The sequence below is a fragment of the Pteronotus mesoamericanus genome, unplaced genomic scaffold (genome assembly GCF_021234165.1).
Source record: "Pteronotus mesoamericanus isolate MK-2021 breed Mesoamerican mustached bat unplaced genomic scaffold, CSHL_Meso_final contig_82, whole genome shotgun sequence".
Taxonomy (NCBI): domain Eukaryota; kingdom Metazoa; phylum Chordata; class Mammalia; order Chiroptera; family Mormoopidae; genus Pteronotus; species Pteronotus mesoamericanus.
Window position 1 is genome coordinate 16,297,915 of NW_026555265.1, and position 138,658 is coordinate 16,436,572.

The 138,658-nt window shown below is 42.2% G+C and overlaps 2 protein-coding genes across 2 annotated transcripts; both read right to left on the reverse strand.

Moving 5' to 3' along the window:
* Positions 1–35,541: 35,541 nt before the first annotated feature.
* LOC129079820 (nuclear autoantigenic sperm protein-like) lies at positions 35,542–48,631 on the reverse strand. Its single transcript, XM_054585059.1, is given in 4 exon segments — positions 35,542–36,574; positions 36,576–37,421; positions 37,424–37,699; positions 48,488–48,631. Coding segments are annotated over 4 exon segments (2,298 nt in total). The 3' UTR covers position 35,542.
* A 17,449-nt stretch (positions 48,632–66,080) lies between these two features.
* MINDY4B (MINDY family member 4B) lies at positions 66,081–98,590 on the reverse strand. Its single transcript, XM_054585060.1, has 12 exons — positions 98,478–98,590; positions 98,218–98,245; positions 96,162–96,329; positions 89,001–89,120; positions 88,190–88,281; positions 85,878–86,043; positions 85,266–85,331; positions 80,126–80,196; positions 78,847–78,919; positions 78,092–78,253; positions 67,977–68,157; positions 66,081–66,223 (listed from the first exon to the last, which is right to left on the reverse strand). The coding sequence occupies exons 1-12, from the start codon at positions 98,588–98,590 to the stop codon at positions 66,081–66,083; spliced, it is 1,383 nt and encodes a 460-aa protein (XP_054441035.1).
* Positions 98,591–138,658: the final 40,068 nt, after the last annotated feature.

The following is a 138,658-nucleotide window of genomic DNA, read 5'->3' on the forward strand; positions in this document are numbered from 1 at the left end:
AAAAATCAAGATTTTTATGGGACAGTTTTTCTTTTAAATTTTTTACTTATTGATTTGAGAGAGAGAGAAACATTGATTTGTTGTCCCATATATTCATGCATTCATTGGTAGATTCTTATATGTGCCTTGATGGGGATGGAACTCACAGCCTTGGTGTATCGGGACAACACTCTAACCAACTGAACTACCCGGCCAGGGCCATGTGACAGTTCATGATTGTTGAATGTTTGTAATTAATTCAATCGTTTTAAAGCTTCAAAGGCTTTATGGAATGAGCAAAACATCCGCTTGCACAATATGGACATTTAGGCCACTGATTTATCAACAAAGAAACAAGGGCTTTTAGACACATCTGGGAACAAAGCCCAGCAAAACAACTTATTGGTTGTGTAACAATGGGTAGGTATTTAAGATAACTGAACTTGATTTCTCTTATAAGTGGAAATCTGGATATTTTTAGATATTTAGTAGGATTATTGTGAACGTTGAATAAAAGAAGGTTCTTGACAAGGTGTTTAATTTGTTCTTTTCAGACACCCTTTGAATTAAGGGTTATAAATGATGATCACAGGTCAAATCCAGTCCATAATCCTTAAAAAAAAATTTTGTGTTATTTTTTTTTTCCTCCCGAGCTTCAGCATGCCTTCCACCATTCTGCTTACTCTAAAGACTCTGAGAATGTGCAGGTAGCTTGCCCAAAGGAATTTTAGTTTTCCCTTCTTTGCTCAGCATGATCTGGCTGTGTTAGGATTTCAATTCATTATGACTATAGCCAGCAATGTAACATTTGAAAGAAATGATGATGATGATTATGATGATGATAGTAATAATAGACTACTTATGAGACTGCAGGCATCTATTATGATAGGCCTAAAATACAGACAGTGATATTGGGCTATTATTTTAATCCTAATATCAGTACACTGAAGACTTTATCCTCTGTCACCCTGCCTGCGCATGGATATGCTAACACTTTCGACTTTCTTAAATTTTTGTTACCCATCAAAGTCATGAGTATTTTCTGTTTAAAGAGCAGAATTCGCTGGCAACTTTCCTCTCTGCATCCCTAAATAATTACATTGAAGGCATGTAGACTTTGGTAGTAAATGTTTTACAAAGCATTTTTTTTTTTAATTCTTACCCAAGGACAATTTTTCATTGTTTTTAGGGAAAGAGAGGAAGGGAGAGAGAAGCATTGATTGATTGCCTCCCAACAGCACCTGGACCCGGGATCTTACCGGGCGCATATGCACCCAGACTGGGGATAGAGGATTGAACCTGCAACCTCCCTATATGCCTTGACTGGGAATCAAACCTGCAACCTTTTGGTTCCAGGGTGACACTCCAACCAACTGAGCCACATCAGCCAGGGCTACTACAAAAAGACTGTTTTCATACTCCTATCTCATTTCATTTTGAAAATGACTCTGTGTTTCTTCCTACTTCATGATGTGGAAAGTGAAAGGTGGTGAAGAAATGAGACTTCCCTATGGATACAAAGTTCACAAATCACTTTTTAGGGCAGCCTTCAATGGTCTGGAGTGGAATGTCAGCTTCCTCCCCTGAACGGAGGCATGAGCCAGTCTGCTATCTTCAGCTTGCTATACCCCCGATCCCTTAGCCACCTGAGTTTGTGTCCCCATGCCATGTCTTTCCTTGCTTCATCAAGCTCTGTGCAGTGATGAGAAGCTTGCTAATGCTGTGGAGAATCAATAGAGACATCATCACCTCTACAGAGACTGTCCAGTGTAATCGGGACAAGAGTAAATTCAACAGGAGTGCCATGCCTTAGACTTCTCTGGCCCCTGCTTCCACTTTCTGTGAGATAGCTAGATTGATTGATTGATCTATTTATTTTTATTGCATTTCTTGGAGGTGACATTAGTTAACAAAACCAGATATGTTTCAAGCGTACAACTCAACGAAATATTATCCGCACAGTGCACTGTGCACCCATTGCTCACAGCAAAGTCTCTTTCCATCCCCATTTATCCCCTATTTGCCTCCTCCCACCTCCTCCCACCTCCCTTTCCCTCCGGCTCTCACCATATTGTTGTCTGTGTCCATGTGTTTATACACACACACACACACACACACACACACACACACACGCATACATATATCCATACTTCACTTTTATTTTACCCAGCCACCTAACCCCTTCCCCTCTGACAGCTGTCAATTCATTTATGTATTTATACATGTGTCTATTTTGTTTGTTAGATTATTTTGTTCATTAGATTCCACATATAAGTGAAGTCATATGGTATTTATCTTTATGTGACTGGCTTATTTAACTGAGCCAAATACTCTCCAAGTCCATCCATGCTGTTGCAAAAGGTAAGACTTCTTTCTCTTTTTATGGCCAACTAGTATTCCATTGTGTAAATATACTACATCTTTTTTATCCACTCATCAACTGATAAGCACTTGGGCTTTTTTCAGATCTTGGCTATTATAAATAACACTGCAATGAAAATATGGGTATATGTATTTTTTCAAATTACTGTTTTGGATTTCTTTCAATATATTCCCAGAAGTAGAATCTCGGGGTAATAAGGCCATTCATTTTTACTTTTTTGAGGGAACTGCATACTGTTTTCCATAGTGGCTGCACCAATCTACATTTCCACCAACAGTGCATGAGGGTTTCCTTTTCTCCACATCATGGCCAGCACTTGTTTGTTGATTTATTGATGATAGCTATTCTGACAGGCATGAGGCATTATCTCATTGTGGTTTATTTCAATTTCTCTGATGATTAGTAACATTGAGCATCTTTTCATTTGTTTATTGGCCATCTGTATGTCCTCTTTGGGGAAGTGTCTATTCAGATCCTTTGCCCCATGTTTTAATGAATTGTTTGTTTTCTTGGTGCAGAGTTGTATATGAGGTCTGTCCAGAAGGTATCCAGCCCCATAATATGAAAAACAGAGACATTTATCGAAGAAGATACAAGATACAAGAAACATTGTACATAGTACAGTGATGTCTCGGTCTCCTTCAAAGTAGGCACCTTGGGACCTCACATGGTTCTCCTAATTGCCAACAGTTTCCCTGTTGTATTTTTCTGAATCTTATTGATGCTCTGAAATCTCTTCCCTTTCAAAAGTGATTTTAGTTTTGGGAAAAGCCAGAAGTCACAGGGTGCCATATCTGGGCTGTAGGGGGACTGAGTGGCCTGGATGATTTGATGCATGAGAAGGTGCATTGTCATGATGAAGCTGCCAGTCACCAGTTGCCCATATCTGTGGCCTTCAAAATCATCTGCATAGTTTCTGTGGAGGAATATTCAAGCTTAAAGCAAAAGTTGATGCAGATTCGTTGTTCTACTCATTTACTCATTTTGAATGCAATAACCACACAGTACACATGCTCACTCAACAATGCTTACCACCCCCACTGACTAGTACAGTAAAGTTGTTATTGTTCACACATGTGCATTCCAGTCCACTAATCTTGGCTGCCAGGTTACATCGATGTCATGTAAACCATTATTGTTATATTAACACTGGCTGGATTTTTTTTGGACAGACCTAGTAAGGTTTTAATACATTTTGGATATTAACTCCTTATTAAATGTATCATTGGTGAATATGTTCTCCCATTCAGTGGGTTGCCTTTTCATTTTGTTTATGGTTTCTTTTGCTGTGCAAATACTTTTTCATTTGATGTGTTCCCATTTTTAATTTTTTCACTGTTTCCATTGCCCAAGGAGATATATCAGCAAAAATATTGTTATGAGAAATGTTTGAGATTTTACTGCCTATGTTTTTTTCTAGGATTTTTATGGTTTTGAAAGACTTATATTTAAGTCTTTCATCCACTTTGAGTTTATTCTTGTATATGGTGTAAGTTGGTGGTCTAGTTTTATTTTTTTGTATGTATCTGTCCAGTTTTCCCAATGCCATTTATTTAAGAGACCATCTTTGCCCCATTGAATGTTCTTGCCTCCTTTGTCAAATGTAATTGACCATAAAGATGTGGATTTATTTCTGGACTCTATTCTGTTCTGATCTATATGCCTTTTCTGATGGTAGCACCATGCTGTTTTGATTGCTATGGCCTTGTAGTATCATTTGATTCAGGTAGTGTGATACGTCAAACTTTGTTCTTTTTCAGGATTGCTGAGGGTATTTGGGGTCCTTTGTGGTTTCATATAAACTTTTGGAATATTTGTTCTAGAGTTATGGCATATGCCATTAGTATTTTGATAGGAATTGCATTGAATCTATAGATTGCTTTGAGTAGTATAGACATTTTAATGATGTTAATTCTTCCTATCCATGAATACGGTGTGTTTCCTCTTATTTGTATCTTCCTCAATTTTTTTCTTCAGTATCCTATAATTTTCTGAGTACAGATCTTTTACCTCCTTGGTTAAACTTATTGTTAGGTACCTTATTTTTTTGTTGTTGCAGTAATAAATGGGATTGTTTTCTTAATTTCTCTTTCTGATAGTCCACTTATTGGTACATAAAAATGCCACTGACTTAACAATATTAATTTTCTAATCCTGCTACTTTATTGAATTTGTTTATCAGTAGTTTTGTTACTAGTAGTTTTTTGGTGGAGTATTTAGGGTTTTCTATATACAGTATCATGTAATCTGCAAATAATGTCAGTTTTACTTCATTTGTTTAAATTTTGTGCCGTTTCTTCTTCTTCTAGTCTGATCGCTGTGGCTATGACTTCTAGTACTATGTTGAATAAGAGGGATAAAAGCAACATCCTTGTCATAGTCCCAGTCTTAAGGGAAACACTTTTATTTTTTGACCATTGACTATGATGTTGGCTGTGAGTTTGTCCTATATGGCCTTTATTATGTTGAGGTATGTTCCCTCATTCTACTTTGATGAGAGCTTTTATCATAAATGGGTGCTATATTTTATCAAATGCTTTTTTCCTATCTATTGATATGATCATGTGATTTTTATCCTTCATTTTGTTTATGTGATGTATTACATTTATTGATTTGAAAATATTGTACCAAACTTGCATCCCCAGAATAAGTCCCACTTGATCATGGTGTAGGATCTTAATGTACCACTGGGTCTGGTTTGCTAATAATTTGTTGAGGATTTTACCATCCTTGTTCATCAGTGATATTGGTTTATCATTTTCTTTCTTTGTAGTGTCTTTATCTGGTTGGAATTAGGATAATGCTGGCCTTGTAAAATGAGCTTGATAGTCTTCCCTCCCCTTGAATTTTTTTGAAATAGTTTGAGAAAGATTGGCTTAGTTCTTCTTTGAATGGTAAAATTCACCTGTGAAGCCATCTGGTCCAAGACTTTTGTTTGCAGGAGTTTTTAAAATTACTGCCTTGATTTTATTAGTTGTAATTGGTCTATCCAGATCTTCTGATTCTTCCTGGTTCAGTTTTGAAAGATTGTATGTTTCTAGAAATGTATCCATTTCACCCAGGTTGTCCAATTTGTTGGCATGTAGTTGTTCATAATATTTTCTTATAATCCTTTGTATTTCTATGGTGTCATTTGTTACTTCTTCACTTTCATTTCTAATTTTATTTATTTGGAGTCTATCTCTTTTTTTCTTGATAAGTCTGGTTAAAAGTTGCCAATCTTGTTTATCTTTTCAAAGAACTGGCTTTTGGTTTCATTGATGTTTTTGTATTTTTTTTAGTCTTTATGTCATTTATTTCCATCCTAATCATTATTATTTTCTTCCTTCTGTTTACTTTGGGCTTTGTTCTTGCTCTTTTTCTAGTTCTTTTATCTGTAGGATTAAATTGTTTATTGGAAATTTTTCTTGCTTCTTGAGTTAGGCTGGTAATGCTATGAATTTCCCTCCTTGGACTGCTTTCACTGTGTCTCATAGATTTTGGGTTGTTGTGTATTTCTTTTGTTTGTCTCTAAGTAACTTTTGATTTCTTTTTTGATCTCATTGTTAAGCCATTTGTTGTTTAATCACATATTTAGCTTCCATGTGTTTGGGTTTTAAAAAAATTTTTAATTGATTTGTAATTTTATACTATTATGGTGAGAAAACATGCTTGATATGATTTCAATTTTCTTGAATTTATTGAGGCCTAACTTGTGTCCTAGCATGTAGTCTATTTTAGAGAATGTTCCATGTGCACTTGAAAAGAATATATATTCTGATGCTTTGGGATGCAATGTTCTGTAAATATTAATTAAATCCATCTGGTCCAGAGTGTCATTTAGGGTTACTGTTGCCTGGTTGATTTTCTGGAAGACTATCCATTCATGTCAATAGGGTATTAAAATCCACTATGATGACTGTGTTGCTGTCAATCTCTCTCTTAATGTCTATCAAGATTTTACTTATATATTTAGGTGCTCCTATGTTGGGTGCATATATGTTTACAAGGGTTATAGCCTCTTGTTGGATCAATCTCTTTGGCATCATGTAATGTCCTTTTTTTTTATGTCTGATATAGTTATTGTTATCCCAGCGTTTTTTGTTTGTTTCCACTTGCATGGAATACTTTTTTCTGTCCCTTTACTTTTAGTTTGTTTGTGTCTTTTGTTCTGAGTTAGGTCTCTTTTAGGCAGCACGTATATGGGTCATGATTTCTTATCCATTCAGCTATCCTATGTCATTTGATTGCAGCATTTAACCTATTCACATTTAAAGTTATTATTGATAGGTACTTATTTATTGCCATTTTATTCTTTATACATATGTTCCTCTCTGTCTCTCTATTTTCTATTTTTTTGAAGAAAGCCCTTTAACATTTCTTGTAATACTGTTTTGGTGGTAATGAACCCCTTTAGTTATTTTTGTCTGGGAAGCTCTTTATTTCACCTTCAATTTTAAATGATAGCCTTACTGTATAGAGTAGTCTGGGCTGTAGGTCATAGCTTTTCATCACTTTGGATGTTTCATGCCAGTCCCTTCTGGTCTGAGGTGTTTCTGTTGAGAAATCATCTAATAGTCTTATGAGACCTCCCTTGTAGGTAACTAACTGTCTTTCTCTTGCTGCTTTTGAGATTCTCTCTTTGTCTTTAATCTTTTGCATCTTAAATGTGATGTGTCTTGGTGTGAGCCTCTTTGGGTTTATCCTAATAGGAGCGCTGTGTGCTTCCTGAAGTTGTGTAACTTTTTCCTTCACCAGGTTAGGGAAGTTTTCAGCCACTATTTTTTCAAGCAGGTCCTTGATCCTTGCTCCTTCTCTTCTCCTTCTGGTACCCCCACGATGTGGATATTGTTATGTTTGCTGTTGTCCCAGAGGTCCTTTAGATTTTCCTCATTTAAAAAAATTCTCTTTCTTTTTTGTTGCTTTGTTTGGGTGCTTAATGTTATCTTGTCTTCTAAATTGTTGATTTGATCCTCTACTTCATCGAACCTGTTGTTGATTCCTTATAATGTGTTCTTCATTTCTGATATTGTAGTCTTCATTTCTGACTGGTTCTTTTTCATGGTTTCTTTGTCCTTTTTAATGCTTACTATCTCTTTTTTTAAGTTCTCACTTAGATTCATTCTTCCCCTAAGATCTTTGAGCATCCTTATAGCCATTGTTATAAACTCTGCATCTGCTGTCTTGGTTCCTTCCATTTCTTTTAATTCCTTTTCTGAGGATTTCTCTTGTTCTCTCATTTGGGGAATTTTCTTAGTCTTCTAATTTTGTCTGCATTTTTGTGTTTGACTCTTCATGTTAGGTAGACCTGCTATGACTGCCAAGGTTGTTAAGAGGAATTTCTGATGTAGGTGCCTTGTGGGTCTCAGTGTCACAGTCTTTTAGATCACCTGAGCTAAGTGCCCCAGAAATGTTTCTTGTGTGAGTTATCTGCCCCCTCGTGTTGTGGTTGACTCTTGAATTCTGTTGGCCTGTTCGTGGGTGGAGTTAACCCACAGGCTGGCTGACTATAAGGATAGACCTCATTTACCATGTATGAGTAACTATGCAGGGGCTGCCCCCCAAGAAGGAGTTGTTGGTGCAGATTCTCGTGCCTGCCAGAGTCCCCTTTGACTGTGCTGTTTTTGTGGCTAGTTGGGTTGAGCTCTGGTGAGGTTTGAAGCCTTTCTTTGATTGTGTTGGTTCCGGGTCCGCTTGCTCAGGGTGCTTGTGCAGGTCAGTTTCAGACATTGTGTGTAACTGGCCTTGGGCTACCTGTCTAGAGCTACCACACTCCTCACTAATTATGGCTGTATCTGCTGGGCCTGGTTTGCATGGGAGAGGCCAAGCTGTGTGTCAGTTCGGCTCCCTACAGCCCTGAGGTGGGGACAGATCAATAAGAGGTTCAAGGCTCTTTGAAGTCAGTGCCTACCTGTTGAGGTCAGTGTATACATCACCACCCCCTGAAGTTGCCTGGACTTCCTCCAGAGCCTTTTGAAGAAAGGCTATCGAGTGGGCCCAAGCTGACCTTGCTCCACTGCCCCTTCCACATGGCACAAGCTTGGTAGGACAGGGTGACGTTATTAGGAGGATGAGGTTAGTGGGTCCCCTACTCAGATGCAGCACAGTCTGGCACTCAATGGGGAGAATATAGCCATTCCTCCAGAGCCATACCACTCAGTCTCTGCTAGAGTCTGCAACTCTAGTTTCCCCAGGAGGAGCATATCACCGGTTCAGGTTAGACGCAGCCAGCTGTCCCCGCTGAAGGAGCACGCTCAGCAGGGCAGGGCCACCGGCATTTGAGAAAACAGATCAAGACAGTCTTTCTTTAGGGCCAGCACCAGCCAAGCCTGCAGGAGAGGATTGAGTTCTATGTCAGCACTTAGCTGTGTATCTGTACCTGCTCAAGCCTTTGAGGGAGACACACTCCGAAGGTCCCAGCTCTGAGCGGTGTTCCCTCCTCTCCACCGCCATTCCCAGCAAATCTGAACTCAGCAAGGTGGAGCTTCCAGAATTTGGGAAGACAGAACAAAAGTTTCCCACTTGGGGGTGGTGCTGGCTGAGCCTTCAAGTATGAGGAAGACTGCCTCCCCCATCACCCTGCCCCCGGCCCCCGTCCAAAGCCTCACAGTTCAACATCTATCTGTCTGCCTATAGCTTCTCCATAGAAAGAGTGCATCAAAGGTCCTTATTGGGGGCAGCCAACAGTCCTAATTTCTGGACTCAAGCTTGGCATGTTGTTGCCAGTATTTGGAGGACCAGGTTAGTGTAATTCCCCAGCTGGTGCTGTAAGAATAAGAGTGACTGACCATGGGAAGATGGCACCTGAGGGTGATATGGTATATTAACTCAGGATGGGGATCTTAGTAGCTGACTCTCCAGATCTCTTTGGGGCCATGCTGCCCAGGCCTTCTCTTTATGACCCCCATATACCCTGAATTGCCTTCCCTCTATGGGAGCCCCCGCTGAGAGTCCAAGAGTAAGCTCCTGTGCATGGGCCCTTTAGGAGAGCAACTGGGATTCTAGCAGACTCCCTCTTCATCCTGGCAGACAGAGTCCCACTGATTTTCATAGCGAGATGCTATGCAGGCTCCACTTCCTGGCGCTAGTGCTATGGGTTGGGGGTCGTGGCATGGGGTTGAGACCCTGAGCTCCTCAGAAAGGACTTTTGCCACTGTGATATCCCTCTGGCTTTTCAGCTACCACTTGTGGGTACAGGGCCGAGCCTTCTCTGTGCCTTCATCCTTCTTACCAGTCTCTATGTAGCTTCTTCTGTAAATCCTTGGATATAATACACCTGTTCAATTGTCTTTCAGTCGATCATTCAAGTTGATTGCTCTGTAATTTTTCTGTAAATTCAGTTTGGCACTGAGAGGTGAGTGTAGCTTCTACCTATTCCATAGCCACCTTGAAAAACCTCCCATGATATTTAAACAACCTAAGGGATTTATGTGGCTTCTGTTGACCATGGCACCAAAGCATAAATGCTCATTTCCCCAGCATATCCTGTGCTAAAAGCATGATTCAAAAATCCAGAAAACAATGTTTCCTCTATCAAATAGTAATTAAAAGGCTATGTCTTTGTGGTTTCCCTAGGAAATAACTGCGGAAAGACTTCCCACTGAGGCTTGACAGTAGGCATTATAGAAATGAATGCAGCAGCAGTGAAAATATATGTATGCACAAGTTCTAGATCCTAGGCCTCAGTGAAATATAATGAGCACCTGGTGGATCCTAACTTCTTCGAGTCTGGAATATTGCCATTTGGGGAGTTGTAAGCAGTTTATGCTTCCTATGGTAGAACTTGCAATTTGTCTTTGGGGGCTATATCAATTAGAATCATTTGGTGCAAGCAACAGAAACAGACTGTGGCTGATTTTAGCAAAAGGGGCTGTATTGGTAGGATGTGGGGTTGCTCAGAGAACAGAATAAAAATGGATGAAATGTGGGCTTTGATAGAACTGAGAATCATGTGGCAAGAGCTACCAGTCTCTTTGGGTAAATGATCATTTATTTCTAGCCTCAAAGTCGCTCGGTTCAACGTTTGGATTCTAGGGAAGAATGTTTGAATTTCTAACAGGTCTCTCACTCAGGCCTGGGAGGAAGTGCACTTTGATTGGCAGTTCCACCATAACTGCTGCCCATCGGGCTAGATAGTCAAAGTCAAATACTGATGCTTATTCCAGAAGACGAGGGCACAATGCCAAGTAGTACTTCCTTTTGTTCTGGGAAGCACTACTTCCCTAGACCTATTGGTTAAGCACCTCTAAGACAAATATCTACTATTTAGGGGATAGGATTTAACCAGACCTTTGTCAGATTCCCAGAGAAGAGCATTTGATTGTCTAAAGTTGGGTCAGATATCTCCTTTTGGTCCAGGGTCATTGCTGTAAGCAGCTTGTTACCTGAAGAGGTAAACTGAGTGACTAAAAATCTCTGAGCAACGTTTTGTAAGTAGTAATAAATGAAGAAGATTTTCAGTACTGGTAGGAACCCTAACCCACTCCCCTGGAGGAGTGGAAAAATTAATTCTGTTTCTTAAGATTGAGAAGGAGCTGGGTGTGCAGAATTCAGCTTCCCTGTGTTCTCTGGAAGCCATTTGGCAGGCAGGAAGTTGAAGTGAACCTGGCAGTGCATTCCAGTGCAGATACTCTTAAAGTATAGTTCTCAAAACACTGGGGGACCCCAAGATCCTCTCAAGGTCAGCGGAGTCAAAAATATTTTCATAACAATGCTAAGATGCTATTTACCTTTTTCACTGTGTTGACATTTGCATTGATGGGTACAAAGAAAGATGGGTGAAACTGCTTTTGCCTTAGCATGAATCAGGGCAGAAGCATGAAAATGTACTCATAAGTATTGTGTTCTTTTCTGCCACATGATCTGGAAAAAAGTAAAAAAGTAAACTCAAAGAGTTTCATTTAAGAATATCTTTGATAAACATTTTTAATTTTATTATACCCATCATTGAGTATACTTCTGTTATATCCTGGAGCACAATGGCTGTCCAGAGAAAAAGCTTTTGGGCTATTTGAGTTGTGAGCTGAACCAGATGTTCCCACCAGAACACCATGTTACTTGACAGTCAGTATTGAGAAACAAACTATATTCAGACCAGGGCATTTGGCAAGCATGTTTTCTAACAAAGTTATTGTCGCTTCCAAGAAATTGATAGTACTAATGATAAAATTTGTGTTTACGAGTATAAATTAGAATTTTAAAAAACTTGTATCTACCACCATAGGCTGCATAGCTTTCCAATACTTAAAGGCCCTGGTTGGGTAGCTCAGTTGGTTAGAGCATCATCCTGATACACCAAGACTGTGGGTTCGGTCCCCAGTCAGGGCACATACAAGAATCAACCAATGAATACATAAATAATTGGAACAACAAATAGATATCTCTCTCTCTCAAATCAATAAAAATAAAATATAAATATCTTAAAAGCTTTTCTGATGATATTAATGGTGATATTAATGCATAGGGCCTTGGATATAATGAAATGAGGCACCGTTTGGAAGATCTACTTGATCCAGTGAACCAAAACTTCCTAAATGTTCAAGGCACGATGTTACAAAGATCCATTCAAACTTCAAGGTAGGTCAGAAAATTTTAATTTAACAGTGTGAAAAGGTCATCAACATTGTTTTATGTTCCACATTGCAATTAACCTTTAAAAAATACCACTTACTGAGTTTTGGTGTAGTATCAATGCAGAATATTCACAATTATATGAAAATACTAAAATACTCCTCCCTTTTCCAAACATATATCTTTGTGGATGGATTTTCATAATATTCTTCAATAAAAACAACAGATTGCAAAGTAAATTGAATGCAGAAGCAGCTATGAGAATCCAGCTGTCTTCTATTAAGCCATATGTAAGAATTAGATTACATAAATTAGAATTAGATAAATATAACAGTCTTTAAAAAAAATTTGAAAATATATTTTTGATAAAAATAAGTTGTTAATATTTAATAGATAACATAGATATCTATTATATAACATAATATAACATATACTAATAATATATAATGTATTATAAATTATTATATAATATATATTATTATATATAATAATATAATAATATAACATAGATAAAAAGAATTTAGTGGGGTGCTGAGAACAAAATGTTTGAAAACTACTATTCTAAGAGAATTCCTTTAACATGGAAGGAAACATCAAGAGTAGGATAAAGAAGAGATTTCCCTCTTTAACAAACCAGAAGCCTATCTCAGGAGTTGTTTTGGAAGACATTGTTGATTGGCTACTGAAAATTGTTTACATCTCACTAAAAATGCTGAAAAACCAAATGTTTACTTTCCAAACATTCATTATACTTAGAGGCAACCATGCCACCTAGTATTGGACTATAAGATTGTAGAAGATGCTGTTGGTGGCCTGTCCAGCTCTCCTTTACTGAGATGACAGACCCTGTGCCCCAGCTGCAGTGAGTAGCTTTCAGCCAAAGGAGCCTCTTGGTTTGAAATGACAGAAGATTATGCCACACATCCTAAGTGGTCTGCCACCCAGCCCCGCCACCCCCTGCCCTAATGACACTGGCATGGGGATTTGAAAGCTAGACCTCTTGCCTCAATATTGAATGGCTTTGTGACGGGATCAGGCTGAGCCCACATCTTTGCCTGGTTTCTTCCCTCTGCCATACACTGCTTTCTTTACTTACTTAAAAGTATTACTGAAAACACCCCCTCAGTAAGTCACTGGCACAAGAATCCCCTTTTGAGGCTATAGAGAACTGAACCTCGGAGAGCTATAAGGAGAAGTCTGTGGGAGTGCCTTTCTGGGAAAGCACTTGCTTATTTGCCTCCCCCCTCCCCGCAAACCCCGCCAAAAGCTTTCTTGCAGTTTCATGCAAGGCTGTTGGGAGCTTTCTACTCTTGTGGTGAGACAGCAAGACCAAGAGATCTGAGCTAGCATCCTTCTCCTGTGAGTCATGCTGAGTAGCTCTTTACTTTTTATTTTTCATTTTTATTTAATTCATTGGGGCAACACTGGTTAACACAATTATACAAGTTTTAGGTGCACAGTTCCACAACACGTCATCTGTACACTGTATTGTGTGTTCACCGCCCCAAGTTAAGTCTCTGTCCATTACGGCATTTGTTTTCTTGATTAAAAAAAGGAAAAGGGGAACATGCTGTGGGCATGATCCCTTCCCCTTCTTCTGGCCTTGGACATCAATCACTGTGATATCTGGAGCTAGATCTCCAATCTCATGGCTCAGAGGCAACAGACATAAAGGAATGATCAGGAGTGCCAGCAGCTCCTACCTCCATGGTTTCGTATGTGAGAAAAAGAAGTCCTATTTGCTTAAGTCACATTAGGTCAGTGTTTCTGTTATTTGTAACTGAATGCATTACCATCTGGTATAGTTGTGAGAACGTACTGATAAAATAAAGGGCCTAGCAAATAGAAAATGCTCAAAAAATAGTAATTTTCTTTCCCCTTATCTCTTCCTAAATTAATATTCGTGGTTGGAGTTTATGGAAGGCCAAACAAAATTACACAATACGTTTGTATATTATACATCAAGGTTAGCCCTTTCTGGGCTGTTTATATTTTTGAACCAATGTCCTGATTAAGAGTAAGGTAGCAATGATAAGAAGGAGCAGTGAGTTTTGTCTTTCCTTTTTTATGTTTCAGCAGTGGATGGTCTTGTGTGTTGGGCATGTTGACCCATCTCACTGCTTTAATATCTCCTGAAAATTAAAGGAAAAATACCTCTGCATTTTATTAAAATGTGTTATTATTTTGGGTTCATATTGGCTAACCCATCTCGTTTACAATAATGGCACCAATATTTGCACCAAAGTAGAAGAATATGGTTGAGTGGCTTGGGTGTCAGGAACAGTAGAGCCTTTGATTCCATGTATGTAATCTCTTTGTTTTTTGGGCCTCCATTCTTGCTCTGTGCATATTCCTCTTATTACTTATGGAAACAAAGCTTGTCCTTAGAATAACAAATCTGCTGGTGACAGGGATATATTGTTTGAAATGCACTGAATGCCTCAGGTTTACATGCCGCTGAGTGATGCAGTTCAACCCAGTTTAGCAAATGTTTCTTGAATGCCCACTGTGTGCTAGGCACAGTGAGGCATGTGGTGATGAACCAGCCTTTCAGAGCGCAGGGTCTGTGGAGCATCAGACATAAACACAGGTCACTTGGATACAGGATTGGTGCTACAGTAAAGGGTGCTAACAAGGTTCTATGAGAATTTTGAGGGAGAGAAGGAAGGATAGATTTCACTTTGGGAGTTAAATAAAGGACTCTAGATGTCAGTGAGAAAAGCAAATGACCTCTGTTCTTGTTATTTTCTGTCACCTAACTATGTCTTATGATTATTAAAGTATAAAATCCTTTCACATAGCCCTGGCCAGGTGGTTCGGTTGGTTGGAATGTTGCCCTGTACACCAAAAGATTGCAGGTTTGATCTCCTCTTGGGCCTTGTACAGGAGGCAGCCAATTGATATTTCTCTCTAACACTGATGTTTCTCTCTCTCTTCCCCCCCGCTCTAAATTCAATAATAAAATAAAATATTCTTGGATGAGGACTAAAATCCTTTCACATAGTCTAACTTAAGTGAATCCTTACAACATATTATGGGATGAATTTGTCATGTAAAGTTATAAATAAAGGAGTAAAATGAGGCTCAGCACTCATGTGACTTACTTCAAATGATGAAGAACCCAGAGATTATAGCTCCAGATTTAGCTCTTTGTCTGTAGACCAGTGGTTCTCACAGTCCACAGAAGTGGTTCTCAAACTCGGTTGCACATTAGAATCTCTTGGGAGGTTTTGAAAATCCCCATGTCCAGGTTGAACTCTAGGCCAATTAAATCAGACTCTCTAGAGGTGGGACCCAGGTATCAGTGTTTTGAAAAATCTATCTTTTATTTATTTATAAATTGTAGTAAAATATGCATAACATAAAATTCATCATCCTAACCATTTTTTAAGTGTAAAGCTCAGTGATATGAAGCACATTCACAGTGTTGTGCTCCTATCGCCACCATCCATCCATAGAACTCTTTTCATCTTGTGGAACTAAACTGTGCATTAAATAATAATGCCCAATCACCCCCTTTCCTCAGCCCCTGCCAACCATCATTCTACTTTCCGCCTCTATGAATTTGACTACTTGAGATACCTCATGTAAGTGGAATCATATAGTGTTTCCCTTTTTGTGACTGACTGGTTTACTTCATTTAGTATAACATCCTGAAGGTTCATCTATGTTGTCAGAACTTCCTTCCTTTTAAGACCAAATAATATTCCCTTGTATTTTCATACCACATTTTGTTTATCCATTCATTGTCGATGGACAACTGTGTTACATCTACCTTTTGGCTATTATGAATAACGCTGCTATGAACACGGGTGACCCTGCTTTCAATACTTGTGGTATATATTCAGAAATAGCATTGCTGGATCATGTGGTAATTCTATTTTTAATTTTTTGAGGAACCACCATATGGTTTTCCATAGTGCTTGCAGCATTTTTACATTCTCACCAACAGTGTGTCAGTGTTTTTTTCTTTAAACTCCCTAGTGATTTCAGTGAACACCCAAGGTTGAGAAGTCCTATAATAGACTGAACTCAAGGACAAGAATGTATTTTATTCACCTTCAAATACACAGTCTCTGCTCCACAACTGGCAAGCTGCATCGTAGCTCTAATGTTGAGTGGAATTTCTCTGTGTTGTGTTCATTTATTTCTACACAACTTTTGTTCTGAATCTGTGGCTAACCTAGCTTTCCTTATAAGGCAGGTGCGCTGATGGGCCTCTGAAGTTTTCTTTAACTTTGAACACATATTTCTTCCCTAGTCACATTTATTCTTTGGTTTTGCAGGCAGTAAGCATACAGTAGAAAGAGTTGCTCCTTCTAAGCCAAATGGAAGAGGAGAAATAAAATAAGGGAAAGGTGGGCTGCTACGTTTTCTTCAGATCTGTAATCCATGGACCCACTAATTTCCATGACTGACTAAAGATCTTCTAGATGTTACTTCTTATTTAAACTTCTGCACCTTCGTCTTCCCTATTCTAGTTCTTGAAAACCAGGAAGGAGCTTTCATTACTTAAAAAAAAAATTGTATTTTCCTTCTTGGAAATAGACAAAAATCTCCCCCAACTAAGGGAAAATTTGGGGGCTTGATTCATAATCATCTTAATGTAAGGGACCCCGTCCCCTAAGCCCACATTACTAAGGATGAGAGTCTCTGAGTTTGCATAGTAGGGAGGGCAACAGAGGAGGAGAAACACAGGATACAGAGGGGAGGCCAAAAGTCATTGCATTTGGTGTGTCTGTTTTCTCTTTGGGTTGTTGTCAGGAATGATTTATTTAATCATGTTGATTTAGAAGACTTTTAGTGTTAGCGAGCACTCATTTTTATTACTTCTGTCTTCTGCTGGCCTTTCCTGGGCCTCTTATATTTCCATCAAGCTATTGACATTCTGTCTGAATCAATAGCAAACAAAGGTCTCTTTCTTGGATATGCAGCACAGTGTATTTTACCTGGGATCAGAGTTGAAGAATTATAGTTGTTTAGAATCAAGAGAGACATTGAGAGATGAGCTCCCAGCCCAACCTTATTTTCATTTTGACCTACAGACACGACACTGTAGCTGGTTAGTGGAAGAGTTGAGAAAAGGACCTGGGTCGTCTCCAAATAAATCCATTACTTTTGTCATATTCTGTGCTTGCATTTACTCATTTTTTAATTCACTATTTATCGAGTATCTATTTTAGATACAGTGCTTGGCATTGGGGAAAAAGCAACGCAGACATGTTTTCTGTGTTAGGTGTCTCCTCCACAAGAGATGGTAGGAATATGATCTTCTTATGATCTCTAGTGGAGAAGACACCTAATTAATCATGCAGTGTAGTTCAAAGGAAGCACCCAACTCCTTTGGTGGGAGGGGGGGCGGTTAAGGAGATCTGGGAGCCCTTATAAGAAGAGGAAATACAAAGAGAATTCAGAGATGTGCACACCCAGAAGAAAGACCATGGGAGGAAGCAGTGGAAAAGTGCCTTTCTGTAAGCCAAAGGGAGGCTTCAGGAGATGCCAAACATGCTGCCATCTTGATCTTGAACTTCCTGCCATTAGAACTGTGAGACAATAAATTTGCTTTTTTTAAGGCAGCTTTAGCAAACTAACACAATGTCTCAGGCAAGTTAATAATTTATCTCCTCTTTCAACTCATTCCCTTTGAGTAGAGATATCCATAGGCAGTTGCAATAGGGGTCTGCAGAGGGGGCCTAAAGTTAGAGCTTTGAAGTTCTCAACATGCAGATATAATTGAAGCCATGAGAGGATGGGGTCACCCACAGTGCATGGGTAGAGAAGAGAGGAAGGCCTAGGCCTGAATGCTGAGAAAGGCTGTCATTTCGGGATCAGTTAGAGGGGTAGGGGAAATCCCGACGCCCATGCTACAAGTGCCCAGGGAGGGGAGGATCAGGGTGTCAGGCCAAGAGACCAGGGAGAGTGAACGGTGAATTTGGAGAGCACTTGCAGGGGAGTGGTGGGAAGGAAGCCAGGCAGCCAGGTAAAGGAGGAGTGGGAAGTGAGGAGCTGGAAAAAGGGGGGTGGCCCGGGCTTGCAAGAAGTTTATGGGGAGGGAGATTGATATTCAGAGCAGAACCTGGAGTGCGGCTGTGGAAGAATCTTTAAACAAAAAATTAGATATTTGAGCAAGCTTAAAAGTCAACTAAGAAGGGCAAACTCACTGTTCAAGTGAGACGAGATAAAGTCAGTCAAGGTCAGCCCTGGCTGGTGCAGCTCAGCTGGTTGAGTATCATCCCATAAACTGAAAGGTTGAGGGTTTGCTTCGTGGTCAGAGCACATGTCTGGGTTGTTGGTTTGGTCCTCCGCCTGGGCACGTGCAAAAGGCAACTGATTGGTGTTTTTCACATTGATGGTTCCCCCCCCCCTCTTCCCCTCCCTCTAAAATGTCAATGAGTATGTGAGGAAAAAAAAAAAATCAGTCCAGTCCAGTCTTTAAGTGGGCCTCATCTAGGAGATGAAGAGGCGGGCCTCATCTAGGAGGTGGGAAAGTGAAGACCAGGTGCAGACGCAGGGGGCTGGGGCACTGCCTTCTAGCTACTTCCTTTCTCTCTGATAGTAAGCTGAGGTCCTCTGTAGAGAGTAGGGGATTCTGGTGGGTGGACATCCTATAACAGATCTGGGGAGTGTGGAGACAGCTTCCCTGACAAGCTGTGGAAGAAACGCAGGCCCCACCATGAGCCACACCATTGCAGGTATTTTTAAAACACTCTTAAAAGTAACCTGATGGATAAAATTATCCTTATTTTACAGATGAGAGATGAGGGCCTCCAGTGGTCAAGATTGTGACCGAAGTTATATAATTTGTAAGTGCGCAGACAGAATTTACACCCAGAATCCTTAAAACCTTGGCTCTATTGCCTTACCCCAGTATCCTCCCCATCCTGGGCTGGATCAAGCTAGTATATACTTGGGCAGGCTAATTATTTGCCTACCCTGAAAACCTATACATGCTTGAAATTTACTCTGTGTTTACTTGAGGAGAGTTGAGTTCTGTGTGTAGGAACGACAGAAAAGGAGGACCCAGGAGTCCCAAACATGCACTTATCTCAGTACAACTCAAGGCCTCAGGTTAACGGGACCCGCCTTTCCTGAGAAGGCAGTTCACAGGGCACCTCTGGAATTTGATGCCTGACTGGGGGATGGAGGTTCAGGGGTGGATTTTGAAGATGGGAGGGAAATGGGGTACCCTACACATGCTCCCAACCCTGTGGCTTATCAAATGGCAGGTACTTTTTTATTTACAAATGATTTAAGTTTGAAATGTAGTCCTTAAATCCATTTGTGTGTGAGTCCACCAGCCAGTTATTTATTAGATAAGCCATTACCACACCACCAGTGGGTGATTATCCTCCGATGTGCAGCTTTGTCTCTGTCTCTCTAGGAAAATTTAGAAGTGAGTAGCATTTGTATTCCTTTCTGCCATGAATAGTGACAGCCCTGAAAGGAGCTCTGGAAACTTCCATTTCTTTTCTCTACTATGCTACATTTCCAGTGACATTTTACTGCCTTTGTGATATTTTAGCGCAATAGATCAGTGACCTGGGCAGTTGTCTGACTAAACCGCCAACTCTGGCTATAGTGTGCTAGAGCGTCAAACAATAGACCTGACTTGTTTCGTATGGATAGGTGATTCATTGCTGAAAACATGTAGGTCGCATGCTGTAAGAACTCAACAGAGCTGCCACAATGATGTTTCTATCAATTACTCATGGTTAGTCAAGCCACAGGACGTGTAGCATGGGAAATGTTGAGGTGCTACCCTGATTATGTCTGAGAAAGTTTTCTTTCCTCACTGTGCTATTTCCACGAAATACAATCCTCACTGTTTGTGCCTTGCTGTTTTTAGGTTAGTTATGGGAAAGTGTTGCTGGCCTAAAAGAAATTAGGCAACAAATAACCAAAACCTCAGAAAGGGAAAGCTAGAGTGGCTTCTGAATGCATGCTGGAGCCTCACAGGAGTCTATGCCGTGGGTGGATTGAAGTGTCATAGGGCGGCCAGCCCTCCTGTTCTGCCCTGACTGAGCAGTTTCCAGGTATGCCCAGCTTTTAGTACTGAGTCTGGGAAAGTTCTGGGTAAACCAGGATGAGTTGCTCACCCAACTTTTTATTTTTTTAATAAACTTTTTATTATAGAGTAGTTTTGGATTAAAAAAAATTGCAAAGATAGAACAAAGAGTTCCCATGTACCCCAACCCTTGTTTTTCCTACAATACCTTACATTAGTATGAAACATTTGTCACATTATTAACTAAAGACCACATTTTATTCAGATTTCCTTAGTTTTTATCTAATGGCTTTTTTCTGTCCCAGAATTCCATCTAGGATCCCGCATTGCAAGTAGTGGTCATACCTCCTTAGGCTCTTCTTGGCCTCGAGCAGCATGGGTTAGGATGGTGTGTGGACTCGTGGACACTTCCTTATCTTGGATGCAATTCTTTATTCCTTTTCAAAAGACAGGCCTCAGGGTTTTGCAACCTGAGTTTCCAGTCATGGGAGAAAATTGATTCAGGAGAAATGGTGTAGCACAGTCACACGACAAAAGATTGGCCAGGGCAGTCCCTCAAACTGTTCTGGTTTTTGATGACTTGGGCAAATTTGGGTAGTACTGGTCAGGTGTTTTGTAGAATGTCTCTTGACTGGGCTTTGTTTGATGTTTTTCTTATGATTAGACTGGGCTTATGGGTTTCGGGGAGGAAGAACACAGAGGTAAAATGCCATTCTTACCACATCATATCAAGGCTACATGCTATCAAGATAACTTGTTCCTGTTGATGTGATCTTAGTCACCTGCCTTAGGCAGTGCTTGTCAGGTTTCTCCACTGTGTTATACACGCCCTTTCTCCTCCCCTTCCGTGGGGTGCAGCCCACAAAAGTTGTGCTCTACCTCCTTAATCAGGGAGCATTCACATAAATTACTTGGAATTCTTTGTTGTGGGAGATTTGTCTATTCTCCTCAATTAATTTATTTAGTAATTTATTTGTAGGGCTCCTGGATATTTATTTTATACTTGGGTTTATAGTTCAATACTATTTTATATTATTGTATTGCAATTCCTTAATGACCAATGATATTGAACATGTTTTCATAATACTTATTTGCTATCTGTATATTTTGTTTCATTAGGTGTCTGTTCAAATCTTTTGCACTTTTTAAAATGGGGAGCAATCTGGACTTGAGACCAGTTGTGAGTGCGTGCATGTGTGTGTGTGTGTGTGTGTGTGTGTGTGTATAGACTGGGAAACCCTGCAAACCCAGATTTCTTCAGCTGTGGTTCCTGAGACCCTTCTGGAGGCTCAGCCCACCCCATCCTGAGTCAGATCTGACCCGAGCAGGCTGGGATTAGGAGGGAGACTCTGGAGTGAATCCACATGTGGTTCAGGCAAAACTATTTGCCTCAGTTTTCAACTTCTTTTCAGCCCTTGCAGAAATGCTTCATGAAATACATTAGGAACTAAAATACTTCACAATCCTACAAACTCCCATTGCCTTTTGCCACCATTTAGAACTAATTTAGGCAGCACCAGCCACCAGACACATGAGCTCTACAGGACTGTGAAAATATTCTGGTCTCTAGGCTTTCCTATTTCACAAAGCCTCGAGCAGCATGGGTTTGGATGGTGTGTGGACTCGTGGACACTTCCTTATCTTGGATGCAATTCTTTATTCCTTTTCAAAAGACAGGCCTTAGGGTTTTGCAACCTGAGTTTCCAGTCATGGGAGAAAATTGATTCAGGAGAAATGGTGTAGCACTGTCACACGACAAAAGATTGCTCATGTTCTTTGATGTTTAGGCCTCTGGTAATTTCTCTGAAGTTTGCTTGTTTTGAAGACTTTCTTAAAGTCAGGGACCCATTACTGTAGTAATTTACAAACATCGGTTTTTCAAGAGAAACGCTGCTTACCTGTCTGCAAGTTAGAATTTGGCAAGCTGTCAAATGAAGGAAGTGCATCTGGTGCCGCTGAAGGCAGTGTGACCACTAGGGGTCAGGCGACGTCTTGAGAAAGGAGGCCCCAGAGGCAGAGAGAAGGGAGAGGAGGATGAGGCCACCCGCTCTCATTTCAGAGACAGAGAGATCAACCCGTTCCTGCAGGGAGCTGAAATGTAGGCATTCTGAACTTTAGCAATAGAGGGGTTTTTTTTTGTTTTGTTTTTGTTTTTTTTTCTTCTTGCTTGAGAGATAATTCTCTGAAGAAAACCATAGATTTTATGTTTGTCATTCTCCCTGCAATTTCTCTTCTTGGCAGATTTTCAAACATCATTTAATTTCTCTCTTACTAGCCCTGTGTGGCCCTTTCTAGTGGATTTAGGGTGTGGAAAACTGCAATGTTCTCTCCGTTTCCCACAACATTTTTATTCAGGTGAATTCTGGATAAAATGAAAAAGGATCCAAGAAAAGGAAGGCTGGGACGGACAGAGGGGCAGGGTTATTCAGGCCCCGGTTCCTGCCGTCTCTGTGAGGAGGAGGGACGAGGGCCGTGGGTGATGAGTGTGACGTCCTCTCTACCCAGATCAAGAGCTCCTGCACTCTCATGCCCCAGACGCCAATCCCACTCCCTTTCCACTTGGGGGAAATATCAGGGTTCCACGTCTGCGATACTGTTCCTTTAGGTCCCTGCGCCCATGGCACACATTGCTACCCAATCTCTCTTTTATAGTAAGTAGTGATTGGCCTGAGAATGTTTCACAATCCAGTGCTTTAGGCAGTTGTTATCTATTTGGCCTTTATTCAGGCTTGGCAGTGCCTAGGTGTCAAACACAAGTTATGCTGAACTTGACATTCATCTCCTTTACCTCTATAGTGATGGTCAGTGTGTGCAATTTAGATGGCTCTGGAAGTTTCTTGAGAGTCTTCTTTAAGATGTGGTAGAGGTGTTATTGAACAATAGCCAAATATAACACGATGGCCAAAAACAATGGACTAGTTTGAGGCACTGATTGGCTTCTGGCTAAAATGGTGTTCCAGATAACAGCTGTAGGTTATTTTGCTAGAGATTTAGTGCAACTCTTCCATTTTTTCCCTTGAGCGTGGTACTGTCTATGCAGATTAGAAGTCTGACAGACTAACTAGATTTGCTGAACAGTGAGATAAATCACCTTACTAGCATTCAGAAATGCAAATTAAACATCATTGAAATACCATTTTCTCACCAAGTGACAAAAATTAAAAATGCTATAACATACAGTGCTGGTGGGGAGTGGAAAAACAGGTGGCCTCATATGCTGCATTAGAATATAAATTATTACTGTCTTTGGGAAGATAATACAGCAATATTTATTAAAATAAAAAATAGTTTTGCCTCAAATCTCATTTGGTAGAGTATATTCTTCAGATATGAAAAGTATTTGAAGAGCTCTGACTGGTGTGGCTCAGTTAGTTGGTCATTGTGCTGCAGAACAAAAGGTCACAGGTTTGATTCTTGGTCAGGGCACATGCCAGGGTTGCAGGTTTGGTTGCTGTTTGGGGCACGTACAGGAGGCAACCAATCGATGTTTCTCTCCCTCTTTTCTCCTTCTCTTACTCTCTCTCTAAAAATTAAAAAAAAACTTATAAAAAAGTATTAGAACATAAAAATAAATAATCAGGGATGCTTGGTGCATACATTTTTAGTGGCAAAACAAAACATAATTGAGACATATCTGAATGTCCATCAATATTTTGCTCTGTATATATTTTGAGATAGTCATAATTTCAATTTAAGTGACTATAGATGAATGAATTAGATCTATATGAAGCGCTCTAAAGGATAGGTAAATTGAGTGAACAAAAGGAAATTGTGGAGTCTTGGACATAGTATATTCAGTTTTTGTAAGAAGGAAAATTTAAAACTCTTTATATAGGAATATATGGTTGCATAAATTCCTACAAGTGAGAGGAAAGGTTGGGAGGGTACCCACTAGGCTTTTGGCCCTCGAGGGGATAACTTAAGAGGAGGGTGTGTGTGTGTGTGTGTGTGTGTGTGTGTGTGTGTGTGTGTGTTTGCATGGAGTAGAAGTATTGATTTTTTTTTCTTGAATGCACCTAAAAGATAAGATGCCCATAAATACTTTCAGAATAAAAAAAAATTGGATGAGGGATGGTCCCTAAAAAGTTACAGCCATTGAGTAAAGTCTTAACAACTGGTTAATTGTCAAGCAGGGGCTATGAGCTGATTCCCTGTGAGCTGGTTCAATCCGCTACACAGGGTGCTATTTAAAAAATCATAGCTGGAAAAATTCCTTATTGCTTCGTCTGTTTGATGTTTTCCTCTTTCCACACCCTCACCCCGCACTGCCTTCCTTCTCTATTGAGTAACCAAGCTAAGAGAACAAAAGCTTTTAATTATAGCCAGATCCTCTGCTCTTCATCCCCAGGCAGACATTCCTTTTGACTGGATAAGTTAATTTTCATGACCAGGTTAGCTTTCGTATGGCAATCCCCAGAGTTAAAAGGATCAAGGAGGTGACTGAGGAGTTATATATTTTCTCACTGTCCAGTCAAGATGTTCTCCTTGATCTGACAATTTTCAGAAGCCAACATTTTATTTCATTTCCAACTTGACATATAAGTTAGTGTGTCCTTGGGGTTGAGAAATATTATCTTACCCGTGACTTCCTTTTCCTACTGCAAGCTCTCTAAAGGCTTCATGGAACCTACTTACTTTAATCTGGGCTTCGCTCAGCATTCTTTCAGTTAAAGTTAACCCCTTTGGAGAGTTTGTCATTTACCCATCAAATGGAATGCATTGCTGTAACCACTTAATTTCTTCTGTTTATTCCTGGGAAATACATTCCTCCCCCTGACATTCTTGACCTCTCTCTACAGTTTGGAAATGTACAACAACAAAATGTGAATCTGGGCCTGAAGAAGTTGTGAATCAGTGTGGTAGGGTGAATAACGCCCTCCCAAAGCCGTCCACATGAGGTTTCTGAAATCTGTGGCTTCATCATCTTACATGGCAAAGGGCCAAAGCTGTACACATCGAGTCCCTGAAACCTGCAACTTTATTATCTTACGTGGCAAAGGGACTTTGCAGATGTGATTCAGTTAAGATGTGGAGATTATCCATTATTGGGGTGGGTCCAATCTGATCACATGGGCCTTTGAAGGCAGACATGCTTTCCTGGCTATGGTCAGAAGGACATGTGACTATGGGAAGAATGGTCAGAGATGCAACGTCGTTGGCTTTGAGGATGGAGGGAGGGGCCATGGGCCAAGGAATTCAGGACCCTCTTCTAGAGCTTTCAGAAGAAACACAGCCCAGCTGAGATCTCGATTTTAGCCCAGTGGGACTCATGTCTGATTTCGAGAGGCATGACAGTGTGTTGCAGTGACAGTTCTGGCTCTTTATCCCACTCTTCTCTTGACTTACTCCTCCTCAGGGTGGACGTGTCTTCAAGCTGACTTTCCCTCATGGTAGCAAGATGATGATCAGCAACGACTGAATAATGGACTTCCTCATTGACGTCCTGTGGAGGAGAAGAAAACCTCCCTCAAGCATGAAATAAGGTATTCCCTGCAGTCTGATCAGGCCAGTTGGATCATATGCCCACCCCTGGGCTGGCCCTGGACGTGCCAGCTACCGAACAGGTAAGCCTGGGATCCTAGGCAGTCACTGGCAGGGGAGATACAATGACTGTGATGGGTGTCCACAGAGAGGAGGGAAAAGCCGAGGGAAGCGGGGCACAGCAATCCCCTCACCGCAGCCTACTCTTTTCTTTCATGGTACCCGCTTGGCTCCTGCAGGTTGTTGAGTTTATGACTTTCTGAAGCTGACAGTCTGCTAAGACAGAGCTTTCTTCCCTGAGAAATGGCTCCCATGCCTGGGGCCTCTCCCCATTCCCCTACCTGCGACTGGGATTGCTAATTCACCCTAGGACTCCCTGTTGTGGAATCCACATGCAGCCTCACGATGTTAGCACCATGCTCCAGGCAGCCATGACTGGTTGATGGGAGCTGGCCCAGGAAATGGACCTGATTTGACCTGATAGGGTTAACTAGAAGTTGTGAGGGGTGTTTTTTTGTTTTTTGTTTTTTCCTTTTTTAAGTAGTTGCCTTGCCTTGTCAGTTCATGTTGGGATAACAACAAATTATAATTCTCAGGCTTCTCTCACTATCTCCATATTTCCCCTAGGCTTGAGCTTGTCACAGCCTGGAGGTAGCCAGCTAGAAGGTACCAGGGCCTAGACTGTTAGTGTTTAACCTTGAACCTGCGCTGCTCTGCCATTTTAGTTTAAGGTAATTTTTAGTGTTAATTTTCTACTCCTATTCTCTTAAATACCTCATATTTTTGTGGCACCATTTACATTTTATAAAAGGAATGTAGTTTATTAGGCTTCCAGACTGGGAGAGAGTTGATCCCTTTGAGAAAAAAATGACTCAAACAGGAGACATGTGGCAGGTCCCAGGGGACAGTGGTCGCTTGTCACTCTGCATGACTTTTGGAAGAAGGCAGTACATGAGCAATGTACCTCAAGGAAGGGGGAAACAGGAGAGCAGCTCGGGGTGCTGGGACCCACGCGGAGGACAGTGATGAAATTCCGAACAGCTGCTCAGAGGTGGGCTCTTTGACAATAAGATGCCTCCAAGGAGGGCCTCTAGAAACAGCCCTGCTGTCACCTGCAGTTTCCCTTACTTTGCTTTCTCATGAGACTTGTGGCAATGACTTTGATTTTTCCCTGTCCCCCCTAGACAAACTTGGGCTTCTCCTGGATGCAGTGCTGTGCTATTCCACCCCAGCACTGGACCATGGAAGCCCAGTTTTATTCAGGTTACAGTTTATTGGATGATGTTGTCTTTTACCTCTTGGAGCCCTCTTATTCTATCTGTTCGTGTCTTAATAGTCATGGCTTGCTTTTGAAGGATACAAGAATATGCTACCCCAAAATATGCCTCTTGGGCATAAGGATTATTTTGAGCTCAAAGCAATTGAGAAGAAGCAGGTACAAGAAAAGTTCCCTGTCTTCCCCTTATTTGCCTAAAAGCAGGACATAAATTTGAAAAAGTGTTCTTCTCCTGTCTCTCCCAGGAAAGATAGAAGTTAATCACCGAAGACAACTCTAGACTGGCAACAGCCCAGAGACTACATCAAAGGATACTAAATAGCAAACTGTACCAACTAGCCCTTACTTTCCATTAATTCCCCTGTATGTTTTCCTTCCCACAGTTTGCTACCCTAGACACTCAAAGTCCTCATCCTTTTTTGTGTCACTTCTCTAAACATTTTTGTTCTTTTGCTGAGATGCTGTATAAGCCCAAGGTCCAACCACTGTTTTTAGTTACTTATCATTGAGTACTTCCATATGTATATGAAATGCACATGTTCATGAACTTCTCTTTGTTTGCTCCCATGTATAGTGCACATCCACATTTTTGTGGGCATTATGCATGGGATTATTATACCCATTATTATATCCATGGTATGTAAACATTCTACTCATGTGTAATGTGCATTCTCATTTTTCCCTCAAAAATTTGGGCAAAAAGTACACATTATAGACATCAAAATATGGTAATCTGTCTTTTGTCAGACTTATTTGCAGGGTGTAGTCAAAGAACTTATGAAGACGGGGAAAAAAGTTGTTTTCCTTCCCTACATTTTTCTTATTCAGTGCAATCTTCTCTTAGCTCACTTTGACATTTTTCTTAGCCTCTATATTTATTTCATCTCATTGTCTCTCATTTTTATTTCCATTCTCCCACACACAACTCATTTTATTGTGGTTTATGTTTAAATGTCTCTTATTTACTTCTTTTTTGTTGTGAAGTTTCAACTCTCTTGGCTCACTCAGTAGCAAGCAGGAAGGTGTGCCACTGAGGTGTTTTAACCCTGAAGAGCCTTTCCATATCCATGGGCAGTCTCAGCATGCTGTCTGTCAGCCTCATTCAAACTCTGATCTGAGGATTCAGGAAACTCACTCACTCCTCCCCAACCTCCGTAATGAAGATTGGTATAAGTGCATGTCAAGTTCTGGAATGGGGAGTTTCTTTATCAGATCAAGGACCCTGCTTCCCTTGTCAACTTAGGTATTTGGAAGAAAGTTGCAGTCACAGGTGGGAACTGAAGTTATAAGAAAGGAAACAAAAGGAAGAAGCTGGGGCTATGGAACTGGCCAGCTCACTGGGGCAAGAAAACATCTGGGAGAAAACGTTTACAGCTGGGCCCAGGCCAGCCATGTCGGACATTAGCTTTATGGTCCTATGACCAACCGCAGGCCCCGCTGACCAGCATCCCTGGATTTACTCAGGCACCTGGGCTGGGTTTAGCCTGTGGGTGAAGGAGCCAACAGAGGGAGAGGCACTTAGCCCCTCCCCGCTCAGGAAGGAGCCCATTTCCAGGGGTGACTCTGCTCTGTCCTTTGCCTTATCATGGGCAATGGCTACCTGATGCATGCAAATTAGACTAGGAATAAGAGACATGCCTGTAGGTAAGAAGCTGACCTCCTTTAGGGACTTAACGGAACTAAAACTAGGTGGGGGGGAATTCCTTTCTTGGAAATGTGTTACTTTGTTGTAAACTTCTAAAAGTTTTTTCTGCTCTCTGTAATACGACTGACATTAAGTGGCATCTTCACACTTGGTCAGTCAACAACTGTTCCCCTTTTTCTCCCCATTGATAACAGATATTTTTATTCTCTTCTACTTTTTAATCTTGGCAAGAAGGAATTTTGGTCAAAGGATTAATTGATTGTTCAGCTTTTTTGCCAAATATTTATTAAAAATATCATCAAAATTAAGTGCAAAACCTTACTGTGCTGCTTCGTCTCCATAAAGATGACCCTATTTCAATTGCTCTATGCTTAGAGATACGAACATGAAACTTCCAGGGATGCCTTTTGTCCTTGTCTTTTCAAGGTTTGAAACATGTAAATACTGTGGGCCACCATGAACTAAAGAAAATGAAACTCTGGAACCACGACTGGGTTGCTGGCTGCTTCCCACCGCAGACAGACTTCTCTCTCAGGGAGTCACGTGGGCCCCAAGCAAAGCCAGTCAGCTTGCATTCCTTTTCTTGCCACTGCTGTCAGGTTTATGGTGCTAGAAAGATGTGTTTAATGCAGTGGCTCTTGCTCCTTTTGGGGGTAATGCACTTTTTAAGGCTTCTCCCTGAAGCACATCCTGTGACCTCAGGTTATGAATCACTAGTAATGGATGAGCCTATGGATACCATGCTAATTTTCTTAGGTTTTGTATCAGTCACAGTTAACTAGAGACACAGAAGAGTAGGAGATGTGTATAAAGGCCTTAATGGCACGGACTTGGCTTATGTAATTGTGGGGCCTAGATAGGCAAATGCTGCAGCTGAACGTTGTGTCCCTCCAACATTCATATGTTGAACCCCCAAGGTGATGGGATGTGAAGGGGGAGATTTTGGGAGGTGATCAGATCATGATAGTAAAGTCCTCATGAATGGGATGAGAGGCCTTATAAAAAAGACTTCAGAGAGCTCCCTTTTCTCTTCTGTGAGAGGACACAGCAAGAAGACAGCGTCTATGAACCAGGAAGTAGGCTCTCACCAGACTGCAAACCTACTGGAGCCTCGATCTTAGACTTCTCAGTCTCCAGGATTGTGAGGAATAAATGTTGTTTAAGTCACAAAATTTCAGGTGTTTTTGTCGTAGCAGCCTAAACAGATGGAGACAGAAGTCTAAAATCTGCAGGACAGGCCGTCAGGAAGGGCAGGGTGGTACTCTCAGGCCGGGGTTGTGCTGGTGTCCGCAGGTGGGATTTCTCCTTTCAGGAGATCTTAGCTTTGTTCTTAAGGCCTCTGACTGATTGAATCGAGCCCACCAGATTATCGAGGATGATCTCCTCTACTTAAAATCAATGGACTGGGTTTTAACATCTACAAGTTATCATCGCAGTAGCACCTAGCGTTTGACCGACTAACTGGGGACTTTAGTATAGCCAAGTTGACGCATAAAACAGATCATCACAAGTGTGACGGTATTAAAGTTGTGTAGAAAAACATATTTGTTCTTAGAGGAGACATGTTGAAATAGTTAAGGGGAAGTATGTTGTCTGCAGCTTAGTTTACAAAATATACATATGGAGAGAGCAAATATGGCAGAAAGTTGATAGCTGTGCAATGTAAATGGAGGGTATATGTGGGTTCAGTGTGTTGTTCTTTCAGTTTTCTCTATGCTTGACATTTTTCATAAGAAGGTTTGTTAACCAAAGTAGCTCTGGTATCCTGCCTCGCACAGTGTCTGCTGGCTGATAGAACACACTTAACAAGTGTTGCATGAATGAAATTGGATAAAGAACAACATTCTGCTCACAACCAAAGAGGTCACCAAGATTATTTTTCCAAGGTATAATAATATAGGATCTTCTCCTGTGCATCCTTTATCTTTGTTCAGATAATTCCTTTGATAAATAACTTACAGTTAAGGTATTTCTGGAGGTGAGTGGAGGCTGCACAAGAAAGCAGATGAACTATATGCTAAAATAAATGCCAGGAGTTCCATATTTGAACTATACTGCAAGCTGTGTAACTCTTAGCAAATTGCTTACCTATTCTGAACTTATTTCCCCTTCTGAAAATGAGGACTAATACCCCTGGTTTTTTCAGGACTGTTCCAAGGAAGAGATTGGATAATGACAGTAAAAATGCCCAGTGAGCAGCGGAGTTGTGGAGTGGCTTTTCCACTCACTATTGTATGTGGAATCTAGACCCGTGTCTTTTCTCATTGTATACCTCTGACTTGGGAAATGTCTCATAACCAGTGGCATGTCTAGTTTAATTGGTAGCATTTTTTTTCTTTCTTAATGATATTTACAATAATGGTGGCATCTCAGATTTGTTCTATTACTGTGGCTCAGTGGTCTTGAACTTAAACCCTTTACATCTCATCTTTTCCCTCTTTGCTTTGGGGATAAAAGTACTTTAAATGTTTGTTATGGAGATTAAATAAGATAAAGTTTGCAAAGCACTTAGTAAGTGTTCAGTAAATAGCAGCATAACATAATATTACTGTACAAATAGAAGTCATTACTATGGAGTAGAGAACTCATGCATTCTCTAAAGACCCTGCCCATAGCATCCACCATTACCACCCCATTATAGAAGGAAAAAAATTACAGCCTTATCAGGTTTACTTTGGAAAAATGAATCCACATTAAATCAAGATGATTCCTTTGAGTGTGAGGGCTAAAGAAATAGATCTGAATACAAGGTGTGGGTAAAGCAAACCCTTTTTCTTTCTTTTTTTTAACTTTTGATTCCTCCTGTCTGGAGACTGGCACTATTTTTACAGTCACGTTTCATTATGTGGATGTCTTGTCCCATGTGGGCTGCTATAACAAAATATCAGAGTGAATGTCTTACAGACAGCAAATTTATTTCTCTCAGTTCTGGAGCCTGAAGATCTGAGATCGGGGTTCCGCATGGTCAGGCAAGGGCCCGCTTCCGAGCCACAGGCCTCTTGTATCCCCACGTGGTGGAGGGGGAGGGAGCTCTTTCAGCCTCTTTTATAAGGGCACTAACCCCATTTGTGAAGGCTTCACCCTCATGACCTAACACCCCTCAAAGGTGCCACTCTCTGTTATCATTACACTGGACATTAAGATTTCAACATACGAATTTTGGGAGACACATTTAGACCACAGCAGTGGATGTACTTCAGTTTATTTAATGAATTCCCTATTGTTGGACATGCCCATTTGGCCGTTTTTTGTTAACTAGTGGTTGAGTACATCCTAAGTGACATACTAATCAGTAAAAGAGAGAAGGTGAGGCAAACCCTGAGAAACCACTTTAATGGTAGGATGAGTTTCACGAATCACATGCATTGCATTGCTTTGGGTGATTTTAGTACTAATTGCTGGATTTAATTGCTGTAGGCTGGATGGGAGGTGAAACAAGGTACCAGAAGAACAAAAAAACAAATTTAAAAAATCCACAAACACCCCAGGCATTATTGTTGATCCTTTAGAATCTAATTACAAAGGAATGAGTTAATATGTTGCACTGTAACAGGCACTTTAATATGTTCCTCATAATGAAGGAGCCCTTAATTTCTGTAAAGGGCACCCAGATGTGGAATGAAGGGAATGGGATCTATCCCTGTAGAACAACAGATTTCTCAGAGAAAAGTGCTGTGGTCCCCTGCTGCTTCAGGATCAGACTCCCCAAAGTAACAGGATACTGAGTGGGACTTTTCCTTGGCCTAGGAATTGGAGGCCAGAGCCTTATATTCTCCATCTTCTACAGAGAAAGATGCCAGGGAGCCTGTAAAATTGGGGCCAATCACCAGGCAACTGCAGCCACCAGTCCAGTGTTCTTCCCCATCTATTTAGGCCAGTGACAGCTGGCAGTGCGGAGGCGTGAGGGTGGGAGGTGGGGAGCCAATGGAGAAAATGAAGTGTTGGAATTGCGAGCCACCAGTTTATGGGGTGGGGGAGGGTCTTCCTCTGCAGCTCAAAGTCAAGTGAATAGAACCCAAGGGAGTTGCTTATAAAGCTGGGGTTCTCCAGGAAGGGTGGGTGGTTATTGTTTTAACTTTCTATTACTGTTATAACAAATTACTATAAGTGTAGTAGCTTAAAACAACACAAGATTATTATTTTACAGCTTTGGAAGTCCGAAATCAATCCCAGAGAGCTAAAGTTAAGGTGTTGGCCTCCTCCTGACTTTGACTTCCTCCCTCTCGTTAGAACCCAAGTGATTTCACTGGGCCCACCTGGATAATTCAAGATGCTCTCCCATTCTCAAAAGCCTTGATTTAATGATGTTTACAAAGCCTTCCTTTTTTCTTTTTAATCATGTAAGGTAGCATAGTGACAGGTTCCATGGGTTAGGACATCGATGTCTTGGGAGGCCATTATTCAGCTAATCACAGTTACAGTTTCTTGACTGGACATTGACTTCAGCACTGGACTTGAACTGCCTTCCTTCCGCCTGGTAGAATTGAGGGGGGTTGGCCACGGTGGCAGACATCATTGACTGGATGGGCAAGGATGTGAAGTGCCCAGGGGGTCCAGAGAGCAGCCTGCTAGGTGAGGGGATTCCAAAAGCAGGAATCTCTGGGCTGGGCAGCCAGGTCCAGGAGCTGAGGGATTGGATGACATGGGCTGGGAGCCAGATCTCCACCAGGGAATTGTGTGGAAGCGGGAGAAAGCAGATTACCACCTCTCCCCACACAAGCCCCGACACTCACGGACTGGTTGGCTGTTTGGAAGGGAAAAGCTTTGCATCAAACATAAGATGGGGAAGTATGAACCACGTGGATTTTTTTTTAATAACTTTTGATAACTAGGAAGCTAGATCTGCCCGAGCTGTCACACTAGCCAGTGGGGAAACAAGAGTCAACACCTGACAGTTGAGCTTGAGTAACAAAAAACCCCACAACTATGTTAATGTTTGTATGACTAGCAAGGGCTGGCTACTCAATAAACTGGTTACATTTCTTTATGTCAGGCCGAGACTCAAATGAGAGAATGAAGACGCTTAGGAAGAGGAAGTCATAGCAGCTATCTTTGCTTGGTTGCCACTTGCAACACCTCAGGAATTAGTGCCCTCTAGAGCCATATGTGTTATTATCTGTGTCGTTGAATAGTGTGGAGGCCCATTTCTGGCTGAATCAGAGGGAAAAATTTCAATTTAGCAGCTCCTGGTTAACACTTCTCAAGAGTTTGTTTTTCTGGAGAGAACCTTAACTGAGCTTCATCCTTGCCTGGAAGAAGGCATTTGAAGATTCTCCATGACCCAGCTTGCTCTCTGACCCCTTATTCCCTTCCTACAGTGCCCGACTTCCTGCCTTCTATGAATTCCATGGAAGACCATGGAGCAGGACAGCTACAAGGGTGGGCTTTAGAGGGAGACAGGTTTCTTAACTTTTTGTGTCAACACACCTATCCCAGGCAGGCAAAACACAAACTGTTCTTGGTGGACGTTGGGCACTCTGATATTTGGGGTCGTGGGGTAGTAGGAACATGAACTGCTGTACTCTCAATACTGACTGCCAAGGAAAGGAGGTCTCAAGCTGAATTCTGCCACACACGGGCATTTACTAGAAGGCAGGCACAAAATATGCACACTCCCTGTTCTTTAAGCTTGAAGGAATCCCAGCTCCTGAGTCCTCACAGTGTGCCCCTAGCGTAGAAGTTCCATCTGAGACAAATGAACTACATTCTAGTGACAGGATTCTGTGAACCATTTTGTTGGAGTCAGAAAACGAAGAATCCTCTGGAGTCAGCAGGTGGTCACCGGACCTTTTGCAAGCCTGGATTAGCTGTGGTGGTCATTGATAAGGGATAAGTTTCTTATATGCCATTCAGGCAAGTGGGTTCTTTATAAATTATTTTACTCATCTGTATATGTTTAGTAAACTGTTAATTTCACCAATGGAAACTCATTTTTAATATTCATTATGCTAATGAAAAAACTTCAAGTGTTGGTTAGAGATAAAAATAGCTGAGGCACTTGTAGTAGCCTCCTCTGGAGGGGAGCCTTTGATTAAATGCCAGCAAACCACCCCATGGAGCATACATTCCTGATTAGGCTATGACTGTCACAAGGGTGTAGCTTAAACTAACAAATACACACATTTATAGCACATTGTTTATGTTAAAATATTTTAAAGCAAACTACAGATGACATGATATCACTCATTACTTAGTTTCCTTTTCTATAAAATAAAGATAATAATACATAACACATGCAGTTGTTATGTTAATCAACACAAACTATTAAATCAAGAGAAAACTAAGAACAGTGTCTGGTAAGTAGTAATGGCTCAGAAAGTGTTGGCTGATAATGTGGTTGTTGTTTTTGCTTGGATCCAGCCAAGCAAACATTATTGAAAAGCAGTGTATCCATTGAACACTTTGTGGTTGACATCTAAAATTTTTTATTACAAACTTATATGCAGTGCAACTATGGTTCTCGAACTTAATTCATTCTGGAAAACTGTTCAAAAAGCGATTTGTTTGAAAACCAAATCTCCTTTGTTTGCCACCTGAGAGATGTGTAACTGATCATACAGGTACCATCATGAAAGGGTTGTCAGATGGAGAATCCAGACCTAAAGTTTTGTTAGACAATGAGACATTTTTTTTTTTCTGTGAACAACTTGGATGAGAAACAAAATTGTCCAAGAACCAAGAGTTTGAGAACCGAGGTTTGACTGCAATAGCAAAGGATGTAATTTTTGGCATGTAGTAATTATTTTTTCATTAAAACCAATGTACTGACCTTTTAAATATACAAAATAGAATCTAAATACTGCAATAATATAATGTCTGCTATTGTTATTTTAAAAATACACGAGCAAGCTATTCTTTCCTATAAAAGCTCTTCTGTACATTTAAAATAGGAAATTTTATTTACTTTTTCCCTTTGAACTTGCACTTCCATTTCATTTGCCTAGCACAATTTTATGCTAGCATATTTTTATGCTTTAAAGTCTCTTACTGATTACTCTGTTGTATTTTCTGTAACAAATATATGCAGGTAAGTTTTGTAATTCATTTTATTTCCTGTTACCTTATGGCTCTGTATGTTAAATCATTATTTAGATTATGTTATCATTATAGCTATTTTTTAAAAGATTTTATTTATTTATTTTTAGATAGGGGAAAAGAGGGAGAGAAACAACAGTGTGTGGTCGCATTTCACTTTCCCTTGGGAGGAAGGCTGTCTGTTCCCTCTTAGCATGCAGTGCTTTCAACTGTAGCTCCAGCCTCCACTGCCCCCTCCACTGCTGCTCGGCTTTCAGCCTGATTCTCAGCCTCCTCCTCCATGTTTTCCGAAACATCATTTCTACTGGAGACCGCATTCCCACCACCTCCGTTCACTTCCGGCTCCTGTTTGGCTTTCTTTGCATCATCTTTCTGGGGGCTCTCTTCCTCTGGTTTCCTCTTCTTTCTGACAAGATGGGAAATATCAGTCACACAATTTGATGAGGAAGCACCATCTGTTGGCTTTCTACTGACAATCATGGAAGCTGAAGAGCCTCCTCCACTAGGAGTGAAGGCAGAAGTAGAGCTCTCTACCGGAGTTGCTTTCAGAGCCAATTCAGCTACATTCCCACTACGCTGGGGCTCCTTTGCATCTTCTATCTTCTCTCTAATTTCAGGTAGCAATTCCTTCAGCTCCTCGATTTCTTTCTCATATTCAGTAGGTGATCCTTCAGCCTCCTTCATCTGCTCATTTAGTACAGCCATTCTCTTCTCAATGACTTCAATAGATTGGCTGAACTGTGCCACTGCCTCATCATACTGAGAATTGTACCCATAGGCCAAGCCCAACTGGTAGTGGGTCTCTGTAAGAAGACAGTCATGGGCTTCCAGGTACTGCTCTTGCAGGTTTAGACAAGCTTGGAACTCCTCCACAGCTTGGACATAATTCTCAGATTCAACACTAACTTCCCCAAGTTTAAGATGTGCCTGTGTAGCATAAAGCTGAGCTTCTTTTGTTTCTTGCCTTTTAAAAATGATCTTTGCTAAATTCAGCATATCCCAGGCAAGTTCTAGGTTCCCAATCTCCTCCTCTTCATTTTCTTGAAGTGTCTTGTTTTCAAGAACTGAATCATTTGGTGCTTCCTCAGCCTTGTCATTTTCTTTATCTTCTTCTTCTGAGCCCTCGGTTTCTTCACCCTCTTTCATCTGTTCTTCTCTCTCTTGAGTTTCTTCATTAGCAGCTACATTAACTTTGTCTTCAGGGGATTTCTCAGTAGCACCCCTGGGCTACCTTGGTCTCAAACCCATCTCCAGCTGCCCCAGACTCTTCTACAGACAGCTTAGTCTCCGCCTGGTTAGGAACCAACTCTGCCCTGACCTTCTCTTCTAGTCCTGAGCCAGTTTTTCTTTCTGCCAATCCTTCTCCACTAGTCTCTGGTTCAACAGGAGTCTGATCTCCTGCAGCTGACGGTCCATTGACTGCCCCATCCTTAGGGAGAACTGTGGCCTCCTGACCAGGGTTCTCAGAGACTTGTGATCCATCTTCTGCAACCTCTGTTGTCACGTCTGGTGGCTCTTCAGCAGGAGGCACTTCTTACCCTACCAGCTGCTCAGGAACAGCTTTTCCTGGGTCATTTTCAGAATCAGCTACCTGCTTCTTTGGCTCATCCCCACCCACATCCTCTGGCTTGACTGTTGAATCTATAGGCTCTGTTTCTACCTCCACTTCAGTGCCCTGCTTTTCTGGAGTCACAATAGGCTGCTCTTCTGAAGCTTCTTTTGGCTTGTCCTCTATCCTCACAATTACCTCTCCCTGCTTCTGCTTCTCCTGACCTCCATTTTCTTTGTACTCTTCTTGGATGAGAGTTGCAGAAACTGATTTCCCTTCCTCAGCATCCAGTGCTTCCTTTTCTGGCTTCCCAGAAGTGACCTCAGCTTCACTTGGTCCTTCTGGTCCTGCTGCTCCTTTTGCCTCTTCAGTGGTTTCAATTAAGTGATCTGGAGTGGATTCAACTTTTTCTTTTAGTTCCCCTGCAGGCTCACTTATATCCATATCTTCTCTCCCACCCTTTTCCACTTCAGTCTCCTGTTCTTTATCATTTTCAAGCTTCACCAGAGACTGGTCTTCTAGTTTTTTTTTGCTTCTTCTTTTTATCCCATGGCATCATAAACCTGTTCTCTCAACTCTTCCCTTGCTTCCTCATCTATGTTATCATTATTTTCTACCAGAGATTCTTCTGTTTTTTCTCCTTCCTCCTCTTCCACATGCACACCTTCCAGGGCATTTCCCAATACACCATTCTCCATTCTTGCCAACTCCAGAAGTGATTTTCCATAGAAAAAGAAAGCTTCTCCACACTCATTTATTGTCTCTCCATATTTCTTACCTAAAAGACTAGCTGCTTCCTGGAAGTTGCAGGAAGTTCCCTACTGGGGACCTGGTCTGCAACACAGGCTTTGCCCTGCACTGGGAATCAAACCAGCGACCCTTTGATTTGCAGGCCGGCGCTCAATTCACTGAGCCACACCAGCTAGGGCTATAGCTATTTTTTTTTGTATACAGTTAATCAAAATAATATAAATGTATTCTAAATTTTGATAAACATGTACTCAAGAAATATTAAACTTGTGTTAGCAATATTTAATATGATTTTATAAAATAATTCATGTATCTAGATGAATATTGTTTCTAGACTGAGTCAAGTTAGCAGTAATTACTTTCCCCATTTTATTTATTTTTTTATTGTAAAATTTAGTACTATTGCAACAATAGTTTATAATTCCAATTTTCCAATTTTTATTTTCTATATAATTTTTTATTTTTTATTTTTAAATCATATTTATTCTATTACAGTTGTCTCAGTATTTCTCCCTTTGCCTTCCTCCACCCATCCCACCTCGCCCCCCTCTCCCATAGTCAATTCCCACACTGTTGTCCATGTCCATGGATCATTCATACATGTTCTTTGTTTAGTCCTTTCTTCTTTCCACCATTGTCCTCCTTCCCCATCCCCTCTGGCACTTTCAGTCTGCTCCATGTTTCCATGCCTGTGGTTTATTTTGTTCCTTAGTTTATTTTGTTGAATAGATTCCACTTAAAGGGAAGATCATATAGTATTTGTCTTTCGTCAACTGGCTTATTTTACTTAGCAAAATATTCTCCAGTTCCATCCATGATATCACAAAAGGTAGGAGTTCCTTCTTTCTTTTTTTTAAAATGAAGATTGATTTTGTTTATTTTTTAAATGTCAAAATTCATTATAAAATATTAAAAAGTTTAAATCCATTACAAAGTCTCAACAATTAAACAATATGACACCAGCCCAGAAATAATCAAGTAGATCAATGAAATAAAATGACTGCTTTAGAAACAAACATATATATCCGTCTAACAATGTATTATATGATTAAACTGACATTTCAAATCAATGGGGGTAAATAAGGCTTATTCAACAAATAAGATGCATGGACTACTATTACTTGAAATAAAACAAATATAGAGCCCTATTTCACACATTATACAAAAAATATTCAGGTGAGTTAAAAATCAATGTGTAAAATCTAAGGAGTTTTAGGAGAAAATACAAAATAATATTTTTCTTCCCCTGAAGTAAAATCTTCAAACCCAGAAGCTATAAAGTAAAATACTGACAATATGACTATATTAAGCATTTAAGACTGTACATTTATATACATATAAAAAAGTTAAAAGACAAGTAATAGTATAGGAAAGTATTTGCAACACATCTAAAAAAGGGTTAATAGTTGGGGTTTTTTTGGGGGGGGGGAAATTCTACAAACATTTAATCAAAAATCAATATAGAATGCCAAAAATTCATTTAAAGCTTTTTAAAACTAATAGAGACAGGCAAGAAATATACAAAAACAGGTTTAGTTTCAACAAATAATAAAGTTCATTGTCATAATCAGGTTAATAAGTATTAAAAATATTCATAATATCAAGTATTGGTGACTATAAAAGGAACCGGGTATTCATAGACTCTTTTTCTTCATCTCTTAAAGCAGTCCCTTTAGCATATTTTGCAATGCTGGTTTGGTGGAAATGTGTTCTTTTATCCTTCTTTTGTCTGGGAAACTCCTTATTTCGCCTTCCATTTTAATTGAGAGGCTCTTACTTAGTTGTTGAGCAGTCTTGATTGCAGGCCTTTGCCTTTCATTACTTGGACAATTTCTTGACATTCCCTTCTGGTTTGTAGTGTTTCTGTTGAGAAGTCAGCTGCTAGCCATACTGGGGCTCCCTTATATGTTACTACCTCTTTCTTCTTTGCTGCTTTTAGGATTCTCTATTTGTCTTTAATATTTGCCATTTTAATGATGGTGTATCTTGGAGTGGGCCTGATTGGGCTCCTCTTGAGTGGGACCCTCTGTTCTTCCTGGACTTGTGTGACTTTATTCTCTCCTCAAATTAGGGAAGTTTTCCATCACTACTTTTTCAAACAGTTTCTCTATCCTTTCCTCCTCTTCTTCTCCTTCTGGCATCCCTATTATATGGATATTATTATGTTTTAGGTTGTCGTGCATTTTCCTCAATGCGTTTTCATTCTTTTTGAGTCTTTTTTGTTTTTCTTGCTCTTTCTGGGAACTTTTTTCTACCATATCCTCCAGCTCGCTGATTTGTTCCTCTGCTTCATCTAACCTGCTTTTGATTCCTTCTACTGTGTTCTTCAAATCAGAAATTGTATTCTTCCTTTCCTCTTGTCTCTTACTGATAGTTTCTATGTCTTTTTTCATGCTGATATAGTTTGCAGAAAGTGCCTTATAGTTTTCCTGTAGTTTTTTGAAATTCTCTCTGAGCTCATTGAGCTCATTGAGCTTCCTTAGAACCATTGCTTTGACCCCAGTGTCTGATAGTTGACTTGCCTCTGTTTCATTTAGTTCTTTCTGGAGATTCGCCCTTTCCTTTTGACTCAGGGGTTTTTCTTTGTCTTCCCATTATTTGTGAGACTCTTCTTTTTTGCTTCTGCTTCTTAAATTGATCTGTCTTGATTGCCTGACTTTGTGATGTGAACTTCTATGGTAGGAGACTGCTGCTTTTTCCTTCTGGATCTGCCTCTGATGATGTCAGATGTTGACCCTGTCTGACCTTAGGCGGTCTGTTCGAGACTTCCAGAAATCGACTGCCTTTGGCTGTCTCCTTCAGTTCTTAATCTAGTCACTCTGCACTCAGCAGGCCATCTTAGACACCACAGGGCGGGGCAGAGTCTCTCCTGGGAGTGGGGTTATTGGGTCCTCTCACACTGCTGCTGCTCAGGGGTGTGGTCTGCCTGAGCGAGATGGCTGCAGCTGTATGGGGATGAGTCAGCACTGGGATCCTGCTGGCCACTCTCAGTTCTGTCCCCAAAGCCTCCTTCCCCTAGTCTCTTCTCAAGCTCCTCCAGCCCACTCTGCCCCTGCCTCTGCTAGAGACCAGAGTAAGTGGCTACAAATAAAAATTTATTCATTGGCCCTTTAAATGGCTCTTTGCATCTCCAGCACCTGTCTCTGGCAGAGAGCAACCCTGCCACGTTTCACAGCTGGCTGTTATCTGTGTGCTTTTTGGTCTCTGGTGCTGTAGGCTAGAGATCCCCATTTATGGTTTAAGACCCCACGCCTCTCAGGGGGATCCACCTGGCTGTTTCAGTATCCTTTTTGTGCTGCTGCCTGTGGGCACCCCACCCACCTTCTCAAGTCTCTACTGCACTCCTCATGAATGAGGTTGTGCTAAAGCTGATTTTTCTGTCTGAGGTTATAAGCTCCTCTCTCGCTATTGTTCAGTTGTTTGTTGCAGATGATTTCCCCACAATTTAGTTGTAATTCCAGATTGGTCCTGGGAGGGGGTCAGTGTGACTTCCACTCACTCCTCCACCATCTTGATTCTCCCCATTTTATTTTTAATGATATAAAATGTGAGGACATTTATTTATGTACAGGCATACCTCAGAGATGTTGCAGGTTTGGTTCCAGACTACAACAATTAAGCGATTATCACAATAAAGTGAGTCATAATCTTTTTTGCTGGTAGAGGGTTTTGCTTTCAATTTATTAAAAAATGCGACATCTGTGAAGTACAATAAAATGAGTTATTCCTGTATAGAAGTTGATGGCAGTGAAAGAAGTCTTGTTATAGCAATGGCATTCAAGTTTTTGAACTCTGCTCATTTCAAGGAATATTATGATAACTGCTGAGAAATAACTTGTAAGCTAGATATGAAAGCTGTGAGGTTATTGTTGAAATCACATAGACCTGGTAGAATTGATTTGTTTATTCTACCTGGCAAAGAATCATGATTAGCTGAGGTGTCTGATGAAGGTAACAGGAATATGAAAAGCAAGAACTATAAGAACATCCGCAATTGCAAAATGTAATACTCATGGGTATTTCTCTCTTATTTTGATATATATCAACCAAATATTTTTGGTTTTCCTCTCTCTTTATCCTTTTCTCATCCAACATAAAATATGTAATGCTATTTAACTTTATATTTCAGTTTGTAAGTTATAGTATAGCAAAAGGGGAGTATGAATCAGCTAAAAGAAAGAACACCACCCAAGGACAAAAAAAGGACTTTGCATCCCGTCTTTGGGAAAGGCTTAGTGTGGTTTTGTTTGTGTGCAGGATAGTTGTTTCACATTAGGCAAAAGTATGACTTTGCTTTTGTGTCTATTTGGATGTTAAGTATGGTCTAAGGACATGTGCCTGAGTGCCAACTTGACAAGGGATAGAGTGTTGTGGCTTTGAAATGTGGCTAGGCTGAAATACATTCCCTAGAATTTCCTTTCCTGTTTCCTTTGAGGGTCCACTCCAAAGGAGATTCTTGGTGGGTTTGGAGGGTGGGAGTGAAGCAGCCACTGTTTTGTAGCTTATACATGGTTATTTACCTGCTGGCTCACCTTCTTTGCAAGAGGCAGCAACTGAGCCTACTTTAGGTGTTCTGATTCCTGGGCAAGGATGCATGTTTATCTACATGACAAAAGACCCTGACTTCTGCAGGACACCATGAAAGTCACAGGCAACAAGAATCAATGTAGGTTTCAGCCTGGGCTCCTGCTGCTGCTTGTGGGTTTCTGCTTGTTCTTGCTCTCCTTCACTTTACATCCATTTTCCCTTCATAATTGCCTGTTCAGTGTCAGTCAGGAAGACAAGAGCCTCCGTGTGGATGGTTAATTTTATGTATCAACTTCACTGGGCAAACGGATGTCCAGAGAGCTGGGAAAACATTGTTTCTAGGTGTGTCTCTGAAGAGATTAGCATTTGAATTAGTGAACCAAGTAAAGCAGATGGCACTCTTCTACATGGACAGGCACAGACTATGGCCTGATCTAACCTACTGAGGGCCCGATTACATAACCAACTCCCACGATCGGATGAGGTCCAGTCCCTGTAACCAACTCCAGCTTAGCGGTCCTGCTTCTTTGATAGAACCCTGGCCGAATAATAAGTTATAAAAATAAATGAAAATCAACATGCTATTTTAAACATTTATAATAATTCAGCGCAATTGGTGGTTTACATGGTAAGTTATTTTTATTGTTGAAGCCAGTTCTTTGATAAAGGCATGGTATTTCTCCCATAACTGAATGTGGGAACACATAGAAACCCTGGTGTTCTGCCGTGGAGAATAATCATAGAAGAATTTAGCATAATAATCAGAAAGAACTTTAATAATGTTTTGAACACTGTAATCAAACTTTTCCAATTTCTTTTATAAAAGAGAAAGGTAAATGCTGCTAAAAAACCAATTAGCCCAACAGCTAGCATATAACTTTTATTTTTTTATTAATAGGAAATTAAAAATATTAAACATTTTATAAATGAGATTTTACTCTAATTAAAATAAGTGTTTCATGATAAATAAAATGTTTTAACTGAACTAGTAACAATATACACTAAGTCTAAGAAAATGCTATCTGTCAGTTATTTCCAGTATGTCTTGAAAATCTGACCAATCTGGAAAATATTCTTGTTACATTTAAAAGAATCAGCATCGCTACCCTCTACTGCTTTGTCTGTTCAAAGTTACTTTTCTTTCCAACTGAAGACAACGTTCTAGATACGAGTATTAAAAATAGCAGAAAATATTTGCTTGTGTTTAAATACATGAAAGAAGTTATTTTCAGTATTCAGAATTCTAATTGATGATCTCTTTGCTTTGCTCTCATGAAATTCTCTCTTGGATGATTTATCCTTTGAAAATAGGCTGATTAAAAAAAAAAAAAAAGAAAGAAAGAAAAAAGAAAAGAAAGAACAAGATATGTGAACAAACAGGCCACAGGGAGAGAATCACAAATTGCTTAAACTCATAAGGAAAAAGGTTTAGCTTCACTCAAAATAAAGGAAATGCAGGGTAAAAGTACGCTGCAAGAAGTGAAGCTCACGAAGAGGGAGAGAGCTGGGGTGCGCTATGGGTTAGCAGGCGAAGGGCGTGGCTAGGTGAGATGCAGAGCTGGGGTTTCGGGGACGAGGGAGGAGCGCTGGCTTCCGAGTGGCAATGATGAATTAAGAGGACCCTGGTCCAGGTGTTAGGGATGAGGGGGAGAAAACAGCCGCCCCTTGAGGTTATCAAAATTATGTGTATTCATTGTAAAAACAAAACAAAAAACACACAAAAAAGCACCTGGGAAATTTTGCGAATAAAGACAAATTCTACCACTTAGAATAAGTATCATTCACACTGTTGTGTTTTCTGACTTCTTTTTATGCATCAGGTCTCCATTTGGCTGTATTTGACAATATTGGGAATAACCTGTAGTGACAGTTTTACATCTTGCTTTTGTCATTAAGTATTTGAACACATTCTTGTTTTGATTTTTAACAGTTAAAAAATGTAATAGGAAAGGCACTCTGCTGGGCTGTGGGGTACACAATGTGTGTGTGTTTGAATTTGTGTATGCATGATTATATTTTCCAGTTTGTTCCCCAAAGTAAAGAGGCAATAGATGTTATCTCTGCCCTCTCAGACTTTCTAATCTAGTAGAAGAAATGAAACATGTACATAATTAACTTCAGTACAGTGGCAGTGCATAAGTCATGAATTCTTCAGGTACCTTGGGGATGAGATGACTCTATATATGCATATTCTGGGCATTTTGCTGTTTAGTAGCTGACATTGAAGAACTATAACAATGATCTTGAGACTTGCCCCAATCTGTTAATGAATAATTTCTGCTTTTCAAATGGAGAAATGGAAAGGCTTGGTAAGCTCATGACTAAGGGATATTAGAATCTGTCTTATTTTCATTGCCCCCGCCCCTTCTGAAAGGTCATGCTGCCAGTGCTCTGTTTTGTCAGAGGCAATTAGAGGCCTGGGTAGCTCTGTCACCTGCCTCTGGAATGTTTTGAGGGTGAGGAATCCATGAGACATTTAAAGAATGAGAAAAGGTTTTGCTCGCCCCTCCTTGCCGTGCCATGGGAAAACACCAACTTAGAATGATTAGAGCTAAATAATGAAGAAGCTGTAATGGGATGTTAGCCATGCATGTGACACAACAGGAGATTGCCCCTGCTAATGAGGAGACAGGACACAGTCTCCAGGAGTGAGGGACTTAACTGTGAATTCTCATGAGAAATTAGACTTGCAGAAATGGAGGGGCCTGGGAGATCAGAAGTGAACTGATGATAGATGGGTACCCTTTTTAGAGGCAGAGATTTTGCGGTTATGTGTGTGTCCTGGTGTGTTTCATGCTATTTTCTTCTTCAGTGCCTGATCACCGCTATTACAAAATGTATAATCCAAAGACCAAGGGGCACCTGTACCTTTAAAGCTTTTTATTGTCTTTCCTAGGAAGCTTTCAGGATTTTGGTGAATTTGCATACATTTACTGCCCATGGAGAAATCCCATTAAATCTTCATTCATGGTGATTTTATCTGAGAAATAAAATCACCTCACCTTTCTGCAAGGATTTGCATATATTATTTATTTTCCTTAGTGCAGTTGTGAAGATATTTTACAGGAAAGTGTGCAGACCTTATTTGGCATTTTGTATTTAAGGAAAAGAGTCACAGTAGTTTTGATACTCACCATTTCTGAAAGAAGGGAATTCATTACATGACAGGGGTGGGCGGTCGAACACCAGGTGGCGATGTTTCAGAGAATTTCCCTCTGTCAACACACTTGGGTCCTCTGAAGGATTAAATGGGAAACGGCCGGGCCATTTTTCTAGTATGCTTGCATGGAAAAATCAGACTGAAAAAGTTAGTCAGGTTTCAGCTTGAGAAGAGTTTCAATGAATTTAGCCCTGCCTATGAGGGAGCCCTCTGGGGGCTTAACCTCATTCAGGTGGAAAAATGGTACTCTTGGTCATCTGACCACAGAAACTTTTTTAGCAAGACAGGAAGTGGGGATTTAGGCTGTTACAGAATAATAATGACAAAAGAAATAATAAGCTTTCCTCTTAGACAAAGACAAGGCAGTGAGCCCTGTCAGAAGTTGTGAATTGTCATTACCAGATAGGTAACTCAGTCCGCCCATTTTTACCATTACAATTTGCAAATAATATTTGTCTAGGGTGTGCATTGTATGAAATAATGCGTTTCTTTGTGAAAAGCCAAGATTCACTTAGAAAGAAGGAGGCCAAATACCTTCTGATCATGTCACTCTGCTGTCAAATTGAGCTCTCAGAGGTAGAAATTTATCTGACCTAGTCAGTTTCCTGCTTAGAATCCCTTAGGCTTCAGGATGAAATCAGTCTCTCTGGTGATATGGTCACAGGATATCCCTCCAGCCTCATCCCTGATAGCTCTTTACTTTGCCCTCTGGGTTTCAAACATACCTAACTATTCTTTTTAAAAGCTAATATTCACTGAGTTTGTTCTGTACCATGAGTCAAATGCTGAGCTAAGAGTTTTTACATGGGTTATCTAATTTAGTTCTAATGACAACTCTAGGACATTGACACAAAGAGCTTAAGGAGCTCACCTAAGTAACTCACCTATAGAGCCAGTAAGTGCTAGACTAAGATTGGGTCTCGTGTAGTCTGACCACAGAGCCCATGCCACTAGCTGCTTGGCTCCACCTTCTCACCTGAAAACACCATGCTTTCTTTTGCCTTATCATCTTTGTTTATGCTGTTCATTTCCCTCTTCATACCTTGTTAACTCCTAAACCTTGTTTAGAAGTCAGTATGGACATCACCTCCTTCAGAAAACTTGTGTAGCACCTGTAGTTAATCCTGTCAGCACTTGTCATACGTGTGTGTGTGTGTGTGTGTGTGTGTGTGTGTGTAACTTTTTATAGGCTCCCTCCTCACCAGACTAACAGCCTCTTTTAGGTAAGGACTACATCTTTTATCTCCAAATTCCTATTCTGAGTTCCTAGGACTTAGGAAGTCTTAAGTATATTAGATGGTCCATACAGTGTTTTCATTTAAGCAATCAGATATGGTATGAACCTTTCCCTCACCTAACAGTCCCGATACAGCGTTCAGGGCTGTGAGAGAAGCACCAGGGCGAAGAGACCCGCGCTTCTTCTACCTTTTTGATCCTCCATCCTGAAGGTGCTGCTCTTGTCCACTCACATTCAAACCCGTGGGAAGGGAGAAAAGAATAAAGGGTGCCCTCACTCTCTCCCTTCAAGGACCAACTTGGTATTTGTACTACTCACCTCCATTCACATACTGTTGGTCAGGTTGAGTGATATGGCTACACCTTGTTATACGAGAACCTGAGAAGTGCATTCTGGGAAGCCACTGTGCCTAGATGAGAACTATTAGTACTACTATAGAAGAAGGGAAATGAATATTTGGGGATAACTCAACTTCTGCCACAATGAATAAGAATTTAAAAATCACTATAGGGCCTATCTTGGGTATATGTTTTTGCTGTGTTAAAATGTGAAGTCTTGATTTTTTAGTATACTAAATAGTAATTTATTTTATAGACTCTAAGAATTTTCTGGGTAGAATAACTTGTTTGTGTATGTGTCATTAAGTGAATCAACTTAGTGGAAGGATGGAGGAGTGGCTTGTTCAAGACGTTTTCCTGAAAGAGGAGGTCTTGTCTGATTTTTCAAGCATGTGTAGGAGTTAGCCAGGTGAAGACGAGCTCATGTCTCCAGGTCCAGAGGCTGCAGTGTGACCAGAAACACATGGGCCACCACTAACGTCATGTGGGTGCCATCTGCTAGCACCCCGCTTCATGCCTATGCCTCAGACCTCTTGCATTCAGTCCTGGCTTCCCTGCTGATGGTGAGTGTGGGAAGTTGTGGAGCCTCTCTTGGTGCACACCGATATTCCACAGCAAGGGCAGGGCACATGGCACCCTATGGAGTGGACCTTCTACCTGAGATGAGAGCTGATGGATGTGTTTTTATGCCTTTCTTTCCAGGCCGAAAGATCCTGAGGCATATTTTCAGTGGCTGCTCAGAGGAGCTGTGTGAGGTCCAGCAGAGGTGCACTCCACGTGCTGCTCCCTCGCATGGCACGCCCTTCTTTCTGGCTTCACTCCCCTTGTCCGTCACTTCCGTGGAGTTGCCCTCCCTAATAAAGGAGAAATACGGAGGCCTTCACCCCTCAGACTCTGCTTTCTGGAGAACATCTTGTTTCCTCAAATCCCACTCCCCATTCCATCAGGAACATAAGTCCATTCTCTCCTCTGTTATCTCTGTGAAAAGTGTGAGGTGCACAACAGCCATCCACGGGGCTCTCCTCCCTCCACCCCTACCCTGTCCCTGAAGCGGACTGTAATTTCTGCAAGGACTTAGAGGCACAGGACTTTTTCAGGAAGCCATTCAGCCACATATTTCAATTTAGATCTCGGTGATTCCATGTTAGCATGTAGAGAGAGTTATTAGAGTCTGCAGTTGAGTAGTTCTTGCCCTTGCCTCTGTCTGTCACAGAGGAGCTTGTCATTGACATTGGGGTGGGGCAGGCAGGGAGGTGGAGCTGCAGGCATCTGGCATTCTTCACGGTTTCCAGGAATTGGAGACATGTCTCTCCAGAGTCAAGTTAATGTCAGAAGAAAAGTACCCTCCCCACCCCCCGCCCCTTCCTCATACCCACAAAAGAATTCTCCCTGAGACACTCAACAAAGAAAAATAGCATAAGACTCTCATCTTGACTGGAGTTCCTACTTTAAAAATACTCAAAGGAGATTTTATCTATTATCTGTTAGCCAATTTTGTTTTTGCCTTTTTTTTTAATTAAAAGAATGTGCCATTAAAAAATTTTAAGAAAAAGATAAAAGATCAGTCACAGACCCACTCATCTAATATAGTGCCAGGGCCTTGCTGGAAGCAGCTGGGGTAGGTGACCTTCACGGTGTTGCCTGCGTCTAGGAGTCTGTGATCTTGGCTGTGACTGTATTTCTCCTCCCAGTCCTGCTGAAGCCCATGACAGCCCATCACCTTCTCAGGCCCCACACTTTTTCCACGGCTGACCCCCTGGTGCCTCGAATGAGGCAGATCCTGGAATGGTCAGAGCTGGGGAGGGGCGTAGTCCAGGTCGTTCCCCCATTAGCTCAAAAGTGTCAATCTCCTGGGTCTGGAAGCAACTTCCTGCCATTACAAGGGACTTGAATGTTGGTGATACAATAGTAAAACAAAAGGGCTTAGACATTACTTTTCTTAAATAACTGTAGAAAATAGAATGTAAAGAAAGTCATTCATAATACCAGCATCTTAGGATAATCATTCGTACTACTTGAATATATTTTCTTCTATATCTTCATATAAAATAGTCTCTAGCTTATCATGTGACTGCTTGAGCACCCATATTACCGTGTTAGCATGAAGCCCAGGGTCTCCCTCTTGAATTCTGAAGGGCTGCCCCCGACCTTTCCCTTATTTGTTGAAAACCTGCAACTTACTTGGGTAGTGGTTTAGTTCTGCTTTCAGATGTCAGACATGAGTAGCACCAAAAGCTATCATCATTCCTTTACCACTTATTGCATCAAAATGTTGTTCTTGACTCTTCTGTGCTATTGGAATGATGACTTCAGTACTCTGAAAGATTGCAGAAGTACTTCATGTGTTATTTTCAAGCTCATAGTCATGGACTCCAAAAGTGTGAAGCATCTGAGGGATGAGACAGCTGAGGAATCTACAGCCCCCTCCCAAACCCTTAGTACCTTTGGGTTGATTCTGGACCTGACCTAAACTACCCCTTTTCCTCAGGGTAATTTATATCATGACCTTGTTGCCCTTTACTAGTGCTGGGTTTTGGGGGATCACGCCGTGATTTTCCCAACAAATCTCCCTAACTCAAATTTCAGTAAGCTGAGGTGGAGCATTCTATACCTTCTTACCCCAAAGAAGCTTGGGCACTTTATGCTAATAGATCTCATCCCCACAATCCTCCAGTCCTATTTACCAGGGGGAGGGGGAGCTGTTACTAAGGTCCACCAAAGAGAGAGACCAGCTAGACCCTTTTCTCCAGGGCCATGTGTGGCCACCACCCTACATTTCTCTTGTTCAAAGGACCCCCTCAGTCAGTAGCACATGGGTAAATATTTAATCACCAGACCTCTGAAAAAAATAAAAAGCACTGATTGTTTGTTTACCAATTTCTATGATGTAAATACTCTTACCAATTTCAACCCACCCAGGTGATGCCACTGGACTGGGAGCTGGAACTGATGCATGCATGGGCACATTCTGCTCATGAGAGTCCAGCAAACTCTAGGACACTACTGCCTCACGTGACCAGGCATGACAGAGATCTGCTCTGAGGGCACCTTTTGTTGTGGCATGCTAGAGAACTGTTAGAAGCATTTTCCTTTTTTTTTTTCAAAGAATATTTGATTGATTATGCTCTTACAGATGCCCCATTTTTTCTCCTGTTTATCCCCCCCGCCCTGCACCCCCTCTCCCACCAGCATCCCCCGCCTTTAGTTCATGTCCATGCATCATACATATAAGTTCTTTGGTTTCTCCATTTCCTATACTATTCTTAACCTTCCCCTGTATTTTTTTTACCTACAATATATGCTTCTTATTCCCTGTACCTTTTCCCCCCATTCTCTCCTCTCCCCATCCCTGCTGATTTCTTTCCATGTGATCTCCATTTCTGTGATTCTGTTCCTGTTCTAGTTGTTTGCTTAGTTTGTTTTTGTTTTTGTTTTTGTTTTTAGGTTCAGTTGTTGATAGTTGTGAGTTTTTCATTTTACTGTTCATAGTTTTGGTCTTTTTCTTGGTAAGTCCCTTTAACATTTCATAAAATAAGGGCTTGGTGATGATGAACTCCTTTAACTTGATCTTACCTGGGAAGCACTTTATCTGCCCTTCCATTCTAAATGACAGCTTTGCTGGATAGAGTCAGCTTGGATGTAGGTCCTCGCCCTTCATGACTTTGAATATTCCTTTCCAGCCCGTTCTTGCCTGCAAGGTTTCTTTTGAGAAATCAGTTGACAGTCTTATGGGAATTCCTTTGTAGGTAGCTGTCTGCTTTTCTCTTGTTTTTAAGGTTTTCTCCCTATCTTTAATCCTGGGTCATTTAATTATGATGTGTCTTGATGTGTTCCCCCTTGGGTCCAGGTTTTTTGGGACTCTCTGAGCTTCCTGGACTTCATGGAAGTCTGTTTCCTTTGCCAGATTGGGGTAGTTTCCTTCATTATTTTTTCAGATAAGTTTTCAATTTCTTGCTCTTCCTCTTCTCCATCTGGCACCCCTATGATTCAGATGTTGGAATGTTTAAAGTTGTCCCGGATGTTCCTAAGCCTCTCCTCATTTTTTAAAAATTCTTATTTCTTCATTTTGTTCCAGTTGAATGTTTATTTATTCCTTTTGTTCCAAATCATTGATTTGTGTCCTGGTTTCCTTCCCTTTACTGTTGGTTCCCTGTGTGTTTTTCTTTATTTCACTTCACATAGCCTTCACTTTTCCTCTATTTTGCAGCTATATGCAATCATTTCTGTGAGCATCCTGATTGCCAGTGTTTTGAACTCTGCATCTGATTGATAGGTTGGCTATTTCCTCGTCACTTAGTTCCTTTTCTAGAGCTTTTATCTGTTCTTTCATTTGGACCATATTTGTCTTGGCGCACCTGTTACCTTTGAGCCTTAGATATTCACCAGGGCGGGGCAACTCACATTGCTACATTGTGGCACTGTATATGGGGGAGGGGTCAGAGAGGGAACAGTGCTGCTTGCTAGGCTCTCCACCGGCTTTTGGTCACTGCCCCCACTTCTCACCAGAAAATTGGGTCCTTCTGGTGCTGATTCCAGGGTGTTTGGGTTTGTGTACATTGTAGGACCCTGTGGGTCTCTCCAGTAAACTCTCCTGTGAGGCTGGGAGTTTATTCCGCTGCCACAACCCCCACAGGTTTTTACAGGCAGAGGTTTTGAGGCTTTCTTTTCCCGCACTGGAACCCTAGGTTGCACGGTCTGTCTCACTCCCTACTTGTTCCTCCTGGCTTATCCATACACAAATGTGGGATATCCTGGTGTGCCAGCCACTGCCTCTCCTACCCAGTCCACCAGCTGCCATCTTGTTGCACATCCTCTCCATCCTGGCTGCTCATCTCTGCCCCTCCTATCTGTCTGGATGAATTTTTCTTCTTTAATTTCTTGGTTGTCAGACTTCCATATAGCTCAATTTTCTGGCAGTTCTGTTGTTTTTTGTTTTTAAATTGGTTGTTATCCTTCTTTTGGTTGTGCAAGGAAGCAAAGCATACCTACCTACGCCTCCATCTTGGCCAGAAGTCCTAGAAGCATTTTCTGTATATGTAAATAAATAAAGCATCCTGCATTGTATACTTAAAACCTGGGATCATACCAAACAATATATTCTTTAAACATTATTGAAATAAGGCTTCTGGTATCCAGTTTTGTTTTTGAAATTATAAAACACCTTAGAGAACTAGATTTATTTTTATATGTGTGTGTTTAATTATTAGGTTAAATAAAACTGTGCCCATCACTTAAAGCACCTCCATCCTAACCAACATCATAATCATATCTGCCTTTTCTTGCTCCCTTCCTGCCACACCCCCCTCCTTTCTTCCACCTCCATCCGTCCTGCCTGCCTTTATAACTGCTAGGGAAATCAAGACATTGAAAAACTAAGTTCACTGTTCAGGCAGCTCCAGACTCAACTCCTAAGCCCCCAAGACTTGGACATTGTTGTTTAAAGCTGTGTGATATTTCAGTGAAGAATCTTTTGTTACTTATTAAGCATTTAGTTCAGAGATGTAATCAATATCTGTTAACATCCATTTCCTTTAGGGATCTTAGTTATAAATTATGATGCACATTTGCTTTAATATCAAAATTGACAGTTTTGTCTCAAAAGACTATCTAGGATTTAAAAAAATACTAAGTAATACTATAATAAACCCTTCCCTCTTTTCAGTGTTTTGAAAGTTGATTACTGGTACTGAGCTACTATCTGTTACCCCACCCCCATATTAGCATGGCCTCTGGTACAGAGAGAAGCCCCTTCTGGGCAGCTCCCTCCCACAACAATTTCCTTCTGAGGATTTTGCCTATGGCCTTAAGCACACGTGGTGGTGAGATATCAGTTAGTCAAAATAGGGGAAGCTTATAGGAACTGTGTATTTATTCAACATACTTTTACTCAGAGTTTACAATGTATAAGGCCCTGTATTAAGGGTGAGATTTATCAGTGAATAACACAGACAAAATCCCTGTCCTCATGGATCTTATATCCTAGTGAGGAGAGGCAGATAATGAATGAACGAATGAACGAACAAATAAATGCTGTGCAAACTAGGACCAATAGCCTCCTGGGGCAGAATTCGCTTTTTGCTAAAGGACACAAGAGTTCTGGGGTCTTTCAGAAAGACGTCAAAACTTGGTTACCCTGTTGCAGACTCCTGCAAGGTAGCGTTTGAGGTCAGGGATTTGGCAGAAGAGTTCTTAGCTCTGAAGTCACCTTTCCATTACCCCTTAAGACTCTCTGGTGGTGGGCTGGCCTCTCCTCCTCCCGTGCCTACCCAGGGAGCCTTGCACTGATGTAGCAAACAGGTAGCAGTAGAGGGAAGCATGGAAGAAGCTCCCGGATGCAACCACAAGTCCCAGGTTTAAGTCCTGGCCTTGCAGTTTACCAGATGTAAGACTTCAGCTTGCTTACCTTCTCTAAATCTATTTTATCACCCAAAGATGGGCTACTAAATAGACCTTGAGGCTCATTGTGAAGTTTACAATAGCTGATACATGGGAAAGCATGTTGCACACATAACACACTATTTAAATACAATCGTTTAATGCTATGTTGATTATAAGCTAAAAAATCTGCTGGCAGAGGTGAGTCAGTTTGGAAATCTGTCATGTGCTTTCTTTGTGATCCTTTCTCTCTCTTGCCATGTAAATTGCATTTCCAATACAATATTAGATGTTAAAGCTATTTTCAAGTGGGCATTTTAGTCAAAGATTAAAGAAGTATATAAGGCAATTGGTGATAATGTGAGACTTCTGTTTAGGTCTGGACCTCCTCTTTTGTAGCAGAGGGTTCTTGGGATTTGACCTAACAGCAAGGTGGCTGTAGGGGCTTTCCTGGTCCTGGGTGCTGAAAGGAAGGGGTGGAGGTGTTGCAGGGTGTCACGGGGCTCAGATGGAGGTGGGGTGGCAGATGACTGAATAGTCAGGTGCAGAAGCGCTAGGGGAAATGCAGCCTTAGTCAGCGTGAGCAGTGGTTTTTTCATAAGCCTGAACTTGTCTGCCATCTTGCATTCAATTCCATTCTGGCCCTGACCGGTGTGGCTCTCTCTCTTTTCCTCTCTCCCTCCCTAAAAATACCTTTAAGATGGATTAAATTTATTTCTCAGACCAAAGATGACTTACAAGACAGGAGCAAAGAAAAAATGAAAGAGACTGAATTATTTATTTAGTAGAAGACTTCATGTAAATAAAACAGTAAACAATCTCTCTGAGGATTTCCAGGGAGAAGCTAGAAAAGCCCAGCCCAGATGTGGCCCGCATGTCGGCATGGCAGCTGTGCACAGAAATTTCTTTAGCTGTTCCTGGAACGGGCTACCATGTTGAGGGCAGAACACAGCCAGCCATCATGCCTTACATCCTTGGACCTAATAAAACCTTGGTTCACTTTTTCCCTTATGCTAGCAACCTCAACCTGAGTATGCAGGGCAAAGTGACTCAGATCACTGCAAGGAGTAAAGTATTTTCCATAGCGTACCATTCCTGTTTTGAAATGGGAAATCTCATTTATATGGAAGAGATTCCAAACTGGCTTTTTATTTTACATTCCAATTGCTGGGACAGCTACAAATGACTTCAAGCAGTGATTCCAGCCATGTGCCCATAACAGCTTTCTGCCTTTTTATTACCTAGAAATTCAGACACTGGAGTCTTCCTGATGGTATTCTGAACTGGATTCACAATTTGGAAATGACGCATAATGTGCACATTCATACACACCTTATCTGTAATCTGGCACTTCTTACTCTCTGAGACTGTACTGAAAGCCAGCCAATAGCAAGTGGTGATTTTATTTTCTACAGCAACAGTTAAGTTCACTTAGTCAGCTCTTGTGCACAGGTCCCCCACCCCACACTCCACCCCGCCCCGTGGTTTTAAATTGCTCACTCAGGGCATCTGTCTTGCTGTTAAGTAGCAGTCAAGCAGGTTGCTCACCTGCCACTTTCGTTTTGGCGGTCAGGCTTCTCATCTGCCTGCCCGGTCAAGTTTGATTAGTTCTTGCACAGCAAAGCTCCTTGGGCTGCTGCTGAGGGGTACCCTGTGTGCTTCCTGCTGCACATCTGTGGATGGTGGTCAGCCGTACAAGCACGACAGGGAGGAGGGAAAAGAGTGCAGTGAACTTGGGTGTCCTCCAGGAGAAGAAGCGGCCAGTTGCATCCCTCCTGGGGGATTAAAATCTCATGCAAAACAAAAGCTGACTAGAGGTGAGAGGGCCTTGATCAAGTAGGAAAGGGTCTGGTTTTAGGGTGTGAAACAGGTCATGTATCACTTTGTTTTTATGGAACTGTGTTGTTTATGCTGGGGAGAGGGAGGTGGTGATGAGTTTTTACCACCTCCTTCTCCCAGATACACTTAGGCTTTTCAGAACATTCTGGTTAGAGAGAGAGACCTTTGTCTCTGCAAATCTATCAGATTCTTATCATTTTACTATGACTCCTTTCAAATGAATGGTATCAGTACTCCTTAGGAGTAGCTATTTCTATAAACCGCTTTATCCAGATATAATTTACATTCCCTAAAGTTTACCTATTTAAATGTTCTTTAGTACACTTAAGAGAATGTAACCATCACCATAATCTAATTTCAGAATATTTTCATCATCCCAAAAAGAAGGCTTGTACTCATTAGCAGCTAGTCTCCATCTTCCCTTCACACCTACCTTCTCCTTCCCCCGGCCCTAGCCAACCACTAATCTTTCTTCCTCTACAGGAAGATTCCTTTCTTGCCTATTCTGATCACTTTATAGAAATGGGATCATACAGTATGTGCTCTTCTATGACTAACTTCTTCACTGAACATAATTTTTTGGAGTTCATCTGTTATAGTCAATGAAGATGTAGTCACCTATGTATGCCATTCCTTTTATGGCTGAATAATACCATATATCACTGTATAATATATATTTTTCATATCCATTTATCAGTTGCTAGAACTTTGTATTGTGTCTATTGTAATTGTGTTGTTTTTGACTATTATAAATAATACTGATATAAACATTTATGGACAAGTTTTTTTGTGAATATATGTATTCATTTCCCTGGGGTACATACCTAGGCAGGGGATTGCTGGCTGATGTGGAAACTTTATATTGAACACTTTGAGGAATGGCCAAACTGTTTTCCAAAGTGGCTGCACCATTTTAATTTTCCACCAGCCATGTATGAGGATTCCAATTTCCCTGCATCCTCACCTGACACTTGTCTTTTTGTTTTATAGCTATCCTAGTCGGTGTGAAGTAGTATCTCATGTGTTGTTAACTTGCATTTCCTTGATGGCTAATATAGTGAAGATCGTTTTGTGTGCTTTTTAGCCATTAGTACATCTTCTTTGGAAAAATGTCTAGTCAAGTCACTTGTACATTTAAAATTGGGTTGTCTTATTATTGAGATATGAGTTCTTTATGTATTTTGGGTACAAGTCTTGATACATGATTCGCAAACGTTTTCTCCCAGTCTGGACTTTTGGGTTGTCTTTTCTTGATGGTGTCTTTTTGTTACCAAGCAATGGACAATTGTTAGTGGGGGGAGCCCCAGACACCGTTACCTGAACAATGCTGCCCTGCTTTCTCTGGGGTCCCTCTGTTCTACGTTCGTTTCCCTGCTGCCCTTGAAATCATGGCTCTCAATGGCAGAGCCTGGTGAAAAGGAAAGGAAGTATTTATTCAAAAGTTATTCAGGTTTTGATTAATGGCTAAATGTCACCCTTAAATCTCAAAATTCCTTTAAAACACCCACCATTTAAGAGACCCACCAACACACACAGTCCTGCCTTCCCCACTTTGCCTGGCCAGGCCAGTCAGGCCAGCCAAGGGTACCGTCCTTCAGAAGAAAAAGAATAGAAGTCTGGGGCTCAGCTAGGTAGGCCTTTTGTTGCTCCCAACACCATCCGCTGCGTTGCCGCGATCTCCAGTTCTCAATTCAGAACCACATGGCACCTTCTCATGGCCCACTAGCAAGAGTCCTTTCTCCCCTTTCCTTCCCGCATGGTCTTCTCATTGTTCCCTCGCGGCATGGAGCAAGCCATCTCGGAGCTCGCTTGCACACACGCTGCAAGGGTGCGGGGAGGATGCGCACAACCAGACTGCCTGCATGGCTGCTACATCGCGCCTTCCTGCTTCCTAAGCCCCATGGTCAAGAGCCTCTAGCATAGGTACTGCTCCTGGGTCCCAACCCGGGCGGGAATCCTCCCCAGCAACCCCATCTCTGACTCCTCCAGAAGGCCCTGCAACCAGGGGAGCTGCTTGCCCAGTTACAGTCTGGGTTAAACTTCTGCAAACTTTTTCTGGTTAGCCTTGTTGATATCCAAAATAACCGTCTGCATATGAGGAATGAAGCTATCCAGCTGTTATTGACATGCAATATCATTCTCAATGTCCCTGCTCCTTGTCTGACAAGAAGCTGACCTGTTATTGATAACAAAGTAACTCAATGGCCCTGCTCCTGTCTCCATTCCTCCTGGTTGCCCTGGGGGTGGGGTGGGGTGGGGATGAGAATATCCTATATTTTTCTTGGACACCCCAATTTCTGGATCCCATTACAAATCCTTGGGGGGTTCTAGCTGTACCCTATTACACTTCGAAGCACAAAAGTTTTAAATTTTGATGAAGTTCAGTTTAGCAATCGTCTCTTTCATTGTTTGTGCCTTTGGTATTGTATCTCAGATATCGTGGCCTAATGCAAAAATCATGAAGATTTATTCCTATAACGTCTTCTGACTGTTTTAGTTCTAGCTTTTACATTTAAAACTATGACCTATTTTGAGTTAAGTTTTGTGTATGGTCCGAGGTGAGGATCCAACTTTATTTGTTGCATTTGTCCATACAGTCATCCCACCATTTGTTGGAAAGACCATGCTTTCCCCCATTAAATTTTCTCTTTATCAAAAATTAACTGACCATGAAATTTAGGATTCATTTCTGAACTAACATTTTCATTCCATTGATTTATATGTCTACACTCAAATGTCCTATTTCAGAAAAATCTTTTTCTTAACTATTATATGTAGAAAATCACATATATTGAAATGAATACTTCCAATTAATTTTTGCAAGTGAGCACAACTGTAGCTACAACCGAGACTTATAAATATGGCATAACTAGTACCCTGCAACTCCCATTGTACCGCTCCTAGTCACTGCCCCCAAAGGTAACCACTCTCCCCACCTTTATCACCACCGATTAGTTTTGTCTTATTTTGAACTATTTATAAATGGAACTATATAACCTATACTATTTTCCGTCTGGCTTCTTTCCTTCAACATTATGTTTGTGAGATCTATCCATGTTGTGTCATGTAGCAATAGTTAATTAATAACGAATGTCACCTTTTGAAATTGTATTATAAAATATGACATTTAGTGATCTTCATAATTCAACAAATCAATAATTTTCAAATGGTTAATGCATGGGAAAGATTCATTTAAAATGCAGGATATACCATTTAAAGCACAATTTGATGTAACAGAGTTTTAAAAGTTTATTGGTATGGTTTCAGATTCCACATTGTAACTTATACAGGTTTTGGGCCACTTATAAGGTTTTGGGGCAGTATCAAAGAAGAATAACCCCAAAGCTATTAAATTTCTTCTTCCTTACCAGCTAAATCTCTATGTGAGGCTTGATTTTCTTAATGTATTTCAAACTAAAAACATATTACAACAGATTGAATGCAGAGGTAAATATGAGAATATATACAGTAGCTGTCTCATATTAAGTTGGCCATTAAACAAATTTACAGGAATGTAAAATAATGATACTCATCACTATTTTTTTAAAATACTGTTTTTTTTAAATAAAATACTATCATAGTTTATTATGTACTAGGTTTTATTATTGTTATTTTAAATGAACTAATAAACATTTAAATACTTCTTTAGTTTTAATTTCTAATAGAATAAATATTAACAGATATAACCCAGATAAAGAAAAGCTCTTCAGAGTTACTGATAATTTTTAAGGGCATAAATGGGTGCTGAGACCAAAGAGTTTGGGAACCATTGTCTAGTGGGTAGTAGGCATTTATCACGTAAGCATATATGCAGTTGAAACCAGGGTGAGTAATATAAAGGAGAACAGGTGCTAAGAAAGAACCAGAAAGAACTATTAGATGGGGGATGCTGTCAGAGAAGGCCCTTCTGAAAAAGTGGTCCTTAAGCAGAGATCTAAAGAACAAGACAGGGGATATTATTTTGGGCAGAGGGAACAGCATGTGCAAAACCCCTGAATTGGGGATGACCTGGTAGGGGTGGAATACCAACAGAAGGAGAATGGCATGAGATGAGTCAGGAGCTATGTCTTATAAGCTCTTGTAAATCATATCAAGATTTTGGCATTTTGTCCAAAGTACATAAAGATGACTATAATGTGAATTACTATTCTATGGTCAGATTCAAATTTTAGAAGAGAGCCAATTGCTTTGTTCAAAAAGGATTGGAAAGGGATAAGAGAAAAGATGAAGAGAGCACTTGGATGGCTATTTTAAAAGTCCAGGTGAGAGACAGTGGTGCCTGTATCAGGAAGGGGGTGTTGCACATGGAGGTATTTTGGTTAATATTTATAGTTCTTGCTGTCCCCATTGGAGTGGAAGAGAAAGGAAGAATCCTAGGTTAAATCAATCCTACTCATCATGCTTAGTGACACCAATTCTAAATATCACAAAGATTAAGTATCCATTATATCAATTTTATAATTATTTACTTTGTGCATGTATGTGTGTTGTGACTAAATTACCCATAAGGTTTCCAGTAAAGGTGGTGGATGTAGGTAAACAGGCTCACCTCCTTGCACAACCACATCAAAATTACAACTAAACTACAGAACAACTATCATTCAGAACCATTAGAAATCTAGCTGAATGGAGATCCTACAACTATGGAATTAAAGAAGAAACAACATCAAGACTGGTAGGAGGGGTGGAAAAGTGGAATGGGCTGGTCCCCACGCAGTGTGTAGTGGATAAAAATTGGGAGGGACATCTCAGAAGCAGAGGGTCCCAGCCCCACACCCAAACCCACAGCCCAGGGTTCCAGGGCCAAGAAGGGAAATTTCCATAACTTTGGCATGTAAAATCCAGTGGGAATCAAGGCTGTGGAAGATAGAAACTGCTGGACTCCCTGGCAATTCCTCTTGAAGAGCCTGCACACAGACTAGTTGGACTCCCTCCCTCTGAGCTTTAGCACTGTGGCAACAGATTGAAAAGCATCAGGGGTGTTTGAGGAGGAACTGAATGTCCAGCATAGGGTGAGAGCCAGGAGGCAGCTTTTTCCCAGACAGAAGTGCTGGCAGAGGCCATTTTTTTATTTTCTGAGCCCTCTTTGTACAGAGCCAAGCAGGCTGACTCCATATCTGGGACCACCAACCTGCCTCACACTGTTTGCCCCACCCTGGTGATTCCCTGAGGCCCTGTCCCACCCACCTTTCAGTCCCACTCAAGCTGTTTCCAGTGGCTTTTCCATATGAATGGCTTCTCTTGGCCCATGCTTTAGATTTTCCTAAATTCTTTCAAACAAGCAGCATCCAGCTTTAATGAGCCCTGTATCTCTTACTAAGTTGCCCCAGGCCTGGCACTAGTTGTAGCCAGCCTTGATTCACAGCTTGGCCTCTCCTGAGCACTTCCAAGGCCAGCAGAAGTAGCAGCCATATGCAGATTGCTTTATGGCTAATGTTGTGTGATCCCAGACAGAACACATGCAGTGGCTGACCTTGGATGCACCAACAGCAATCAAGGCTCAACTACAAGAGGAGGGAGTACATAGCCCACACAGTGGGTGTGACTTGAGTACCCAGATTGGATAATAGGGGAAGTTGAGCCACTGGACTCTATAGGACACCTACTACATTAGGCCACTCTGCTGAGTCTGGGAAACATAGTAGTTTTACCTAATACATAAAAATAAACACAAGGAGGCTGCCAAAATGAGGAGACAAAGAAACATGGCCCAAATGAAAAAACAAAACAAAACACAGAACAAAACTCCAGAAAAAGAATGAAACAAAATGGAGACAAACAAGCTACTGATGCAGAGTTCAAAATTCTGGTTATAAGGATGCTCAAGAAACTTAGTGAGGACCTTAACAGCATAAAAAAGATCAGTCAGAAATGGAGGATACGCTAATTGAAATAAAGAACAATTTACAGAGAATCAACAGTAGAATGGATGAGACAGAGAATCAAATCAGTGATTTGGAACATAAGGAAGAAAAAAAATGATCAATCAGAAGATCAAGAAGAAAAATGAATTAAAAAAAAATAAGGATAATGTAAGAAGCCTCTGAAACAACTTCAAACATACCAATGTTCAAATCATAGGGGTGCCAGGAGAGGAGAAAGAAATTGAAAACCTATTTGAAAAAAATAGAGAAAAATCCCCTAACTTGGTGAAGGAAATAGACATACAAGTCCATGAAGCACAGAGAGTCACAAATAAGATGGATCCAAGACACAAAATTAAAATGCGAAAGATTAAATATAGAGACAGAATATTAAAAGCAGCAAGAGAAAGGCAGTCAGTTACCAACAGGGGAGCCCCCATAAAACTGTCAGCTGATTCCTGAAGGCCAGAAGGGATGAGCAAGAAATATTCAAAGTAATGAAAAACAAAGAACTACAACCAAGATTACTCTCCCCAGCAAAGCTCATTTAGAATTGAAGGGCAGATAAAGAGCTTCCCAGACAAAAAAATTAAGGGAGTTCATCATCACCAAACCAGTATTATATGAAATGTTAAAGGGTCTCCTTTAAGAAGAATAAGATCAAAATATGAACAGTAAAATGGCAATAAATACATGTATCTATCACCAATTGAATCTAACAAACAAAATAATCAGAAGAGAAATAGAATCATAGATACAGAGAATGTTTTGATGGTAGTGTGATGGGAGGAGGGTTGGGGAATGGGTGAAAAAGGTGAAGGGATTAAGAAGTACAAGTTAGTAGTTACAGAATAATCATGGGGATGTAAAGTCCACCATAAGGAATAGAGTAGCCAAAGAATATATACGCAGGACCCAAGGACATGGACAATGGTGGGTGAATGGCCTGAGGGAGTGGTGGGGGCTGGGTGGAGGGGGCAAAGGGGGAAAATTTGGGACAACTTTAATACCATAAAGAATAAAATATAATTTAAAAAATTAAAAAGAATTGCCCATAAATATGTTGGTAATTATGCTGGATAATGAGATTGAGAAAAGTCACTCTAATAGCTCCATCTTGTGGACAACAGTGAGAAGTTTGTTTGTTTGTTTGTTTGTTTTTAATTGGGTACAATACAAAAAAACCTGAAAACATAGAAAGTTCTCCAGAAGGTTTACCAGTTATCAGCCACCCTGCGTCCTTCTTGGAAGGAGTGGGATATGAATACATTCAACAGAATTAAAGTTAAACCAGATATCCTGGAAATAACTGGCTGGATTGAATATATAAATAAACAACGCTCTCTGGCTGATTTTAACACAGAGTCATTGACTGAAAATGCTTCATTCATTCTTTCACTCATTCATTCATTCACTCATTATAAAGAGTCACACAAGTTGCAACAGTTCTGGGCATCACATAACCAGAAGCTTGAAAACGCCTTTTATTTGGCTATTACTTGACGGCCACCTCCTATATCTGGCTGTGTCTTATCTGCTCCTTTTCCTGGCTCTTAATGGTCAAACATCTCATTTGACTACTGACACTGGAATTCTTCAAGGCTCAGTTTTAGGCCCAGCTCTTTTCCTGCTTCATGCTATCCTTGCACAATTTTATTCCAGACTATCATGTTACCATCACCGACTCCTGCATGTATTTCTCTGGTCCAGACCTCTCCTCTGAGTCCCGGATCCTTAATTCCAGTCCGTACTCTACCTCTCCACATGAATCGTCACGTCTAAGAATGAACTTGTGATTTTCTCCCCTCCAAATTTGTTGTTTCCATGTTCAGTGGAGGCACAGTCTTCCAACAATTTTCAAACCAGAAACTTAGAAGTCATTCCTGAGTCCTCCTCCTCCTTCATCTCCCTCCCTCTGCAATCAACCTCGTGCCCTTATCTATTTTACCCAACCCAAGTGAAACTTCCTGAGTGGACCACTTTGCTCTATGTTTATTGTTCCCGCTCTATTCTGTTCCTGTCTTGTCTATAACATTGCTATAGCTTTCTAACTAGGCTCTGCATCATCTCTGGGCTGTCTCAAAACCGTTCTCCACATTAACCCGTTTCTTTTTTCAATGCAAGTCTTAACAGCCCCCTTAGATTCTCCTGAGGTTGCCTTGCCTCCACATCTACACTGCCTTGTGGTGGGTCCTCACTTGCCCCTCCAGCTGTTCTCAGCCTCTCTCTCTCACCTCACTCTCTGCACTGCAGCCCCACCGACTTCCTAGTTCCTCAGGCTCATTCAGCAGAGGGGTTCGCACCTTCCCTCCCTCTTCCCGTCTCCTGGTAACCTTTGCTCACCCTCCCAACCTCAGCTGAACCATCCGTTTCTGAGATGCCAGTTCCTAAACGTCCAGGCATTTATTATAAGATAGTCCTCATCAGAAATCCCTTCCCTCCAAACACTTACCTGTTTTCAAGTTTATATTCATTAAAGTGTTTTTGTTTTTTACTGTTATCCTTTCAGAAGAGCCGAAGCGCTGTGCGAGAAGAGGGGCAATGGCTGCTTTTGCTCCCTGTTTTCCTCCAGCCTCCAGTCTGGTACATAGGAGAGGTTTAAGAAGTTCCTCAAATGAATGAATGAATGAATGATTGTGTCTCTAGGGCCCCACAGCAGTCACCAATGTTCACAGTTTGTGTTACTCAGTTATAAATAAAATCAGGTCCAGGTGTGACTAAAGGTTGCAGGTAACCTGGATGGCACAAAGCCAAACCCAGCCAGTGTGAAGTGATGGGAATCTCAGGCATTCCTGCCCTCCACCCCGGCCCGCCCCTGGTCCCACCTACAACCTACCACTGGTGAGTAAACACTTGAAACAACGTTATGCACATCTTCTTTAAGAACAAACAATGATTTTGAGGGACATTCTAGTCCAAGTCAAGATAGGAGAGAAATATCTTTGTATTTGCCATCTCCTTTGGGAGTTAGTCTCACTAGAGACATAGTCAGTTTAGGCAACTATTCAGGAAAATTATTATCTCACTCTTCAAACAAATGGTTTTTTCCTGCTCTCTGTTTGAGATGCTAAAAGGACAATTAAAGTCATTTTACTCAAAAAACAGAAAGTTCAAAGTTGAACTTTCCCAGGACACTTCTAGCTACTTTTACCTAACATGTTTTCACCTTACCAAAAAAAAAAAAAAAAAAAAAAGTCAGGTATTACTGGATGCCCTGTTTATAAGATAAAATAAAAACTTATTTTCACTGAACATTGACATGCAAAGTTATTAATACCTATATATCAAAATTATACCTTTATGCATAAAACATAGATACTTAACTTTCCTTCATTTTACTTATTCATAGATTTGTTCCAGCAATAATTTATGACAGATTACAACAACCTATAAAATATGGCAAAATAATACATATTATAAATAAATTAAAAATTCAAAGGCAAAGTAGAGTAGGGACAAAAAAATAAATTCAGAAGTGAGTTCAATTAAAAAATTCCTTTTTAAAGAACGAATACAGCAGTGGCTGTTTGGCGCTGCTGGTTGTCTTCACAACGGCCTTCCTGCCCCTCTTCCCTCCGTAGGAATCAAGCATCTTGTGCTCAGTCCTGGAGGATGAACCGTGACTGATCTAAGAGAGTTGTGGACCCCTAGCTGGACCATTCTTGTTAGAAAGGAAATGTCCTTGTGTGTGAGACACTTGTAGCAAGATCTTTATTTGTGGCTGGGAGCTTTCTCACCAATGCACTTGCTAGGGTTTCTCATTTGGCAATGTTATCCAGCAGTCCACGGCAAAAGGGACATTTAGTTAGGGATAACCCAGTGTCCCTAAAACAAAAACAAGGCTGCACCCCAGGGAAAGCACAATATCGCTAAACTAAGACCAAACGAGGCAAGGGTCTGCAGGAATTCACTCATTGTCTGATGTATTTAAAAATCCCAAATGAAAACACCCTTGATACAGATACTGTAATCTGCAACCTGAGCCAAAATGCCTTTCTCTTTTGACGTAATTTATTATTCACCTTGAAGTTTCATTTTTTGCATGCTCCTTAAAACATTTTTTTTGGAGCCAAATTAAAATGCATTAACAAATTAACTTGGAAAATATGTGCAGAAAAGTTTTTCTTTACAAACTAACCTTCAGCTTGTGAGTACAAAGCCCTTAAGTGTGTGAGTTGGCACTTAAGTGTAGGACCAGGGTAGGAAAAAGGTCTAGGAGGCTCCTAGGTGCTCCTTTAGGAAGAATATATGTCTTACTCTCTGTAGTGCTTCAGGAAAAGTGTAGGCATTCAACAGGACAGGGAGAGATCATATTCTAAAAAGAAGTGTTTCTCCTACAAGACAGAAAGCAGCTGCACAGGGTTTAACAGCCCAAAAAATGACGTAAGAAGAGATTTTATTTTTATATATAATTTAGTTCTATCCTAGGAGTCAGACTTTTTTGTCAGTTTGTCTGTCTATGTATTTTTATCCAGTTTATAAAGGAAACAAATAGCACTGTTGGAAAGAATGTCTCCTGCTGTGTGTTTGCCATGACGACCTGAACCCACAAGTCAGCTGCCATAGAGGCCAGCCCACCGGGAATAGAGCCGCATCCAGCCCACGAAGCCCACTTACTATTTTAATGACAGAACTTGCTAATGTGGGCACATGAAATGTGACCTTGGAAAGGAATGCTCCCCACGCCAGGAAGTCTTTGAGAAGGCTTGAATTCTTGCCATAGCTAAAAATCTGATGATGCATTGCCAATGACTTCATCCAAAAAGAAAGCTAGCTGCCCGCATCTGTAGTCCTCAGGGAGAATCTCATCAAGAAGGGACTAATTTGGAAATAACATGCAGGACAGAGACTTCATTTTCTCATTTGAATGAAATGAAAGAACTGGTCTACATGGGTAGAGAGGACACACCTTGCAGAGCCTGTTGTAAGGCTGCTCCCCCTCCCACACCGAAAGCCACTGCAGAGGACGTGACACGGATGCCTCCCTCAAAATGCTAATGAGTATTGTGGGTGTGAAATGACCTCCCCTCAAATTAATCTTCGTATCGCAGCAGTTCTGACACTTCTGTGCACCCTGTGACTTTCTCTTTAGGAAGAGGAACCGGCTCCTTTCCAGTTGACAGTGGCCTCTCTCCACTTGGTTCTGATTGTCATTTCCACTGGAGAAAACCGTCTTCCTGGTCCATGTGTGTCCTCACGCTGGTCCCTTTCCCAGGGATGGGAGTGAGTATCTGAGGGAGGAACAGCCGGCATTTAGACCTCAGCCTATGTAGCCATTCCAGAGGAAGCCAGGAAGGAAGGCAAACAGGATGGGTGGACAGGAGCTGGGCTCAGCAAGCATGTTTCTAGAACTGGTTAGGCGGAAGGGGTGGTACGTAGAAAAACTGGGTGGCTGTGTATTTTGAAACATGAGTTTTGATAAGTCATATAATGCGTGTGGCAACACCATGATCTAACGCATAAAGCTAGGTATAGGTCACTGGATGTTGTCAGGAAAAGGGGAGAGCTATCACCTCTCAATGTTTCTGTGGGTACCTTTGTATTTTGGGGTGAAGAGCAAGGTAGTCTAGTAAGGTAATCAAGAACTGGGTTCAAGGCCCAGATTTGTTTCACAGATTTGATAATGTGCTGTACATTTCTCAGCCTCATTTATTCAATTAGTAACTATTGGCCACCTCAGTTTCCTCTATGTAAAAATAGATATCATAGTATCTGCCTCATGTACCTATTGGGAGAATTTAATGAGATAATGTATGCAAAACTTTCAACACAGTGCCCAGGACAGAATGCTCTCGATGCATGTGAGCTAATAAAAAAAATGATGCTTTTCTCTGCCCTGGCTGGTGCAGTTCAGATGGTAAGAGCATCGTCCTGTAAACCAAGCGGTAATGGGTTCAATACCTGGTCAGGGCACATGCCTGGGTTGCAGGCCAGGTCCCTGGTCGGAATGTACGAGAGGCAACGGATCGATGTTTCTCTCTCTCCTGCTCTTTAAAATCAATAAGCATGTTGTCGGGTGGGGTAAAAAAAAATCGTGCTTTTCTCAAAGAAGACAGTAAAGTAGAAATGATAATATATTTTAATGAACATACTGTCAATGTCCCACTAAATTAAATGGGCTAATGCATATTTCTCATAATTACAGAAAAAGAATTAGGATCTGTACAGATAATTGATCACTAAGATACTTTTTCAAATTTAGCCATGATAATGAGCAGGCCTATGATGTCAATATAAGGTCTCAGAAATGAAATCAACAAGGCTCCTTCAGTGAAGCCGAGCTACCAGATACAGGCTCCCGCTCTCATCGTTTTTATTCCCTTGTCCAAATGGTCAGTGTTTAAACATATGTTAAGGTTAGTCTTTTTTCCGCACAAGTTTAAAAAACGTGGTTGAAATGGAATGAAATGACCTGCGCAGTTGTCTGCCTCTCCCACTAGACTAGAGTCTCCTAATGTTTATGGGACTATGTGCCTGGCACTTAGTAGGTCCTCATAAAGGCTTTTTGAACTAATCTGAACAGAAATGCACCACTGGTTTGGTTACTTATGTCACTGGATGATCATCTGATGTTTGGTTGTGGGATAGAATTGGCCAATTGGAACCCCTTCTTCCCAATTCATTTGTTCTTTTTTTGTTTTTTGTTTTTCTCCGTTTTTTCCCTTAGGCATTAAATGCTGCGTGCTCAAAGATAAAAGACCCTGGAGAAGGCTTTTTGAAATTTGACCGCACCTTTTGTTTTTTCTCTAACCTAGAAGTTATTTGTTCCTTGTGCTACTTCTAACCCCTGCTCTTAATTACAGCAGGCTTAGAATCCCCAGGTTACAGTACTGGGCTTTGGGCCCATAGGGCTCACAGGTGGGTTTCATTTCAGAAATCAAGCCTAAGCATTTTCCTGCAGACCTAGCATGAATATTCACACAGCTGTTAAATGTCTCTTTGAGCACATTAAAGCACACAGCACGCAGAGTCAGAAATGCTCACCTACGGTAAGACAGGCAGGCTTTTTCTGTGAGGGCTGCCCACTGTAAAAGTGCAGATCAAAGAGCCTCTCCATTTTCCAGTCTGATAAGAGCTGCCTGTTTGTGCTGAAAAGGACACTGTAATTTCCATTGATGTTGCACAGCCAAATCGGTAACTTGGGAGTCTTCAGCATGCTGCCCACCTGGAAGGGGAGAAATAAATGCAGATGAATATATATAGAGATTTTGCCGACTTTATGGGTGATGCTGATACATTGTCATGATCAAAAAGCAGCTCTGAGACATTGCATTGCACTTGCAGCTGTGTCAGGCGCTGTGTGTGGAAGGAGACTTGAAATGAAACTTCGTGAATGAATTTACATTTATGAATGGTGTGTTCTGGTGGTGATGCTGTAGTTTTTCTCTTAATGGATTTTATTTAAAAATTGTTTTTGAGGGTGGCCTCACAGAGGAGGTAGAAACAGCTCAGTTTGGTTTTGAAGTGAGGTAGAGAGGATATACATAAATTGAAATATAAATGGAGGGCTGCAATAAGAGAACTTCAAGTTTCTTTGTTGTTGACTAACGTAAAAACTTCCATTCCCAAGATAGGACAGGATACATTCAGCAGGTGGTCAAACTTCTAACAACTAACCATTTAGAATACGGGGAAAAGATTATTTAAGTTATAGGAATACAGAATATTTTGAATATAGAAAAAGCTGAGAAATGAGGTGAACACATACATCAATTGCGAAGATATATTTAGAGCCAAATGTGCTTGTTTACTATTACATATAGTAAGTTTACTGCTGTAACCAAATTGTTATCCATTTTTACCAGGCAGCAGCCAATTTGGCTTTGAATTCTTATAGATAGTGGATCAGATTCACAAAAGCACCACTCTGGGGGCCCCTGAGTAAAAAGTGAATGCACACTTCTGTCGCCCCCAAGAGCGTCATGGTATTATAGCACATTTCTATTAATGATAGCTACCATTTTGTTTAACCAGGCAGAGTAGCACATATTTTTTAAATGATTGCCATTAAAACTCATTAACATTAAAAAAATTTTTTCCCACTTAGATAACATCAACGACATGGAAAAACCCGTCATGTCCACAGGATGCCGGGGAGAGCGGCGGGATCCTCTGCCCTGGCGGGGCTTCCCGCAACGGCAGGATTCAGTTCGGTCTCTTCTCCTCCGTCCTCAGAATTGTGCTGTGTGTTCACGAACAAATTCTATCTCATGGAAAATTCAGCTTTGAAAAAGTATCAAGTGTTTTGTAAACCCAAGCATTAAAGGCTAATAACTTGATATTTGATTTAACGGTTCTATTCAACTGTCTTTGTTTTTCTTTAAATTCTTCAGTTACGGATGGGTGGGTGAATTAGAGGTGCTTTTGTCTTTAAGCATTTCACTTTTCACTAACATGGAACAATCATATTACTGTATTTGAAAGAAGTGGCCCAAGTTTTAGTTGATAGTTTATAAAGGGGGAGCAAGCCTAGCACCCTAATCTGGACTTGCTCATAGCGGGTGCAGGATTTACTCATCTACTCACACTCCAGTTGACCCCTCTGGGCTGCATGTAACATGAGCATCTCATATATCAAACGTGAGGCAAGTCGCCCGCTGGCTGCACTGGAAATAAAACACTGAGGATGTGTCATTGAAGCAGCCATATGTGTTTACCTTCCAGAATCCACCCCCAACTTCCAAATAACACTGTAGCCATTCATTAGTTATAACATAAGCACTTTCCTTCTTAGGTCTTCTTGCCATGGCACCTTCTGTACTGAGGTTACAGGTAATCAAAATATAATCCACAGGACATGGAACTATTAGGGTTGGAAAACTTGGATAAACTAATTAGGAAATTGATGGTTGTTCATACTGTTCATAATAAAATGCCACTCCTTTTGAACTTCAGGTGGATGTTCTTGCTGACTTTAAATCAATGAGTGGTCCAGTAAAGTATGTCTGGTTGATGTAATAGAATACAGACACATATGATATTGTTTCACAGAATCTTTTTAATGTGGGCAGAAGTTACCTGGCACTCAGGTAACGAACTCTGCAGGGTGCTGACACCACACTAGTGCTGCTTTATGCAACAGGCAGAGCAGTTTCCTTTCCTGGGCTCAAAGCTATTCAAGATTTTACTAGTGTAAGACGAAAATAAAGGACAGTTGACACTTGAACAACTCGGGTGGGAGGTTAGTGGCACTGGTCCCCGGGGCAGTTGAAAACCCTTCGGCTCCCCCAGAACTGGAGTTGTCCCTTGATATCAGCAGGGAATTGGTTGGTTCCAGGACCCCCGTGGGTACGAGCATTTGCTGATGCTAAGTCCCCTGTATAAAATGGTGTAGATCAATGCATACAGTTGACCCCCCGCATCCAGGCTCCCAACCACAGATCAAAAGCAGTATAGATATTTATCGAACAATATCCATGCATACGTGAACCGCAGAGTTCAGACCCATGTTGTTCAAGGGCCAACTGTATAGTTAGGAAGACCACAAACTCCAAACCGCAGAGTGACCATCAGGCCCCACACTGAGCAGGCAGAGTCTCGCTTGGCTTGGGAGATTCTGGTGAAAAGAAAATATCACTTGCAACTGTCACGGTACTTTGGGTATTAACTCAAAGAGGTGAGCTTCGCAAGTGCAGCTGAGCACACACCTGGCTGAAAGTGAGTCCTGAAAAAACACAATAAGCACCCCCAGTTGAATCCAGCCAAATATTCCACTCCCTTCTTTTCTTGGCAGACCACATAATCTGTTTGGCTGAAATTTGCAGGCAAGAATTTTTGTTGCTTGTAGATAGTTTGTCAGCTACCCCCTCCCCCCAACAAAGCAGGATTCTAAATATGTTTTATTGGTGAGATTCCACCAATGCAGAATTTGTGCATGCTGCCTCATGTTGCTATGGTAAAAAGGGAATTAAATTGCGATACAGTGGTACTATAAATAAAATACCTTTCTTCTTAAGTTCACTCATTGTTTAATAAGCCCAGTAGGTTCAGCAACTGAGCTTTTCATAACATGTATCATTTAGGCCAGTGTCAAATTATATATAAGGACAGGAAAAGGAATGGGCAAATTCTAACACAAGAGGGTAAGAATTGAGACCATGCAATTCTTTTTCCATGCCATCTAGAATGTGCCTTTGCATAACGAGCTTGATAATATAAGTCCAAAGGCCCCAGTCTGGTAATCTGAACAGGAGAAAGGGGTCGGAAACCCTGTGCTTTCTTTGCTGATTCCTGCGGATGATTCGTGTGCTTGACTGTTAATGGTCTGGCTCTCATCTCTGCCACCTGGAACACAAAGTTGATGTAGCTTCTGTGAGCACGTTTGCAGGCACGTTGTCATGTTTGCGGGATGCTTCCTCAGCGACTTAGGGGCAGAGTGCATGGGTGCAGCCCCATTTGGTACTTTTGTGGTTGAATTTTCATCAGTCTCTTTAAAGGGAAAATGGAAGGAGGAAGGAGGGCACAGCAGGGACGGTGCGGCGCTCTGCCAGGGCTGCTGGGGGCGTCGTTCCAGCCGACCGAAACGGCTTCAGCCCCTTCTGAAAGTTGGAGTCGATTTTTCTTCTCGGTTGCAAAGATAATGTGAACCTCCTAAGGCTTTCCAGATGGTGTTAGACTCAAACTGCTTTATGTTCTCACTTAGGTACTGGAACCTCACACTCAAACGTGTACCTTCAAATAGAGAAGTGGCAGGAGGCTTCAAAATAGTGCCGCATCCCGCGGGTAGCTGGCGGCGTTCCGCGGGCACCGTCAGTCTGGTGGGCTCTGGGGGGCTTGCCGAGTCATCTAATGAGAACTCCTTTTTAAAAAAAGTCTCCCCCACTGGGCTGTGACATTGGGACTGAAAGACATGTGTTTTTGTCCTCTGCAATTTTATCACAGAGGAAGAAGAGATTTCGCTTCAGGAAAACAGACATGGCATCACGGGTTCGATTTCACCTCCGCAGACTCTGTCAGGCAGCACATTGGTTTTCTTTTGAACTCGGAAGCCTTCCTTTTATTAGGTTCTTATTATCAGTGCATACATTTACTCTTCCAATTTATAGCGCCCATCCTAAGCAGGGGCCCCTAAATACCCATAAAACACTTGTATGCTCCGTTGGCGGATTCTCGGTTCCTGTGTGGGGTCGGCCTGCCTCCAAGCAGAAAGGAAGGGGAGTGGCAGTGGGACCTTCAATCCGGCGATACTTAGGGCGCTGTTCTAGAACCACGTCTAGTTCTTTCCTGAGTGAAATTCTGCACTGCAAGGTGTTTCAGTTCCATGGTCAAATGCTGTGAAATACTAGACTTCTGGATACACTGCAGTGAAATGGAGGCCTGGAACTTACCTAGCTGGTGGCCTTGGGCAGGTTCCGATACCTTTCTCAGGCGGGAGTTCCTCATCTCTAAATGAATGGCCAGAAAACTGGACTTACACTAACACTGATTACTACTTTGAGTGGAAGCGAGGATTAAATGAAATGAGGTATCATTGCAAGTGGCTCAGAGAGAGCCCGGCACACCACAGGGCGTGTTAGCACAACAGTGGCTAAATAAGCTTCATATACACAGTAAGTCCTCATTTAATGCCGTGGATAGGTTCTGAGACTTGAAGCAAAATGATGCATAATAAAATCAATTTTAGCATAGACTAGTGGATGTAAACAAGAGTGAAGTTCCCATGGCATCTCATAAATGCTGTAACTAAAGGCACTGAATGAAGTGCCGTCATTTGAGGACTTGCTACACTTTCTTTAATTACTATTTTCCAGGATGGTGAAAAAATATAGAAGTGTTATACATATAAAATTTGTGTATATATAGGTATTTTAATAATATAAATGAATTATATATTACTTTTATCTTAAAATAATGACCTGAGATACAAAGAAGACAAAAGCACCTTCAGATAAACTCTATATGTATACATGTCCAGCATATTCATATATCTCAGGAGTTCAAGTATGAAAACTAACTGCCAGCCTGTATTTGCTCTTTAATACATTTGTTCTGAAACCAACCTTCAACAGCATGACAGAGACAACTTAATCAACATCCTCAGGTTTCAAACCATTAGTGTACAATTTCAGGCAATTTTCACTGAGGCCAGGATTCATAGGAGTCTCCCTGGGGACAGAACACTGAGTCCAAAATGGAAGTATGAAAAGCCACATTAGTCACTTTTCAGAAAGATGGAAACACTGTAGATTTGATTTCCGTGTAGATTTCAAAGCTAACCTGAGCAGTTTCCGTCTGGGGCCTACTTTAAATTCGTGGGCAAGCTTATGATGGGGGTTCTGTTGTCTCGCACATTTTGCCCTCTTCCCAGCAGGAAAGCTCTTTATTTTTTACCTTATGCCTCAGCCTCTTCACTGATTTTAAGGTCCTGGCAAATATTAAGGTCCTGGAGAATATTTTAAGATTTGAGATAATTTTTGTTAGAGTATGATTTAATGGTCCTATTGGTCCGAGCCGACTTGTGTACAGAGAAATGTGATCCTGACAAAATGGTAGCTCTGACTACCTATAAATTCTTGACTCTTTGGGTCTCTCTCTCTCTTTCCCTCCATCTTTCCCTCTCCCCACTTCCTCCCTCCCTCTCCTCTTTGGTGGGTATTCTTAATACAGTTGCTTCTTGCAGCTATTTAGCAAACACTTGTTTAATTTTAATTTAAGATAAGGTCTGAAACTTGTCCCCAGAGCCTTGCAAATGTAGAAGTATACAGAAAGCTGTCAACTTTGCTGATACTGATTAAAATAAGATATTCTTTTCTGTAATGTCAGTTGAAATAGCTAGTTTTCCAATTCTACTTACCATGGATTTAATTATCTAAACGAGATTTTTTTTCCTCTTCCTTTTTTTAAAGGCTTTTTTTTTTTTTAAAGGATTTTATTTATTTACCTTTAGAGAAAGAGGAAGGGAGGGAGAGATAGAGGGAGAGAAACATCCATGTGAGACAGAAACATGAAGCATTGCCTCTCACACAGTCTCAGCCAGGAAGCAGGCCCACAACCCGGGCATGTGCCCTGACTGGGAATCGAAAGGGCGAACTTTCAGTTTGTGGGAGGAAGCGCAACCCATGGAGCCACACCAGTCAGGACTTTTTCCTCTTTCTTTAGAGAAGTGGTTCATCTGGGGCAATTTTGTTCCCCAGGGGACATTTGGTAGTGTCTGAAGACATTTTTGGTTGTCACACTGGGGGGCGGCGCTCCTGGAAAGTAGTGTACAGAGGCCAGGGATGCTGCTAAACATCCCACAAAACACAGAACAGCCCCCACCACAGAGAATGATCTGGTCTAAATCATTGGTAGTGCTAAGGTTGAGCAGCCCTACTCTAGAACAAAGGTTCCTAACTTTGGTGGTACATTAGAATTACCTGTAGGTTTAAAAAAATTCTGATACCAAGGTTCTCGCCAGACTGAATAAAACAGAGTCACTGGGTACGACCAGCCATACAATTTGCAGAGCCCAGTGCAAAATGAAAGTGTGGGGGGGCTTTGTTCAAAAAGTATTTCAAATTTTGATGGTGGAAGCAGAGCATTAAACCAAGTGTCAGCCTTCTAAGTGCAGGGTCCTTTGTGACTACACAGATCCTACACACATGAAGTTGACATTTTTCTGGGGGAAGACCTGATCATTGATAGTTTAAAAAGCTCTCCAAGTGGGCCGAGGATTTTAATAGACACCTCACCAAAGAAGCTATGATGCTCCACATCATGTATCATCAGGGAAATGCAAATAAAGCAACAATGAAATACCAGCACACACCTATTAGAATGACCAAATCTAGAACATGGACAATACTGAATGCTAGTGAAGATGTGGAGCAACAGGAGCTCTCCTCCACTGCTGGTGGATATGCAAATGGTACAGCCGCTCTGGAAGGTATGTAGCCATTTCACATTGGCTTCTTCCACTTTAGCAATATGGATTTAAGTTTCCTCCATGTGTTTTCGCAGCTTGATAGCTTATTTATTTTTATTTTATTTTATTTTATTTTAATCCTTACCCAAGAACACGCTTGAGAAGGGAAGGGAGAGAGAGAGAGAGGGTGAGAAACATTACTGCAAGAGAGAAACATCTATTGGTTGTCTCCTGTACACACCCTGACTGGGAACCAAACCAATAACCCAGGCACGCACCCCAACCAGGAATTGAACTCACAACCCTCCCGTTTATGAGATGACATCCCAACCAAGTAAGCCACATGGATCAGGGCAAGAGCTCATTTCTTTATAGCACTGAATAATGTTCCATTGAAATATTGTAAGTAATATTCCATTGAATAAATAACATTCCATTGATATACCACAGTTTATCCATTCATCTATAAAAGACAACTTGGTTGCTTCCCAGTTTTGGCGATTATGAATAAAGCTGCTATAAGCATCGACATGTAGGTTTTTGTGTGCATGTAAATTTTTGAATCCTTTGGGTAAGGAGGGCAATTGCAGGATTGTATGTTAAGAATATATTTAGTTTTATAAGAAACTGCCAAGTGGCCTTCCAGTGTGGCTGTACCATTTATTGCCTGTATTCTTCCTATAGCAATCAGAGTATGTATATGTTGGCCCATGTATGACTCACCTTTGTATCAGACACAGAGCCTTGCAATTGAACATGGCTGAATAAAGCATGTATTCTTATTCTTTGTCAACTATTATAAAATGTATATAAAACTATATATACATGTATATAAAAACTATATATACATGTATTGTATCTTACATGTATAGGTCATTTCTGCTTTCCAGCAGGCTTCAGCATTCATGATTTATTTGCTCTTCACATCAGTCTTGTGGTTGCAGGGCAGTTGTTAGGACACTAGTCTGTAGATGAGGAAATGGGCTCAGAGAAAGTAAGTGACTGGCCCAACTCACCAAGTCACAGCCCGTGAGTGGCGGGGCAAGGCCTCCAACAAAGTCTCCTGGTTTCCAGGGCACAGCTGTTTCTGACAAACTACAAGAACTTCCTCATTTTTATATCAAGTTGCCAAAGTGTAGTGCAAGTGCCCACTAGTGGCCTGGGGCGTGAAGTCACTGGCCCAAGGGGTGAACTTTTAAAACAAAACATGTTTATTTAAATATGTGTGTTGGGGGGGGGGGGAAGCACATCAAATCAGTGGCTTATGTTACTGCTACAGAAAAGGTTAGATTCCAGTTGTAAGACTGAGTTGATTTAAAGAAAAATATTAAGCAAATAGTAGCAGAGGTGGCATGGAGATATGACAAAGCTTGTGAATTACCTACTCAAATGACTGAAATATGAGAAACTTTTAAATCTTTGTAGTTTATAATGAGGGCGTAGTGAAATAATATTATAAAAGAGTTTTGTAATAATAAACAAAGCGCTAAAATTATTATTGTGGGTTTTGTGCCATCCCTCCTTGAAACTTGCCTCCAGTGTATCCTGCTGTTTTTCTCCAAACTGAGTCTCAGCATAGTACCAGGCTCTGATAGATACAGGGTGCTTGACCATGGACATCAAGTGACCATGCATAGTTGGAAAAAAAAGAAAAATATGTAAAATGAAATCTATAAATCACCTATTCTGGCTTAGTTTTCCTAGTTATTATATATATAAGAAATTCTAAGATGAATTCTCAAATAATAGAATAAGTGATTCGGAATTTTATGATAATATCAATAGCAAATCCAGTCTCTGTCCTGGTTATATTCAAAGTACAGTCCTTTGCATTCACACAGTGAAACTCTTTGCATCCATTAAATATGATGAAGACATACATTTATTGATATATAAAGATATTTGTGTTAAATGAGAAAAGCAAGTTTCAGTAGAGTAGAATAGAACATATTTATTTTAGAGAGAAAAAAAAGGGGCATTTTTTAAAAGATTGGCCCTTGAATTAAAGTATTGGGTTCATCTTTTTTATTTTTAGCTCATCTGTCACTTCTTATTTTTCTATGATGGACCTAGATTTCAAACTTGAGGAATAATAAGTAAACTTTTAAAACATATTTGCACACAAAATATACTAATTCTGCTATAGTCACAAACTACTGATGCCATCAGACGCATAGTTTGCATGTGTTGTGAGATGATGATGTCAAATAACATGTAGCTGGAGACCACAAAAGGAGGAAGGATGGATGGCGCTATGGATACATAACCTTATCAAGTACGCAGCCCTGCACACAGGAAAGGGCTTCTGAGCTGGAACAGGGAACGTGGAGGACAGGACAGCCGCTGAGCATCAGGGGCCTCATTTTGTGCAGTGGTAGGGAGAGGTTGGGGACCATGGGGCCTGGGGATTTTTGTCACCATCATATTGGGTTACATCCCAGCTAGTTTCAAGGCCACTCCAGAGAATTAGTTGCTTTTCACAGAATCCACCTTGTCTTTCCTGGGTTTTAGGAAGGAAATTTTTATGAAAATAGCACAGAAGCATCTTTGATTTGTGGTTTGGAGTGAGTGTATTTGCTTTCTCACTCTCTCTCCTGTTTGTTTTTATGGAATCTCATCTTATTTAAGTCTCTGGTTGTGCTTTCAACAGCACATTCTATTTTCTGGTTGTCAGAGGTTGTAAATCCCCTGAGCTGGAAAGCTTTTGCAGAGGAGTTTCACAAGTGGGCCCCTTTCACTGTGCTCTGCACCTGAAACTAATGTAAAATAATATTGAATGTCAAATGTAATTGAAAAATAAAATAAAAAAAAATCAAGTGGGCCCCCTTTTTGTCCCCAGTGATATTTTTAATGCTTTGAGCAATAGATAGAATATATGTGTTCATTTGCATAAATAAAGGATTGGGAAGCTACCCATCAGCTACTGACAGTGCTGACTTTTGAGAAGGGGGCTGTAGCTAGGTGGGAATGCAAGGGGACTTTCTTTTTATCTGTATATTTCAAGTTTGTTTTTAATTATTTGTATGTTACTTATATTACCTATACTCTATCTACATATAATACATAAAATAAAATATGAAGCAAGTAGAGATGGATATTGTTTAGCCCCTGAAAGTCTGTGTGTGCGTGTGTAGTGGGAAGTATGCAGGAAAGTACTGTAGGTAAGCTCAGGTTTGAACTGCCTTAATATGGAAACTTAAAAAATGTCAAAGTATTGGCACTCTGGTTGTGTGGTTAAGAATCAGGGCACACTCACCTGCAAAAGCCTATCATCCTCTGAGGCGTCCTTGCCCCACTGCAAATAGCCAATGTCACTGCGGGTCTGGACTCCATGTAATATTTCTTGAGACTTTCCACTTTGACAGCCGTTAAAGACATGTGGACTTGCTCTTCCAGTTAAAATCATGTTCAAAACTGCCTAGATGGTGTGTTTTACAAATATTTGCATTTTAGATAGCAATGACACAAGGACATCATTTCTTTTTTTCTTCTAATGATCATTTAAAATTACCATTTTACAGAAAAGAATGAAATCACACAACATATAATTCTAGAAAGACGTATGTCATGAACAATTGGTGGGGTTAAGCAATAGCTTATTGACTTTCCCTTCCTGAGCCACACCCCATAATTTCCCATGTGCCCCGCTCGGACGCTGTTGCTCATCCTCCCTTTACATTTCTTTTACACTTTGGTTTTCATAGTTATGATTTAAGAAGCATGAAGTTATGATGTTTTCATAGTAGTTTTCTTTCAGTTATTAGGGATTTCTGGTGGGTCATGGCAAGGCATTTTCTAATATTTCTAGAGTCTCAGGGGTGTAGGGCTCTCAGAGGTAAATTAGAAAGGACTGTAATGGAAATTGGAAGGTAGAATCTGATAACAAACTCAAAGTAGCATCATAGTCTTTCAAAGATAACCTGATCTCTCTTCACTTAGGAGAGAATATGCTGTATTGAAAAAAAAAAAAGCCTAATTCAGACCACGGAAAGCCAAAGTCTTCCAACCTACCTGCCTGCATAGGAAGCCTCCAGCATTTGGTTGTAACAGGTGAATGGTGGAGACGTCTAGGTCTTTCTGAAGCCTGCAGGATGGGAGAAGCCATCAGCATTTGGTCGGAATGACTCCACCAAGAACCTGCAGCCTCCTCTCCCTCCACCCCCAACCCAAAGCAGCAGTCCCAGGGTGGCTCGCCTACTCACTGTCCCTCCCACATTCCTTGCCTGTTTCCATCTCTCACAGGGAAAGCTACTAGGACTGGGGTTGCCGAGGGGAAGTGATGGGTGCAGGTGGGAGAAGCCAGTGATAAACGGTAAGGGAGAAGGGAGAAGCTACAGACCTCACACGTTAGAATCCCTCTGCATGTGTTCTGAGGCTGAGCTCACTAGGGAAACTGCTCTGGGACAAGGGATGCTTTGCTTAGGGTGGTGACGCATGACCACTCCAGAGAGTGCCGGCCCCAGGCAGAACTGAACAGACTCTTCAAGTGGAAAACACCAGCTTAGGGGTTAAGTCCATTTCTTGGCTGTACAAGGGCAGACTCTACTGTTTCATCAGAGCCCAGGGGTCAGGTTTCCACCCAGGACAATGTTAAAGTCAGGGTGCCATGTGGCTCCTGCTGACACCCAGAGGGATGTGCTAAGTGTTGGTATGAGAGCTATTTGTGTTCTTGAAAGAACCCATTCGCAGGACTAGAGGTCAAGCCCTTTTGTAAATAAGACCTAAAGACTTGAGTCAAGCACAGCGAGTGCTTTGGAGGGATCAACTATAATTCAGGGCAGTGTTTCCCAAAGCATGGCATGATTTTGGATGGTAGAGATATGAGCATTTAAAAATTTTTATAGTGATGTGTTTAATACACATTTCCTTTAATACAGCAAATACATGATTTAAAGGATATTAGTGTTTAGAAATAAGTTGATATTCAAATGTCTGTTGATTTAAAGAAAACTTAAGGAAATAATGATATAGACCACAAAAATGTGATGGTGATATATAAAAGAGAAGTTTCAGGAATACAATACAAATAATCTTTATTGTCGGCCAATGTTTATAACCACAAAGAGAAGAAACCTATTACTGTACCAGAAAAGCAGATTCAAGCTTTCCCAATGACATCCGCTTGCCCAAACTGACTGCAGAAAAGCACATATCAACAGGAGAGTATCCACTAGAAAAAACTGCACTCACGTTTCCAATAGGGCATTAAATTATTTTCCAACACAAGAATACATGGTTTATGTGATCCCAGAGCTGTAGGAAATACCTGTGCAAATATTGTGGAATTTACCTTTCAAAAGTTCTGGAGAAGACCAGGCTATACAGAAACAGGATGACACCACGGCTCCCTTCCCCACTGAACTATTTGGAAAACAAAAGAAAAGAACATTTGCCTAAAGCAATGGAGCTATGTATATCTGTGGGCAGGGGTTCAAGGATTTGCAGCTGGAGAGATTTATTTTCCAACTGCTTAAAGGACAGCTGGAGCTCTCCCCGCCTCCCCAGATCTGTCTTCACTCTCACATGCATTCTCCTTCCTTGCCTCATGCCTGCCAACGGTTCATCATTCTCTTGGTTTTCAACCTATCTTTTTTCCTCCACTTCTATCTTGTGACTCCCTTCAAATCATGGCTAAGATATAGCATATCTTTCCTCTCCATTTCCCCGCCATCCTTTCTAGCCCAGGTCCCAGTGCTGCTCTTGGCCGGCCCCCTTTCCCAGCTTCTCTTCACTCAGAGCAGCCCTCCTGGTTGCCGCATTAAACTCTGGGGAGCAGAGAGGCTTTACGGAAATAGCTCAGAGTTATACACACCTAGGTTCAGAACCAGTTCCACCACTTCCTAACTCCTAGTTGTTTAACTTCTTTGAGTTGCAATCTCCTCACCTACAATGGCAGATGAAAATACCTTTTCCCAGGTTTGTTGCAGAAGTGAAATGACATAAAGCACAATTCCTACCTTGGTTCCTGGAACATGCTACATTCACAGTGTCTTGTTCTTCCCTAAGTGTTGTTGCGTGGCGCTTGGGGGGGAGCGCTGTGCTCTGGGATCCGAGGGTTACCATACGGGGCCAGCTGAGATGGGACCAGGGACTCGGAATCCTGCAGAGCCCGTCCCGGGGGTGTCACGGATGAGGGGGATAAACACGAGTCATCGCAGGCACTTCTCTGTTTGCCAGGAGAGGGGCCATGGCACATCCCCCTAGTAGAGAAGGCCCAGAGTCCCTTTCTTCAAAGGCTTTTATTGAAAAATTTATCAGTGGGGCTAGGTAACACGAATGCACAGGTTACCTCATTACATTAATATGTTAACATTCACAGAGAATGGGTGATGTTTTGAAGAAAACAAATGGCAGGAACACACTGATTTACAAGGGTCTGAGAGGAGACTTGTAAACAAGAAAGACAACTAAACATGAGAGCATAGTAAACATGAGTGCCTAAGGGTATAGGGTTAGGGTCTGTGAATAATGTACATTTCCTTCCCAGCATGAGCTGGCTATAGCTTCTGAGGGAAGAACAAAGCACACTTTAAATAATTTACTTTTAGGCCTAATTTCCCTGGGAACTGCCAGATCTGGTTTAGGACTGACTCCGGTATTGTTTCGAGCCTGAGCCAGGCGGGGGGAGGGAGCCGCCAAGAGACAAGGAGACTTCTCTCAGATAGAATGAGGATCTCAGCCATGTCCAAGCCAAGCCGAGGGGTGCGGGCCTTTTTGTCCTTTCTCTGTGTCCCCCAAGTCCTTGTCTGCTGCCCATACTGGTCAATGTCTGGCTTAGGTTGCCCCTCCATTGAGGGGTCTTACCCATCATCAATAAGCAACCATCACAGGGCCAAACAGAGAGGCAGGAGCTACACCCCTGCCAAAGGGGACAGGTTGTGTCTCCTCAGGGGCCTGTTTCTCCAAGGCCTCCCTGATTATTTCCAGCCTTGGGGCCTTCCCGCCTGTTGGCGGGGTTACAGCTCCAGAAACCAGACAGGGCGTTTCCCAATACCTAAGGCACTTCTCTATCTCTTTTCTTGGCCAGGTTGCTTTTCTGCTCAGAACTTTCTGAAGTGGCCCCGTGATCTCCAGGATCAAATCCAGATTGATCAACCAACATTCAAGGCCTCTCATTATCTGGCCTTATCTTAGTTTTCTGTCAATACTCTATCTGCTGAAAAGAAGTTCCTTGGCTGGCTTTTGAGGTGTCCAGGGCTGACGACTCTCCTTTAGAGGCATTGTATCAAGAAGGCTTAGGCTAAAACACCTGTGCTTTTCCTTTCATATATTCATTCGTCCCCTTCGTTATCTGTGACTTGGGAGGAGGACAAATTCCTGTGCCACAGGACCCAGTGCCTGACACTGGTGCCGTAGGAGCCAGACAGGAGCCCCAGCGGGTATACTGCAGACCGTGAGTGAGAGAAATGGGGAGGGCTGGGGGCTGAGGCAACCTGGAGGACACTTGTGCATTACTTTTCTATTGCTCCTGTAGCAAATTGCCACAAACTTGGGGGCTTAAAACAACACAAATTCATCATTTTATAGTTCTGGATGTTAGAAGTCCAACCTGGGTGCCACTGGACTCAACTCAAACAGCTGGCAAGCCTGTGTCCCATCTGGAGGCTTTAAGGGAAATGCCATTTCCTTCCCTTTTCCAGTTTCCAGAAGCCGTCCTTGTTCCTTGGTCCGTGATCCCAAAGCACATAGCGTCTTCTTCCTTTGCTTCAGCACTGCATTTCTTTCTCTTACTCTCCTACCATCCTTCTTCCTTATAGAGCCCTGATGATTCATTGAGCCCACCAGGATAAGTCAGGATAATCTCCCCATCTCAAATTCTTAATCACACCTGCAGAGTCTTTTTCACCTGTGAGGTAACATCATTCAGTCTATCGCAGCTTGTCTGGTGGGAGTCTCTGTTAGTTCATGGAGGACATGCCCAGTTATGGGTTGAATGCAGCCAGGTTTTATGATTTGGGGAGAAAAGCAGGTTTTTATGTGGACTTTTCTGATTGTTTTTGACTGTTACTGACTCAAATTTTAAAAAATATGACACCGTGTGCTTTAACACTGCAGGTATAGGTGTATTGCTTTCCTAGGGTTGCTGTAACAAATTACCAGAAATTTGAATGACTTAAAACAATAGGAATTTATTCTCTCATGGTTCTGGAGGCCAGAAGTCTTAAATCAAGGTGTCAGAGCAGGACCATGCTTTGTCTGAAGGCTCTGGGGGAGGATCCTTCCTTGATTTCCCCAGCTTCTGGTGGCTGCTGGCAAATCCCTGGTGTCCCTTGGCTTAGGAGATGCATCACTCCAGTCTCTGACTCCATTATCATGTGGTGTTTTCCCTGCAGGTCTGGGTCTAGGGTCAAGTTTCCTTCCTAATCAGTTGTTGGGTTATGGCCCACCCAAATCCAGCAGGGTATTATCTTGACTTGATCACATCGGCCAAGATCCTGTTTCCAAATCAGGGAACATTCGCAGGTACTGGGAGTTAGGGCTTAAACAGATCTTTCTGGGGAGGGATGCAATTCAACCTATAACAATAGCCCCTACTGCACACATGTAGCCCTTATTCCGTGTACACAGACATCTGTGTACACAGGCGCATTTTGACAGTGAATGAGATTTGGTAAAGGTCTGAATGGGGGCTGATCACAATGAGCAGCCCCTGGTCATGGTTTGCCCCTCACACAGGAAATGGTGCCAGCCCTTCCGCAGTGTGGCTACAGGGATGGTGAGCTTGGGTCGGCTTGACACAGGCAGCTCTTGTGTGAAGCCCACCTGTGCTGGGCAGTCTGCTTCTGCTTAGGGCCTGTATTATGTATTCCAACTCCACTCTTAGCCTTTGATGGGGAAAGCCTGTGTGTAGATTCAGCTCTGATCTTCTGATTTTCAAAGCCGAGGAATCCCTTGCAAATGGGTGGAAGAGGCAGGGGGGCCCTTCCTTTTGAATCAGACTCTCCCAGGTCTGAGTTGAAGAGATGAAGACAGAGAAGGAAGGATTTGCCCCTTGTAGCTGCAAGGATCTTTTATTTCTTACGCAGCTCCTCTCTATCTGTGCAACCCCATTAAACATCTCTGGCCCACAAGGAGTCTCTAAGCAGGCTTCCAGCTTGACATTTCCTGTCACGTATTAAAAATCTATCATACGGTTTTTACTGGTTTCATATTGCTGCTGTAACAAATTTAGTAGCTTAAAGAATACAGATTTATTATCTTACAGTTCTAGAGGTCAGAAGTCTGAAGAGGGTCTCATGGGGCTGAAATGGAGGTGTCAGTGGGGCTGTGTTCCTTCTGGAGGCTCTGGGGGAGAACCTATTTCCTGCCCCTTCCCAGCCTCCTGCAGCCCTCTCCACAGTCCTTGGTTCACGGCCCCCGCCTTCCATCTTTACAGCCAGCCACAGTGGTGACCCTCTTCTCACAGCACATCACCCTGCCCCTCTCTTTTGCCTTCCTCCCCCATATTTAAGGATCCTGTGATTACATTGGGCCACCTGGGTAACCCAGGATGCTCTCCCTATTTTAAAGTCAGCTGATTAGCAACCTAATTCCCCTTTGCCACGTCATGAAACTTTCAGAGGTTCTGAGGGCCTAGGGTCTGGACACCTGTGAGGGATCATTCTTCTGCCCACCACTCAAACCTGTGAGATAGTGGGAGGGGTGGGCCCAGGGGAACCAGCTGAACCATGATCATATGTAGTTAGTGTGGCTGAGAACTTGGGCCCAACTTTTCTGCCTCTGGGGCCTCTGAAAGGAACAGAGCAGTGAGCTTCATGGATCACAGTTCCCCCTTCTATACAATCCAAAGTTAATGGCTTCATGGTTACCCTGCTCATTTCATTGTCCCCTGCATTCACATTGCAGAGTCCTGATTCTTCAGAAAATCAACTTTTATTTCTCTGCAGAGAAATCTTAAAAAAAAAAAAACAACTTCCATTTTCAACCATTACTGTCCTTTTCTTTGTCCCCTCCCCACCCAGGGGAGAACATTGTGTGGAAGGTGCTGATAGAAGACATGAAACAAGGCCACATTTTTCAGACCAAAGTAATTTCCTTGGAGTCAGTGTGAATGGCCATTTTGGCACTTCAGACTAGAGCCTTAGTTCTTTACCATTTTTGTGTTTTATTCATTAGATGAGGCAAGACTGCTTTAACATATTCTCATCCCACAAAAGAAATCTTGGTATATGCCCTCTGTAGTATTATTTTCTAGGTTTGATTAGCCAAGGAGAAAGAAGCATTTTTGAGTGGCCTGTATGCAATCCACCTCTTTCTAGGTTGCAAGGAGGGAGAGGCGGGCTTCCTTTCTCTCCTTCTGCCCTTCTTTAGCCCTCAAGATGATCTGGGTTTCTTAAAAAGCATCATTAAAAATACATTTTGTAAAAGAAAGAAGATTCCTGTAAGATCAGTTCAACATAAAAGAATTATCTCAATGCTTAAACACTTACACAGTGTAAATGATCATAGATGAATTTCTCAGTGGCTTCTTTGTCTAAAACTTCAAACAGTTGGAGCTATAAATCAGGAATAGGAGATAAAAATGAAAAGGAAGATGAAAGTTACATCCATAAGGTGTCAACTCACTGTTATTACCTTAAGGGAGATTTTTGTTTCATTGCAAAATCACGCTGCTAAAAACTGACATATTATCTTACACAAGGCCGTGTAAAACATACATGGTAAATTGGGGGGCTATTATCCTCACCTTTACCTCCCTCAGTTTTAAATCAGTATAATATCATGAACAGATTTTTTTTTTTTTCCCTGACAGGTAGAATTGAGCTATGTTTAAGATGGTGGACATGGAAATGCAGTCCATGATGATTTTAGATATGGGACATCCTTGATCACCGTGAATTCTGGAAGGAGAAATCCGTAGCTGGATTCTCTATTTTGGTTTTGGTTGCTTGGATCTCTCACAACCCTTGGTCTTTGCCTCTGTGGTCAATGCCTTTGGCCACATCAGAGACTTACAGGAGCATCAGTGGGGCTCCGCCTTCATTTCTGTGGTTAGGCTTCACGGGCCCTTTCTCTGGCACAACAGGTAGGAGTGCACTCACCCGCTCCGTGAAATTGTCCCCAGAGTAGTCAGGAGTTGAGGCGACGTAAGTGTCTTCAGTGACAAGACAGAGGGTGGCCTTCTGCGCTTCTCCTGCAGCCCACAGGATACCAGCGAGGGCCGCGGCCAGGGCTTGCTTCTGCTCCTGCTTGCTTATTGCACATAAACTACAGGGCAGGAGGTGGGGCGGGAAAACATTGGAGTGGACTGTTACCTAGCCGAGTGCCGGGGCCTCCACGTTTAAGAACTTTTCTGAATACAGGGTGGGTCTCTTTGGCTCCCTCATCAACCTACACTGCGAGAATGTCCGGGAGGGCCTTGTCCTCTCTGCTGCAGCTGGAACCGGCGTCCTCACAGCAGTGCGTTGTTGGTCTTGGTCACCTCAGCCAGTCGCATCTGGTGTGCCAGTGCCCCCACCCAGCCCCACTGCCGTCCTCCTCCCCCAACTCCAGCAGGGACTGATCCTAGCTCTTTACCCCAATAACACAGGCCCTTTCCAAGCACAGCCCCAAACAATTCTTCCCTTTTTATCTCCCAGATTTCCATCTTGCAAACCCTCTGCCCCAGGTGGACCAGTCCCCTGAACATACTTCCCACATTTGCGCAAATGCGTCTTTACTCCGCCTTTACTCTGCACACCACGCCTGTCTCTTCTGCCTGATCATGTCCTGGGCATCACTGCAGGCCTCACTTCAGGTTTGCCCTCGCTAACCTGGAGCTCACGCTCACCTGGTGCTCACTGTGCCCCGCAATGAATCCTCACAACAGCCTGGGAGGTAGATGCCATTGCCACTCTCATCTTAAAGGTGAGGAAAGTGAGACAGAGAGGTTGAATGATTTGCCCCTGGCCGTTCATCTTTAAAGCGGTAGAGCAGTGATGTGAACGAGGCAGTGAGGGCTTCTGACTCCCTAGCCTTAACCATCACACTCCACTGAGTAAGAGTCACAGGCTGTCAGACCTCCCAGGAAATGGGAAAAGGTCTTTATGTGGTAGACCTTTATTATGCCTGTTTCCTCAGTATTTTACATTGACAACTGTTGTCCTGAGGAAGAAACATAGAGTTTTATTAATCAATTCAGCAATAATTTATGGAATCCGTCTAGTTCTGTGGCAATACAGAAATGAGTAACAAGGAGTTTCATACTCCAAAACCCTCCTAGGAGGCAGATGAGAATTAAAGAAAGTGCTATGAGAATACAGAAGGAGAGGGAACTTGTGACTGGGAAGGTTCAGGAAGGCCTCATGGAGCTGGTCTATCAAAGCAGTTACTCATTACTGTGTATTTAATATTTGACACTTGCCAGGGCTGTATTAAACGCTTTACATTTGGGCAGCGAATGTTGTGTGTGTTCTGTCTAGTTTCCCTGGGATCCCTTTTACTGTGGGCAGCTGCTTCTGGTACTGCTGCTACGGGCTCCGGCTCTCGACTTTCTCTGAAGAACTGGAGCCACCTGGACCAGAAGCAACTAGGAGTCTTGCGCCGCCTGCAGACTGGCCCGTGGCCAGGGCTCTCTTAGCAGAACATTGGACAGTGATACCCAAGGGCCGCCCCAGAAACCATATTCTTCCTCGGCTTTGCCTACCGTCCCTGGCTCCCACACTCTCTCACAGGTTTCCCCTGAGGGCGCTCCCTTCAGCCACCCCTTTGTATAAAGAATTCCCAGCTCTGGCGCTGCTTCCGAGGAACTTGGCAGTGCACCGTCTTAGCATACATTGTATATGTAGTTCCAGTTTCGGGAGATAACTTCTCTTGCTTAAGGGCAGGTAGATGCCTTTTGCTTATTTACAGTTTCTATAATATCAAGCATAGAGCTTTGCAAATGATAGGGGTTTGTTAACTCCTAAGAATAAAGTAGTTTGAATGGATTTTTAAAAAATAGGCAACGACTAAACACTGTACTTTGGTAGCCTGGTTAAATAGGAGGATTAATCCTTCATTTATCGGGCTTTTCATTGCCCTTTTGTTCCTCCCTGGAATTGCTGGGTTGAAGCTTCCCATCAAATATTGTCAAGTAAGGCCACCTGAGACCCGGTGTTTCATTTTACCTGCCAGGGTGGTCTGCAGTAGAGCATAAAAACTGTCAGCAGTATTCTGCAACTGAACTGGGCGAGTGACTCTGGGAAAAGCTACCCCCCCAACCCCCCGTCCCAGTTATGAAAGCCAGCCCCTCCGGGAGAACCAGCGCCATTTCTGCCTTAGGAGCAAGTCCCCTTCCTAAGGAGACCCACGGGATTTTCTGCTGTGATTATTTAGCATATGAAGATTCTCAGGGAATGAGTAACTTGTCCAAGTACTTCTAAGGGCCGCTTACCTGTGGAAGTCACAGTCTTTCCCTTCCCTTGTAAACAACAAGTACTTGATGAGGGATCCTTGCACAGCCATCTGAATGCTTCGGGCACCTCCCTGGAAAGGCGAAGATGAATAGGGAGGCTGGGAGCAGGGTTTACTGTTGTAATGGAACCTCTCAGGGCTGCCATTACAAAAGAGAACTCTTGCAAATGGATGTCCTGATCTATTCTTCTCTGCAGCCTTTTCCCTCCCAGCATGTAGCATCCCTTAGGCTTAGCAAGGGACATTGTATCACACTGTGCCATACCTCCCCATGGGCTCCCACTAGGCTAGAATCTTCAATGACCAGCCTTTTTGTGGAGCCGGGCAGATTGGTACCTGGGGGTACATGCTCTCTTCCACCTGCCACTGCAATGCCCCTGCTTTATATTGAACTTTTTGATTTGCAGGAGGTAAGGAAATAGGTGACTAGCTCTTGAAATTCTGTGTGACTGCTGATCAATGACATAAATTATTGAGGTTCTAAAAAAGCCTGACGGAAGTTGCTAGATCTCCTGCCTTTAGGTCCCTGGGGATGCTTAGGACTTGGAGAAAAGAGCCAGGAAAACTAGAATCTGGAAGGTGGGAGGGAGAGGAAAAAGGGTTAGAGTCTTTGTTACAACCCAGACAGTAAATTTTAAACAGTCTATAATCATTTAAGGTTAAATATTAAATTATCAATATGTTTCTACAAGTGACTATAATGAAAGCATGCGTGCCCATGGATGAGAATGAAGGAAACACAGATAAGGAATATGGAATTGGGGTTTTTAAAAACTGTCACCTGCCATTACCTTTCCCACTTCCAAAGCAAAAGCCAGGTCAGAAAAAGGATCATGGAACCTGAAACAGGCCTTTTCCCAGTCATCGCTGAAGACATGGACTGTATTTCCAAAGAGGCTCTGCCGCAGCTTCTGGGGTGGGGTAGGGGGAAGAAATGGTTCATTCAAATGAAGACAAGGCTTCTGAGACACATTCCTCATCATTCAATCTTAAGTAGAGTGGAGAAATCGTGGAGATGGGCCTGTAGCCTTCTTACGTTCAGATTTGCACATTACTCCCTTTCTCCATTTTAATTGTAAAGTCCTGGGCAAAAGATTCATATCAGGTTCACTTAGGGTTCTTTCTCCCGAAGGCTCAGTATGTCAACCCCGCACCTTGTTGTCTCTACTTGATTTGCGTCCCTTGTGTCAGCCTCCCCTTTCCTTGCTAGCTGTCTGTCCTTCACCTGCTGTGTACATGCCAGGCTGCAACTTGGTCCTCATGCCTGCTCCAGAAAAAAAAAGATATAGGCAGGACTCTGTATTGGCAGCCTGAGTACCATAGTGATTTAAATGATATTAAACAAGTGTTCTCCATTCTCTTTCCCCAGAATCTTTGAGTTTTTCCAGGATGCTCTATAGTACGTTGAGATTGGAAATAGTCTTTTAAAGCTTTCCAGAAAAAAAAAAAAAAAAAAAAAAAAGGAAACAAGCCTTTGTAAACCAAAAACATGAAAAAAAAAAAAAAAAGAAAAGAAAAAGGGAATCCATCCATAATCAGAAGTGTATTAATCATTTAGGATGTGCTAGGTCCTGTGTAGGATATAGACATGTAACAAGTCTAATACCACACAATATGTACAAGACAGAAAGTGTGAAGTTCCGTAAGTTAAGTGTAATCAAGTGCAAAGTACCATGAAAGAACAAAGGAAGGAGAGAGAAATGCTGACTGAGGTACCCAGGAAGCCTTCATGGAAGAGATGGCATTTCTCCTAGGCTGGCATATGACATCTAGCTTTTGTTGAGCATTATCTATGCACCAAGCACTGGGTTCAGTGTTTTACATTCATTATGTTAATTTAATTCTTTGAGTAATTCTTTAGGCACATTATGATCTCCCTTTTACAGAGAAGTATTTACCAAAGGTCATTCCGCTAATGGACACAGAGCTGGAATGTGTGCCCATTCTAACCCGACTGCTTTGCCTGCTCAACTTTAACTCTATACATGCCGTCCTGTGATTGCTGTCATTTCTATGTGACAGTCATTGTTTAATTAAAGTTTTTCATTAGTTTGAGCCATTCTTTATAACTTAGAAAATATTTTCTTAAAAGGGATACTCTATATCACCTCCTTAAATGAGAATCAAAATCACTGGCTGTGCGTGATACAAAATAGAATGGAAATAAAACAATGCTCAATGATGGCTAGAAACTGCTGCCTGTGAAAGCTCAATCAGAGTGCACACATTTTTTAGTTAAAAAAGGATTGTTAAAGAGGAGTGAACATACGCTGTCCTGGCCTGCCAGAGTAGAGCAGGGGCTAACTTCCCTAGGAGGTAACTCAGGTTATTTAATATGGTACTAACCATGCATCCCATGCTTCAGCGGAGGTACCCATCCCACCATCTGGGACAGGCCGCAGAGGGCCCATTGCCTGTAGTGAGCAGAAGTCAGACAGAGAGAAAGATCTGCAAACACATGCACAGTATTTAGGGAGTCAGGACACTGGGAGTAGTTCAGTGGGACTGGGATAGGTGTGTTTCATTGCCCCAGGGCAGGAAGTTAGTGAAAACCAAGACTGGAAAGTACTTTGGAGCTGATACTGGCATTTAGAGCCTTGGACAAAGAACATGGAGCCCCACTGGACCAGAGAGAGCTGTGGTACCTCTTCCCAGCTGTGGATGGAGCAGGCCCTCATGTCTCTAAGAAGGGCAGATGCAAGAGAAGCATGCATCTGGAATGGTCTTCCCCTTGTCAGACCGTGGTCTGGTTCCGTGGCTGGAGTTTCTTTCCTGGACATCTCTGCTCCTACCCTCGAAAGAGAAGATTGTCTTTTCAGAGAACTAGAGGCCCGTGCATTTCAGTGTGAGCAAGGGCCTAGAACTGCACTTAAGCTAAAATGACCTGTCTTGTGTCTCAGGGCAACAGCAAATCAAAGAGAGCAAGGAGGTGGGCACAGAGGCTGCTCTTAGAAGACACAGACTCTGTGTGTACCATGGCCAAAGAGGGCCACCAACCGAGCATTTCCCCAGCAGAGGATTGAAATCATGGAAAGTGCCCCTCTGACATCAAGGCTACATAGCACAGAAAAAAGTCTGACCAGTGTAGAGAAGCCCAGTTATACTCCTTGCTGACCGTGTGAACTTGGACAGAGTGCCCACACCCTGTGAGACTTTATTTGCTTATCCCAAAATGGGGAGGACCCCCGCTAGGCCCACATCATGACTATCCTTGCAAGATAAGAGGTATGGAAAAGGGCTTTGGGACCCAGAAGTGCTGAGTAAATCTGGAGTGTTATTACCTTTGTGAAAACACAGCCTGCCTGCTCTGGAACATCTTGTGCTATAGGAGGAAAGTCCTAACACAGATGGAAAAAGACCAGAGACTGGCAGGAATCAGGGAGGAGAAGCTGTGTATGAATATGAGAGATTAAGACTCTTGAAACAAAGAAGGCTTAGAATACGTATTCAATTAGGAAAATCCTGCAAGCTGAACCAACCCATTTCTTGTTTCTTTTGCCAGCTGCCACCTCCAACGTAAGGAGTGTCACCGTCTAAATGCACTTTGGGGAGGCTGAGAACAGAGGGACTGTAGGCGTCTCAGGCCAAACCCCACTGGTTAGCATAACAACAAAGATGATTCATCTTAGCCACTTACTTTCATATCAAATATGATTTACAACAAGATTAACCTGATGCATATCCAGTGATACACATATGTTGTTTACGCTGCCTAGTGACTAGACACAAATGGTAAACAGTCCTAACAAATGACTGTAATGATCATTGTTATTTAATACAATCAAGCACAGTTTATAGTTTTTCTCTTTTCACTTTGTTCCTTTTCTAGGATTTGTAATGAATACCTCTTTCCGGGTTGCTGTGGTGATGATGATGATGATGATCATTAGGATCACACTCACACACACACACTCACACACACACACTCACACACACACAGAGACAGAGGTCCTGGATCATTCTTCCCAACAAGTTTAATTTACTTACCCCCACTGCTTGTCCCTTGTCCCTGGGCGTAGAGTTTCCCTATGACAACCTAGCCCAGTCCATCCTCTTCTACCCCACTCCCACCACCCAACATGAAGTAGGATAATTCTCTTTGAAGCTCTATCCTCAAATCTTTTCTTGCCTTAAAAATTACTGGACCATCAAGGAATCAGAGATTTTAGAATTAGTGAGTCTTAAGAAGACATTTCTCCTAGCCCATCAAATAGAGGACTTGGCTCTTGGCTTGATTGCGTTCATCGTGGATTTGTCAGCATCTGGAGTGCTGCCTGATACAGAGTAGCTCACAATAAGCACTTGTGAAATAATTTTTAAAAATCTAATTGAACCCTTTCATTTTACAGTTAAAGGACTTGAGGCCCAGGGTAGTTAAGTGGAATGTCCGAGGTCACATACTTAGTAAATGGCAGTGCCAGGACCCACATGCAAGCCTTTCAATTTGTACCAGTCAGGATCCCAGCAGGAAACGGTGGCACTCTCAACTCAGGATAATTAATTCAAGGAAAGTTTAATGCAGGAACTACTTATGAGGATGTGGGCTACATATGGGGCAACCACGATAGCTAATGCAGGGTCCCAGGGCCAGCAACACTCAGAAGTTATGTCCCCTACACCTGGAAGAGCAGGGAGGAGGAGGGGCTTCCTGACCCTCGAGGGAGGGGGACCCAGCCAGCTGTGCGCAACCTGACTCCATTCCCTCCCCACCTACAGTCTCCCGCGATGGCTCTCATGGGTCAAACTCAATAGGGAGCAAGAGGAGGAGGCTGCACGTTTGACAGAGTCCTAACAGTCAGTCTCCTGGGCAGGGAGCAGGTTGGAGAAGAGAGAGAAGGGTAGACAGTGCATCTGAAGTGGCACAGGAATGATATCCACCACCCCCTACTGAGTTGTCTCTCTAGGGGATTGTCCAGAGCAGTGAATTAACGAATTGAGTAAACATTTCCTGAGGCCCATCTATTGGCCAGATCTTATGCTGGGGCCACCAGGCTGTGCTTCCTGCTCCCCAAAAGTCACCTCATTGCCTGTTAGCCTCTATGACAGCTTCATCTGGGCCTCCCCCAAAATATTTGCTCCCCAGGATGACATTTTTAGTGCGATCCTTCTGGGTGGTGTTGAAAATGCACCAGGGGTTTGATTATTGGCTGCTGATAAAGAGGCTACAGGAGTGTGTTACAGGCTGGGTCCTGAAGAAGAGCCTGGGTGTGAAGGGAGATGAAAAATTGCCACCAGGGGCAGGAGGGAGGCAGGCAGTACAGTGAGGCTGGTGGAAGAACCCAGAGGCAGGTGCTCCCCTTGTCCTCAGTCTCACCTGGGCCAGCAGTCTTGACCAGAGTTCACTGCAGCACATGCACCATAGATGTTAGGCTGGGGAGAGGAAGAAGGCTATGGTACTGGAAATAGAGCAACAAAAAGGCAAGAAACCAGAGAGCTGGGGAAAGCAAGGGTAGGTAGTTTCTTCGCCCACCCCCCTACTTTCTCAGCAGATTCCCAGCAAAGAGTGTGTGCCAATGTCAGGAAATTCCACGCAGTCCTACTTCAAACTGAAGGGGGAAAGAAAACAGAATGATAACAAAGTACATGCATAAATGGGTATTAGGAGTCAGTAGCTCTGATAATTGGCCAGGCAGCTGCATTGACTGCCAAAACGTTGACTAGAATTGGTCAAGCTTCCAAACCGCAGCCTGGAACACATGCATCCAGAATCCCAAAGCTTGTCATCTTCAAGTCCCAGGGCATGTTTAATCAATGCTACTGCTATTTAAAGGACACACTTTCATTTGGCCCACGTAATGGGAATAAGTCCAATTTTTTTTTTTTAAGGAAAATCAATATTATCTCTACTTCTGGGACTTCCTTAATACTCTAACTCCATTTCAAGCTACAGTTGTCCAATTCTTTTTTTCTCCCTGTCTTTTCCAAAGGGAGAGAATTACCTTGGAAAAGTCATTGGGGAGGTCTCCAATTGCATCACATTTGTGTTTGTAGAGAAGTGAGAGGATTCAGACCCAGATTCTCCTGCCCCTGAGATACAGAGAGAGACATACAGAGAGACTAGAGGACTTTGGAAGCATCTGTGAATGCTTTTTTTCTATTTTTAAAATTTGTATGTGTGTTTTTAAAAATAGATTGTACATTCACATGGTTCAAAATCCAGAGCACAAAAAGGCAGCTGAGAAGACTCCCTCCCACCCATGGCTCTTGTCCCCATTCTTTTCCCCACAGTCACACGTTATAAGGTCTTCTGGAATTTCTGAATGCATATGCAGGCAAATGCCAGTATAGAATCATAGTTTTCTCTCTTACACAGAAAGTAGCCTATTTCCAGATAAATATACATTTTGATTAGCAATTGTTCATTAAAAGCATTATCTTGCCCAATAAAATACAGGCGGTTGCTCTAACTTTTGTCCTCTGGCACAGCACGGCAGTCTGAACACTGAGGCTGGGCACTAACAGGGTGATATATCACCTGTCTTCATTACCCACAAGGGGAAGATTCACCAGGTACCTAAGATACATGTTAAGGCACCACCCAGGGGCTGTGAGGCCATCAAGCCAACAGTAGTATTTTTTGAAAGCCCTGCTGACCTATCTTCCTGTGACATCTGGCATTTGAGCAGAAGAGGGAAGGTGAACTGAGGTGGAAAGATTTTTGATGAGAAAAAGCAAAAGTGACAGTGGAGAGTTGCTCTGTGAAGCCTGTGAGAACACACATGATAAAAAGCAATTGGGAGGCTGGAGTCCCTATAGCTGATGCTGTTTCATCTGGGGAACTTAAAGAAAAGCTATACTGAGACTAGGAAATACTGCATCTAGGCCAGCTCGGTCTGTCCTCAAAAAGCAGATGGAGACTGTGTAGTTTCCCCAGAAGGGGTTCCAGCGCCCCGAACGCCCTCAGCAGGGGCTGCGTGTGCGGTGCAAGGACTGTGGAGCTGTAAGCACACAGTTGGCCTGGCAGGGCAAGTGTTGCTGATCTTTGCTCAGATGACAAGGCTCACCTGGGGGGGTTTCTGCACCTGTACCCAGGTGGAAGGCAGCCTATGCTCGGGAAGAAAGTGCTTCTTCCTCCTCCTGTTCTTAGGGCCTCCGAGGAGCGGTCTCTGCCTGAGGCTCTAGAATGTAGTGTGAAGTTGGGGGATGAGGTGAACGTGAAGGCTACACGGAAGGGCTGTGCAACCGGAGAGATCTCTCGCCAAAGCTGGTGCTGCTTTCCTGGCTCCACCCCTGGCTCAGCTTCCCCAGTTCCCAGCATTCCTCTTTGATCATGACAGCTGGACTTTTGGGCCTTGGCCAAGGCCTTGCCTCCAGCCCTGGCCTGTTCAATCCAGTGAGATACTGTTAGTTTTGCTTCCTAGCTGGATGTTTGTCTTAGCCCCCTGCCCTACCCTGGCAAAATTTTGAATTGAGCAAATAGTTCTTAGGACCGGAAGTTCCCAGATCCACTTGGATCCTCAAATGTTAGGTTCTTTTCAAATGTGCATATCATTTGGCAGCCCCAGAAAACTTTTCTTTGCTGAGATTAGCTCTTGCCCCAGAACTGGGTCTGGCACAGGTCGTCCACCTCCCGCCCTCCTGCCCACACTGGGACAGGGTCCTGTCCCACTCATCGACACCGTCTTATGCCTGTGTAACACTCATCGGCTGACCTACCCTGCCTTATAGAGTGAATTATTTGACTTGAACTCTCTTACTCCCTCAAATTTAACTGTCAAATTGAGGAAGTGAATAAAGAGAGACTCGGAGTTTGAGAAGACTGTAACATCACCAGTGCCCTTGAAAAATACTATAAATAAATCATTTTAATTATATTCTCCTTTTACCAATAACAACCATCTGTATTCTTATCTTCCCTAATACTCTCACATAACAGCAGATAAGATTATCCCGCCTTGTTGTTTGGGGAAGATTATGTTTCGTTTCATGTTTAATTGACAAGCTCTACTCACCATGGCCATTGCTAGGGAGATAGGAAAGCCGCCTGATTTTGAAGTGATGATAAAGGCATTGGGAATAGACCAAAGGCTACTTAATGGCAACTGTCCTTGTCCTTTGGGCTGAGGTCTTCCTGGTCCATCTTCACTTTCATCAGCAAATATATGGTTGCCTTCATGATTCTGTGTAAAATGCCAGCACCGAAAAACAAAGCCAAGCTGTGACAACCTTTCTCCCCCTTTTCTTTCTTTCTCTCTGAAATTTTTTTTTCAGAAAATATTGTCTCACTTTTCAAGATGTCTAAAAATCATGATACGTAGCAATAAAAGAGGCAGAAAAATCCCAGTGTCTGTGTCAAAAGGGTTTCTCATAAGTTTTACATGACTTGGACAGGTTAAATGTAACCTCTTGATTTTTATTAATTATGCAAACATAATTAATGCTATTAAGACCTTCCCTTGAAATTATGCTTAGAGGAGAATATAAATGTCACTGTGTCTTGTCCTGAAAGGACAGCCTCTTATGAACAATGACTGAATCTTTTCAGTCTATTTGAGGTATTTTTCATTATGTTGTTAACTGGCCAATAAATGAAGTCAGGTTATCTTCTTTTAATTCTCTCAGATTCCCATTGCCTGACAAGTGAGTATGGTTTGTTTCTTTAAAAAAAATCACCCCCTATCTTTAAAGAAAAACATCTATTTTTATTTTTCTTGATTGATTTTATGGCATTTAAATATAAGTTAGCATCAACGATTCTTCCAATTTCCTTAGCTTCTACATTGATGTCATGAAACAAATCTGCCCTATTGATAGCTGAAGCATGAAGAAAACTGCCTTTTTAGTGTTTCTGGATTCCTAGAGGTGAAGATGCTCTCTTATCTCAGAAACACAGCATCCAAGTTACAGACTACTGATGGGATAAGACACATTTTGTAAATCACATGGAAAATCTTTCCCTTTGTGCCAGCGGGTTTCCCCCACCTGTGTGTGAGGCAAAACTTGACGTACAATTATTTATTTATTTATTTATTTATTTATTTGAAGATTGTTTTATCATTTGAGTATTCTATTCCCTCAAATGGTAGCTATCTCCATTTAATACTTCCAGGACTAAACTAGAGTCATCGTCTCCCTGGTTCTAATTTAGACTATGCTAAAAGAGTAGCACAAATAAGGCTTTTGATCACAGATCACTTGGGGCAAGATGCTTTAGTGTAACAGTTAAAATATTAGTAATTCACCCTGGTTTGTGTGGCTCAGTTGATTGAGCACTGGCCTGCGACCTTAAAGGTCACTGGTTCGATTCCCAGTCAGGGCACTGGGTTGCAGGCCAGGTCCCCAGTTGGGGGTGTGTGAGAGGCAACCAATTGATGTTTCTCTCACATGTCGATGTTTCTTTCTCTCTCTTTCTCCCCTCCTTCCCCCTTCTTTAAAAATAAATAAAAAGGAAATCATAAAATAAAAAAATAATAATTCAATTGTTTGATCATATCATACACTACTGAAAATCACCTTAATATTTTCAGCTGTGTTCAATGATTGAAGTAAAATCTGAAATACAGTATATTAGCTTCTAACCTTTTCAGATGACATGTGATACAAACATTTTTCACCTTATATTGTATAACAGATTTTAAAATACCTTTTCAACACCAGAATACAGTCATCTTTCTCTCCTTTGAAAATGGTGAAAGAAAACAATTTCTCAGAAGCTGAATAAAGATAAGTATTTTCAAAACTATTTTTCTTCAGGGACACTGAAGCACCGTGTTGTCAGAATATAGCCTTGTTTCACAAGTGTAGGAACTCTAGATTCTAATATTACTTTTTTCTAAAATAATAACCATATGGTGCTCTTAATGATGAAAAGTAGGAAGAGATTTTTATGAAAAAAGAAAGCACAAGAAAAGATCTTCAACAGGCTTTCTAGTTTTGTGTTTTCACATGTTAAATGCCAGGTGCCTAGGTGACATTATGTGCATAGAATAAGTGCAGATTTTGCTGTTAACATGGTTGTTTGAAGAAACAACTAGAGGAAAACACATTGTCTTTGAGAAGAGTAATTACCTGAGAAGTTGTATTATTGGTTCCCAACCTAAAAATGAAAAAGAAAACATCAAGAAAATGACTCACTCTATTCAACCCTCACATCCACAAACTTCCTCAACTCCAACCTTGCTAGGGAAGTCTTCTTCTGAAAGTAGTTAGAACTGCCATGTTTTTAATGTAAATCTATAATGGAGACTTCTCATGTAGCATACACAAAAGCTACTTAAACACTTAAAATCCCACTGTTCTAGGAAAATAAGAAAATGAGAACATCTTACCTGTGACAACTAAAGATTTCCCTCCATTTGTCAAGAAATGAAATTTTCCTAGTTATCTCCTCCAAATCCAGCTCTTGGGAGCTTTGTTCACGGTCTGAGACCTCCATAGCCATTTAATGATATGATGTAAGGAACTGGAAGAAGGAAGTTGTGAAGACGGGAGGGAGGTCTGGCAGTAGAGAAGCAGTGGCTGGCACAGGTGGCCAGCTGAATAGTGCTGCCCCTACTTTTGACCAGCAAGGTGATCATACCACACAGTTGCTACCCTGGGCTCTGTCTAAGCCCCTGCTATCAGATCATGATTAAACTTTAATTAGAGGTGGAGTACTTTGTGTATTTTTGTTCTCTGTATAGATGCCATGAATGTTTAATACAAGACACAGATTTATAAACAAAAGGATTGCAATTACTTATCTATCAAAGCTACTGGGATACTTTCATCGATGAGAGATGCACGCTGGTGGAAGGTGATAGCACATAATGCTGTGGTGTCTCTGGGAAGTGTTTGTGAACAGAAAATACGCAGCCCAAGGGAGTAGAAGCCAAACAGTTCATATATTTTTTTTAAAAAACTCTATCAACTACTGCTGAGTAATATGTAAGGCCAAAGAAAACACAGGCCAACAGATATATCATATAGTTTTTAGCACACAGAAATCTTGCACACAGCTTGATGAAGGACTGGCTTGATTTGTTTCAGGGAGAGACAAATTGGCTGAATGAATTGTAGCTGTAATAACTGGGATAACAAAGAATATTGCCCTAGACTTCCGGTCAAGATGGAGGCATGGATAAACACAGCTCGTCTACTCACACAGCCACAACAAAAATTACAACTAAAATACAAAATAACTATCACCCAGGATCATCAGAATATTGAGCTGTATAGAAGTCCAGCAACCAAGGAATTAAAGAAGTCACAGTCATTCAGATGAGTAGGAGGGGCAGAGACAGAGAGACAGAAATATGGAGACGTAAAACATACAGTCCCATACCTGTGTGTGGTGGATAGAAATTGAGAGGGATATCTTGGGAGTGAGGGATCCCAGCCTCATACCAGTCCACCCAGCTCAGGGTTCTAGTACCAGGAGATAAGTCCCCATAATTTCTGGCTGTAAAAACCAGCAGGTGTTGGGGTGGCTGAAGAAACTGCAGGATTCTCAGGCATCTTCCCTTAAAGGGCCCACAGCAGACTTAGGACTTACATAGACTCATGCCCTCTAGGTCCTCTATTGCACTGGGGCAATAGCTGGAAGGGCACCCATGGTACCAGGAAGTAACTATATGTCTGGCATCAGGGAAAGTGCCAGGGGACAGCTTCATCCCAGAAAAAACTTCACAGGCCAGGTGGCAGCCATTGTCCCATTTCTGAGCCCTCCCCCACAAAGAGACACAGATTAGAGACAACAGATCTGAGACTCCATCAACCTAGTTCACACTGGTTGCCCCACCATGGTGATTACCTAAGGCTCTGCTTCAATCCAACTTACAGGTTCACTTTTCTACAATAGCCACACTAATAAGACAGGGAGTTAAAGCAGCCTTACCTAATACATAGAAACAAACACAGGGAGGCTGCCAAAATAAAGAGACAAAGAAATATGATCCAAATTAAAGAACAGAACAAAACTCTAGAAAAAGAACTAAGCAAAATGGAGATAGGCAATCTATCAGAGACAGAGTTCAAAACACTAGTTATTAGGATGCTCAAGGAATTCATTGGGTACTTCAACAGCATAAAAAAGACCCAGGCAGAAATGAAGGTTACACTAAGTGACATAAAGAAAAACTTACAGGAAATCAAGAGGGGAATGGAATAAGCCAAGAATCAAATCAATGATTTGAAACACAAGGAAGAAAAAAAAAACATTTAATCAGGACAGCAAGAAGGAAAAGAGTCCAAAAAAATGAAGATAGGGTAAGGAGGCTCTGAGACAACTTCGAATGCACTGACATTTGAATCATAGGAGTGCTGGTAATAGAGAGAAAGAGCAAGAAATTGAAAACTTATTTGAAAAAATAATGAAAGAAAACTTCCTTAATTTGGTGAAGGAAATACACATACAAGTCCAGGAAACACAGAGAATCCCAAATAAGATGTATTCAAAGAGGCCCACTCCAAGACACATCCCAATTAAAATGTTAAAGGTTAAAGATAAAGAGAGAATCTTGAGAGCATCAAGAGAAAAGCAGAGAGTTAACTACAAAGGAGTTCCCATCAGACTGTCAGAAGTTTCCTGAAAAGAAACTTTGCAGGCTAGAAGGGACTGGCAAGAAGTATTCAAAGTGATGAAAAGTAAGGAAGGACCTACAACCTAGATTACTCTACCCAGAAAAGGTATCATTTAGCATTGAAGGGCAGATAGAGTGCTTCCCACACAAGGTAAGGCTAAAGGAGTTTATCATCACCAAGCCATTATTATATGAAATATTAAAGGGAATTATATAAGAGACAGAAGAAGATCAAAATGATGAATATTAAAATGGCAATACATTCACAACTCTCAACAATTGAATCTAAAAAACAAATTAAGCAAACAAACAGAACAGAAACAGAATCATGGATATGGAGCTCATTTGGATGGTTACCAGCTGGGATGAGGAAGAGGGAGAATGGGGGGAAAGGTGCAGGGATTAATAAGTACAAATTGTTAGGTGCAGAATAGGAAGGGGGACGCTAAGAACAGTATAGCAAATGGAGTAGCAAAGAATTTATATGCATGAAACATGGACATGAACTAAGGGGAGTATTACCAGAAGGAATCGGGGTTACTGGGTGGAGGAAGGCAAAGGAGAAAAATTGGGAAAACTGTAATAGCATAATCAATAAAATGTACTTTTTAAAAAAAGAGCATTGCCCTGACTGGTGTGGCACCATGGTTTGGGCATCGTCCTGCAAACCTCGGCAAACTAAAAGGTCACTGGTTCAATTTCTGGTCAGGGCACATGCTTGGGTGGTGGGCCATGTCCTCAGTAGGGGGTGTGCAAGAGGCAACTGATTGATGTTTCTGCTGCTCACTGATGTTTTTCTTCCTCTCTTTCTCCCTTCTTTCCTCCCTCTCTCAAAATAAATAAAAATAGAATCTTTAAAAAAAAAAAGAATATTGATAGTTGTGATAATTAATTATTTGTGTCAACTTGCTAGGCTGCGGTACCCAGGTTTTGGTCAAACACCAGTCTAGGTGTTGCTGCAAATGTATTTTTTAATATGTTATTAACATTTAAATAGTAAATTTTGAATAAAAAGGATTATTTTGCATAATATGGGGGAGCTTCATCCAATGAGCTGAAAGCCTTAAAAGACTGAGGTATCTGAAGGAAGAAGGAAGTCTGCTTCCATACAACCTTCAGACTTGAAATGCAACCTTTTTTCTTCCCTGGGGCTCCAGCCTGCCAGCAGCCTGCCCTGTGTATTTCAGAACTGCCAGCCCCACAATCATGTGAGCCAATTTCTTAAAATAAATTCTCTTTCTCTGCCTCTCTTCCTTATTTTATTGGATCTGCTTCTATGGAGAACCCTGAGTAATACAATGGTGTTATCAAAAACGAACTGCTTACAGTTAGTATTCTTGTTTATTCTGTCTTGGTTGAATACTAAAATTGAAACTCTTCAGCAGAAGGTCATTGTCTCTATAAACATTTCTGATTATGAGTTTTATAAAATCCTGGGAATGTTAACAAGTTAAAGCAAAGAGGCTCTTTGGATTTATTACAGCTAGAGTAGTCATGACCAGGAATCGAACCCTCAACCAACTCAGCCACATTGGCCAGGACAAAATTTAGTATTTTTATTGTAAATATAAAGGACTTTTTTAAAAAGTCTCTTCTAGACTTCTGGTCAAGATGGAGGGGTAGGCAGACATGGCTTGCCTTTTCGCACAACCACAGCAAAATTACAACTAAAATATAGCACACCCATTACTCAGAATTGTCAGAAATCAAGCTGAATGAAAGTTTGACAACTACAGAATTAAAGAAACCACATCCATCTAGACTGGTAGGAGGGTGCAGACACAGAACAGGCTGGTCTCTCGCCCACGTGTGGTGGATAAAAATTCAGGAAGGATATCTCAGGAGCGAAAATTGAAAGCCCCACACCAGGCCCCGCAGCCCAGGGTTCCAGTTCCAGGAAGATAAGCCCCCACAACTCCTGGCTGCAAAAACCAGTGGGGGACTGAGTCAGTGGAAGAAACTTCTGGAGCCCCAAGTACCTCCTCTTAAAGAACATATACACAGCCCTGGCTGGTGTGGCTCAGAGGATTGAGTGCCAGCTTGCAAACCGAAAGGTCACTGTTTCAATACCCAGTCAGGGCACACGGCTGGGTCGTGGGCCAGGTCCCCAGTTGGGGCTGTGCAAGAGGCAACTGATTGATGTATCTCTCAAGCATCCATTTTTCTCTCCCTCTTTTCTCCCTCCCTTCCTCTCTCTCTAAAGATAAATAAATAAAATCTTTAAAAAAAAAAACAAAACAAAACCTCATACATGGATGAACCTATCAGACTCACTTTCTCTGAGCTCCAGCACTGGGTTAGCAGCTTGAAAAGCACTAGTAGTATCCAGGGAGAAACCGAAGCATTTGGTATCGAGGAGAGCAGAAGCCATTGTTCCTTTTCTAAACCTTCCTCGACAGAGCTGGCAAGCTGGTACCGTATCTGGGACTCCATCAACCTGACTAACATTGTTTGACCCGCCTTGGAGATACCCTGAGACTCTGCCCCACCCAACTTACTGGCCCACCCAAGCTGATTTTCCATATGAATGGCTGATCTTGGACCATGCTTCATAACTTCCTAAATCCTATCAAACAAGCAACAGCTGGCCTTGCTGAGCCCCAGACCCAGCACTATCAGCTGCCATCTCAGATTGTTTTATAGCTCAGGTGGGGTGAACCCAGATAAAGCACAGGATAAAACACAGATGGGGGCTGACCTTGGCCTGCACCACCTGAGAAACCCCAGGGCCAGCACACCCAGTAGACAACTACAGACCACATCAGAGCACCACCCCCCCCCGCCCCTGCATAGCTGATCCTCCACAGAGGGCACACAGGTTGGTGGTCGGTGGTCAGTGGTCACAGCCAATCCTTGCAGCTGACAGGCCCGGGTAAATCCCTCCCATTGATCTGCCAAGAGCAACCAAGGCACAACTATAAGAGGAAGGTGTACTCAGCGCACATCAAGAAGGGTGCATCTTGAGTACCCAGTTTGGGTGATAAGGGAAGCTGTGCCACTGGACTCTACAGGACACTTACTATATTAGACCACAGTACCAAGACATGAAATCAAAGCAGATTTACCTAATACATAGAAACAAACACAGGGAGGCTGCCAAAATTGGAAGACACAGAAACATGGCCCAAATGAAAGAATAGAACAAAACTCTAGAAAAAGAACTAAAAAAAATGGAGATAAGCAATCTATCAGATGCAGATTTTAAAACACTGGTTACGAGGATGCTCAAGGAACTTAGTGAGGACCTCAGCAACATAAAAAGATCTAGTCAGAAAGGAAGGATACACTAATTGAGATAAAGAACAATTTAAGGGAAACAACAGAAGAATGGATGAAGTCAAGAATCAAGTCAAGGATTTGGAACATAAGGAAGCAATAAAACAACCACATAAAACAAGAAGAAAAAAGAATTAAAAAAAAAATGAGGATAGTATAAATAGCCCCTGGAACAACTTTAAGAGGTCCAACATTCACCTCACAGGGGTGCCAAAAGGAGAGGAGAAACAGCAAGAAATTGGAAGTCTATCTGAAAAAATAATGAAAGAAAACTTTCCTAATTTGGTGAAGGAAATAGACATGCAATTCCAGGAAGTAGAGAGAGTCCCGAACAAGTTGTATGCAAAGATGCCTATTCCAAGACACATCACAATTAAATGCCAAAGGTTAAAGATAAAGAGAGAATCTTAAAAGCAGCAAGAGAAAAGAAGTTAGTTACTTACAAGGGAGTTCCCATAAGACTGTCAGCTGATTTCTGAAAAGAAACTTAGGCTAGAGGGATTGGCAAGAAATATTCAGAGTCATGAAAAGAAGGGCCCTACAGCCAAGATGGCTCTACCCAGCAAAACTATCATTTAGAATTGAAGGGCAGATAAGGAGCTTCCCAGACAAGAAAAATCTAAAGGAGTTCTTCATCACCAAACAAGTATTATATGAAATGTTATAGGGATTTATTTAAGAAAAAGAAGATCAAAACTATGAACAATAAAATGGCAAAAAATACAAATATATCAACAATTGAATTTAACAAACAAACTAAGCAAACAAGAAGAACAGAGACAGAATCATGGATACAGAGAGCGTTTTGATGGTTGCCAGATGGGATGGGGGTATGAGGGAATGAGTGAAGAGGTGAGGGGTTTAAGAAGTACAAATAGGTAGTTACAGAATAGCCATGGGTATGTAAGCTACAGTATAGGAGATGGAGTAGCCAAAGAATTTATACGCATGACCCATGGACATAAACAGTGGGGGGGGGAATTGCCTGAGGGAGTGGAGGGTGCTGGGTGGAGGAGGACTGGAGGAAAGTCAAGACAACTGCAATAGCATAATCAATAAAATATAACTAAAAAAATAAAAAATAAAGAAAAAATTTTTTCTAATTTTCCTCCTTTAGTCATATATTTTCCCCCTTTAAAAAAGTGTTCGTTGTCTTCCTCTTTATAATTTTATAGTATTAATGGTAGTATTGTATCAGTATCAGTATGACTGGCACCCCCAGTATGAAAAAAATAAATATTATTTGGTTCTTGCTCTCAAATGATATAATTTAGAAAGTCATATTAAAAAATAAATTCTGGCCCTGTCTGGGTTGCTCAGTTAGCTGGTTGGAGCATTGTCTTGTACACCCAAAGATTGTGGGTTTGATCTCCAGTCAGGGAACATACCTAAGTTGCAGGTTTGATCCCCGGTTGGGGCATGTAAGGGAGGCAACCAATCGATGTTTTTCTCTCAAATCGATGTTTCTTTCTCTCTCTCTAAAAATTAATAAACATATCTTTGAGTGAGGACTAATTTTTAAAAACAAAATAAAATAAAAATAAATTCTGGCCCTGCCATTTAAATAGTTAATAACCCCAAACTAAGAAAGGGTAGTAGCTAAGAAAATTAGTTCTCTTAAGAAATATTATTAGAATTCTGGCCAATAACAGGAAGATAACGGGAAAATCCCAGAATATGTGGAGATTAAAAACCTTGCTTCTGGGACTTCCAGCCAAGATAGAGGCATAGGTAGATACACTTCGCCTCCTTGCACAACCAAAAGAAGGACAACAACAAATTTAAAGGCAAAAAGAACCAGAACTGCCAGAAAATCAAACTGTGTGGAAGTTCAACAAGCAAGGAGTTAAAGAAAAAACATTGATCCAGACCGGTAGGAGGGGCAGAGATGGGCAGCCGGGGCAGAGAGGGCGCGCAGCAAGGCAGCGGCTGGAGGACAAGGTGGGCAAGACCGTGGCTGGCAGACCAGGCGGTCCCACATTTGCATGCACATTAAACCCGGAGGAACAACTGGGGAGCGAGATCGCACAACCCGGGGCTCAAGTGCAGGAAAAGCAAGCCTCAAAACCTCTGGCGGTAAAAACCTGTGGGGGTGGGGGTGGGGGTGGGGGTGGGGGTGGGGGTGGTGGGAGAAACCCCCAGCCTCACATGAGAGTCCGTTGGAGAGACCCACGGCGTCCTAGAATGTACACAGGCCCATCCGCCAGGAATCAGCATCAGAAGGGCCCAATCTGCAGTGGATAGCAGGGGAAGTGACTGGAAGTGGGGCGAGAGCCAAGCAAGCGGCATTGTTCCCTCTCTGACCCCTCCCCCACATACAGCGCCACAACGCAGTGAAGTGGGTTGCCCTGCCCTGGCGAACCCCTAAGGCTCTGTCCCTTACAATGTTAACAGAAACACTGAGACAAAGAAATATGGCCCAAGTGAAAGAACAGATCATGGCTCCCTAAACAGGACTAACCAATGAAGAGATAGCCCACCTATCAGATGCAGAGTTCAAAACCCTGATAAACAGAATGCTCACAGAAATGGTTGAGTATGGTCACAAAATAGAGGAAAAAGTGAAGGCTATGCAAAGTCAAATAAAGAAAAATATACAGAGAACCAACAGTAGAGGGAAGAAAACCGAGACTCAAATCAATTTGGAGCAGAAGGAAGAGATAAACATTGAACCGGAACAGAATGAAGAAACAAGAATTCAAAGAAATGAGGAGACAACTCATTAGGAACCTCTGGGACAACTTCAAACTTTCCAGCATCCAAATCATAGGGGTGCCAGAAGGAGAAGAGGAAGAGCAAGAAATTAAAAACTTATTTGAAGAAATAATGAAGGAGAACTTCCCCAGTCTGGCCAAGGACATAGACTTCCAGGAAGTCCAGGAAGCTCAGAGAGTCCCAAACAAGCTGGATCCCGGGAAGCACACATCAAGGCACATCATGATTACATTACCCAAGATTAAAGATACGGAGAGAATCTTAAAAGCAGCAAGAGAGAAGGAGACAGTTGCCCACAAAGGAGTTCCCATAAGACTATCAGCTGATTTCTCAAAAGAAAACTTGCAGGCAAGAAGAGGCTGGAAAGAAGTATTCCAAGTCATGAAGGGCAAGGACCTACATCCAAGATGACTCTATCCAGCAAAGCTATCATTTAGAATGGAAGGGCAGATAAAGTGCTTCCCCGCTAAGGTCAAGTTAAAGGAGTTCATCATCACCAAGCCCTTATTATATGAAATGTTAAAGGGACTTATCTAAGAAAAAGAAGAAGATCGAAACTATGAACAGTAAAATGACAACAAACTCACAACTATCAACAACTGAACCTAAAAACAAAAACAAAAACAAACTAAGCAAACAACTAGAACAAGAACAGAATCGCAGAAATGGAGATCACATGGAGGGTTATCAGTGGGGGTGGAGGGAGAGGAGACAATGAGGGAAGACATACCGGGAATAAGAAGCATAAATGGTAGGTACAAAATAGACAGGGGGAGGTTAAAAATAGTATAGGAAATGGAGAAACCAAAGAACTTATATGTACGACCCATGGACATGAACTAAGGTGAGTGGCTTACTTGTGGAAACGAGGGTATAAGGTGGAGGGGAATAATAGGGAGGAAAAAAATGGAGCAACTGTAATAACCTAATCAATAAAATATATATATATTTAAAAAACCATGCTCCTAAAGAACACATGGAGCAAAGCAGAAATCTCAAGATAAATTTTAAAATAATTTGAACTAAATGAAAATCAAACACAACTTATAATTTGTGATATGCAACAAAAGCAGTATTTACAGGGAAATTTATGGCAGCATTAGTAAAGAAGAAATATCTATAATTAATAATCCATGTTTCCACCTTACCAAACTTAAGAAAACAAGAGCTAATTAAACCCAAAGTAAGGTAAAGAAAATAAATAATAAAAATTAAAGCAGTAATTAGTGAAATTAAGAACAGGCAATAAATAGAGACAAATCAATGAAATCAAAAGGTGATTCTTTGAAAAGATCAATAAAATCAATAAGCCTCTAGTCAGGCTAACTAAGAAAAAGAGAGAGGATACAAATGACTAATATCAGAAATGAAAGAGGCGACATTACTACAGGTCCCATGGACATTAAAGGATAATATAGGAATACTATGTATAACTCCATGCTTATAAATTTGGTAACCTAAATGAAATTGGCCTTGAGATAGACACAATCTGCCAACATACACAAGAAAAACCAAAGAGATTAAGAAAATATTCAACAAGAGAATAAGGCAAAGGTGATGGGATGTCACTCCCATGAGTATGTGACGTTATATGGCAAAGACAAAGGAATTTTGCAGATGTAATTAAGACTCATCAGTTTGACTTCTAGTTAATCAAAAGGGAGATTATCCCAGGTGAGCCTGACCCAATCAAGTGAGTCTTCATAAGAGATCTTGGGGGAAGCATTAGAGACTCCCTTTTTCCAGCTGGTCTTGAAGAAACAAGTTCTATAGTCACAAGCAAATGAATTCTGCACAACATGAGCTTAGCAGAGGACCCTGAGCCTATGTAAGAGCTCAAGACCTGGCCAACCCCTTGATTACAGCCTTGAGAGACCCTGAGAAGAGGGCGAGCTAAACCATGCCTAGACTCCTGACTCATGCAAACTGTAAAACAATAAATAAGTGTAGTTTTAAGCTGCTAAATCTATGCTAATTTGTTACACAGCAATAGACAACTAATACAGTAGAGGAGCAAAGATTCCCAACCGAACAATCTGACTCTAGGACATGTGCTTTAAATGCTGGTTCTCAGGTTCTTTCTGATCCCACCCAAATGAAAGGGTCCCCCCCACAATGCCAACCAATTTTCTAATTCTCCAACACCAACTTCATGTCCTACAATTAAATTCAACTCTTGGCTACCTGGAGTTAGACCCCACAGGTTTAAGGGCTCAGCCCCACAAGACCACTCGCACTTCAGTAGCAAGTATCAACTCACCTGTTTTTCTGATCACCAGCTATACATTGGGGGTTTCCACAACCCCCTCCTCACATTCAATAATTTGCTAGAATGGCTTACAGGACTCAGTAAACCACTTAGATTATGCATAACAGTTTATGCTAAAAGATGCAAATAAACAGCCCAATGAAGAGGGATATTGGGAGCACGAGGTCCAGAAGGGTCCCGAGTGCATGAGCCTGTGTCTCCAGTGGAGTGGGGTGTGCCATCCTCTTGGCACATGTGTGTGTTCACCAACTTGGAAGCTTCCCAAATCCCATTGTTTAGGGTTTTTATGTAGGTTTCATTACACAAGCATGATTGATCAAATCACTGGCCATTGATGATTAATTCAACTGCTAGCCCATATCCTCTTCCTAGAGCTTGGGATCTGGGGCTAAAAATTTCAGGCTTCTCATCAAGGCTTGGTCTTTCTGGTGACCAGCCCTCATTCTGAAGCCATCAAGGGGCCTAGCCAAGCCTTAGAACAAAAGACAGTCTTATCCCCTTGTCACTCAAGAAATTTTAAGGATTTAAGAGTTCTACACTAGCCATGGGGGACAATGAGCAAATATATATTTTCCATTAGCCATTGGTCTTTAAGCCTTTTAGATGATGACTGGGAATCACACCAGTGACTAAGTGACCAACCAAAGGCTACATGGTCAGTGACTAAGGAATTGAGTCAGGACCAGTGACCCAGTATTCTCACTTTGGGACTTTTGACTTCTAGCTCTATCCTTGGCCCAGGTTGCTATCCCTAACATACATAATAAAGGCAGGAGAAAGTAAAACTTTTAAAGGAGAATTTTTAACATATAAGAGGCAAGAATACTTTGGATATGGGTTAGGAATTTTCACATAAATCATATTCATTATGATTCTGTGGGGTAAGTCAAAGGAGACATGGAAAGTGGAGCTCAGACAGGCTAAATAACTTCTCGAAGGTTACACAGTCACCAGCAGGCCCTGGGATCTGACCCTGGGCCTGACACCATCTTTCTCCTCCACGCCAAACAAAAAGGAGAATACAGCAGCCAGCTCCCAGTTTCCAGGGGACTGGCGGAACTCTTTTAGGAAGGAATGTAATCAGGAAATTTTCATCTCCACAGAAAGTAGTACTAAAGAAAATGAATGATAATTAAAACATAAAGGATTTAACTTAATCCTAAGGAAGAGCTTTCCAGGGATAAGGTTAATTAAACACTAACAAGATTTTGTTTTGTTTTTAAATCAAAGGCTCCAAAATTCTGCTTCTGGATTTCTGTTTATAAAGCATGATATAAAAAGAAGCAAAAAAAAAGGGGGGGGGTTGGGAATAATTTTGCAATGTAGTCAAGACGCTTGCAACCAAAAGATTTTCAATTTCAGTTTAAAACTAAATTGAGTGAATAATTTCAAAGATAAGTCATAGTCTTCTGGGAAACTATAGCAAATGTTCATAACATTAAATTTTACATACTAATTTCCAAGTTTGGAATAAATACTAGTTTTTCTCATGAAATCAGTGGTATTACTTTTCAAAATTATCAACAAATAGAGCAAATGGATTCAGGCGCAGATTCCTGCACTCACACTGTTCATTTCCTTTATGGGGGAATGACCTCCACCATCCTCCCATCCTCTCTTTGGCTGCAAAAAACTCCTCTTCCCCACTGCCCCTGCTTTATACCTCCTTTTGCTGCTGCTGGCCCACTGCCACCTGAGACCCCATATCCACCCCGAACCTTTGATGTGTCAGGGGCAGCCTTGGGACAGAAGTTTTAGGTGACTTCACATGCCATGGGGAAGGCAAGGGCATGAAAAATATTGCAGAGGGCCATTCCAGATTCCACATATTTCTGTACCCCTCCCCTGACCCATTCCTCACACCTCAGTTATGGTGCAGGATTCCCAATCCTACCTTTGCTTTCCACCCCACTTCTTACAGCCAGGCTTGCTACTCTAAGTCTTTGGACAGAATGATTTGACAGAATCATGTGTTTAACTCACGATGCATTCCAGAGACCAGCCTTTCCACCTGCAGAACACTTACCAACATCTAACTAAAAAGAGAGGGAAAGGTAGGGAAATAAAGAGAGCATTTTCATTACTGAAAAAAAGTGGGACCATGCATTCTAACTCAGGAATAACAGGAGTAAGAAGGGCTGGGCATGGGATGCCCGAGAACAATGGTAAAATTTGGCAATATGTAGCAAAAGTCTTTAAAATGACTATATTATTTAATTCAGGAATTACACATCTGGGGATTAAACAATGGAAAGGTAAATAAAGTCTAAATAAGTGACACACCATTTTCATAGACTAGCAGAAGTCTCAATATGGTAAAGGGATTCAATTATCCCCATTTCATACATGAATAAACTGAGGCATAGAGAGGCTAAATAATTGTCCAAGGCTATAAAGCTAGTTTGAGGTGAAACCATGATTCCAAACTCAGCAGCCTGGTCCCAGAAGCCATGCTCTTTACCACCCTGCTTTCTCCCTGTCCCCTACGCTCCCTGAGCCACTGTTCACATAGCATTTTCCCCTCAGTGTGTGCCTGTTTCCTTCACCAGAAGAGCATGACCACATAGTAGTCACCTTGGCACCTCCAAGTATCTGTCACACAAGAAATACTCAAAATGTGTTTTTCTGAACCCAAAAACAATTTTTTAAATCAATAAAAGTTTATGGATAAATTGCCTTATCATTGAGATTTATCTACCTTCACAGAATTCTCATTAAATTAGGACACAGACATAGCCCAAAATACTCACATTTGATGATATTTCTTTTTTAAAAGTATATTTTATTGATTAGGTTATTACAGTTGCTCCATTTTTTTCCTCCCTATTATTCCCCTCCACCTTATACCCTCGTTTCCACAAGTAAGCCACTCACCTTAGTTCATGTCCATGGGTCGTACATATAAGTTCTTTGGTTTCTCCATTTCCTATACTATTTTTAACCTCCCCCTGTCTATTTTGTACCTACCATTTATGCTTCTTATTCCCGGTATGTCTTCCCTCATTGTCTCCTCTCCCTCCACCCCCACTGATAACCCTCCATGTGATCTCCATTTCTGCGATTCTGTTCTTGTTCTAGTTGTTTGCTTAGTTTGTTTTTGTTTTTGTTTTTAGGTTCAGTTGTTGATAGTTGTGAGTTTGTTGTCATTTTACTGTTCATAGTTTCGATCTTCTTCTTTTTCTTAGATAAGTCCCTTTAACATTTCATATAGTAAGGGCTTGGTGATGATGAACTCCTTTAACTTGACCTTAGCGGGGAAGCACTTTATCTGCCCTTCCATTCTAAATGATAGCTTTGCTGGATAGAATCATCTTGGATGTAGGTCCTTGCCCTTCATGACTTGGAATACTTTTTTCCAGCCTCTTCTTGCCTGCAAGTTTTCTTTTGAGAAATCAGCTGATAGTCTTATGGGAACTCCTTTGTGGGCAACTGTCTCCTTCTCTCTTGCTGCTTTTAAGATTCTCTCCGTATCTTTAATCTTGGGTAATGTAATCATGATGTGCCTTGATGTGTGCTTCCCGGGATCCAGCTTGTTTGGGACTCTCTGAGCTTCCTGGACTTCCTGGAAGTCTATGTCCTTGGCCAGACTGGGGAAGTTCTCCTTCATTATTTCTTCAAATAAGTTTTTAATTTCTTGCTCTTCCTCTTCTCCTTCTGGCACCCCTATGATTTGGATGCTGGAAAGTTTGAAGTTGTCCCAGAGGTTCCTAATGAGTTGTCTCCTCATTTCTTTGAATTCTTGTTTCTTCATTCTGTTCCGGTTCAATGTTTATCTCTTCCTTCTGCTCCAAATTGATTTGAGTCTCGGTTTTCTTCCCTCTACTGTTGGTTCTCTGTATATTTTTCTTTATTTGACTTTGCATAGCCTTCACTTTTTCCTCTATTTTGTGACCATACTCAACCATTTCTGTGAGCATTCTGTTTATCAGGGTTTTGAACTCTGCATCTGATAGGTGGGCTATCTCTTCATTGGTTAGTCCTATTTAGGGAGCCATGATCTCTTCTTTCACTTGGGCCATATTTCTTTGTCTCAGTGTTTCTGTTAACATTGTAAGGGACAGAGCCTTAGGGGTTCGCCAGGGCAGGGCAACCCACTTCACTGCGTTGTGGCGCTGTATGTGGGGGGAGGGGTCAGAGAGGGAACAATGCCGCTTGCTTGGCTCTCGCCCCACTTCCAGTCACTTCCCCTGCTATCCACTGCAGATTGGGCCCTTCTGATGCTGATTCCTGGCGGATGGGCCTGTGTACATTCTAGGACGCTGTGGGTCTCTCCAACGGACTCTCATGTGAGGCTGGGGGTTTCTCCCACCACCCCCACCCCCACCCCCACAGGTTTTTACCGCCAGAGGTTTTGAGGCTTGCTTTTCCTGCACTTGAGCCCCGGGTTGTGCGATCTCGCTCCCCAGTTGTTCCTCCGGGTTTAATGTGCATGCAAATGTGGGACCGCCTGGTCTGCCAGCCACGGTCTTGCCCACCTTGTCCTCCAGCCGCTGCCTTGCTGCGCGCCCTCTCTGCCCCGGCTGCCCATCTCTGCCCCTCCTACCGGTCTGGATCAATGTTTTTTCTTTAACTCCTTGCTTGTTGAACTTCCACACAGTTTGATTTTCTGGCAGTTCTGGTTCTTTTTGCCTTTAAATTTGTTGTTGTCCTTCTTTTGGTTGTGCAAGGAGGCGAAGTGTATCTACCTATGCCTCCATCTTGGCTGGAAGTCCCAGAAGCAAGGTTTTTAATCTCCACATATTCTGGGATTTTCCTGTTATCTTCCTATTATTGATTTGCAGCTTAATTTCACTGTAGTCTAAAAGAAGACATTGTGTTATTTCTATTCTTTTAAATTTCTTAAGTTTGTAACAACTCTAGTCAGCCAGTCAACCAGGTAGGTTTTATGGCCCAAAATGTGGGCCTCTACCTAACATTTATAGTATATTAGATGTGTTTATGGCCCAAAATTTGTTCTATCTTAGTGAGCATTCCATGTGAGCTTGAGAAAAATGTGTGTTCTGCTGTTGTTGGATGAAGCAGTCTATAGGTGTCCATTATGTCCAGTTCGTTGATTTTGTTGAGTTCAGCTATGTCCTTACTGATATTCTGCCTGTTTATCTGCCCATTTCTGAGAGAAGGGTGTTGAAGTTTCCACCTGTGATAGTAGATTCATCTGTTTTGCCTTGCAGTTCTACCAGTTTTTGCCTTACAAAGTATGATACTCTGTTATTAGGTGCATACACATTAAGAATTATATTTCCTTGGAGAATTGACCCGTTTGTCATTAGGTAATACCTTTTTAAATCCCATTTTCTGCTGATAAGAAGCAAGTTTAATACATTTCCCCCCAGCATGCAAGGGGAGAGTATTACACAGAAACATGACTTGTTCCAGGGGTGGGGGTTCATTCTAGGGTGTATTCACCCCATCAATGTACTGGCAGTGATCTTGGGCCAATCATTTCAGCTCTCTGTGACTCAGTTTCTACTCTTGTAAAATGAGAATAATAATTTTAAACACCTTATTGGGTCACAATGAGGATTCATTAATTAATACCTCAGAAGCATTTAGAACAGTGTCACATAGCAGATGTTTATGACTTTTAGTTGTTTCTCTTCAAAGCAGGGATAACAGCTCCTGCCTGGTTGCCCACTTAGAGTGATTACAAAACTCGGGGTGATGTGAGGTCTCTGTTAATTGAAAAGCACCACACAAATGAAGTGGTTATTGCTTTAGAGCTTGTCTCCCTCATTCGTTTAACAAATGCCACTTTTCATCTACTATTCTGTGATTGTGCGATGACACATAGTTGTCTTTTTGCATTTGTGGATGGAAGGAAGTGAAGGCTCTGCATCTATTCATCATGTTGGTGCTTCACCTTGGCCTACTTTGAGATATTTTCTGCCTTATTTTAGAGGCTGTCCAGGGCACAGAAAGGTCATGGTGCCATAAGTAATGGGCTTATCAAATCTGCTGTGTGATCTTATGGAAGTACTTACCCTCTCTGAGCCTCTGGAGGTAGACCAAAAAAAGGGAGGGGGATGGACAACACTAGATAGTTTTCAGAAAAATCCCTTCAGTGTTTTGCCTTCTCTGGTTTTGGCCTAATTTGTCAATTCTGCCTAACTCCACATGAAATCTCTAACTCAGGCCCATTAACCTTCGTCTCTTTATAGGCTGTTTGTGGTTTTGTGTAATTTTTTGTTTCTCTCTTCCTGGACTTCAGATCACCAATTTTCTTCAATAAAAGCTCTTCAGAGACAGCAGAATTCATTCTCAGGAACATAACTCTAGGAACCAGAGCAAAGTAATGCTAACAAAGTCAAAAGGCAGGCGAAATTAACAGATGCTCCCAGTAATGAACAAGGTGCAGAAAGGTTTTCATAATGACTCCCTCCTTAGAGTATAAATAGGAATGCTTCTCCCACCTCCTGTCTCCCCTCATACCATCTGCTATTTATGTCACGCAGTCAGTAATCACTTATGTGACCTTTGTTGTTGGTGACAGGGGCAACACTGTACATTGCAGCTCTCCTTGTTTTCTCCCATCTCCTGGCAGCTGTGGTTGTAAGGTTTGCCTCTACCCTAAGATGGTAGATCAGGATTTCCCTGGCTCTTGAACTAAATATAAACCAATCATTCACCCTCCCTATTGGGAAATAAGTTATAAATAACAAGTTGGAGCAATCTTTCATCAGAGCGGCTGTGGTTACTAGGAAACAGGCACTGCAGTCGGGCTCTGTTGTCGTTATGTATCCATATGGCATTGAGTGTAAGCTCTGGTTTTCTGTCTTTGGCCTTTCAAGTGGTTCTGGAGTATAATGTTTTTTGCATAGTGCCTCTTTTGTGTATTTTAAGGGACAAAGACTTGGGCTCTAATTTGGCCTCTCTCATCAATTTGCTGTGTGACTTTGGGTGAATTAATTCACCTCTCTGGTCTTCTGTTCAGTTCTCAGTAAAAGAAATGAGGTTGGGCTAGATCAGGGTTTGGCAAATTTTGGCCCACAGGCCAACAAATCTGGTCTGCCATCTGTTTATGTACGGCTAGCAAGCTACGAATGGTGTTTACATTTTTAATGGTTGAAAAAAATTAGAATAATAATATTCCATGGCAAAAATATACCATTTCATAGTATAACAATATATAATTATAAGATATAGTATATACTAATATACATATTACTATATATAATGCTTCATGAAAATTATATGACATCCATAAATAGGGTTTTACTGAAACACAATTACACTCTTGTTTACATCCTGTCTATGATTGCTTTCATACTCAACAGCAGAACTGAATAGTTGTGACAGAGGTCATATGGCCTGCCAAGCCTTAAATAATTACTATCTGGGCCTTTACAGAAAAAATTTGCTCACCACTATCCTAGGTGGTCTCTTAAGTATCTGCCCCATTTTATAAATTCACTAATCCTCAGCATAGCTTCTTCTCAACCTGGGAAAGAAATTCCAGGCTTTATGAGAACCAGGCCTGGGCTACTCCGAGGGGAAATCTGGTACTTTCAGTGAGTCCTGATTGCTGCCCTGGCTGTTGGGTGGCCTGAAAAGGATTTTAGATGTCTTGGCCCAGGACAGGATTGGGTGCTGGACTCTGGCCCTGTCCTTATTCTGGGTTGGCCCTGAAAACCAGGGCCTGCAGTGGTTCTGAACTGAGCCCCCTAGAGGTCTAGTGGAGAGATGAGGTGTTAGGATTTCACAGACTCCAAGTAACAGTGGCTTAAATAAGCCAAAAGCTCATTGGTCTTTTTTGTAAAAGTCCAGGTAACCTATATATTAAAAGGCACATAGCAACTGATTGCAAGGTACAGAATTTATTTGGATCCTGCGAAAAAAATTTTTGAGATAACTGTGAAATTTAAACACTCTATGTCTGATAATAATAACTATTGATTTTTTAGGTGTGTGTGTTGTGGCCCATTGAGGCTGGGCAGGTCCACTCAAGACTCAGGTAGATGGAAGAAAATGCATGGAGCCGTGGGGATGCTTGACATGCCTTTATTCAAGGGAGCCGCGCAGGTCACAAGCCTGTGTCTATGTCTGCGCCCACACTGAGAAGCCCCTACCTTCATAAGTACTAGCAGAAACAAAGCCGGCTATAGGCCAAATGGTTAGGTAACAGAGCATGAGCTGTGCATGTGAGCCAACTTCACCTCTTCAAGGTTGTGAGAAACTGCTTCCCTTAGTTACCCAGACACTTGGTGGGGAAGCCAGACTGCCTCCACTTACCCTACAATCCACCCCTTCTGAGCTCCTCACCGCACAATCTTTGTGAGGATATCTTCTGCAAAGTTCCCTTGGCAAGGAAGGCAGAGCCCTGTGCCCATAAACACAACAGCAGTATAAGCTACAGCAACAGGCAAGCAACACACAAGCACTGCCACCCAAGACAGCAAGGACCCAATGCCAGTAAGTGGTTAGAGATGCCCACCATTCCTGTAAAGGATTGCCTGTCAGGTGCTCAGAGGCATGGGTCTTAGAGGCTAGTCCTATAAACCTTGGCTTACATTGTGGTGGACATCAGGAACATATACCCAGCATTCTGCTCCTACTAGGGCAGATACCCCACCTTGGGATGCAGTGAGCATATCTAAAGCCATACGATTTTGCAAGGCTATCTTTCTTAATTGATACATTTCCTCATTTAACAGGCTTAAGGAGTCATGTGTTGCATTCAGCGCATGAGCAGTGTGCAATGCCAAAGCAGGTATCTCAGTTTCAGTAACTATAGAGGCGGCTTGAGGAGAAAAAACAGCTAAGGGATAGTACCACCAGGGAGTACGCTATACCCGGTGTTGTGCTTTAACACTTCCCAATTTGTTGGCCAGCTTACAATAGTTTTCTGAACTTGAGCAGGCAAATAGGGCCATCCCCAAGTACAACAACCAATCCAATTTCCAGGCAGGTAAGGCCAGCCATGTGAGCCACACACCTAGAGGGCTCCAGTAGGCACGGCAGCCCATGCATCCTCCCACATCTCCCAGAAATGTTCCAGAGTCAGAGACTGACACAGACCTGTCGGAGTCCAGCCCACCTGAGCTTGTCCTTCGGGGTTTTCAATGCAAAGGGGAGCTGGTTCAGCCAGCTCCATGGCTTCAGCTGTGAGCCAGCCCAAGCCATCCCATACACAGTAGCCACTTAGCGTCTGGGGCCGGTCGTGCAGCTGCTCTGTCCCAGCATAGATGTCAGTTCAGGTGGCACTCCACAACGGATGTCCGCTGTTCCACTCATTCTGGAGCCAATTTCCATTTGCAATGGAAGCAGGAGCAACATGCCATGGAAGCCCAGAAGATGTGCTCAGTGGAATTTCCATGCAGACCCAGCATGCTGATTGGTTAGCCACTGAGGCATAGGTATGAACCCAATCCACTAAGGGGTTACTTTGCACCCTAGGGGCAGAAAGACAGAGCAGTTATGGGCACCAGTAATGGCAAGTCATGACCCTTAGGTAATACACAATCGAGCTTCTGGTCGGCCAACAGGACAGCGGCTGGCAGAGGAGGTCTTCCTGGGCATGCATACCACACCTTCCGAGCCTCAGCTGGGGGCTCAGCATCTACTTGAAAAACAAGGGAGCACTCATGATGGGCCACAGGGAAATTACTAAAGTGCCACGGAGCAACATTTTATGGTCTGCTGGCACTTTTAAGATTGGGGGCCAGGTCCCAGTCACCCAGGGCGCTATTTGCAAGTTCCTCTCCATGCCTTGTCCCCAAGGGGCAACAGGAGCCACTCAGTGCACGGGAGGGGCTTTTATTTCCCAAGACCAGGTCCAAGTGGCTGTTTGCCCTCACTCCAGATTCTCCGGAGCGGGCAAGGGAATATTCCCCTGTTTCCCCATGCCTGGTTTCAGTAGAACATCCTTTGTCTGCACCTGCAGCTGGATAGGAGCAGTAGTCTGGTGGGGAAGTGCTTCCACGGGAGCAGGCCCTCCCCTCCAGCTCCTCTCACTGAGAGTCCAGAGGACAGTCCATAAGCACTTCGTCCATCCCCTAGTGTGGGGGTGGCTGCTGCAGCTCGCAGGCCCTGCTTTAAGAGACCATTACACCATTCAGTCATCTCAGCAGCTTGGGGATGATAGGCCACATGGAATTTCCAGTCAATCTGCAAGTCTCGAGCCCATTGTTGTACCAAGACCCCAGTAAAATTCGTCCCCTGATCACTTTCAATGATTAAGGGTCGCCCATAACCAGCACATAACCACTTGAGGGCAGCTATTGCTGCTTTCTGATGTGGGTGCCGTGCAGGATAAGCAGCTGAGTCCTGTGGCTGTGTCCTTACCTGTAATAGCATACCTATATCCCTCTGAACTAGGTAGGGGCCCAATAACATCTACCTGCTGCCGGGTCAGTGGTTCCTGTCCCCACACCACTTGCCCAGCAGTTCCCACAGGCCTCCAGGGATGCTCCTGTGAGGAAACAACACAAGTCTCACAAGCTTCTTGTTCCTCTGCTAAGGTCACAGGTATCCACCAAGTTTTAATAGTGGATCACATAGTCTTTTGTCCAGCATGTAAGAGGCAATAGTGTAGCCACTGAGCTATTTCCCTTCCTGGGGGACTGGCAGGTACCATTTCCAGCTACCACACCTTGACTGGAGTGTCAGCCTCATCATTCCCAGGGGAAGCAAGAAGTGCATGTCCAGTCACATGATATACAGTGATTTGTTTCTGGTGGCCTAACTCCCATAAGTCTTGCCACAAAGCCTGTCCCCACAATGGCCTGTGCATAACCATCCAGTTATTTGTAGGCCAAGTGGAAATCCATAACATTAGCCCCTTGTACCCTGCCCAGCTATCAGTGCAAATAGTCAGGAGTGGTGCCTCATTAGTAGCCATGAGCCACACAGCTTGGAGTTCCGCCCACTGGCTGCTCTGTCCCACAGCAGTGTCGAACCAGATCATGTCTCTCTGGTTGAATGGCTATGGCTGTCCATACGGCAGGCTGACCCCTACTGGACTCATCAGTGTACCAAGCATCTGAGGGAATAGTTGCCTGCCCTTCGTGGAAGGGGCTAGCTTCCATCTCTTCTATAGGGATAGGAACAGTTGATTTTTCATCTACATAAGTGATAGGACCTAGCACTTCCTGTAGCTCAGCCCGTAAGGGGCTAGTGGACAGAATACTCCTTTACTGAAGATAAGCCCCCCACTTAGCCAATGTGGGTGTCTGAGCCATTTTACTACAAGGCTTGGCCACCCAGTCCTGGACCCACCCTGCAATGGGATACGTGGTCCTGACTGTCATGGGGGCAGTTCCTGTTATAGCCTCCACGGCCAGCAGGGCAGCACAGACTGTGGCCAGCTGCTTTCCAATCAAGGAGTACCGCACCTCTGCTCCCTCCATAGTTGGGACCGGAAACCCAAGTGTTGATGTAGCCTTTCTGATCACTGCCACAAACCCCATCCAAACCCTCCTGTATCACATGCACATTTAGCTCACAGAGTCTAGTAGGATCCAGAGCATGCAAGGCCTGGGTGTGCTTCATGATGTGCTTTGCTCCTCAGAACGCTTGTTCCGAGGTTGGGGTCCAGTCCCAGTTTGCTCCCTTTTTCACCAGAGCATACAAGGGACGGATGACCTGGGCCAAATGGGGCATGAAAGCTCTCCAATACCCCAACAGGCCCAAAAATGTCCGGAGCTGTTTCACAGTGGTAGGGGTTGGATATTCCTGAATTTTACCTATCACCGCACCAGGAATGACTCTTGTCTTACCCGACCAGAGAACCCTCAAGGATTTGACAGATAATCCAGGCCCTTGTAGCTTGGTTTCATTGACTGCCCAGCCACGTGACTTCAGATGGGATAGCACTTGTGGCACTGCTTTCTCTAGTTCTGCAAGAGAATCACTGGTTAGCAGAATATCGTCTGCTAGAATATCATCCAATATAATGGAACAGGTGTACTTCTGGAGGCCATGGCCACTTAGCCAGGTCTTCTGCCACAAGCCCATGATAGGTGGTCTGGCTGTGCAAGTACCCATGAGGGAACACTGCAAAGATCAACCGCCGGCCTTCCCAGGTGAAGGCAAACTGGTCCTGACTCTCCGGAGCAAGAGCGATAGAGAAAAAGGCATTTGCTAAGTCAGCTACAAAGTGGTGGGTTCCCAGTTCATTAGTCAGTCGGTCCACCAAGTTCAGCGCAGAAGGGACTGCTGCATGCAGCGGGAGAATGACCGTACTGAGATCCTGGTAATCTACTGTCATTCTCCATGTACCATCTGGCTTTTTTACTGGTCACAAAGGAGAGATAAAAAGACTATGAACAGCCCTAACTATTCCCACCTTCTCCAACTCTCCCATAGTGGCAGGAATTTCCTCATATGTCCGGGGCAACTGGTATTGTTTCACCACTGTCATTTCTCATGGAGGTGGCAATCGCACAGGGCAGGTGATTAGCATGTCCCCGCAAAATGGCTTTTCTACTCGTACCCACAAGCAAAACTCTCCTGTGGCTGTGTGTAGCCACAGACCCTGGAGTATATCGATACCCGGGACATACTGAGGAATGGGGGATACATAGTGTATTCATGGGGGACAAACGCCCAATACCCAGAGAGAGCTGTACAGCCTTTACTCTCACACTTTGTCCCCCATGACCATCAACAGAGACGTCAGGCCCTGAAAACTTCTCAGGGTTTCCGTGTAAGAGAGTACATTCAGCTCCTGTGTCCACAAGACCTATCACTAGCTGAACATTTGTAGGGGACCAATGATTAGCCGATTCGACCTGTGGCCTCCGGTCCCCACCCTTCCCCTGCGGATGGGGACCTTGGCCTCTCCCCTAGCCAAAAGTCCAAAGGATATCTCCTTTTGCATCTTGGGGGGTTGGCGCAGCTAGATGATCTTTCAGCCGGACCGCATGGGTTTCTTGGGGCTCTCGGGGCGCACTCCCAGATTTCCCCATCAGTTTCTTCTTCTTCTGGGGCCACAGGAGGCATTGGTCAGCTCCCAGCTGCTTCCAGAGATCTCGCAAGTAATGTGTTTGGCTTCCTGTCAATCTTAGCGCAATCAACTCCAGCCCCTAAAAGATCTGACCACATTTGCGTTCTGGTCACCCTCACGGGGGCGCTGTTCAATGAAGGAACAACGAACGCAGAAACCGGACAATAGCTTTCTGTTGGTGCAAGACCCTGCCTCTCTCAGACTAGCCACCATTGTCATGTCTTTTATGGGATGACTGACAGAGCCAAAGGAGTGAAGGGCGTGTGCTGGAGCACAAGATCCCGCATTCCAGCCGTGGAAGATTCATCATCCGGGCTCTGTGTATTGGGATTGAACATAGCCTGACGCATGCCCAAATCCCACAGGATTTGCACTAAATCCGCAAAGAACTGCCACTTGCTCCCTGTGTCTAGCGTGTCACCCGCATTTGCCCAGACAGTATGTATAGCCGCCATTACCCACTCCATCAAAGAATGTGAGCTCTGCTCCCCACCATGTCTCCGGCTATTCTGCAGCCGCTGGCGCAGGGAGGGGTGTGTTGTGATGTGCACTAACTGATCTTCGTATCAGTACCTGTGCCACTATCCACCCGCAGGTCCCACAGGCGAGGGAGCCATGCAGTTACGGGTTTCCTGGGTCACTGGCAAAACTGATTCACAAGATTGACCAATTCAGCCCGTGTATAGGGCCTATACATGTTCTGTTATCTGCAGGGGACCGGCTGGCTGGCTGCCAGGTGCCACAGGTTGTGGCAATTTCATCTTCTGTACCCCATCAAGGTGGGCTTTCTGGGAACTCGGTTTCGCATCCACGTCATCTTTCTCCGACTCAGACTCCTCCGCAGCGGCAAGAGATGGGGAGTCGGCTCGCTGCTCCACTGTGCACAGAGCTTCTTCCAGGGCACCAATTCCGGCTTCCAGGGCTTCCTCTTGTTTCGAGCTTGCACAGTTTTGCTGCGTTGCAAAGCATGGTTTCCGTCTCAGCTCACAAAGCTGAAACACCGAGCCCACTGCCCCCGCAGCCGCATGGGTGCTGGGCCGCTCCAGGGTCTCCCCAACCCCCCATAGGGCTTTCTCCACGGTGTCAGGTGCACCACTGACATCAGGCCACTCCCTGGGTGGGGCGCATGATGCCAGGAAGCTTGCCACCGGGTGCCATGTCCCAGTCAGTAGCCGGCCACCCCTCGAGATTGCCCTCAGGAGAGCCCGGGACTCCATTTCTGTACCGTGAGAATCCTCCTGACTAGCCACGTGTGTTGCAGCCTATCGAGTCCAGGCAGGTCCTGTCGAGGCCAGGCAGGTCCACTCAAGACTCAGGTAGGTGGAAGAAAATGCAGAGCCTTTACCCATCAATCAAAATGTAACTTCTGTTTTTGCACAACAAAATGAAAAGACATCCCACTGATTGCTTCTTCTACCCTAAGCACTTCCTTAGAGTCACTGTCCCCCAACTTTGATAAATATACTCTCAAAATCACCTGGACTAGTATGGTGAAATCTTTCCTACATGAAGTCAAGAACACACACAATAGAGCCACCCATCTTCCCTAACCAAGGACATTTGAGAGCCAATGGTTTATACCTTTTCTCTCTAACCAGAGAATACATAGCTTAAATCACATTGGTCAGGGAGATAGAGGACTGAGACCCCTGAGTCACAGGGGGTGCTTGACATGCTTTTATTTGAGGGAGCCACTCAAGCCACAAGCCCATGTCTGTGTGGGCGCAGAGCCCACACTGAGAAGCCCCTACTTTCTTAAGTACTAGAAGGAACAAAGCTGGCTATGGGCCAAATGGTTAGGTAACAGAGCATGAGCTGCACCTGCGAGCCAGCTTCCTGTTATAGGAACGATTTATCGGACCCAAACTCAAGGCTGTGAGACCTAGTCTCAAGGTTATGAGAACATTACTTTATCAGACTCCTTCGAAGTTGTGAGAAACTGCTTCCCTTAGTTACTCAGACACCTGGGTGCGGGAGCCAGACTGCCTCCACTCACCCTACAGTATGATAATGATATTATAATAATGTTTTTAAAAGAATCCTTATCCTGAGATGTATATAAGATATTTATGATGAAGTGATATGATATCTGGAATATGACTTAACATACTCCACTTGGGGAAGATTGGAAATGGATGAGGCCACATAGATAAAACAAAACAGTATAGAAATTAGTAGTTAAAGATGTACATAGAGGTCAATTATTTTCTCTTATCATCTATATATTTGAATTTTTTTGTAATAAAAAGTTTAAAATATTTAATGTTCACAGTGATTAAAAATTTATATTTAAAAAAATTTTAATCTATGAAAAATCTCACACAAGAGGCAAAACTATATAATTAAAGTCACTGTAGCTGGATTTATAATAGAAATATCAGGAAAAAACGTGTCCGTAAGTGAAAAAAAATTTCTTGAAGGGGAATACTTGAGTTAAAATTCTAAGCATTTTAACAATTTTAGTTGATAACACATACTTTATTATTATTATTTTAGTTTTTAGAAAAACTTACCCTGCAATTTTATTATACCGTTATGTTCTTGGATGGCTTTAGAAGTATATCTTTTTTAAAAAATTGAATTTAGTGGGGTAACATTGGTTAATAAAATTATATAGGTTTCAAGTATACAATTATTTAATATATCATCTGTATATTGTATTGTGTGTTTGTTACCAGAGAAACCCTGGTTCTTCTCGCTGAAGCAGTGAAGAATTACAGGTCAGTGAGCCTATTTGCGTGCAAGCAAAGTTTATTAGTGAATGGGAGAGCAAAAGAAAGGGTGGCTAGAACAAGGGTGGCCAGCGCTCAGGTGCCCAGAGGCTGGGTGGCCAGAAACGGGCCGCCAGGGGCCCCCTACACCACCACCACTTCCCCGACCCCCACCTCGTGTGGCAAGAGAGTCACGAGCCAAAAGAAGAGTCCAGGAGAGACAGTCCGTTGTTCTGAGGACTTACATAGTTGGTGGGGTGGGGGTGAAGAAGTTGCATTTTGATTGGTGGGTAAAGGTGGTGCGAGCCTTCTTTGGAGATGTGACTGCCTAAAAGGAGGTATGGGTGAGGGTCTGTTAGCCCAAATCCTTATCTTGCTCTAGACTCTATTTGTTCATTTTGTATGTGATGGGAAGCAGGTAGTTAACCAAAGTTGTTTTATGGGCTTTCCTTAGGGCCTTGTGAGTCCCACTACCCTTCTCCCTTCTAGGCCCTGGGATGAATACACGGTCTCAAGGTTTTCCTTTTCTCAGCCAGTGGAGATGATACACACAGACTTTCAAGCGTTTTCCCCAACCGCCCCTACCCCCTGCCCTGTACTATCATATTTATTTGTGTTGTTCGGGATGACTGGCAGCCTTATCCACCAGGTTCAAGATTACTAGATCATGGGTGAGGCATGTCTCCTTTTGCTTTTAGCCTCCTGTATTAAGTTCCTGTTAGATTGCAATGGTGAGAGCCCTGTCTTTATTTCCCTTCTGGCCACCCATTCCTAGCTGCTACCTAAGTGTTAAAAGGTGTTGCTTGGCAACCAGGACACTAGCCGCTGACTAGCTACAGTAGCGCAGTCTCAGGATTCTTCCTATGCTACCTCCTGCAGCATGTTCACCACCCCAAGTAAAGTCTCCTTCCATCACCATTTATCCCTCTTTTACCCTCTTCTACCATGCCTCCCCCCTTCCCCCCACCCGCCCTTTCCCTCTGGTAATCACCATACTGTTGTCTGTGCCTATGAGTTTGTTTTTTTGCTTAATCCCTTCATTTCTTTCACCTACCCCATGAACCCCTCTCCCTTCTGAAAGCTGTCAGCCTGTTCTCTGTGTCTACAAGTCTGTTTTCATTTTGTTTGTTAGTTTATTGTGTTCATTAGGTTCCATATACAAGGGAAATCAAATGGTACTTGTCTTTCTCTACCTGGTTTATTTCACGTAGCATAATGCTCTCCGAGTCCATTCATGATGTCACAAAAATTAAGATTTTCTTCTTTTTTTACTGCTGAGTAGTATTCCATTGTATAAATGTGCCACTGCTTTTTTTTTTTTTTTATCTACCGATGGGCACTGGGGCTGTTTCAGATCCTAGCGATTGTAGATAGCACTGCAGTGAACATAGGGGTGCATATATTCTTTTGAATTAGTGTTTTGGGTTTCTTAGGATATATTCCCAGAAGTGAGATTTCTGGGTCATAAGGCAGTTCCATTTTTAGTTTTTCAGAAATCTCCATACTATCTTCCATAGCGGCTACACTAATTTGCATTCCTACCAACAAGCGTTCTCTTTTTTCCACATCCTTGCCATCACTTCTTGTTTGTTGATTTATTGATGATAGACATTCTGACAGGTGTGAGGTGATATCTCATTGTGGTTTTAATTTGCATCTCTCTAATAATTAGTGATATTGAGCATCTTTTCATATGTCTATTGGCCATCTGTGTGTCCTCTTTGGAGAAGTGCCTCTTCTGGTCTTTTGTCTATTTTTAACTAGTTTTTTTTTTTTTCTGGTGTTGAGTTTTATAAGTTCTTTATAATTTTGGATATTAATCCCTTATCAAGTGTATCATTGGAGAATATGTTCTCCCATTCAGCAGGATGTCTTTTCATTTTGTTGTGCAAAAACTTTTTAGTTTAAAGTAGTTGGATTAGTTTTTCTTTTGTTTCCCTAACCCAAGGAGATATGTCAGAAAAAGTATTACTGAGAGAAAAATCCCCGATTTTGCTGTGTATATTTTCTTCTAGAATTTTTATGGTTTCGAGTCTTAAACTAAGCCTTTAATCCATTTTGAGTTTATTCTTGTGTATGGTATAGGGAGGTGGTCTCGTTTCATTTTTTTTTTGCATGAATCTGTCCAATTTTCCCAATACTCTATATTAAACTGTCTTTATCCCATTATATGTTCTTACTTCCTTTGTCAAATATTAACTGACCATAATGGAGTGGGTTTATTTTTGGGCTCTCTATTTTGTGTCATTGATCTATATGTCTGTTTTTATGCCAATGCCATGTTGTTTTTATTATAATGGTCCTGTAGTATATTTTGATATCAGGTAGCATGATTCCTCCAGCGTTGTTCTTCTTTCTCATGATTCAGGATCTTTTCAGGATTCTTTTGAGGCTATTCAGGATCTTTTGTGGTTCCATATAAATTTTTGAATATTTGTCATAGTTCTGTGAAATACACCATGGGTATTTTGATAGTGAAGCAGGATAGTAAGAAGCTATGAAAATTCCTTGGCCAGTAGAATGGGGAAACTGAGCTAAGTTGATTAAACAAAGCCAACTAATTTGAGCAATTTAGAGTCAGCTAATGAATTGCAAGACCTTATCTTCCCTAACCAAGGACATTTGAGAGCAAATGGTTTATACCTTTTCTCTCTAACCAGAGAATACGTAGTTTAAATCACATTGGTTGGGGAGATAGAGGACCAAGACCCAATTAATACCATTTGTGTCAGCCAAACCCAAGGATGGAGGAAGTCAGGGAACAAATAACAAAAACCCAATTAGAGCCAGATAGACCCAAGATAAAAGTAAAGCAGTGAAGCTGACCAAGAATGATCCCAATCTCCCATATAAGCTAATTTTAAGGAATAAGTTTATTAAAGTGCATGCTTGGAAAGTGATGAATATTTGCTGAAACCCTGCCCCGAGACCTTTCTTAAGATTCCCACCACAGAAGAGATAAAAACCCTCAAGTAAAAGGATGCCAGCTTGGGCTTTCTCTGGAGCACTCCCATGGCTTCCTTTCCTCTCAGGTGTGCATCTTTTATCTCCTGAACTCTACCTCATGAGACCTGCAACCAGGGGAGCACCAGGCAGCGGCAGCTTATCCTGAACTAACCCACTGTACCTGTCTCCAAAGACCTCCAGTGAGCTAACAGTAGCCCCACCTAAGCTCGGTACTCTTTCCATGACTTTTACTCCTCAGTGACCTAACAGCAGCCCTGCCTTGGCTCACATCTTTCTTATAATATTTCTAGGAGGCCCAAGCAGAACACCATCTAGGCTCCCTCCTGTTGCTTCTTCTACCCTAAGCACTTCCTTAGAGTCACTGTCCCCAACTTTGATAAATATACTCTCAAAATCATCTGGACTAGTATGGTGAAATCTTTCCTACATGAAGTCAAGAACATACATAATACCGGCCAGCCCAAGGATGCACTTTGGGCCCAATCTCTTTCCAGTAACAACAGGAATTGCATTGAATTCATAAAATGCTTTGGGTAGTATGGACATTATTTTTCAATTGGCTTAGTTTTATTTCAAAATTATACAAAAAGGCCACAAGTGGCTATTAAAAACTTCATCTTCAGACACATGGAAATTCACAAAGAACAACAAAACAGGTATCATTCACAGTGTAATGGAAAAGCATTCTCTGAGGCACAGTATGGACATTATAACAATATTAATTCTTCCTATCCATGAACACAGTACATGCTTCCATTTATTTGTGTCTTCAATTTCTTTCTTCAGCACCTTATAACTTTCTGAGTACAGGTCTTTTACATCCTTGGTTAAATATATTCCTAGGTCTTTTGTTGTTGTTGTTTTTATATAATTATAAATGGGATTGTGGTCTTACAATGGTTTCCCTTTCTGATTGTTTATTATTGGTGTTTAAAAATGCAACTGATTACTGGGTATTTATTTTGTACCCTGTTGCTTTACTGAATTCATGTATCAGTTCTAGTAGTTTTTTGATGGAATCTTTATCGTTCTCTATATACAGTATCATGCTATCTGCAAATAATGACAATTTTACTTCTTCCTTTCCAACTTGGATGCCTTTTATTCATTATTCTTGTCTGCTGTGGCTAGGACTTTCAGTATTATGTTGAGTAAGAGTGGTGAAAGTGGAAATACCTGTTTTCTTCCTGATTGTAGGAGAAATGCTTGTAGTTTTTGCCTGTTGAGTATGATGTTGGCTGTGGGTTTGTCATATATGGCCTCTATTATGTTGAGGTATGGTTCTTCTGTTCCCACTTTGCTGAGAATTTTTATCATAAATGAGTGCTGGATTTTATCAAATGCCTTTTCTTTATCTATTGATATTATTATATAATTTTTGTCTTTCATTTTTTAGGGTCGTGTATCACATTTATTGACTTTCAGAATTGTACTAACCATACATCCATGGAGTAAAGCCCACTTGTTCGTGGTATAGAATCTTTTTTAATATATTGCTGAATCTAGTTTGCTAATATTTTGTTGAGGATTTTAACGTCTATGTTTATAAGGGATATTGGCTTATAATTTTCTTTTTTTGTAGTGTCATTATCTGGTTTTTAATTAGGATAGTGGTTGCTAGCCTCATAAAATGAGCTTAGGAGTCTTCCCTTCTCTTAAATTTTTTGGAATAGTTTGAGAAATATAGGTATTACTTCCTTGAGTGTTCGGTAAAATTTACCTGTGAAGCCATCCAGTCCAGGGCTTTTGTTGGGAATTTTTTGATTACTGCTTCAATTTCATTAGTTGTAATCAGTCTATTCAGATTTTCTGATTCTTCCTGATTCAGTTTTAGAAGATTGTGTGTTTCTAGGAATTTTCCATTTCATTCAGATTGTCCAATTTGTTAGCATATAGTTGTTTAGAATATTTCCTTACAATCCTCTGTATTTCTGTGATGTCAATTGTTACTTCTCCTCCTTCATTGTTGATTTTATTTATTTGACTTTTCTCTCTCTCTCTCTCTCTTTTTTTTTTTTTTTGATGACTTTGGTTAAAGGTTTGTCAATCTTGTTTACCTTTTCAAAGAACCAACTCTTGGTTTCATTGATTTTTTTTTTTTTGTATTGTTGTTTAAGGCCCTGTTTCATTTACTTCTGCTCTGATCTTTATTATTTTCTTGTTTCTACTCACTTTGGACTTTGTTGCTATTTTTCTAGTACCTTTAAGTGTAAATTTAGGTTGTTTATTTGAGATTCTTTTTCTTGTTTCTTCATGTAGGCCTGTAATGCTATCGATTTCCCTCTTAGGACTGCTTTCAATCCTAAGGGTTGGACTATCTTGGGTTGTTGCATTCTCATTTTCATTTGTTTCAAGGTATCTTTTAACTTCTTCCTTGAGCTCATTGTTAATCCATTCATTGTTTAGTAACATGTTATTTAGCCTCCATGTGTTTGTGTGTTCTTCAGTTATTTTCTTGTGATTGATTTCTTATTTTATACCATTATGATCGGAGAAGATACTTGATATGATTTCAATCTTCTTAAATTTATTGAGATTTGTTTTATGTCTTAACATGTGGCCTATCTTAGAAAATGTTCTATGTGTACTTGAAAAGAATGTCTATTCTGCTGGTTTGGCATTAAATGCTCTGAAGAGATCAATTAAATACATCTGATCTAGTATGTCATTTAAGGCTGCTGTTAACTTGTTAGTTTTTTGTCTGGAGGATGTGTATCCATCGATGTCAATGTGGTGTTAAAATCCCCTATTATGACTGTATTACTATCAATCTCTCACTTTATGTATACAGAGATTTGCTTTAAATACTGAGGTGCTTCTATGTTGGGTGCATATATTTTTATAAGGGTTATATCCTCTTGTTGGGTTGGCCCTTTATTATTACGTAGCATCATTCTTTGTCCCTTATGGTAGCCTTTGTCTATTTTGTCTGATACAAGTATTGCTACACCACCACTTAAAAAATTTTTCATTTGCATGAAACATCTAATTTCTATTCCTTTACTTTTAGTCTGTATGTGTCTTTCTGAAGTGTTTCTCTTGTAGATAGTATATTTATGTGTCTTGTTTTCTTAGCCATTCAGCTACACTCTGTTTTTTGATTGGAGCACTTAAGCCATTTACATTTAAAGTGATTATTATAGGTACATATTAATGTCATTTTGTTCTTTTAACTATGTTCCTCTGTTCTTTTCCTTCTTTTTTAAATTTTTTAAAAAGATATTTATTTATTTATTTTTATAGAGAGAGGAATTGAGGGAGGAGAAGGGGAGAAACATTGATCAATTGTTGCATCCCGCAGCCCCCAACCAAGGACCTGACCTTCAAACCAGACATGTGTCTTGACTGGGAATTGAACCTGTGACCTTTACAGGTCACAAGCTGGCACTCAATCCACTGAGCCACACCAGCCAGGGCTGTTTTTTGTTTGTTTGTTTGTTTGTTTGTTCTTAAAGAAGATGCTTTAATGTTTCTTGTAATACTACTTTGGTGGTCACAACATTTTTTTTAGCTTTTTCTTATCTAAAAAGCTCTTTATTCCTTTTTCAATTTTAAATGATAGCTTTGCTGGGTAGACTAATCTTGGTTGTAGGTCCTTACTTTTCATCACCTTGAATATTTTCATGCCAATACATTCTGGCCTGAATGTACCTGATTAGGACTAACCTTTTTTTGACTCTATATCTGATAAATTACTTGCCTCCACTTTACTTAGCTCTTTTTCTGGATATTTTTCTTGTTCTTTCATTTGGGACATGTTTCTTTGTCTCCCCATTTTGGATACCTCTTTGTGTTTGTGTCTGTTTATTAGGTACATCTACTATGACTCCCAGGCTTAGTATGGTACCCTTATGTGTTAGGTATCCAGTGGGACCCAGTAACAAAGTCACCTTGATCACCTGAGCTGAGTGTTCCAGGAATGTCCCTTGTGTAGGTTATGTGGACCCTATTGTGATAATTGAGTCTTGATTTATATTGGCTCATTCGTGCAGGGCATTGACTTTCAGGCTGGCTGACTGTGAGGATTAACCTTCACCACAGTGTATAAGCTGCTGAGCAGGTGATGACCACACAAAGCAGAATTTGCCTCAGCAGGATCTGATGCTCTTTGGATATGTGGCTCGTGAAGCAAATTGGATCCTGCTCTGAAGTTGTCTAAAGCTGGTCACTTGATATGTTTGTTTTGGGGCCTCATGGGAGGGACTTGTGCAGACCAGTGTCTGACAGGACCTATGAGTGGCCTTGAGCTACCTATTAGGAACTACAAAGCAATCCACAGCTTGTAGCTGCCTCTGCTGGGCCTGGGTGTGCACAGGAAGGACCAAGCTGAGCTCCAAGGCTCGCTTTCCCAGCCCTGAGCCAGGGGGGCAAGTCAGCAACAGTCCCAAGGCATCCTGAAACCTCCCTCCACCTGCCTCCATCTGCCAACAGCCTGTTAGACTCAGTCACTGAAAGAGCCTCTGTTGGCACTCAAATTGCATGAGGTAGGAGGTAGGTTCTCAATGGGTCACCAGGTAGGAGCAAGTGGTGTTCACTCGGTTGATACAGGTTCAAACTTGGTGTCAGTGCTAGGTCTGAGCCCACTCAGCAGGAGTTCCAAGCTATACCAAGTCTAGCTGCCACCCACTGGGTGCTCATACACCTCTGTGGTGGGGCAGGGTCTTGAATCATCAGGGTGAGGCCGGCAGGGTTTATCAGACCCAAAGGGAAGAAGATTAGGCCATGTGAGAGGAGGGCTCTGCATCTTTGGGTATATAAGAGAAAAATGGCCTCCATCCTAGAGTCACATAAATCAGTTGGTCATAGATTCTTCCAGTAGGCTGAGCACAGCAGGGTGGGGCCACAGGGAGTTGGGAGGATGGGGTAAGTGGGTCTTTGGTGAGGGAAAGTTGCTGGGCAGGCTTGGTGGAAGGTGGGGGGAGTGACCCCAACCTCAGAGCCACACAACTTAGCCTGTCCTGGATTTTGCCCAGACCTCAGCAAGCCAGAACCACCAGGAGTCCCCCCGCATTGAAACAAACAGAAAACAACAGTTCTTTGGTAGAAGAACAACACATTCTAATACTATGACTGGAAAAACATTTGTTTTAAGAATCCTCCAAAAATAAGACACTCTGTGGATATGCTGTAGGACTATGTCACAAAGCAAACACCCCTTAGATGAGTCTGGGAGGGCTGTCACTTTAAATCCCATGGCGGGGACTTTCTGAGTTCACATCCCTTCTCCAGGCAGTAACTAGGGGCAAGATGCCCATGGTAAGCCAGTCCCTGAGGCTGAATTCAGCAAAGACCTGACACTGGTAAAGGTGTGGCACCTGATCTTGTGTGTCTGACGAGATAAAGAACTTAATGTGATTCACGCAATAGCTGGGAGCAATGCAGGTTGGAGATAAGAAGACTTGAGGTGAGCATCTTGCATAGAAATGTGTGTTTGTAAATATGATCAGAGCAATCCCATTTTAGGCCACTGTGGCTCTACCCGCTAGTTTTATCCCTATGGGTTTGGCCATAGATATGCTGGAATGTGAGGGAGGGAAGACCAAGGAAAGGATGAAAACATTCTGTTATGTTAGAATAGGATGAATAAGTCTAGAAATAAAACTGCTTTACCTATTCAGTAGAAAGCATCTAGAGAGCGTTTTTTTTTTTTTTTTAAATGAAGTACTATTCAGTCAATTGGGGTATTTGTGAATGAGACACACAACACACAAAACAGGTAAGCTGTGATTCCATGTCTTTCAATGTATCTCAATGTTTTTCTTTCCCTAATTTTAGCAAAAAATAAAATGGATTAGAAATTATGAAGGAAATTTAGTCAGCCATTATAAGGCTAGAAATTAGACCAAAAGACTCCTAGTACAATACAGAGGCATGGGTTGTTTTGGGGGGGTACCTACCAAACTCACATCTTGTGTAAGAATTCCCCTGCCGGCTGCCCAGCCCCCCCCCCGGCCCCCCCCCCCCCCCCCCCCCACTAATCCTCTGTACCCAGCCCATCCCTGCGGCCTTGATTTCTCCCCGCTCCTCACTTTGCTATGTGGAGTAGGTCGGGCATCTGACCAAGGAGAGCGAGATCCACAGGCTGGGCCTCACCATTCTGACCTCTCTCTCTCTCTCAATCCCTCTTTCTCTCTCTGTCTCCCCCACCCCTCCCTTGCTTTTTGCTTTAGATGTTTCAAGTGGGTTTTTGTTTTTTATATGAAATGTACCCTGACCAAGCTATTAAGTAACATAGGAAGTTTTTCTTTCTTTAGAGGGTTAATGGATATGACAGAAGTATTTCACATTTGCATATATTTATGTATTTTAAAAAGGAAATAGCAAACATATTTAATGTGTGTGTCGGGGGGGTACAGCTATGAAGTTTATTGAAAAGTTTTTTTAAAATGCTGAATCAGAGAGCTTCCAGTTTAGTGCTAATGCGTATGGTGAGATAGTACTTCACAGGTTCTGCATGCTGTGCTTTCCTGCCTCGAACGCTCCATCCACTTCCTCCCTTGCAAACAGGGACCTCTGCCCAGTCTGGGCAGCTACACCTAACTTTGGGGAGGAGGGGTGACCAGGGGGAACTTAAAAGGCGGTGTTAAATTCAAAAGTCACTAGTTTAGATGTAAAACAGAGTCAGATACATTCTTATAAAATAAATTTGCTTTTGTCTCCAAACTAGCAAGAAAATTCCTAGCGGTGGGGATGGGCAGGAGGGGCCGAAGAGGTACTCCTGGACTAAACCTAGAATCTCTGCTGGAGCAAGTATGGATTTTTTTCAGTCCTAGACAACATTGGAGAAACTGAATCAGTGTCCAGTTGTCCTCAGGTGAAGCCCAAGCTGACAACAGGAAGCAGGTTGCAGGTCAACCAGCCTGCAGGAAGGGCACTACTTTGGGCTCCAAGACTTTTTTTAATTAAAGTACAGTTGATACACCATATTGTATTAGTTTCAGGTGGTCAACACAGTGACTCAACATGTATATACCTTACAATGTGATCAGCATGATAAGTCTAGCAACTATCTGTCAGCATACAAAGTTATTATGATATTATAAACTATATTCCCTGCACTGTCCCAGGACCTTGCTCAGGCCTCGTCTGACCCAGAACTATGGAAAATCCCCTCAGAAAGGAAGACATGAGGAAAGTGGGGTGTGGAAGGGAGAATGGCTGCTTGACCAAGTGTCCCCCCAGGTGACACCTCGAAACCCGGTCAGTGATAGAAGCCTCCCTACTAGCTCTTTCAGGTACATTACAAAGCTTTACCTCGCATTATTTAATTAAGTACACTGTTCTTACAGCAGTTTGTGGAAATTGAGACTCTAAAGTAATTGTTGCTTTTTTGGGTAATTTATGTAGCTAAGGAATCTCATCTGATTAGTTTGTTCTTTTTTACTGGGAAACTTTACAAACTCTGCTTTTAATAATAAATTGAACTATAAAAAGGAAAAAAAGAAGGGAGCATCTTGAAGGAGAGTCTTCTTTGCTCCTTACCAAAGATCAAGTTTAAAAAAAGCCTTCTACTCTTTGTTTTTACATTTCCTCCCCAAAATCTTTAGTGCCTTACATACAGCTAGATCCATTGTAGATCAGATGCAAGATAAAACCTTTCTGAATGAATGAAAAGGGTTTATTAATTGCCATTAGGAAAGAATCTTGATGGATACCAGCATAAGCAAAGGTGTTTATTTACTCTTTAGAGATTTATGCGGAAAATTCACTCTCTGGTCTTCCTTTCAGCAGCTGATGGGCCATGTTGCCAGAGGGCCACAGATTCAAGGACAGTGGCACAGGGCAGCCCAGGGTTGGTGGTGGAGGGTGCACCTGGCCTCGGGCTACACCCTGAGAGACGTAGAGACAGGTCTCCCTGGCATGAAGCAGAAGAGCTACCCTGGAGGACAACCTATTGGCGAGGCTAGGATAGCCTAAGATGCAATAACAACCACCCAAACTTAGTGGCTTTACAGAAAGTTCATTTATCACTCTTGTCACCCTCCAGTGCAGGTCACAGAGCCTGCCTCTGTTCTGTAGCCCCGCCATCAGGATCCCACAGCCTCCCAGGCTGCAATACCCGGGGAAGATAGAACTGAAGGGTGGCATGGGGTGTTCTCGAGGGCCACTTGGAAGTAGCAGGGGTCACTTCAGCCTCCATCCCACCAGTCTGGACTCACCCGCACTGATCCATCAGCAAAGGATGCTGGGGCGTGAGGTTTAGCTGTGTACGTAAGAAGAATGTGACAGGGATCACATAGTACTATCTGCACCGAGATCCAGCGGGGAAAGGGAGACAGCAAAGGAGTGTGAAGGGAGCACCAAAACGGCAGCAGGAAAAAGGGAGTACACCGGCTTCTCTTGGGGTCTCCGGCCAGGGATGTCCAGCAGACACTGTCCTCCCCTAAGCTGGGACACACTCTTTATTGTATTTGGTTAAATGGAAGGATAGCAATTGAAGTGCAAATTCGTGAGCTGAGGCATCCCAGAATGCATACCTCCGAGTCAGACACATACACCTTTGTTGTCCAGGTTAAGGCCATGGCAGGCAGGCGAGCAGCTTGCGCACACTGAGATTGCACGTTTCTGGGAGGGCATGGGCTTGGATTACTTGAGGGGCCCAGGCCACCCGCTCCATGTGCCCCTTACCAACGAGACTGGAGGAGGCAGAGAACAGAGGCCTCTAGGAGTGTCTGAGTCTCTCCTTCCTCCAGAATTAGAGTCATGACCCACAGGGACAGCAGTGGGCTTCGGCCTCGTGAGGGCACAGCTGCCTTGCTGCTCCTTCTGCTCAATCTCAGAGTGGGTTAAAATCCTCCAGACCAAGGTTCTAGCAAAGAAACACAATCCTTTAAGACATTTGCCTTTAATTACAGGGTGGTTCACACAGCACGCTACCTGTTCTTCCCTACCACCCCGCCCTCAGGTCTGGTACAGTCCGATTCTGTCCCTTAGGCCCTGCAGGGGACATCCTCTGGAGATTTCGGACTTGAGTCATCCAGTCAGCTTCGGGTTCCTTTGGCCTTTCCGAACAGCCCAGGGATCTCTGGGTTAAGACACTGCAGGGATGTCTGGTTACATAAGCAGGTGGGGGCAGAGGGAGACACAGAGTCTGAAGGTCACAGCACAAGTTTATTGAGTTTACATTAGCATTTTGGTGAACAAGAAGTCTTTTCCCTGAGGGGAATTTCATCCTGGAATCCGGGACCCCAGACCTGCCCAATCTCCTCTCTGACCAATCGCGTGGCTCTGTCCCTCATCACTCGGAGGAGGGGCCTTATCTGCTCTGAGCCAGGGACAACTGTCAGGATGATCAAACACTGGGCACCCAGGTAGCACAAGCCCTGAATATCTAAGTAGAGGCGATCAGGGTCCGCAGGCAGTTAGGAAACCAGGGTGGGTGACCTGGGACTGGCCCTGAAGAAGCATTTCTATAACCACCACACTACTCTTACCTATATGGGGTCTTACTGGAAAGGGAGAGGTGGAGGAAAATTGAGAGGGAGGGTAATTCTTCTGCTCTCTGCATCCCCTCCCAGCCACTCCCTTGGTTCTTGTTCAGGTGTCGATGGGTATGTGGTTGGGACCTATATGCCTTCTAACAGCGAGCTGGGAGCTGGTGCACCCTAATGCGGTCAGTGTGAACCCCTCCTCCCTCTACCTGTTGCCTCTCCCCTTGAAAATGTGCAAAGGGAGAGGAAAGGATGTGCCCTAGGGTTGTGTAATGTGTGAGCCCAGCCAAACTCATCCACATTGGAAGCTTATTAAGTGATTTTAGAGGGGTGGTTCTGAAAGAGTACTTGGGACTGCCAGAGCAAAAGACCTGTGTCATCTGTAAAGTGCCCTCCTCCTTCTCATTGCAGCTTGTCCTGTCTGCACAGTTTAGCTCAGGAGCTTCCTTCCATGCCAGTGACCGTGTCTTGCTAAGTCCACTTCAGGGTCTACACAGGAGGACACAGCCAGCGCTCATAGCTTCTTGCCGTTCTTCCCCACCGCAAAATAAGCACCAGTATTCTTGGTGCGGAGGGTGTCTGCTGACCACCTGGAACTGAGCTCCCAAACGTGGCCTCGTGTTTGTGGCCCCAGAGCCAGCAGGGGGCCCCGTGTCCCTGTGAGAATGTGGGAATGCTGGCTGCCACCAGGGTGGGAGGTCTGATACAGCATAATGAATGTGCTTCCCCAGCCTTTGAGCCCCAGAGAGACACCCTGGCCAGATCGCTCTTCTGAGGGCTCTCCTTGGACCACTGGTGGCCACACATTTCATCTGAGAGAAGAGAGGGAGACAACTTACATGCCAAGCTCTCAGGGCCAGGTTGCATCTTGTTTTATTTTTATGTGAGCACAATTTGCAAGAACCAGCAGCCTAGCCTCTGCTTTCCACCGAAGGAACATTGTTAGTTTGCCTGCGAGGTTCTTGTTGGATTTTCAGCTGCTGCTCGTTTTCTCTTTTTACAGAAAACAAACAGAGACTTGTTTTCTCAACTTGGTGTTAGAAGTTTTTTAAACCTCTAAGGAAGAGAGAGAGAGATCAAATGCAACTGTGGGATCTCAGGCCAATTACCCACAAGACCTGGGGGTTTTTTTCGTGCCCACTCCTAGCTTACCAAAACTATGTATTTAACCATTGTGACTGAAGACTTCCAAGTGGGCTCTAACTCATTACTAAACCAAACATCCCCTTTATCACTAGACTCACTGGTGGTCTAGAAATTCTCCAGGAGTGTTTCCTGAATGAAGGAAGAGGGACTAGCATCTGGAAACTGAGGGTGTGGTCTCAAGTCAGCCTGTGGGTGGATCACCACCATTTATTTCCCAGGTATTCAAGCAGTCTTTGTTTCTTGCAAATTTCTCCAAAAGGGAAAAAGTATTTTATTTTATTTTATTTTATTTTATTTTATTTTATTTTATTTTATTTTTTCAAATACATTTGTCTCTGCCTACCCCCACCACTTTCCCTTTATTTTTATTTTTTTAAGAAAAGAACAAGGACTTTCAAAACCCTTAATGAGCACTAAGTTTTGAGCAACAATGGCAAGTGGCCTATTAATGTGTTCTCTGTCACTCTCTGCTTCTTCCTGTGTGCTTTCTT

Coding starts and splice junctions, on each gene's coding strand:
- MINDY4B (XM_054585060.1), bottom strand. CDS start 98,590: ATGGCTATGGAGGTCTCAGACCGTGAACAAAGCTCCCAAGAGCTGGAT. Junction 98,246..98,477: donor GAAATCTTTAGTTGTCACAG/GTAAGATGTTCT, acceptor TTTCATTTTTAG/GTTGGGAACCAATAATACAA. Junction 78,920..80,125: donor TTCTCCAGAACTTTTGAAAG/GTAAATTCCACA, acceptor CCCATCCTGCAG/GCTTCAGAAAGACCTAGACG.